The sequence below is a fragment of the Gossypium arboreum genome, chromosome 10 (genome assembly GCF_025698485.1).
Source record: "Gossypium arboreum isolate Shixiya-1 chromosome 10, ASM2569848v2, whole genome shotgun sequence".
In the NCBI taxonomy this organism is placed as follows: Eukaryota; Viridiplantae; Streptophyta; class Magnoliopsida; order Malvales; family Malvaceae; genus Gossypium; species Gossypium arboreum.
This window is the reverse complement of record NC_069079.1, coordinates 21,918,452-22,061,548: the sequence shown is the minus strand read 5'-3', so window position 1 is coordinate 22,061,548 and position 143,097 is coordinate 21,918,452. Positions and strand designations below refer to the sequence as shown.

Below are 143,097 nucleotides of genomic sequence, written 5' to 3'. Positions count from 1 at the left end.
AAAACATATCTTTCATATTTCATCATCAAACAACAAAAATCACAAGCTTTCAACAATGACATAACTCAAAATATTCACCAAAATCAAAAATCCAAGCATGGGTCTTGTAGATAACTTAGCAACGATCTCAAAAACGTAAAAATTATCAAAAACCGGGCTAGTTACATACCTTAATCAAGATCAACCATGGCCGAACAACCCAAGCTTTTTCTTTTTCTTTCTTGTTTTGATATTCGGTGATGAATAATGAAAGAAAAAATGCATGATAACTTATTATATGTTTTATTATATTAACATGTTTATTATTTTACATGTTTAACCTTTTAGTTAAAATTTTAAACCATTATAAGCAATGGTTATTACCGTCCATCACATTAAAAATGGTCATATTGCATAATAAATGCTCCAAATTATAAAGACAAGTTTAGTTAAGTACTTTCACATTTAACCACCAAATTTTCATTTTACGCGACTAAGTTCTTTTATTTAATCTGGCACCCAAACAACAAAATTAAAGCACGAAAATTTTACAGATATAAATTCACATAAAATAAACACAAAAAATAATAAATAAAAAAATAATTTTTAAATATTTTTCTGACTTGGATTCGTGGTCCCGAAACCACCGTTCTGACTAGGGCCTAATTTGGGCTGTTACATGCTTACCCTGTTTCCTTTTCCCCTGTTTTATAGTGTTAAGAGCTCGGAGGTCGGATTTGGTCGGAGACACATCACACTATCAACCTCAAGATTTCGGTATATAAAAAAACTTTATTTTGGAAATCAATGGCATGTATAAGCTAATAAAGTAAATGTTAATGTGAAATGATTGTAAGGCTAGCCATTGGTATGGCTAACAAATCTTGGTTTTGGTATGTGATGAGGTTATCTTATAAATATGCATGAATCTATCTTGAAAATATGCTGAATTGGATTGGTTGATATGGATTGGTCTCGGTTTAAAATTGCAGGGAAGGTTAGATATCTATAAAGGGATTATATTGAGTTAAAAAAACTAATTTGTAAACTCTGGTAATGCCTCGTACCCTATTTCGGCAACGAATATAGGTAGGAGGTGTTACATTCAGTATATAAACATAAATTAGGAATCATCACCCACATATCAATCTCATATAGTGCGCTCTATAACTATTGACATGCTAATCATACTCTATCGAACGTTCATCTGGCTCAAATCACATTATCGTCAAATAAGTTCCAAACAATTTATTATCTTAATTTATATTAAAGACTCATCAAGTATTCAACCAAGGTATTCAACAATCATTTTTATATTTAACGTTCATTTTAAAATATCTATTAAAATAAACCGAACGAACTTACCAGGGCTAAATTGCAGTAGTGGCAAAAGTCTAGGGACTATTTTGTAGCCTTCCATTTTCCTCGATTATCAACTTGTTATTGATCAATAATATAATTTTATTTCAATTATTAACCTCAATTTCATATATTATTCAATTCAATACATATATCTTCTTATTTATAATTTTGCACATTTGACCTCAAACATTTACATTTTATACAATTTAGTCCCTATACCTGAAAATTACAAAATTAACCTTATTTAAACACAACCCAAGCCAACCAAATATCTAAGGCTCCTCAACAACCCTCTATTTATCATTAATTCACAACAATACCATGGAATTTTACCATTTAAACAATTTATTTCTTTAACATTAAAATCAACAAAAGTTATTTTACAAAATAGTCCTATTTAACAACCAAGCTTAATAATCTATTATAAACTTTCATAAACCCTTCAAACTAATCCATGCCACATTCTAATATATTTAACAATTTCAAAAATAGAGGTACGAGTGAACTGGACCTAGTTGCAACAATTCCAAAAATATAAAAATTACAAGAAATGGACTTACATGCAAGGGTTATCCAAAGCTGAACCTTCAACCCTTCAATGGAGGTTTTCTTACTCAAAAATCGGTGGAAGATGACGTTTTTGGAAGATGACCAATTATATTTTTATGTTTTATTACTTTATTATTAATTAAATCTTAAAATTAACATATAATATGTATAAAATTTACTTAATAATCGTCCCACTATATATAAAATAGTATAATTACCATTTAAATCCTTCCACATATAATAATTAAACCATTTAATCATTATGAATCAATAGTAATTAAGTTTTACCTCTTTTATAAATTAGTCTTTTTCTTTTAACTAACTAAACATTAAAAGTCCTTAACTAAAATTTAATACAGCACTAATGATCTCGTAAATATTTAATAATTAATATTTATGGACTGACACATCGGAATTGTGGTCTCGAAACCACTATTTTTGATACTATTGAAAAATAGGTTGTTACAACTCCGCTCAAAACGAGTTGACTTCGACCCCGTAACGGACGAGGGATGTCCAGTTTCACTAGTCATTGTAGAACCTTCTAGAAAATAAAGACTATTGGTCCTTTTACCTTTTAACAAAACGAGAGCCTCATGAGACACCTTAATGCCGCTCAACTAGATGTTGATTCTGCAACCTTTCGAGTCTAAAATACTCATTGAGATGAAATTCTTTCGTAAATCAGGTACATACCTGACATTTGAGAGTGTCCTAATCGTCCCATCGTGTATCCTAATTTTAATAGTACCAATACTAATTACCTTACTAGATGAATCGTTTCCCATGCGCACAACTCTACCTTCAACCGAATATGTGGAAAACCATTATCTGTTGAGACACATGTGGAAAAAACATATCGAATCTAGGATCCACTCAGACGTAAGCTCGGAGCTATCGCTTTTTGACACTAATAAGAAATCATCATCGCTTTTGTCGGCCAAATTAGCACCTGCTACATTTTCCTTGTTACTGTTGAACTAATGTTGATAATGATAATAAAAAACAATCGCAAAGTAATAAGAAAAAGATTTATAGGTAGAGTCAATGGCTAGATAAGACAATTGGGTTTGTTGTTGTGTTTTAATGTCAGAATGGGTTGCTCGTCAGGTGGTGGGTTGTGTGTTAGTTTAGTCTGGGGTTTCGGGTTTGAGTCCTCAGGTGCGTTTTGAGGGACTATTTTTTTATTTTTGTTTTGTTTTGATTTAAAAATTTAAAAATTTAAAAATTTATTATTTTTAATTTTATTTTTATTTTTATTTTAAAAGAAGTCAAATTCTTTTTCACGTTCTCTTCTTCCTATTCCACACATTTTCTTCTTTCATTTTTCTCCCACATTCTCTTTAGCACATTCTTGTTTTTTTTTTTTTCTCTCTGTCAATTGGAACTTTGTTCCTTTGATTTTTCTCCATTTCTCTTGCTTTGTTTTACAATTTCGTCGACAGGGGTTCTGGAATCGGTGGATTTGAAGTGTCAATTATTTTAGGCGTTTTAATCGCGAATTAAGGTGTGGGTTTAAAAATTTTTCCTTTTTGTTATTAACGAAATTCTGATTTGGTTCTCTGAATTTCAACATGGTTTGTGGGTTTCTGAAATTTATCAACTAAAGTGTCATTATTGCAGAATCGTTTGGAATTCTGTGTTTTTTTTTACTTATTCTTGAGTTAACGAGGGTTGGGGATCGTTTCAACATCAAATGCCCTTTTTACAGCCTATTTCGGTGTGGTTTCGTGACCACACGAGTGGCCACACAGGCGTATGCCCCACATGGATGGCTCACATGGTCGTAAGAAATCGGGAATTAGGGTTTTTGGGTAAATTTTGGTGCCACACGACCTGGCCACACGAGCATGTGTCCCTACACCGGTGTGTGAGCTCTCCACACGGCTATGTCTCTTCTGCTCTTTATTTTTAGCACTTTTGGACAGTGAGTTACACGAGCAGCTCACATGAGCATATGTCCTTTCCACACGGGCATGTGTGGCCTCCACATTGGCGTCTAGACCCACAAGGCCTGGGCACTTCTACACAGCCGTGTGGCCCTATCTTGCCAAATTTTGTACTGTATTGATTTATGACCAGTTTGTGGTTCTGTATGTTTCAACCCCAGGCTAGGTTTTAATAAGGGTAGTTGGGACTTTGTTTTTCCTTGGACATATTTGTTATATGCAATCGTTGCATTAGTTAAGTGACTCGTTAATGTGATGTTGCCTAATATTTGAGTATTGTGATGTATGATCCTAGATTTGGTCGATTGAAAATGCATACTTTCGATTCTTTTTAACTAGTGTGTGACTGTCTAAAAACTATGTACATCGATTATATAATTGATTGACTGATTACGAGCTTCCGTGTTTGTCAGTTTGATAGTGTTTAGTGTGTATTTTTACATTTACATTATGGTTTTGGGTCTGGGATATGAAGAGAAAGAAGTCTGATATGATTTGGCAGTTTCAACAGTATGATATTTTTGGCAGCTCAACTGCATACTACAATTTACGTGTCTTTGTTTCACATGTGTGGTGTGTAGGGTTGGATGGGCTTTTCAAGGTCCTATGTGGTGTGTAGGGCTGGTTGAGCTTCTTATAGCTCATTTGTGGTGTGAATGGGGGACGAAGAGGTGTTTGGCTAGATGTGTAACACCCCAAACCCGGCCTAGACGATATGGCCGAATTTAGCGATGTCACATGAGAGTGTTTTTGGAAGACCCTTTTTGCTACGTGAAAACCGTTCCAGTTATTATCTGTAATTTAGGCTAGAGTCATATTTCAAATCGCGGAAGCTTTCAAAACCAATTTAATTTATGAAAAACCTTAGTTATTTCGAGAAAACCATTCTCTAGCGTTGCAGTTCTAAAATCTGATTTCACAGTTCAAATCCCAAATCAAAACTGAAAGTCCAAGTCCAAGATTACATTCAAAATTCCTAAAATAATTATGAAGGAACGAAATAAAATGTTTAAACTATAAAACCCATAAGTGGTAAGCTGGGGTCACCATCGAGTCCTCCGCTGTACCAATCCAACTACTGCTGGGGATTACTTGGACAAATAAAACAGAAAAGGGTAAGTTTTGCAACTCAGTGTGTACATCCCCCACAGTTCAACATAAATCTGCATGATATCGAAAATAGTCATACTTGAACTGAGCCTTTTTAAAAATCGGTGTCGACTTCAAATTTCACTCGTAAAGCAGTAACCAGATACATATATAAAGTTGGGCCTTAGCCTACGAAGTCAGATATAGCATGCAACAGATCAGATATACAGAAAAAATATGCCCACCAACCCTGCACACCAACTCCGTCTAACCTAACACACCATGTGGGGATAAAATCGACCCACCCATCCTTGTACACCAAATATGGAGATAATATCGACCCATTTAACCCTACACACCATAAGGTACCGTAATGCAACACACGTCATGAATATACAGCTTAGCTGCCAGACAACAGGCTTATGAAGCCTTTCATATACTTCTTTCACTTCATCAAACCCACCCCAATGCAATGCAGCATACAAACATGACATGTTAATAAATAGATTAACAGACATATACCCATATACAGAACAGAATAGAACAGATATACATGCTAACTAGCACATGCGTTAATCATACATCACATAATCAGATTAAACCTACAGAAATTAGAGGTCTAAGTAATGCTTACTGACCCTATAACTGGTCACAGTCGACTTGGGCGACCCATGCAACCTTACAGAATATTTCAGAAAAATGGGCTCACACGCCCATGTGACACACCCGTATGGCGCACACGGCCCAAATCATTCCACACATCTTAGCCCAAATTCCCACACGCTCGTGTGGTTCACCCGTGTGGCCCCACACGCCCGTGCGGCCCACACGGCCTAATTGGTCAGGCTTGTGTCTCGCACACGACCTTGTCAGTCATCACACGGCTGTGTTGTGTGCCCGTGTCTCATACGTACGGCCTGATTTGTCAACCATACGGCCGTGTATTGCCATACGGCCTATCACACGGGCAGTCCACATACCCGTGTGGCGTCAATAGTTTACTTTTTGACTTTCATCAAATCTCGTTTCTATGTAATCAGAGTACACACCTGGTACCGATTCGAAGTTAACGCAACCACGAACACTCTAGAACCTAATATCGAACAATAAGACCCTTAATTAGTCACTTCAACTAAGTTTTTAAGAATGGGCAAATCCCAAAAGTTAACGATGTCCATACCTCTAACGATCAACGACAGTTCCTTGCTGTCTAAAGTGTTGTTTTAGCAATCTACAGCACCTAGATTTTCTCCTAAACAGAAAAGAGTCTCTTAACCACTCAACAAACATAAAAACGAGACAAAAAACACCTCAACACTTACCGAATTTGTGCCAAACATAAAGATAAGTAACGATGACAAAAAAGGACCAAAAACTAAAATTAAAATAAAGCAAAAATCGACAGCAACAGGGGATTTTTGACTGGAAAGAAAAAGAAAATAGAAAAAATATAAAGAGGGGAAATTTGTAGGGAAAATTCGACAGGGAGAGAGATAAATGATTTGGGTTACTCCCAAATCCCTTGTTTTGCTCCCACTAAACCTCAGCTGTTGCAAACACTCAGTATCCCAAGCCAACTCAAACACTCCCACGGCATTAGTAGAATAAATAATGCTTTCATTCAGACTCGAACCCAAAACCTCCCTTACATCCACACTCCCCTTATCCACTAGACCAGCAGGCCCATTCTTGCAAGCTTTTCCAACCAATTACTTATAAGCCCTATAACCCAATACAAGGCTTTATACATATAAAAAAACCAAAATTTTTCCCAAGCTAAGGTTTAAACTCAAGACCTCACACACACATCCAGAACACTTAACCACTAAAGCAGATACACGATTATGTCAATTAACTACAAAAGTCGAAACAAAAAATTTAGGGCGTTACAACTTTACCCCCTAAAAAAAATTTCGTCCTCGAAATTTACCTGATAAAAAAAGGTGAGGATACTATTGACACATTGAATCCTCTGGCACCCAAGTAGCCTCCTCAGTGCTATGATTCCGCCACAACACTTTCACTAAGGGGACGGATTTCCTACGCAGAACTTTAACATCGCGATCCAAAATCTGAACTGCCTCCTCCTCAAAAGTCAGATCTGAACGAACCTCAATTTCCTCCACAGGCACAATGTGTGTGGGATTAGAGCGATAGCGTCTCAACATCGAGATGTGTAACACATCATATATACGATCCAACTCTAGAGGTAGCTTTAACTGATATGTGACTGGTCCTACTCGCTTCAAAATTCGGTACGGCCCAATAAATCGAGGACTCAGCTTACCCTTGCGACCGAACCTCAACACCTTCTTCTATGGAAAGACCTTAAGAAAAACCCTGTCCCCCACAGAAAACTCAATGTTTTTCCTCTTCAAATAAGCATAGGACTTGTGTCTATCAGACGCCGCTTTCAGTCAATCTCGAATCAAATGGACTTTATCCTCAACCTCTTATACCAACTCCAGACCCAGAACACGTCGTTCACCTAACTCAGTCCAGCATAAGAAAGTGCGACACATACGACCACACAGTGCCTCGTACGGTGCTATCTGTATACTAGACTGATAGCTGTTATTGTAAGTGAACTCTGCTAACAGCAAGTACTCCTCCCAACTATCTCGGAAATCTATAATGCAACCCCTCAACATGTCCTCTAGTATCTGGATCGCCTTCTCCGACTGACCATCTGTCTGAGGATGGAAAGCAGTATTGAAGTCTAATATCGAACCCAATACCTCATGAAGCTTCTACCAGAATCGAGACGTAAACCGATGATCCTTATCAGAAATGATCGAAATAGGAACCCCATGAAGTCTCACTATCTATGAGATGTAAAGCTTAGCCAACTTCTGTAGGGAAAAGTCTGTCCTGACCAGAATGAAATGTGCAGTCTTGGTCAATCGATCCACGATGACCTAAACAGAATCCTTCTTAGTGGGTGTTAGAGGTAACCCACTAACGAAGCCTATCGTTACTCACTCCTATTTCTACATCGGTATCTTAACTGGCTGTAGTAAACTCGAAGGTAACTGATGTTCAGCCTTAACCTGCTAACATGTCAAACAACGATCAACAAAGTCAATAAACTCACATTTCAACCCTGGCCACCAATACAAGTCTCGGTATATTTTGTTTCCACCGGAGTACATAGCATAAGAGCTACAATGCGCCTCTCTTAGAATCGACTGTCTTAAGTCCTCATCATTCGACACACAGATCTGTCCTCGGAAACATAATACCCCATCATCATTAATCCCAAAATTCGAAGTGATCTCACTCTTCACCTGATGGAACCTCAACTCAATAGACTTATCTCCCTTCTGTTTATCTCTGATCTTATCAATCCATGTCAATCTTACTTGTAGTTCAGCCAATAGACTCCCATCATCAAATAAACTGAGTCAAGCGAACATTGCTCTCAAGTTGGTCATATCCCTACGGCTTATCGCATCGGCCACCACATTGGCCTTACCAGGATGATACTCGTTACAGTAGTCATAATCCGTAAGCAGTTCAACCCATCGATGCTGTCTAAGGTTTAACTCCTTCTGAGTGAGGAGATACTTGAGGCTCTTGTGGTTAGTGTAAATGGTACACTTCTCACCGTACAGATAGTGCCTCTAGATCTTAAGAGCAAAAACTATTGCCGCCAACTCCAAATGTGTGTCGGATAATTAACCTCATGAGTCTTGAGCTGTCGAGATGCATAAACAACAACTTTACCATCTTGCATCAGAACACAACCCAAACCCGCATGTGACGCATCACTCAAAACCACAAAATCCTTACCAGATTCAGGCTGAATCAGAACAGGAGCCTGAGCTAACACCGTTTTAAGCTTATCAAAGCTCTCCTGTTGTACATCAGTCCAAACTAAAGGAACTCCCTTACGCAAAAGTTTAGTTAATGGAGCTGCGATCAATGAGAACCCCTCTAAAAACCGTCTATAATATCCTGCCAGCCCCAAAAAACTACAAACCTCAGACATATTCTTCGGTTGTTTCCAATCCAACACGGCCTCAACCTTACGATGGTCTACTCTAATCCCCTCTGCAGAAACTACATGTCCTAGAAATGTCACTTCTCGAAGCTAGAATTCATACTTACTGAACTTCGCATACAGCTGCTTCTCAAGAAAAATCTGCAGTACCACTCGCAGATACATATCGTGCTTATCCTCTGTCTTAGAATATACCAAGATGTCGTCGATGAACACTGCCATAAACTGATCTAAGTAGGGCTGGAACACTTGATTCATCAAGTTTATGAATGTCACTGGTCCATTGGTCAACCCAAAGGGCATAACTAGGAACTCGTAATGTCCATACCTAGTCCTAAATGCTGTCTTATACACATCAGCCTCCTTTACTCTTAACTGATGGTAACCTGACCGCAGATCGATCTTAGAGAACACTGAAGCCCCTCTGAACTGATCGAATAAATCTTCTTTCCTCGGAAGTAGATATTTATTATTGATCGTTAATTTATTCAACTGGTGGTAATTGATACACATCCTCATTTTACCGTCTTTTTTCTTTACAAACAGAACAGATGCTCCCCACGGAGACACACTGGGCCGAATAAATCGACGATCCAACAACTCTTGTATTTGAACCTTAAGTTCAGTCAGCTCCTTTGGTGCCATATGATAAGTGGTGATAGACACCGAAGCTGTACCAGGAATAAACTCGATACCAAATTCTACCTCTCAGTTCGGAGGCAATCCCGGTAGTTTCTCTGAAAATACATCTGGAAAATCCCTCACAGTTCTGATATCCTTAACCGAAAAGTCCACAGAATTAGAAACATTGATGTAGGCCAGATATGCCTCACATCCTTTCCTCACTAACTTTTTTGCTGCCAACGCAGAAATCACATTAGTTAGATAATCTCGTTGTTCTCTAATTACAACTACTTCGTTATCCTCCTCGGTCTCAGAACCACCCTTTTCGTAGCACAGTCTAGACTCACACAGTGTTTAGGGTTTAGGGTTTTGCACAGTCCAGACTCACTCGGTGTTTAACTAACCAATCTATGCCTAGAATTATGTCGAAGTCCTCAAACGGAAGCTCCATCAGGTCAGCCAGAAATACCGTCCCTTGGACTTCTAATGGAACGTCCTTAAGTAATTTACTAACTCTAATAGACTGCCCTAACGGATTTACCATAGTTATCTCACTCGAAGTGCTCTCATACGGTAACCCCAAGGTCTCAGACACGGTACTAGCTACATAAGAGTGTGTAGAACCTATGTCTATGAATGCAAAGCAAGGTACATTAAAAATTAAAAACGTACCCGTGATGACGTCTGGAGCATCTCTATCCTCACGGCAATGAGCAGCGTAAACCAAAATAGGCTGCCTCGTCTCAGTCAACCCAACACCTCTGCCCGGTGCTATCTGCCCTCGGCCTATGCCATTACCACCCCTGGCCTGTCCTTGGCCCCTAGGTGGCTGCTGAACCACTCTCAGCGGCTGTGCAGTCTTATTAACCGGAGCTTGCATCTGATTAACTCTCAATGGATAGTTCTTAACTCGATACTCAGTGGACCCACACCTAAGACAAGCCCCAGTAGTCCTCCAACACTCGCCCAAATGGCGTCTATTACAAAGCTGGCAGATTTCCACCTTCATCGGTGCAACAATAGGCCCAACTCTAATGAGCCCATCAGACCTGACCTTTTTCCTAAGCCTTATCCCAGTATTTGAAGACTCAGCATCTCTCTTAGCCTTTCTTCTATCTCGGTTTTAGTGCTCAACACACTTAACTTCCTCAGCAATCTTAGCTTTCTCCACTAGTGCGGAGAAATCTCGCTCCCTCTGAGGAGCTATCAGAACCCAAAGACTGTCTCGGAGACCATCCTCAAACCGGACACAGTGCTCATATTTGGTTGCCACCATGCCTCGCGCATAGCGACTCAACCTCAGAAAATCGGCCTCATACTCGGCCACTAAACGATCTCCCTGAGTGAGATTTAGGAACTCACGTCATCTCGCATCAGTATAACTGGCTCCCATATACTTACTCTGGAAAGCCGTCTTAAATAGATCCCATGTCAGTCTATTGAGCTGAGTGCCCTCCTTAACTGTCAACCACCACTGATATGCTTTATCGCGAAGAAGAGATACAGCCCCTTAAGCTTTTTGCTCAGCAGTGAAATTCAAATCATCCATAATGCGTTCTGTGGCCTCCATTCAGTACTCGGCTACGTTAAGAGCAACTTCAGCGATGCCCCTAAATACCTCAGTTTCATTGGAGCGGAGTCGTTTTGTAACTGACCTACGGCCCCCAGAACCAGTGTAGAGCCCAAAAACCATTTCTAAAATCTGTAACATGGCTTGGGACAGTGCATCATCCCCAACCGCACGATCATGAGACCCAGTCCCAAACCTAGTCTCAGTAACAGAGGATATTGGCATTTCGCTAGTATCTAGATTTGAAATCATATCAGATGTGAAGGACTCAGCTCGAGCCCCTTGCTACTGCCTCTAGTACCCCGTCCACGAGTATAACGTGTGCTCATCATATTTTCAGATTAATCTGTATTAACAGTTTAGCAAATCAATATACAGTTCTGATAATTCTTAACAAATATTTTATGCAGTAAAGTTATCAGAGTATTCATGGTTTGTTGTCACAAAATCGCGATTCGCTACAGTTTTCAGTTTACACTACCTAGAGTGTTTCAGTAAGGTTTACTACCTATAGTAGTTTTATAGTATGTTAACAGTAATTTTAGACAGTTCCAAACAGAATTTCAGTATATTCTAAGCATGCTTTCATATAATTCTAAATAGACTTTCAGAAACTACCTATAGTAGTTTTATAGCATGTTAACAATAATTTCAGACAGTTCCAAACAGAATTTTAGTATATTCTAAGCATGCTTTCATATAATTCTAAATAGACTTTCAAAAACTTACAAGATCGACACCGGAGACTCGATGTACCACTTATTTATCAAAACATTTCAAAACATTTTACAAATTATTTTTTTTCAAAAATCATTCTTTTTACCGCCCAAATCTACAGCCGAGTTTTTGCAAACCTGGCTCTGATACCACTAAATGTAACACCTCAAACCTGGCCTAGACGATATGGTCGAATCTGGCGATGTCACATGAGAATATTTTTGGAAGACCTTTTTCGCTACGTGAAAACTGTTCCAATTATTATCTTTAATTTAGTCAGAGTTATATTTCAAATCGCGGAAGCTTTCAAAACCAATTTAATTTACGAAAAACCTTATTTATTTCGAGAAAACCATTCTCTAGCGTTGCAGTTCTGAAATCTGATTTCACAGTTTAAATTCCAAATCAAAACCAAAAGTCCAAGTCCAAGATTACATCCAAAATTCCCAAAATAATTATGAATGAACGAAATAAAATGTTTAAACTATAAAACCCAAAAGTGGTAAGCTGGGGTCACCATCGAGTCCTCCGCTGTACTAATCCAACTACTGCTGAGGATTAGCTTAACGATAAAAAAAGGGTGAGTTTCACAACTCAATGTGTACATCCCCCACAGTTCAACATGCATACAGACAGATATCAGAAAATAGTCATACTTCGGGCCTGAGCCATTTACAAATTCGGTGTGAGCTTTAACCCACTCAAAAACAGAATCAGATGCATATATAAAGTTGGGCCTTAGCCTAAGAAGTCAGATATAGCATACAACAGATCAGATATACAGAAAAAATATGCCCACCAACCCTGTACACCAACTCCGTCCAACCCAACATACCATGTGGGGATAAAATCGACCCACCCATCCCTACACACTAAATATAGGGATAATATTGACCCATCCAACCCTACATACTATAAGGTATCGTAATACAACACATGCCATGAATATGCAGCTTAGCTGCCAGACAACAGGCTTATGAAGCCTTTCAGATACTTCCTTCACTTCATCAAACCCACCCTAATGCAATGCAGCATGTAAACATGGCATGCTAATAAACAGATTAACAGACATATACCCATATACAGAACAGAACAGAACAGATATACATGTTAACTAGCACATGCGTTAATCATACATCACATAATCAGATCAGATCTACAAAAATTAGAGGTCTAAGTAATGCTTACCGACCCTATAACTGGTCACAGTCGACTTGGGCGACCCGTACAACCTTACAGAACATTTCAGAAAAATGGGCTCATACGCCCATGTGACACGCTCGTGTGGTGCACACGGCCCAAATCATTCCACACGGCCTAGCCCAAATTTCTACACGCTCGTGTGGTTTACTCGTGTGGCCCCACACGGCCTAATTGGTTGAGCCCGCGTCTCGCACATTGCCTCACCAGTCATCACACGGCTGTGTTGTGTACCCGTTTATCATGCGCACGGCCTGATTCGTCGACCACACGGCCGTTTATCGCCACACGGCCTACCACACGGGTAGTTCACACGCCTGTGTGGCATCGACAGTTTACTTTTCGACTTTCGTTGAATCTCATTTCTGTGTAATTGGAGTACACACCTGGTATCGATTCTAAGTTAACGTAACCACGAACACTCTAGAACCTAATATCGAACAACACGACCCTTAGTTAGTCACTTCAACCAAGTTTCTAAGAACGGGCAAATCTCGAAAGTTAACGATGTTCATTCCTTTAAAGATCAACGGTAGTTCCTTGCTGTCTAAAGTGTCATTTTAGCAATCCACAGCGCCTAGATTGTCTCTTAAATAGAAAAGTGTCTCTTAACAACTCAACAAACACAAAAACGAGGCAAAAAACACCCCAACACTTACCGAATTCGCGCCAAACATAGAGATAAGTAATGATGACGAAAAATGACCAAAAACTAATATTAAAATAAAGCAAAAATTGACAGCAAAAAGGGGATTACGACTGAAAAGAAAAAAAAATAGAGAAAATATGGAGAGGGGAAATTTGCAGGGAAAATTCAACAGGGAGAGAGAGGAATGATTTGGGTTACTCCCAAATCCCTTGTTTTTCTCCCACTAAACCTCAACTGTTGCAAACACTCAGTATCCCAAGCCAACTCAAACACTCACACGGTATTAGTAGCAAAAATAATGCCTTCATTCAGACTCGGACCCAAAACCTCCCTTATATCCACACTCCCCTTATCCACCAGACCAGCAAGCCCATTCTTGCAAGCTTTTCCAACCAATAACTTATAAGCCCTATTACCCAAGACAAGGCTTCATACATATAAAAAACCAAAATTTTTCTCAAGCTAAGGTTTGAACTCAGGACCTCACACACACACCCAGAACACTTAACCATTAAAATAGATACACAATTATGTCAATTAACTGCAAAAGTCAAAACATAAAATTTAGGGTGTTATAGGATGGGTGGTTTTCATGTTGATGCATTTGTTCCGCATTTTATCTGTCTTTCTATCTGTCTAGTTGCGAGATTAATGGTATATAGATCGACATATTTTGTACTGATGTGTCTATTTTGGTTGTGATGATTATTTGGATATCGAATTGCCATCGTAATTTTCTTTTCTTATGGTACTTAATTTTCATTTTTCTATCGTTTCAATCTCACAATGAACTTGTGTAGCTCATCCCCTTTAGTTTATCCCTTTGTAGGTACCATCATTTTCCGTAGTTGAACTTGGCACATCAGAGGTCTCAGACAGCCACGTTTTAGAATCAACTTTAAAAATATTTTCATAAATTTCATATTTATAAATAAATGGTTTGAATTGTAAGTTTTATTTTGAATATTGTGGTATGAATTTTGGGTTTTACGCACGTAAGCATCTTTTGGACTAAAATTTTTGTATTGTCGGGATTTTACAATAGAGAGTTTTATGTAACTTAAATAACATTTTTTTCCTAGCCGGTTAAATTAAAATTTTACGTACGATCACCTCGGTGATTAATGTAACCTCCGAGATTTGGTCTAAACTTTTAGGTCAAATTTTTGGGGCGTTACAGGCTTTCGAACTAATTGCGTAACCCCTAATAGTAAAGACATACCCTGTAAGATATCTTCTTTTATCAAGGTCTCCAACAAAATTAGAATCAACATACCTAATGACTCCATCTCTAGTTCTTCCAAATTGTAAGCAAACATCAATAGTACCTCGTAAGTATCTAAAAATCCACTGAACTGCTTTCCAGTGTTCTTTACTGGGATTCACCATGTATATACTAACTGCATTAACTGTATATGATAAATCTGGACGTGAGCAAACCATAGCATACATGAGAGATCCCACTATACTAGAATATAGAACATGTGACATGTAGTCAATCTCATCATCTAATTATGGAGGCAAAGCTGATGAAAGTCTGAAATGGGCTGCTAATAGAGTACTAATAGGCTTGACACTCTACATATTAAACTTACAAAGACCTTTCCCAATGTACCCTTTCTGACTTAGGTAAAATTTACATGATTTTCTATCTCTGAAAATCTCCATCCCAAGTATCTTTATTGCTGCTCCCAAATCTTTCATCTCAAAATTCTTTACTAAGCTAAGCTTTAACCTTTCTTATCTCTTTTTTATCTTTGACTACTATCAACATGTCATTAACATAAAGGAGTAGATATACAAAAGAACCATCATTTTTTTTCTTAAAATAAACGTACTGTCAAAGCTGCTTCTTTTGAAATCATGAGTAATCATAAATTAATCAAACCTCTTGTACCATTGCCTTGGTGACTGTTTCAAACAATAAAGGGAATTTTTTAGCAAAAAAACATAGTCTTCTTTTTCTGATACTATAAAACCCTTTGATTGTTGCATGTAAATATCTTCTTCAAGTTCTCCACGCAAGAACGTTGTTTTTACGTCTAACTACTCAAGCTCTAAATCATACATGGCCACAATACCTATCAAGGCTCGAATCAAACTATACTTCACAACTGGAGAAAACACATCTGTGAAGTATACACTTGGAATCTAATTGTAACCTTTTACAACCAGCCTTACTTTATGATAAACCGTAATTTATACATATTTTTACCCCATGTTTAATGCATTTTATGGATGATTTCCCATTAGAATTGGTGAATTAGATGCTCCTAAATGCTTTAATTTCATGTTTTATACTTAGGAGAGCATAGGAGAGCGAAAGGAACGAGAAACGGGTCAAAAATGGAGAAAATAGGCCAAAGTACAAAATCAACATGACCTGGACCTCCTCACACGAGCAGACCACACGGCCATGTCAATTTGGCAGGCTCGAGCACGGCCTGAAGTAATCGCACACAGGCGTGTCCCTGCCGAGCCCAAGTTGAGTCCAATTCGGAAAAGGCTAATTTTGAGGGCTCTTAGGCATTCCAAAGCCTATAAATACACCTTAGAAGACGAAGAAAATGAGACACAAAATAGGGAGTAAGGAATTATTCCAATGACGCCGATTGATCCATCTCAGAAATCGAATTCACCATCAAGACTGAAGATCTCTCCTCAATTTCACTTTCAGGAGTTTTGGGTTTTCTTTACGTTTTGTATTCTTTATTATTCTGAGATGTTTTCTTATCTAGTTATAAACTAAAACCCCTAAATACCTAAGGGGAATGAAACCTAAGATGAATCTTGTTATTATTTTCTGAATTGTATGATAAATATTTAACTTGGTCTTAATTATGTGTTCTTAATTCTTGTTTTGATATCCCAGGATACTGATTCAAGATAAGCTCTTATTCAGAAGAGGAATAGACCCTGTCTAAGAGTACATTTGTCATAATTAAGCGGAGTTGTTTGCGCGTCTAGACATAGGGTGACAAGATTTTGACGAATTAGAGTGAAACCTAGTAAGGGGATCCATAGATCGAGTTAATGCAACCCTAGGGTGTTAATTAGAGAAAGGTCTCAATTATTCAATCTAGGGATTAGACGTTATTAGTCTTGAATAGGGATAATAACATAACTTAGAGATATCTACTGAACAAGTTAAATGAATAAATCGTCAGATTCAGAGCCAGAGTAACAAGTAAAGTCTAGGTGGATTTTTCCTTAGGTATTGTCTTAATTTAATCGATTTTCCCAAAAGCAAATCCCCAATTCTATTCTCTGTGAATTCTTAGTTTAGATAATTAGTTAGTTAAAACAAAAACCTCTTTATTCTTAGGCTAGATAATAAAAAGACAATCATTACTAGTACTTTTGGTTCCTTTGGGTTTGACAATCCGGTCTTACTAAAACTATACTACTATTCGATAGGTACACTTACCTACATCGCAATAATAGTTATTTTCAAGAACGATTAATTATAAATATTTAAAACCTATCATGAAATCACGCGATCACTTTGCATCTAGGTTTTTCAACTTCTAGAGTTTTTTTTTTCTTCTTGATCACCCATTTACAACGAACAACCTTTTTTCCATTAGGAAGCTTCAATAGGTTCCATGTTTTATTCTTGTGGAGCGATTCCATTTCTTCTTGCATGGAAAACATCAACTTTCCTGAATCTTCACAACTATCTGTCTCGTAATAAATATATGGCTATTGATTTGCATTTATATCTTCAGTCACGTTTAAAGCATAAGCAACTAGATCAACCTCGGCGTACCTTTTTAGATGTTTAATTTCTATTCTAGGTATATTCTTGGCAATTGAATATTGTGGTGCTGACTATGGTGAAGAAACAAGTCTACTCTGAGTTTCTATTTTAACCTGAGAAGTAGACTCTACTATAGATCATGGATCAATCTAAAACTCCACCTGTTTCACATGTGTGTTTGAACTTTGCTGGTCTTTATTGAAATAGCCTTTAAGAGATAAGTTAGGTAGCATAGCAGTTTCATAAAAAAATAACATCTTTGCTAATCTTAATTTTTCTAATTTCAGAACACCATAACTTATACCCTTTAACACCAGCCTTATAACCAAGAAAAACACATTTAAGGGATCTAGGTTCTAATTTCCCATTATCAACATGAGCATATGCAAGACACCCAAAAATCTTCAAATTAGAATAATCAACAGGATTACCAGACCATACCTCTTGTGGAGGCTTTTTCTTCATGGCAACTGACAGAGACTAGTTAATAAAAAAATGCAGTAGAGGCCGCTTCAGCCCAAAACGACTTCGATAAAGAAGAATTCGACAACATACATCAAACCTTTTCCATGATTATTCTATTCATCCATTTTGTAAAGCAATTTTACTGTAAAGTATGACGAACTGTTAAGTGTCTCATGATTCCTTCTGATTTGCACAGTTTATTAAACTCATCATAAAAAAATTCCAAGCCATTATCTATGCAAAAGTGTTTTTATCTGTTTTCCTATCTACTTTTTTTATCATAGTTTTCTAAGATTAAATGTGGAAAACACATCACTTTTCTGCTTTAGGAAGAATGCCCAAACTTTTTGGGCAAATTCATTAATGATTGTCTGCATATAATTAGCATTACCCCTTAAAGGCACTCTAGATGCTCCCCAAAGATCAGAATGAATATAATTCAATGTTCTCTTCGTGTTATGGATTCCTTTAGTAAATTGAACTCTCTTTTGCTTTCCAAAAACGCAGCGCTCACAGAACTTTAGTTTGCTAATGCATTGTCCATCAATAAGTCATCTTTTGCTTAATTTTGCCATATCATTCTCACTCATATGCCCTAGACGTATATGCCAATGTCTAATAACATCACCATCTAACAAGGAAGAGGAAGTGACGGTTGCATCACCAGTAATAGTAAAACCTTACAAAACATATAACTTGGCAGTCTTTCTCTGTATTTTTATCACAACGAGATAACCCTTGTTAATCTTTAGAACCCCACTTTCAACTGTGTACTTGTGCCCTTTTGAATCAAGAGTACTCAATGAAATCAAATTCCTCTTCAATTCTGGTACATGTCATACGCCACTAAGTTTTCTAATGACTCCATTGAATATCTTAATTTTGATCGTGCCAATAACTGTGATTTTACATGAAGCATTATTTCCCATCAAAACAACTTATTCAGACACTATTTCATATGTTGTAAACCAATCCCAATTGGAACTCATATGGAAGGTGCAACTAGAATTAGGGATCTACTCTTCGTTCACTTTAGAGTTGTCGACAGAAGCAACTAGAAGTTCACCATCATTGTAGTCTTCTACAACATCAACTTCACCAGATTGTTCTAGTTGTTTTCCCTTTTGATTAGCAGTCTCCCTTTTGATCTTGTTCTGCAACTTATAACACTCAGATTTAATGTGTCATTTCTTCTTGCAAAAGTTACAAGTTTTACCTCTGTTTGAAGATCTCGATCTACCCTTAGATTTACTGTGATGATTTCATTCATGTGTCCTTTCACAATTATCATCAGTATTTTGTTCTTGTCTCCTACGAATAATGAGACCCTCTCCTTGAAAGTCAGATCCAACCACAAGATGTTTCATCTTGTCATACAAGGTTAAAGAAGCATAGACTTTATCAATTGTGAGAGATTCGTGGCTATACAAAATCGTATCTCTAAAGGTTGAATAAGACGAGGGCAATGGACAAAGTAGAATTAACCTTAAATCTTCTTTATCATACTAAACCTCCATGGCCTCTAGATCTGAGAGAATTTCGTTAAACATAGTTAAGTGTTCGTGCACAAATGCACATTCCTCCAAACGATGAGTATAAAGACATTGCTTCATATGCAACTTGTTGTTAGGGTTTTCGACATGCATAGCTGTTGCAACTTTACCCATAATGTAGCAATAGTCTTCTTTTTCATCATGTCTTGTAAAATTTCATTTAAAAAATGCAGATGTAATTGCGTTAAAACCTTTCGATCTTTACGCTTCTTCTCTTCCTCCGTTAATGTCAAAGACATCTTATCTATCCCTAGTAGGGCATCCTCTAAATCCATTTGCACAAGAACTGCCTGCCACTTTATCTGCCACAATGCGAATCTAGTGTTGCAATCTAACAGTGGAATATCATACTTCAATGTTGCCATTACCGTGATCAAGACAAGCAACCTGAAAAGCTCTTGTAATACCCCGAAAATTTTTACAGTAAAATATTATCCGTGATATAGTAAAATAAGGAAATAAAGTGACAAATAGGGAATTTTTGAGTGATGTCAATATTGAGAAGTATATTGTGATATATTAATTCAAGAAATGACCAAATTGCAAAGATGAGAAAAGTCTTGTTGCATAAGAGTAAATACTCAAAATTTAAGGGGTTGAAGTGTAAATATAAAAAAGTTGAAGGACTAATGGTACAAATATTTTAAGGGTGGAATGATCTAGAAACCAAGAAAAATTGATGAATTAGGACCAAATTGAATAGGTAAAAAAATTATGAGGGACTAAATCGCAATTTTACCAAATTAAGTGATGACTCAAGGATGGAATTCTAAAAGATCATGAAGGATAAAATGGTCAATTAGTAAGAGAGAGAATTCTAGAATGTAATGATTATATTGATGATATTTTAAATTAATTAATTAGATAAATATTATTTTATTAACATTTTATGAGATGTTTATTATTATTATATTATTATTTATTTAGTATAAAAGGAAGGAAAGATGAAGAATTATCAACACATTTCCTTTCCCATGCAAACTAACGTAAGATAAGAAGAAGAAAAGAAGTTTGCTTTCTTTACAATTTAGTCCTTCCACCAAAATTCATTATTTTCACCTAAAATTGAAAGAATTTCCATAGCCATCAAGAGAGAAAGATAGCAAGGAGATGATGGGGAGCAAGAATATCAAGTTGGATTCAAGAAATCGAAGCTGGAGGAGAGAGAAAATCAAGTTAAAGATTGAAGTCAATAAGAAAAGGTAAGTACATCAAGATTTCAAGATGTTTTTAAGTTTGTTATTATTGATAAAGCATGGAAATAATGTTATAGTAGAGTTTTATTACATAAGGTCCTATGTTCTTGATATGTTAGTGAAGAAAAAATAAGAGAAAGTGATGAGAAATGGTGTAGAAAAAGAAAATAAGGATGTTATAACATGGTAATTAATATCTTGTACTAAAAGCAGTTTTAGACAATGACAATAGTCTAACTTTGAAAAATCATAAAAATTGTAGAAATCTAATTATAGGATGAATAAAATATGAAATTAAATCTTATTAAGTCTAGTTTCTTATAGAATAAATTATGTAAGCAATGGAATTCTAAATCATGAGATATGATGAATTTTGTGAGACAAGGTCAGAATGATTTCAGGTTTCAATGTTCTGAATTTGTAAAATCATAAAAAAAATTGGATAAAAATAATTAGGGGATTTTTAGAATCCTGAATGAGTCTATTTTCAATAGAAACAAATATGAACATCATTCGAATTCTGTACAAGGAGATAATTAATTTTTAGTGAAGAAGGGTCACAACTGTCAGACAGCAGAATAGGGGTAACTTTAAAGAGTAAAATGTACTTATTGACTAAACCAAAAATTCTGAAAATTTTATGGTAAGAATATATATGAGTCTAGTTTCATGGAAAATTAGCGGATCTTAATTTTGAGTCCTATAGCTCCAGATATAAATAATTTAGTGACTATAACACAGATGGACAGCTTGAATATTCATAAAAGTAAATAATAAAGATTATAGATAATGTTACTTACAAGTGTGCTACATACATAAAGGATGTGGAATGGAGAGGAGGAGGAGGAAAACATATATGAATATTCATTAAGCATGGCTAATTTGCATATTTTAGGCTTAGGGACTAAATTGAATAAAAGTAAAACTTTAAGGGTAATTTTGTAAAATGTCGAAATGACCAAATTGCATGAAATGGATTATTTTATTATTTAAATTACAAAATTGAATGAAATTATTAATTTAGTTCAAGATCGGGGAAAACATGTTTTAGGGATTAAATTGAAAAGTGTTGAAATTATAGAAAATTCGATATTTTATAGAATTCATGGACTGTTATCAATATATATGAGAATAATAGCTGGAAATAAGGATTAAATTGCAAGAATTTTATTTTCCTGACCCTAAGGACGAAATCGTCATTAATTAAAAGTTTAGGGGCAAAATGGTAATTTTGCCTAGAGCATTAATTAAATGTATTAGAAGATGAAATGAATGAAAATGATGATCAAATTTATTTATAATGATTCGGACGACTCGAATATGAGACTTGATCGTGGAAAAGAAAAGATATCGGATTAATGAAATTATAAACACAAACAAGCAATGAGGTAAGTTTGTGTAACTTGAATTGTATTTTAAATACTTGAAATATGTGGTTATGTGATGAAAATATGATTTGAATGTTCAATTCATGATATTTGATGAAATATTGATAATAATCGATATAAATTGAAAATAAATCCCAGTTGAATGAAAGGAAAATTCGATGGATCTCTGAAAAGAAATTGACGGTAAAAAGGATCTAGCCCGGACGGGTGATTCTATTCTGATATAGCCCTCCCGAAGAATACGTGTAAAATGGATTTAGCCCGAACGGGTAATCCGAATTAGGGTCTGAATTTAGCCTGGACTGGTAATTCAGATCCAAGCTCATTAGAGTAATTGTCGTTGCAGGGGATTTAGCCTAGACTAGTAATCCCGACAATACTCTATGAGTTTATATTACAGGGGATTTAGCCTGGACTGGTAATCCCACTGTAAGGATGAGGTTCGAGGGAGTGTGCTCTCTGATATGAAATGTGTAAGACCATGGTTGAAAGATACCATGGCAACCTGTGTGTAAGACCACGGCTGAAAGATACCATGGCAACCTAATATGAAATGTGTAAGACCATGGTTGAAAGATACCATGGCAACCTGTATGTAAGACCATGGTTGAAAGATACCATGGCAACCTGATATGAAATGTGTAAGACCATGGTTGAAAGATACCATGGCAACGTGACATGAAAAGAATAAGACCATGGTTGAAAGATACCATGGCAACATGACAGAAAATGAGTAAGACCATAGTTGAAAGACACTATGGCATCATGTCAAAGATAAATAAGACCGTGGATGGGAGACGCTCTAACATCTGTTGAACAATTGATATTAAGGTAATATGTATCAGGTGACGAATGGTTATATGAAATAATTATGAAGATAGATAAACGAAATAAGTATAAGTACATGGAATATAATTTATGTTAAGTTTGATATAAGCTATTCTTTGGAATAAATATACATAAAATATATGGAAATGATGGAGCATGAAATATTGATATAATGAAATGAATGATATATGCTTATGAAGAAACGGTAAGAGCATGATATGTTTCATGACATGTACATATATGATTATCTTTGATATGTTGATACAAGGAAATTATGTAAGTTGAGACTATTATTAAACTCAAGTGCGATATGTCGAGAAAATAGATATATCAATGTTGAATTTATATGAGATATGTGCAAGTATACTAACAATGTTGCTGTTTGATGCTTATACAAGTGTCAAATTGTTGATTGAATGGTAATATATTTATTTATATGATGCATTGAATCGGTAAGTATTTAAATTTTTTTTAGTGATCTGTAAATGGTAGTAATGCTCGAAACCCCATTACAGCGGTGGATAAGGGTTAGGGGTGTTACAACTCTGATACCAATTTGTTGAACTAATATTGATAATGATAATAAAGAACGATTGCAAAGTAATAAAAAAAGAAAAATAAAAATAAAGCACACAGATTTTACATGGAAAACCTTTTTGGCAAAAAACACAGGCAGAGGAAAAGAAAATTTACTAATGTCAATTCAAATGATACAAGAGGAGTTTAGACTACATCTATTTATAGGTTAAAAAACCTTATTCTAATCAATGTTAAATATATGAAGTGTAATAAGGTTGAAAAATATTATTCTAATCAATGTAAAATAAAATAAGTATAGTTCTATATGGATTTTACTTTTATTTTATTTTACCACTGTATTTTATTTTAACAAGGATTCAAGTAACTCAACTCTAACAATTACTCTCAACAGCCCTATTATTTCACAATTTATAATAATATGCTTTAACATGACCTAACTTCTTACAATAGCGACACTTTTTGTCTCACTTCTTTGATGTTACTAAAACGGAAGCTTGCTTATCTACCTTGCTATCTGAACCAAACTCATTGTTGAGTTTGTCTTTACTCAACAAATGACCTTTCACATCCTCGAATAAGAGTTTGTCTCTACCATAAACCAAGGTATCCTTAAAAGACTTGTATGAATAGGGTAAAGAGCACAATAATAGATAGCTTGATTTTCATCGTCAATCTTAATCTCAACATTATTTAAATCATTTAAAAGAGTAATAAATTGACTAATGTAATATCTAAGAAGCTCACTTTCATTTATGCGAAACGTAAATAGACATTGTTTCAACACTAAATGGTTAGCTAAAGACTTAGTCATATCAAGAGTTTCTAACCTTTTCCACAAGGCAGATGAGGTTTTCTCCATCAATAACTTCTGGAATACCCTATTCGCGAGGCACAACTGGATTGCAGACAGGGCCTTTTCATCAAGCTTTTCCCATTCTGTCTGATCTAGATTCTTAGAATTTTTCTAGGTAACGACCTTTTTCAGGCAGATCTGAACTAAAATTGCCATCATCCGAACTTGCCATAGATTGGAATTTTTGACTCCATCGAACTTCTCTATTTCAAACCTTATTGCCGCCATCTTTGAGCAGGTTGATCTACGAAAATTGAACTAGCTTTGATACCACTTGTTGGGGATCGACTGGATTAAGCAACAAATAAGTAAAAAATAGCGGAAGAAATTGAAAAATTGAATACACAAATTTAATGTGGAAAAACTGCTCCAAAGAAGATAAAAAAACCACGGGCAAAGATAAATTTACTATAATGAAAAAAAAAATGAAGAGTACAAAAGATGGAGATAAAAAATTAAATCGCTAAATCCATAAGTCAAATAATAATAAAATAATCTAGACTAATTAGAATTCGACTGAAACAAATAACAAAGTTTAACTGAGAGATTATCTCTCAAATTTGACTGAAATATGAGTCTTACTTAACAAAAAGATTGTCGATTTTATACTCTACTATGTTATTTGGTAGAAGCGAATACAAAGAGCAGGTAGAAGGGTTGCCTTAAAAATGAAAAATTATAATTTTAGCTCTTATAAATGATGAAACTATAAATAAATATATGATAAAATTACATTTTACCTCTTTTAAATGAAAAAATTCTATTCAATCTCTTAAAAATGATAGGACTATAAATTAATACATGATAAAATTTATATATTTAGATCTAAAGAAATTTAGAATTCAAATTTGATTCTTAAAGGAAATTGGCTTAGTTGTTTTTGTATGTTTGTTTTTTAGGATGAGTGATGGTGATTTGCTTATGCGGGGTGTGTTGTTGTATGACTTAAATAACATTGGTGTCGATATTTCTTGTTAAAGAAAGCAAACACATAGATAAAATCAGATGTCACAAGGAAAAGAAAAGAAATACATAACCCTTCAAAACACGAAATGAACAAGTTCCCACTTCATTACAATATTGAAACGGTGAAGACTAAAAAAATAAAAAGCAAAAAGCAAAAGAGACGAAAGTAAAGCTGAGTTCCCGCTTCCAAACCCACAGGACAAGTTCCGCAACCAAAAACATTATCATATTTTCAATGCAAACTGACGTTGCTTCCTTCCTTCCTTCTGTATCCCAGCATTAGATTCCAAAGCTGCAAAACAAAAGCGAAAAGAACGTCCAAGCCCTGTCATAAAAATCTTCTTTCTGCTTTGGTTTCTCGTACTATTATATAAACAACTATGATTCTCACTCTTTCTAGCTTTAAATTAAGTGTCAATCACAGCACCTCTGCCGCACTGTGGCACTTTTCTGGGTTTTGCCTTTTTTGTAAATTTGAAGCATGGCTAGTTCGAGCGGCACGAAGCCGTCCCCGCCGGTACGGAGGATGTCGAAGGCGCATGGGATGATGTTTGATCTTCCTAGCAATATCGGGAACTCGGTTGTTGACAGTGACATGGTTCCCTCATCTTTGCCCTCCATTGCTCTCATTCTTCGAGTCGCCAACGAGATTCAGGATGATAATCCCAGAGTTGCCCATCTCTGTAACTTCATTTCTGATTGAACTTCTCATATTCTTTTTGCTTTTATTTTTAAATAATAAACTATGGGTTTTCCAAAGGAGTCGACTACCTTACTTATTATGATTCCTAGTTACATCAAAATATTAACCTTTAGCAGTTGCATTCAGTGTGAAGATATTTTGACAAATAGTAATTTGATAGCCGCAGGGAATTCGTTAACTGAGCTTTTCATTTATGTTAATGAGAATAATCTTATGATAGTAGACTTGTGCTATGTTTGGGAATATGAATCTGAATTTTTAGAGTTGGATTTCATTTGATATATAAATTGTGAGAATGAAATGAACACGATTGTGCATTACGTATAAGTTAGTTAAGATTCATTTGATTATATATTTCAAAGTTACTCAATTTTCTCAAATATCTATAGGTATTTCAAATTCTTCACTAAAAATTGCATCTCGCTTTTAAGTGGTGTTATTCCATATCTATTAAGTCTTGAGTTTCATGTTGTCTTATATTCAAATCGGGCACTCTCTCTATAGCAAATTGGTTTTAAGTTGAATGCTTAATATCATGGTTCTTAAAGGCAACCGTAGTTTTTCTATAAACGTCTTCACTCTTGGAGTGATTTGAAACATGTCATAGGCAAGGAAAGAAATTTATTTAAACATTTTTCTGATCTTTCTTGTCAGGCAAGACAAACTGATAAAGCTCCCTTTGACTATATTTGGCTGTTTTGGGCGTCTGAGATACAATAGAGACATCTCAGGCTATAGCCAATTTGATTTTCAGGATGGATGCTGGATGCATACCTTAAAACTTTGGATAAATTATTAAGGTACAAATATTTTGAGCTCTAATACTATGCTACAAAAGAAGAGGGTTTGGGTTAAATCAGTGTCATGAAGTGTGCGAAGCACTAGGACCCTTATATTGCCTGAGATGTAAAGATCAAAAAAGGATGCTGGTTTCATTGAAGTAAGGCACAATATCTTAGTTTTGAGTTTTTGTATGTCAGTGTACATATAAAATAAGCTAAGTATATATAAATTTGACAATAAACTCCAAATAATTCTCTGATTTGTCCTGAAAAACATGCAAAACTTTCTTTTCTTTTGTTGGTCAATATGCATGATATCCTTATGATCCCATGCTTGTTGTTGAAGATTCTAACATTAAGTAGAGAGTTGGACGTATTAGAAATAAAGGAAATCAAAGAGAACTTTAAATAGGCAGGCCTCTTTTGCACCTACTTCCCTACAAAAGTTGCCTAAGTGCACTGAATGCACGCTTGATAGAAGGTGCACCTAGTTTGAAAGGGCTTGAATTAGTTTTATTGTTTGGAGCTAAAGCACACTTTAACAACACGGAATTAAATTGAAGATGCCAACCAATGTGGTAGGCTCCTACTTTATATATATACGCCAGAATGGAATCTTGTTATTGCTACCAATGTTAACTTATTTAGTTTTTGCGCAGGAAGTATAATGTGTCCCTTGTTGTCATTGTGGAAATTGGCTTTTGATTAGGCTGTGTAGAGAGGATATATACCAATAGGAGTTAATTATAATTTCTTTTTAGACTTTCAGTGGATCATTGCTTACTGTGCTTCATTTGGCATGAACCCCAATCAAATATTGAAATATCCAACGATTATTCAACTTCACAGTGAAGAAATCTTATAATGATTACATATATAAGAATGTCTTTTTATGTGCGTTTGTTTCCAAAGCAAAGCTGAAAAGCAAGTAACTAGTTATATCAGTCATGAGAGAGCTACATGAATTATTTTCTCCTTATAGCTTCATTCATAATTAACAAGCTTAACTAAGTTTCAATCTTTCGGACGACAGGAATAAGCAAAAACAGCTGTCAGTCATTTTGCCTACTAGAAGGCTTTTTTGATCCTCATGAATGGGATGTTGCCATAAAATCTGTGACGCTGTGTTGTTTCTATTTAATTGTAACCAACCTATCATGTTTTCTTGTTATCTTCTGATATAAGAATTAAAAAAATGTTATAAAATGTGTGGCATAAAGTAATTTCTGTATGCTTGCTAGAATTGAAATTTACTCTTTTAGGCTTTGCTACTTTTTGTATGATTAGGCCGTGTCTATGCATTGAAGGAGGCTGACAGGATGGACCCTGCATCCAGTGGACGTGGTGTTCGCCAGCTCAAGACATATTTGTCAACTAAAATAGAAGAGGTATATCTTGTAGTGCCATTAGTTGTCCACTGTTTTCCATTTTGAAATTGGAAAAATGTTCATGTTTTATCAATTCATGTTCGATGTCATTAACATTTCGAATATTAGTTTCTTCTTCTGATATCACATACAAAGAGGAATACATATTCTATTTATGTTTTATTAACTTCATGCTTTATCTTGTTGACATTCTCTGTGCAGTTTATTGGCCAAAGTTTCCTTTTAACTATCTCATATTAAGGCTGAATACCGATTATATATCATCATGATTAACAAAAGAACTATTGCTATATGGTGATTGCAAGAAATTTAACATGGGAAATTTGCATATTTAGCTAATGCATTTTCCTTATTTGCTACAAGGAAAACTGAAGAAAGAAGTTTCATTTCTTCTGTTTACTTATGAGCTTTCATTTTATTTGGACACCTAAAGGCAAAGTAGCTAGATATTGCTCTGAGCATATCGCTTTTTCTAGATGAAGAAATTTTGAGAAACTTGAAATCAATTTGTAACATGAAATATAATTTAAGTGTCAGCTAGCATCCTTGTTGAAGAGTGATTTTGATTTATCACTGTTATAGTGAATTTGATCACTTTTATATCGATTACAGACTAAAAGCCTATTGTTAAGTCATTACCTGGCAATGTAAACTTCTAATTTGAGTTGTTTTGTTTATGGTACTTTGGATGCTTATTTGTTTCTCATAATTGTCTTAATATTTATAATAATATTTATTTATTTACCACAAACAAGGGTAGTTAGGTTAATTAGTCATAAAGAGGAAAATGCTTCTGTTAATCCATAAGCAATAATAATCTGTCATGGGATCATCTGAGAACTAGAGACATAATCAGTTAGTGGGATCAGAAATGGATTTTTCTATAGTATCCTAAATTGATACTTGAATCTCTAAATGATTTAGAGACTGTTAATTAGTGGGCTAATTAGGGTTTATTAAGGAGAAGTTACCTCCTTAACATTTGATATGTGGAGCCACCATTACCTTGTGTTTGGATTGGACTTAAACAAGGGAAAGGACGGAAAGGGAAAGTAAAGGGAGTTGAATATCCTTTGCTTTCCCTTGAAATACTCAGTTTTTGTTTACTCCAATTTGGGGAAAAAGCTGGGGAAAGGGAAATAAAAATTTTTTATATGTGAAATACCATTTTTATCCCATTAATTTTATATATATTATTTTATAAAAATGATATAATCGGAAAAAATCATTATAATCAATTATTTCTTTTTGTTTCCACAGTTTAACCAAACAAAGGTTGTGAAAATTCCTTTACTTTCCTTTCTTTTACTAATTTTAACTATCCAAAAAAAGACATACATACAAACACACATATCATTTCCTTTCCTTAACCTTCCTTTCCTTTCTTTTTCTTTATAGTTGTTCTTTATAGTTGTTTAGTGTTAAGGTAATATTTGCAATTAAGAAATTTGAATATTAATGGTATTTCCCTTCATTTAAGAGTAGGAATGTATCCTCATTCGTAAGATTTGTTATTGTAGTTTTTACTTTTAGTTTATGTGTTGTGCTTCAAAATCCTTAGGTTGTTTTTTTGCATTGCAGGAAAAAGATGAAATAAAGTGTCAACTTGCAAGAACAGATGAAACGGAAATCCAATTGTATTATCAGATATTCTATGAGAAAAATATTAAAGAGGGGCAAGATACAAAGCAACCGTGAGGCCTTACTTTGAACCATGAACATGCTTAATCTGGCTTAGCATATTGGTTGTTTGCCCTTATCTTCTTCTATTTGTTACTCTTAAAGGGAGGAGATGGCTAAGTTTTATCAGATTGCAATGGTTTTGCGTGATGTGTTGAAAACAGTGTTACCTTCTTCACAAGTTGATTATAAGGTTTGATTCATCTAATTTTGGAATCATTAAACAAGATTCAGGTTCATTTACACTTGCGAGGACTGAAAAAGTACTTCATAATTGATTTTGGCTTGACAGACTGTCAAATATGTTAAAGAACTGGAGAGCAGAAAGGAACAATATGAACATTACAACATTCTTCCGCTCTATGCTGTTGGGATAAAACCGCCAATTATGAAACTCCCTGAGGTAGTTTATTATGCAATATTATGTTATCTTGCTTTTACTTGTTCTCATTAATTGTAGTTCTAACTGTGGTGGTCCCTTGTGCTTGTACAGATCACCGTTGCATTTCAAGTCATACGTAATGTGGAGAATCTGCCAATGCCCATAGCTCATTCAGGTTCAGATGTCAATTTATATGTTAATGACATATTTGATTGGCTATTGTCTCTTTATGGTTTTCAGGTAATGCTTCAAATTCCTACCTCATTTCACCTTTTATTTAATACTATCTCTTGCGCTCTAACCAATATGCATTTCTGGCCTTGTATGTATTTTAACCTATATAAGCTTAACTACCTCATTTCACCTTTTATTTAATACTATCTCTTGTGCTCTAACCAATATGCATTTCTGGCCTTGTATGTATTTTAACCTATATAAGCTTACTTTATTTTTAAGGTCCAATGTTACTTAGGCTGACTGTTTGTTAATAATAGAATCATCAAGGCAATAGATAACAGTACAAGCAAGGTTAGAAAACCAGACTGGAGATCAATTCTCTAGTTCAACTGGTTGCACCAGACTGCTTAATAAAAGTTTTAAGTATTTAAAAATAAATTAACTGTAAATATATATTAAACAGAGTAAATAATTAATCTTGGCTCTATGAAATGGTGTTTATTAAAAAAACTAAGAGGTTGAAGGTTCAAATCTCATCAACTACAAAAAGAAAAAGAAAAAAAAAAGAACAATATAAAACTGCTTTTACTGGTTAAACTGGTTTTCTGCCAGTTCATGATGTTCCGAGTTCTTTATACCATACTAGATTGGGCAGCCTGCTGTTTGCTAGTTAAACTAGTTCAGTTTTTCCATCATTGAGTTCAAGAATATATGGTTCTCTACTCTCTGATGGCAACAGCAGTCTGGTTTTTGGGACCAAAAAGTTCCAGGATGCTTCCAGTAAACCCTTTGGATCTAAACTATAATTATTCACTTTTATCGAATACACCCTCATATTTGCAACAATATAAATGGCTAGATAGGTAGTTAAACACCATGGATAGTTGTTGCTTGCTAAAACTCTTGATCATTTGTGATAGTTTTCTTGAACCCTGTATTTTGTGGGAATAGAGAACGAGTATGGAGTTCTTTTCTCCTGTTTTTTTCTTTTTTAAAGATGTCAAGTTTTCTTTTGGTTTTGTTTTACACGAAGATATGTCAAACATTGTTTGCACTATGAAGGCCACGTCAAAGTTTGTTTAAATGAGGGAGGCTTTCATAATGAAGCAAAGGATTCTTTAACTTGATAGCAGACCCGAGGTGGTTGGGCCGTGATGTGGCTCGAATTTTTTTACTTTCCTTACCCATACCCAGCTTGAAAGCTCATCTTACGATTTAGAAAAGATTAAAATGTTTTTATATTAATTTTTATTCAATGAATAGTAATTTGGGCTGAGCTGGCATAAATTGCAAATTCCAAGTACAGTTTGGCCCAACTTGGGCCAATTTTTTGGGCTGGGTGGGTAAACCTGATCTGTACAGGTTTACTCAATGGCTTTTGTTGATAATTGTATCATGAATGTTATTTTCTAAAAGAAAAATAAACGGAGGCTCCTTTTCATCTAATAACAAGATGTTTTCTTATCCTTTTTGGTATTGAAGAAAGGGAATATAGCAAATCAAAGGGAGCACCTAATATTGCTACTTGCCAACATTCATGCGAGGAGTAGGAATCTTGAAACTTATTATCAGGTAAATCATTTTTCCTCTCTGCAGCTTCATGCTTTCTTTTTGAGTCTCACTTCTCTATTTATGCTTTTGCAGCTTTGGTTAACACTATTATGACATCTTATGTTGATGATTAATACCAAGTTTATTGCAGCTTGATAGTTTTACCATACAACATTTAACTGATGAAATATTCAAGAATTATGAATCATGGTGTTACTATATGCATCGTGAACCAAATATTAAAAGGTATATATTTTCTATGCTTATGAGACAAAGCTTTTCAATTTGTTTACCAAGTTAAATTTATTATGAAACCTTATGCCAGGAATTTAGCACACTGATCTCTTTTTTCTTATGATGTTCACTGAAACCTTAACTTTGTAGATATCCCCAAGGTTATGCAGTACAACAGCTACAACTCATTTATATTGGACTTTATCTTCTCATATGGGGTGAAGCATCAAATATACGGTTCATGCCTGAATGCATTTGCTATATCTTCCACAATGTATGGTTCCTATCACTAATATTAGGATTGCTCCGAGTGCATAATTAATCTTTAGTCATTCTTTTATGATGTGTGTAGTTTATAGCATGGTAGCTAACAGGAATGGTGTAGATCAATAGAGGAAAGAGATGGAAATATGGAAATCTAGAGGGGAAATCAGAGTCTAAAGGCCAGAAGCAACTCAGGAGAAATATAGGTAGAAACATAGAACTAGGGAGAGAACCCGAAAGAGTTAACAGAGGGGGAAAAATCTATATACTTAATATCTCAAATTCTAGCGTTTGTCATCCAATATCTAATCTGAACTAAAATAACATAGGTGTTTATAGGTCTATAGTGTACGAATTTATGTTAAAATGCATAAATGCATAAGAAAGAGGGTATTTGTTTAGCCTTTTTGACTTTTGTCTTGAGCTCAAGTCTGAACCTGAAAATTCCCATACTAATAACATGGTCAAAACTCCATGTTATAACTATTCCCTTTCTCATTATTGTCAGTGTTTTATGGAATCTAGTCATTCTAAAAGTGGCATGCTTAATATTACATTGTTGGTTTTGAAGATGGCAAGCGATGTTTTTGAAACTTTATCTTGCAAAGTGCATCCTGTTAGTGACGCAAACCAAACAGCAGTGCCTGACCACGAATACTTTTTAAGAACTGTCATAACACCTATCTACAAGGTTCTGCTTAAGGTAATTATAATTTATTCTATTTGGAAAATTGTTTGATCCTTTTTTTTTTTTTAAAAAAAATTTAAACCTAAATTCTGATATGATTTGGTGGGAAAGGAAGCAAGAAAAAATAAAGAAGGCAAGGCAAGCCATTCTACATGGAGCAACTATGATGATCTAAATGAGTTCTTTTGGTGAGCTTCTTGAATGTTGAATATGGTTTTGTCTGCACCAATAGATAATTGGAATCCTGAAAATTGTTTTCTCTAGGTCTGAAAATTGCTTTATGCTAAGGTGGAGAAGAGAAGGTGAAAAATATTATTTTCAGCATCTTGATGAAATACCACTTCCAAATGAGGTAGCTTCTTTTCCCTGTTAGTTGCGGCCTTCATCTATGCTAGCCATAAATTTTATTTTCTTAGGTGATTAATTTGAAAATAATTGTTCAATAAAATTAGGTTAAAAGTTCATAGTAGTTTCTTTTTGTGGAGAGATGATATTGAAAAATCTTAATTGTGCAAGCATGAAAGTTTGGAAGGATTGTTAGTAAATTGGTCATGTTAGTAAAAAAATTATGTTCCTATATCAATGTTTATCATGAATCACCTATATCAAAGTTTCACAATTTTTTCTAATTCTTTTTTCTTGCATGCGCACTGTGAACTAAAAGTTGATTGTGATTTTGAGTCTTTCGAACTATGTTGATTTGGAGGTTCTGAAATATATTTCTCAGCATCTTCTAAACATATGAGCTTGCTCTCTTTGTTGTCAAATTAATCTCTATTAGTATCTTTCAATTTCTTCTTTTTATTAAGATTTTATTTAAATTACATATGTCCCTTTCAGATTGTTAATCCATGCATTATTGAGAAGAGGAAGCATAAAACCAACTTTGTTGAAGGCCGCACGTTTCTGCACTTATATAGAAGTTTTCACCGAATGTGGATATTCTTCGTAGTGGCTTTCCAGGTAGTCTTTTTTAACCTTCTGTCTTGAATTTTTCTTACTCTTTTACACAATCAGTTGATTGCATCTGTATATTTCTTTCCTTTTCTTATATATTTATTTTATATTTCAGGCTATGGTAATAGTTGCATGGAGGCGTTCTGGATCTGTTTATACTGTTTTTGATGAAGGTTTCTTAAGAAGACTGTTAAGCATTTTCATTACTTCTGCTGTTCTCAATCTTTTTGAAGGTAACAAAAATTTTCATATGACACTTAATGTAGGTAAAGAAGCAGTCTTATATAAATGTCCATGATTTGAAATACCATATATTCATGATAATGGTTCCTGCCTGCTATTCACAATTTTGTTTTTTAGAACAATGCTATTCATAAAGTTTATATATCAATACACTTACAAGTTCTGCAATCAGTTATACCCTAACTTAATGACAGGCGTTTAATGGAGTAAGTTCATGGTTTTCATCTTTGCATTTATTCCTTCTCTGCAGCTGTTCTGGATGTAGCTCTTACTTTCAACGCTTGGAGGAGCTTTGAATTTAACCAAATACTGCGGTACCTTTTGAAATTGATCATGGGAGCTATTTGGGTTGTGATTTTGCCAATAGGTTATTCCATTTCTGTGAAGAATCCAACTGGGGTCATCAAGTTCCTAAAGCATTGGACTGGGGATATGCAAAACCAGTCATTATATAATTATCTCATCGTACTTTATCTGATACCAGATTTACTTGCTACTGTATTATTTGTGCTTCCACTTTTGCGGAAAAAGTTGGAGCTTTCAAACTGGCGGATAGTTACTCTTGTTATGTGGTGGAATCGGGTAAGCATATCAAGCATTATTTATGTTTGACATTTTTTGTGCTTTCATTTTGTTACTTCAGTTGTATGCAAATTTGCTTCTATTCCCGTTTATCTTCCACCCTTATGTTATTGCTTAAATTTGCTCTACTTTTGTGCATATATATTTTTTGCTCCAGCCTAAACTTTATGTGGGAAGAGGCATGCATGAGGACTTCTTCTCACTCTTAAAGTAAGAGAAAAAAAATGTTTTTGGTTGTTGCTTTCTCAACAATGTTTCTGGCTCTTCTAAATACGCTTCATGTTAAACTTGTTCCACTGACAGAATTATTGAATGCACTTAGGTACACGATGTTTTGGATTATGTTGCTAGTCATCAAGCTAACATTCAGCTATTTTGTTGAGGTGATATCTGCTTTATATTTACGAATCAGTTGAAGATTAAAATTCTCAAATGTTAAAATTAGCTAAATATTGGTTTCAATTACATTAATCATTGTTCATAATTACATGTGATTATCTATTTTACACGTTTACCCTCATGGTATATGATGTTTATCGTGTTTTATTTTAAAATGAAACTTAGTAAGTCAAAAGTGGCATGCAACATTAAAGCAAACTACGAAATTCTTAATACTTGGAGTTGTTGAAAATGCATTTGTAATTTTAGGTTCAATTTAACTGATGCCAAATAAATTGTTTCCACAGCCGGATGCTCTGTGTTTTATTTTCCCCTCTAAAGCATCTAGTAATCTGATATGTGTGATAATCATGCATCCTAATTGAAAAAATCTAGATAGGGAAGCTTAATTCTTAACATTCTTTGATTTTTGTTGCTTCTTTTACAAGTTAAATTATCTGTTCTTATTCTTGAATTTAGGAATAATAGCAGAAGAAATCAATGGAACTAATTCTTTTAAGAATTCCTGTCCTTTCAAGAATCCAACCTAAAGCCAATTGGTAACAAGTGGAGGGCCCAACTTTAATATACAACCACAAAAAAGTTATTTAATAGATGCGGAATAGTACCAGTTAATACTCCTCGTGCGTAGCTCAAAAGAGACTACATGTAGATAACCTCTCCAAGAGTTATCAACCCCACTTGGGGTTAGATAGGAAGAACAACAAACCGGAACATAGTTTTGATCCCATGTTAAGCATCAAACTAAAACCAATTTGCAATAGGCAGAGGGACCCAACTTTGATATAAGACATAGGTAAGCCAATACATAAACATAATAGAGGTTGCATAACACCACTTAACCGTATGGATCATAATCTGGAATTTCGTCACTGGTCATATGAAATAAAGTTATGATTTGGGAAAACATAATGTTATATAGCCTTATTGGGGAAAAATATAATTAATATTTTTATGGAGTCTTGTCTTGGATGTCGATCTTTCTTTACTGCAGGTAATAAAGAAATTTGCCAGTCATTTATTGTCTTTGTTGACAGAAACTTACTCCAATAGATATAAACACAATGGTGAACTGCAGCTGATAAAGGAATAGAGGGAACAGGATAATCATTTAAGCTTGTTGGAGAAGAATGCAAGTAGTTTGGCCATCACTTGCATTGTTCTGCAACATGCTAAAAACCTCTTGCTGTTCTACGGAGGTTATTATCCTTTTTTTTTCCCAAGGTGTCAAGAAAGAATATACCAGATAAAATATGTGATAATTATAGGAGTTAAAAGAATTTTGGTTTCTTTAGTTCTTGACTTCCTGCGGGATCACAACTAGGCAGAAGTGAAGCTAAAAAGAGCTGGCAAAAGGCCTCCTCTTAACCCCACACACTTTTGAAAGACCTTGTTTGCAAATAAACAAATTTTACTTTGGCCATTATAGAAATCTCCCTTTAGGATAATGTTGCATCTGACTTGTTAAGTTTTATAATTGGTTACTAGCTTTCCATTTTGAGTTTTGCTGTTGATTTCTTTTTCTTCTTTTTGTACTTTTAATTGTTAAAACATTAAACATCCTAGAAAGTTCTGCAAATATATATTACCGAAGAAAAAATATTTGGGGATTTTTTTTTTTTTTTTAAGTTTCTTTGCCATTCGTGTATTTTTCATAGAAGTCTCTTCCACATATATTTTTTCTCCCTCCACCCACAAACAGAAATTAGTGATTTCATCCCCTGCAGCTAGATTGCTAGTTTATGCTGCTATTGATCTTTCTACACTTGTGTCAGTTTTTATGAATTAGTTTTCTTGACAATATGCTAAAACCAAATAAAGGTTGCTTTTAACCTCTATTACTTGCTTTCACTTTAAGATTTTTCCACTTGTGCGACCAACCAAGGAAATTTTGGATATGCATGTCGAAAACTATCTACTGTACAAGATTGTTCCAAATGGTAATATACCTCTTTTTTTACATTTTATTTTCCCTTGTGATTATTTTACTCTCTTTTTATATCTTTCTGTAGCATCTAGTAATTGAAATTCTAAACCTTCTGTAGTTGCTCATAATGTCGGAGCTCTTATAGCAATATGGGCTCCAATTATCTTGGTAAGCATTTAAGAACCTTGTAATGGAAAATTTGATGCCATGATCATAATTCTTGTTGCTTAATAGCTTGTTTCATTATCTGAGTGTTTTACTCATGCATAGGTTTATTTTATGGATGCTCAAATATGGTATGCCATTTTTTCTACCCTTTTTGGTGGGGTTCTTGGAGCCTTCCGACATGTGGGTGAGGTATGCAGTAATCTTGTGCTCAAGCTACTAGAAATATGATAATTAAAAACTGAGTATACGAATGTGTGCACATGTATAAATGCATACACTCTGCGACCTGCGCACATGTATGTATTGAAGTATGATTTTGTTGAAACTCTGAAGATTTGCGAAGTTACATTAGGGAGATTACCTTCTTAAATTTTTTCTTTTATTGAATTATTTAATAGATACGTACACTTGGGATGCTGCGATCCAGATTTCGAAGTGTACCTCGAGCTTTTATTGAACGTTTTTTGCCATCAGCACATCATGATTCAAATACAAAACTCTCGGTAATGCCAATTGCGCATATTCTAGCATCATTTACAGTTTCTCTTAAATGTTTAAGTTTTTTGTGCATCATTCCAGATATCAAAAAACTTCTTCTAAATATAATTTTTGTCAATTTTCTTTTTTCTCCACTTTTGTAATTTTTATAAAATCTCTTTGGCTTAGCAAAAAAAGCATTTGCTATCAATCGATATGGTATCTTATCATCACTATATATGAAGATGATTTTGATCCTTTTCCTCCTTCATTTGATATTACTTTTGTTCTTTTGGATAAATTAAAACACTTCTCATGGCAGGATAATTCAATTGAACAAAAGAACATGGCTATTTTTTCTCAAATGTGGAATGAATTCATTTGTTCCCTGCGTGAGGAGGATCTAATTAGCAATAAGTGAGGATTTCTTTCATACACTTTATTCCAGATGAAATATAAAGATTTATATGATGACTCGCCTTTTCTCTTGCCTGAAAATTCACCAGGGATCAAGAATTGTTGCTTGTCCCATGTTCTCCAAGTGATGACTCTGTGATTCGGTGGCCACTTTTCTTGCTAGCTAGTAAGGTAAACACTATTCAGTATATTTTCAGGTTTACTTTTCCATGTGACGCAGGTTGTTTATGTTATAGATTATCCCCGTGCAACGTCTTACAGATTCCTGCTGCATTGAACATAGCAAAAGATTCTAAGAGGAAGGAGGATGCCAAGTTGATTAAACTGATCAACAGTGACTTTTACATGCATTCAGCAGTGGTTGAATGTTATAAGACGATCAAATGTCTTATAGATGGCCTTCTGGAAGACGAGGCTGATAAGAAGTAAGGTCGAAGTGTTCATATTCTTGGCTTGAACTTACAGATGTAGTCCTAAATATCCTCTAGTAATTTAACTTTGTATCTAAGAGATTCCTTGTTTTTTGTCTCAATTAATCATCTTCTAATTTTTGCCTTCTTCTCATCCTGGAATAGGATTGTACTGAAGATTTATGATGAAGTATCTAATAGTCTACAACAGGGGAAGTTTCTGAAAGAATTCAAGATGAGTGGTATGCCTTTGCTCAGTGTAAAGTTGGAGAAGTGGCTAAAGATCTTGGTAGAAATTGAGCTTAATCTGTGTTCTCTTCTTTTTCTTTTTCTTAGTGGCATACATTTAAGCACTCTGTTACTTGAGTTCGTTTGTTGCAGATGGCTGATCATTGGGATGATGAAATATACAAGGCCCAGATAACCAAAGCTCTGCAGGGTATCATGGATACTGTTACACATGATGTTATGATTAACGGCCAGAAGTAAGAACTGAAAATTATAACCTTCGCATCAAAAAGAATTCTTCTCTCTTTCTGATCAGATACTTTAACTGCCTTACCTAAAATGAAAATGAAAATGAAAAAAAAAAAAAGAATCATTTTAGATGCTCAGCAGACTGTTTACAACAAAAAGCTTTATCATTATGTAAGGAGATAAGAAAATATGTTCTTATTCTAAATATAAAACCAGTAGTATCCACAGCTCAACAAATTCAAATTTACCCCCAGATTTCTTGGTATTTTATGATTGGGATTAGCAACCACAACTTGACTAGTGAAGCCTCAAATTTAGATCTGTACTTTTGATGAAATCCCGTAAAATAAGCCATCCTAGATGTAATCAAGCAACCATCAATCTTTGTGAAACAAAAATCTGCTAGTTTTTGAAATTTGAACCAGGTAATTTGCTGAACTCTTATACCATTGAACGAGTCTTTATCACTAACATGGGCAATGAATTTCCTCTCCTCTCTTTAGAGCTCTTCAAGGAGCTTCTGTTTATCAGAATAGCAAAGATGGGCAGAGTTTTGAAAAGATTAACACTCAGGATATACGGCACAAATCTTGGAAGGACAAGGCAATGAATCCTCTTTTACATATCCTTTTTTAGTTTGAAATATTGCTAATTGAGATTTGCTTATTATCCTATTCTTCAATTCTCTATAGATCTCTAGGCTCCATTTTCTTCTGACTTTCAAGGAATCTGCTGCTGATGTGCCTCGAAATTCAGAGGCTCGACGCCGTATTACTTTTTTTGCCAATTCATTATTTATGAATATGCCAACTGCGCCCAGAGTTAGTGATATGCGCTCCTTCAGGTCAGTGACCATTGACAATTTCTCAATGTTCTTACACTGAATGACAGCTTGGGAATCTTACGTGACTCGTTGATAATCAATGTAAAAGCGATGGACTGATGGCTCCTTTCAAACTAGTAATATTGCAATACTCCCTCTATCCCACTAAATTTGTCACATTTTGAATTTTATTGGTAAAAAATTTTCAACTTTGACCTCTTATTCTTTAAATTTTATTATGGATAAAGATTGAAAAAATATATTATAAAAACATTCGAAGTAGTTTTTAAATATACCTTTCTCACAAACTTTAATTAATTAAATATTTAAAAGAATTGAAGTCAAAGTTTAAAAAGTTTGACATCAAAAATGTCAACTGTGACATTTTTAGTGGGAGAGGAGTATCTTCTTCTCTTTTTCTTTTTCATGAATGAATAATGTTGGCAGGGTCATGCCACGGGAATTATTATCTTGAATCTAGAAATTGGTCAAGGACCTTTATGGTTGTTAGAGAAGATGTGTTTTGTAATTATTCTTTCTAATCTAACTTTTATTTATTTCTCAATTTATTATGTCAGTGTTTTGACTCCATATTACTCGGAACATATTCTTTTTACTGATGATGAGCTTAATAAAGAAAACGAGGATGGGATATCAACTTTGTTCTACCTACAGAAGATATATCCAGGCGAGTTACTATTATTTTTATCGTCATCTGCAATAACGTGAGCTTATTAAGCTAGTACTGTCTCCAAATTAGATGAATGGACCAACTTCCGGGAGCGAATGCATTACCAAGAGAGCAAAGAGGGTATCTGTAACTGGGCAACTTACAGAGGACAGACACTTTTTAGATCAGGTCTGCATAATGATGGTCAACTTAGCAATCCATCATAAACCAACTTTAGTTGTGGATGATTATTTCTATATATTTTACATGATAACATCATCATATATGTTTCTGTCAGTGCGAGGGATGATGTACTACAGGAAAGCCCTAGAACTCCAATGTGCCTTGGAATTACCTAATCATAATGGTTTGTGGCATTCTAGACACACATTCAGTTAGAAATATGAACTGTTATCTTCATTTTTACATTTCAAGGTCTTGTATCTTTTAGGATTTTTACCACCAAATATCATGCCATGCAACTATTAACTAGATATTACTTTGCAGCTTCAAGGGAAGAGGACTCTGCTCGAGCGCAAGCTCTGCCTGATTTAAAATTCACCTATGTTGTATCTTGTCAGATCTATGGAACTCTGAAAAATTCTGATGATTCTCATGATCAAAGTCGTCAAAGAAGTATTCTGAATCTCATGCTTATGTATGTTACCTGTTAATACCCCATTATAAGACCAAAAGTTTCCATGTAAATTAAAACTTTTTATGAATCATTTGTCATTTTAATATTGTACAGGCATCCATCTTTACGTATTGCCTATATTGATGAAAGAGAGGAGACTGTTAATGGAGAATCTGAAAAATCTTTTTACTCTGTTCTTGTCAAGGGAGGTGATAAATTTGATGGCTATGAAAGGGTAAGTGCTTGTTTTATCAGGATCTTCATTTTTCTTTGTTAAATTTCCATGTTATTTTGATTGATTGCTACGATGCAATTCTACCAACCTTATTTGCTATCCAAGTCATCCCCATCCCATTTATGGTTTATTTAAACCCAATAGGGCATGCATGAGGTTGAGTGAAGCTAGTTGTTAACCAGATGAGGCAATGCATTCTTTAACCTGTCACTGCTATACATACTAGATTTGGCATACTATCTAGGTTGAAAAAATGTGTTCTACAATGAAAGTAGAAGTTATTTGATAAAAATGTGGTGGGATAAAAAGGTTACACACTTAAAATTAGGTACTTTAGGAGGTGGATAACTCTTGTTTTAAATGTATATATAAAAAGAAATTAATATTCCTAGTTTTATTTTCTTGTTATAGTTTTACTTTAATTTTTATGCCAACTTTCGAAATAGGTGTCACTTGTGATACCAAACTTGATATGAAACTCTATAGTAGTAGAGATATGCAAGATTAATCTTTATTTCAATTTATAATTTATTTATATTTTTCCAGCTTCCACTAGCTTTTCTGCTTTCTTTGGTTGGTTCTTAATAGGGAAGAAACTCAATTACTGTCTAGTTCCTAAAGAAGTTTATAGATATTAGAGATTAGCAAATTTTTTATTGATTTGGACACAACATTCTCTTGCTTATGATGAAAACCCCTTACGAGCTCAAACAGTTAACTGCCATCATCCATTTTGTTGAAGTACTTCATCAAACTTCTGATATGAAAGTTGAAGAAGTGCACATACAAAAATCTCAACTGATGATAGGGCAAAATAAAGTAAAAATATTTCCTTGACATTAGAGAAGTTTATAGATATTAGAGGTTAGCAAAATTTTGATTGATTTGGACACAACATTCTCTTGGTTATGATGAAAATCCCTTACGAGCTTTAACTGCTATCATCCATTTTGTTGAAGTACTTCATCAAACTTCTGATATGAAAGTTGAAGAAGTGCACATACAAAAATCTCAACTGATGATAGCCAAAATAAAGTAAAAATATTTCCTTGACAATCAAACATAATGATTGACTGATAATTTGATACCAATCTAATAAATGGTGCTATGAATTTTTACAATGACAATGTGCCTGCTTCAGAACATCATAGACATGATAGTGAAAGCAAATTGCTTTTTTCTCTCTGTTGATAGTTATGTATCTGGCACATATATTTTATCAAAGACAATAGTCCAATGCAGATCTATTGGGCCATAAGATTATGTCAGTTTAATAACATATGTGATTGTTTACAACATCCTTTTACATGGATTATTCATTGTACGTCTAGGAAATATACCGCATCAAACTTCCGGGTCCTCCAACAAAAATTGGTGAAGGAAAACCTGAAAACCAAAACCATGCCCTTATTTTTACTCGAGGAGAAGCCTTGCAGACTATAGACATGAATCAGGTAGCTGTTTTTTCTCCTTCTCAAGATAGGTCTGTAAGGTTCTAGAACATCATTTAATACTTTGTTTTTTTAGGATAACTATTTTGAAGAGGCTTTTAAAATGAGAAATGTTTTGGAAGAGTTTGAACACTCCTGTCGCTGGCAACGGAAACCTACAATATTAGGTTTAAGGGAGCATATATTTACTGGAAGGTTAGTCTTACCTGTTGTGATTATAGATTTTGATCTTGGTTTGTTTAATGATGTGCACCAGCAAGTCAAAAACCAATCATTTCACAGAATAATGTCCAGATACTAACATGTTAGTATTTTTTTAATTTGACAGTGTTTCATCACTTGCTTGGTTTATGTCCAATCAAGAGACTAGCTTTGTGACTATTGGCCAACGCTTTTTAGCAAGTCCTCTGAGGTTCCCTGAAATTTTCATCTTGACTAAATTTTTACTTGGGAAATATTGTATATTGATTGTTGCTAATATTCACATGGTGTGCTAGTTAAAATTTGATAACAGGGGCCTCTCCACCTATTACCAATTGGTTTTAGGTTGGGGGCCCATCTAAAATTTAACACCAGTATAGTTTCCATGATTATCTCATCTTCGCAGGGTACGATTCCATTATGGTCACCCTGACATATTTGACAGAATCTTCCACATAACAAGGGGCGGCATTAGCAAAGCTTCAAAAACTATTAATTTAAGTGAAGATATATTTGCAGGTACACATCAGCAACTAATCCAACTAATTCCGTAAGTTTAATATTTTGGCTAATTCCACTAGAGGTTTCAGGGTTCAACTCAACTCTCCGAGGGGGATATATAACACATCATGATTACATCCAAGTTGGAAAGGGACGTGATGTGGGTATGAATCAAATATCATCTTTTGAGGCTAAAGTTGCAAATGGAAATGGAGAGCAAACACTTAGCCGTGATGTGTATCGCCTTGGATGTCGATTTGATTTCTTTAGAATGCTATCATTTTACTTTACAACAGTTGGTTTCTATTTTAATAGCATGGTGAGCAAACCGAACTAATTTCTTCCTTTATGTGGTTTTATGTACTTGAATATGTGGTAAATGGATAAAGTTCAGGTGATCAGATATCATTTATATAGCCTAATAGCATGTACTTTTGGGGGAAGGGTTAATTTGGTTTCCTCAGTTGTGAAGCAGAATTTCTTTGCATGTCTACAATTAGTCATTTCAGAAATTAACTCCATAAATACTATAACTTATTACTTGGTTCTATCTTTTTTAATGAGATAAAGCATAGCATCAAGCTACAAGGCTGGTTCATATCATTTGACGTTTGTTTTTCTTTTTATGCCTCCTGCACTCTTGCAATGTGAATAAACATTTATTCCTCTGTTTTTGGCATTACATTGTTTCAGGTTACTGTGCTTACAGTATATTTGTTCCTCTATGGACGTTTGTATTTGGTTATGAGTGGAATGGAAAAAGAGATCCTAGAGAATTCAATTATAAATCAGAACAAGTCCCTGGAAGCAGCTTTAATTCCTCAGTCACTCTTTCAAATGGGTTTGTTATTGGTTTTGCCTATGCTTATGGAAATTAGCCTGGAGAAAGGGTTCCGCACTGCTCTGGCTGACTTTATCATCATGCAGCTGCAGCTAGCCTCTGTATTCTTTACATTTCAGCTCGGAACAAAAGCACATTATTTTGGGAGAACAATCTTGCATGGAGGTTCTAAATATCGAGCTACTGGGCGTGGATTTGTTGTTTTTCATGCCAAGTTTGCTGATAACTATAGATTGTACTCACGAAGTCACTTTGTGAAAGGGTTTGAACTCAGTATACTACTGGTTGTATACGAAGTTTATGGTGTATCATATCGCCGCTCAAGTCTTTATTTATTTATCACCTGCTCAATCTGGTTCTTGGTTGGGTCCTGGCTATTTGCTCCCTTTGTCTTTAACCCTTCTGGTTTTGACTGGCAAAAGACGGTGGATGATTGGGCAGATTGGAAGCGTTGGATGGGATTTCGCGGAGGTATTGGTATTCAGCCTCAAAAAAGTTGGGAATCGTGGTGGGAAAGAGAACATGAGCACCTTAAATACACAAATATACGAGGAAGGGTGCTTGAAATTATTCTTGCACTTCGTTTCTTTGTCTATCAATATGGAATTGTCTACCACCTTGACATAGCTCATCACAGTAGGAGTTGGAGGGTACATTTTGCCATTTTCACTGATATAATTTTTTTTCTTGCCTTATTAAACATCATTTAGGTTAAAGATCATCCTCTCTTTGATCTTGTTTTAACCTATAATTTTGCAGGTTTACGGACTCTCTTGGGGTGTTATCGCAGCAGTTTTCTTATTGTCAAAGGTACAGAATGAAACTAGTTTGTAGCGGAGAGGGGCGGAAGCATATAATTAAATGTTTCTCAATTGGTGTCCACACCTATTAAGAATTGTGTTTCCTGTAGTCTTATTAAAACTGGGCTTCTCCAGCAGAGCCCAGGTGTGCTCTGTTGTTGCTGCCTAAGCGCTTGTAATTTGGTTGTCCATGTATAGGCCTTTGTTGAGCTACATGTGAGGAAGAGTATTAAGTGGTGTTATCCTACATCCATTAGTATTGTGTTTTCTGTTGTCTTATATTCGAGTCTAGCCTATGCATGAATTTTTGCTTGCATACACCTACAAGTATGCTCTCTCTTATATTATTTTTAATCCGTAATTAGATATATTTTTGGTTTAGAAATAACTCATAGATAAGGTTTTCTTTTCTTCTCTTTCTATATTGTATGTTGACAGATTGATTTGGTATTTTGCTGCAGATAGTATCGGTTGGTAGACAACTGCTGGGAAAAGAACTTGAGCTAGTATTCAGAATGCTCAAAGCATTTCTGTTTCTTGCCTGCTTGGGAATAACCATACTGTTATCCAAAACATATGGCCTCACTATATCAGATCTATTGGCTGCTGTACTTGCCTTCTTGCCCACGGGCTGGGGCATTCTTCTTGTAAGTTTCAATCTTTCCTAAAGGTTTAATACATAAATAGCCCCTGAACTTTACACCTTTTCACTATTTGGTATCTGAAGGGAAAAAATAAGGTACTTAACCTGTACTACGTTTTCCATGGCATGGTTCACTCATACTGTCACTACATGTAAGGTCAAAGTATTTTCTAAGTGCTGACATGGCATAGACCCCACACATGATGTCTTGGTATTGATCAACCTTGCTAAATTAGCATTTTACAAAACAGCTTAAATCCATTGGCTTAACTTGCTTGACAAAAATAAATTTCATATACTCAATTGTGATTTTTTTTAGACACTAAATTGTTGAAAGACATAGTTCAGAGACCAATTTACATATTAGCCTTTTTCCAAAATTGTGTAGTATTTAGGGGTGTAATCAAGAAGCTTGCCTTCGAGCTCAACTCAAAATTCAAGACTTGAAGCTCGGATTAAGCTCGATGGAATTTCACTTTTAAAAGTTTGGGCTCAATTTAAAATTGAACAGTTTGAGCTCGCTTGATTAGGCTCGTTTTTCAGTAAAATCCTCATGCTCAATTTCAAGCTTGATTTTTATGCTCGAGCTCAAGTTCTAGTTTGAATTGAAACTTTTAGTATTAATTAATATTAAAGTATATATTAAAAAGAAACTCAATTAGGCTTGCGAGCTACTCAAGTCAAGCAATAAGATACTAGAATTCAGCTCCCTCGATAGCTCCAGTTTTTCGAACTTGACCTTAACTAAGACAATGACTGAACCGAAACTGGTGTCTTGTTTACAGTCCTAATAGAATTGTCATGTCTTATAAATTGTTTTTAATCATGTCTTACAATTTTAATGTATAATTAATAAACATGACATTCCATTGATTTGTGCTTCCAAAATCGAAGATCGGGCAAGCATGCAGGCCATGGTTGAAGGGGCTAATGCGGAATTTTATGAAGGAGATGAGCAGGGCGTATGACTACATTATGGCATTGCTGCTTTTCATGCCCATAGCCATTTTAGCATGGCTTCCATTTGTATCTGAATTCCAGACTCGCATCCTCTTCAATCAAGCTTTTAGCAGAGGTCTTCAAATTTCTATCATTCTTGCTGGCAGGAAAGACAAGTCCTCACTAAAATGATTTTATTTATTTATTTGTTTTATGTAATATTGTGATTTTGGTAATGTGATGGAGCAATTTCTCTATTAAATTCATTTGTTAAATTTAAACTATGGTGTTCTTATCTTTATTAATGACATTTTTACTTTAGGGCAATTCAAAGATAATTTGTATGTATATTAAAAAAAAGTAGATATACATGCACTAAACTATAATTATATCCAACATTTACGTTTGAGTATGAGTAGCATATATTGCAATTATTTTGATATATATCTAACGTAAAGTTGGATTCGATTCCAGTCAACTTTTCTGCTCATAAAACTAGAATACTCTCTTTTAAATAAACATCTAATATCATTAAGCTCCCAGCCGCTGTCACTGTCAATGGAGATGGGAAGGGGATGACCGGAGAGAGCAAATCCGAAAGGGCTATCCAGAATATGACCAGCTAAATCACCTCCGAGGAGGAGCCAAGGTTTGGGGTAGAGCCACCAGGATTGCTGTCTCCATCGTGGAACACGTCGGGTACATCGACGGCTTTTCATCCAACGCCATTGAGAGGGCATCAGCAATCAGCCAACTCTGGTACGGTGCAACATCATCGGCATCAACGTGTCCGACCCATGAAGGCGAAACAATGACGGTACGCCACCTCGCGCTATGACCGCACCGGAACGTACGAAACAAAAGCCGAGAAAATTGGAGCTTGTCCAGCGGCGGAAAAAAGGGAAAATCCTCTGGGGAAGCAAGTTGCCGCCTGTCGCCGGCTAAGGTAACCCGACACAAAAGAAAGGGCGGCTGCTTGAATTATTTTGCCGAAAAGAACAGCAAAAGTAAAAGGACCGACATAGGCAGTCAGAGATATGAGCGGCGCTGGCGCTAGGGCCGAACGGCCGCTCACAAAAGACCAAGGCAGCAACGATTAAGGAGGGTGTGAGAGAAAAAAGGGAAACACTTGGCTATATGTTGGCAAAATTAAAATCGAAAAAGTTTTAAATTTTGAGGAAATAAGAATTTTGGATTTCGAGATGAATTGAATTTTTATCATTTGAATAACTTGAATAATATATTAGTATAATTAATTTTTTATTTATGTTAATTTTAAAATAAATAAATTCATCTTGTAATAATTAAAAACTTAAAAGTAATTTTAAAATTTAAAATATTTATAAAATTTTAAATTTGTATTTTAAAAAATTTATAAAATTTAAAAAAATCTAAAAATATATAACAAAGTTGAAAATTTAAATTTTTATAAAATAATAATTTTGAAATCTAAATAAGTAATTAATGATTCAAGTTTATCATACTAAAAATCTTATTATTTTTTCTTTAAAAAATTTAAATATATATGGTTTTAAATTTATGCACTCTAACATGGAAGTAGCTATATTGTAACAAAATTTTATTTAATATTATTATTTTTCTAATTTAAATCAAACAATTTCACTCGATTCGCCCGAACGCTTCCCCTTAATTTGAGTTATCCGAAAATTAAAAAATAAGAAAAGGAAAAATTGCGTCATTTTGATAAATGTTTACCTTTTCTAAAATTAAAAGTCAAAACTATCAAGTTAAAAAATAAAACTACGTTGTTTTGATAAATGTTTATCGAGTAATCTCTCTTTCCTTCTAGAATCACCCCACTTTCCCTTTTTCCTTTACTCAAAATTAATCTAAAAGCTTGTACTTTATCTGCTAATTAAATAATCGGTCCATGTAAATGCAACATTAAGTATAAATAATAAGATTTGTTAACTAGACTCAACTCGACTCGAAGTTTCTTGACTCGATTTGACTCGACTCGATCGAATACTCACCCCTAATGTAATCTAAAATTGAGATCGGTGTTTAATAAGAGTTCGTATTTTATATCAGTATATTTTAGTGATTATACCTTAGTAAACTATCAAAATAGTTATTTTTGTTTACATCAGGTTACATTTTAGTAACTTATGTTTGAAATGTTATGTTTTAGTCACTTACGTTATCATATTGTAACATTTTAGTCATTGAGCCGTTAGTTGCCGTTAACGGTGTAACGGCAAATTGACATAACATTCATAGAAAAAATTTAGGTTTTAATTTATAAAATCGGTCCCTATACTTTTTTGTTTTGAGCAAAAAAATTTTTTTATTTTTTTTTTTATTTTTCATTCTCTTTTGCTTATCCCTCTATTTTCCTCTCTTCTGCATTTCTTTTAATGTAGTTTTTCTATGTTTTCCATTTGTTAAAATTAGTCGCTATACTTTTATTTCTTTGAATAATTTAATTTTTTTCTAGTGAGGCGAGCTTGTAGACTAGTTTTAACTAGGGGCTAAGCCAAAAATTTTTTTTAGGGAGGTCGAATGAAATTTTAATTTTTAATAGTTGATAGTACTAGAAAGAACATATGTTTTCTCCCTCCTTATTGGTTAATTTGTCCTCATTTAGTTATCTTTAGCACATATTTTAGCATTTTCAGTTTAATAAATTGTATTTTATAACTCAATGGGTCTTACCCTATTTATCCTTAATTTTGTCATGTTTTGGTATCGATGTCGCTGCATGAGTATTTCCAGATTGCGCCCAGAATTGTCGCCGCACTTAACAGCTGTCCGGATAAGAACAAAAACTGTGTGAGTTTGTACGTACAGAGGCAACATGATTCTGATGAAAGGATACTTGTGCTATTTGAAGAATATAAATATTCACGTGAATAGGAAAAAAAAAAGGAGGCTTTTTGGGGGGTATTATCTTCTTCAACCTATCTTTTGAAGCTTTTCGGCTATGGCGGCTTAAGTCTCCTACGGGTGAACAGACGTGAAAGGGACGTAGATCAGCTCTTGATGAGGAGCCCTGAGTGCAACACAAGAGGAAATGGAGAGATTCAAGTCGAAATTGTCTAGGAATAGTATTCTCCACTTGTTTCTTTTATATTTCTTTTCTAAACGATGGTTATTACTTTCTATTTCATGTTTGTATAGAAGTACACATGATTTCTTGGTTAAAGTTATTTTATTCAATTTTGCTTCTATTGTTTAATCTTTGGGTTTGAATGTTTTTAACACGGAAGTGTTATTGTGGTCACTGACACTGGAAAGTGTAGCGACAGTTCAAGCTAACAAGCATGACAACGGAAGTTGCTTAAGGATTAGAGGAATTTAATCCACTTGTTCTTAATAGTGTTCCATTGCCATCATCAGAAGGTGTGGTTAATGTGCATGTTTAAGTCTTAGTTTAAATATATAAGTTAAGCTTGGTAAGATATTCATTGCAATTTAATGCATTGACAATCACCTATCCTTTTATACCTTGTGAGCACTTAGTATTCTGTTGAATATTCACGTTGGAGATCCCAATTTATCATTGTCATATTTTATCTTATTGTTTTCAAGTTATTGCTACGACAACTACTCTCACAATTTATCCCGTTTCTATATATTTATTACATTGACAGTGATAGACAAAAGACAACCATCCTCATGGGATCGATATCTGACAGACTCATTTCTGTCTACTATACTTGCATTGACAGTGTACGCTTGCACATTATTGCTGTGACGTTAAACAGTCGATCAATAGTCTATATATTTATAATTTTAAAGGATTAAACCAAAATTTTTTAATTTTAGGGGGGGCAAAGTGCAATTTTACCTTTACTAATTTAAAGTTTTTAAAATTTTTAAAGGGCTTAAATAGCAATTTTTCATTCTAGGGGGACTGGGGCCCCTACCAGCCCTCTAGATTCGCCTTTGGTTTTAACAAATGGAAAACATAAAAAAAATTACATTAAAAGAAATGAAGAAGGGAGAAAAGCAGAGAGAGAAGCAGAAGACAATGGAAAAAAGAAGGAAAGTTAAAAGAACATAAAATAAAAAAATTAAATTGCTCAAAATGAAAAAATATAGGGACCAATTGTAGAATTTAATCTAAAATTTTCATTTGAAATGATGATTAACGTGCCATGTCAACTTACTGTTACATAGTTAACAGCAATTAACGGCTCAGTGACTAAAATGTTACAACAGATAACGTAAGTGACTAAAACGTAATATTTCAAACATAAGCAATTAAAATATAACCTGAGACAAACAAAAGTGACTATTTTGATAGTTTACCCTAAAATTTATATCTAAATGTGTCATACAAATGTAGTTGATGTAAGAGTCGGAAGAACAAAATTTAGATAAAAGAAAAAAATTATCTCTAGTTAAATGTTAAAATTATATATGAACTTTGATTTAATGTGTAATTATATATGAAATTTTGATTATGGTTCAAATATATTAATGAAATTTTAATTTTGGTTCATCATACACATTTGAAGAAATAAATACATTAATTTATTTTATATTTGATAATTATAACTATTTGAGCATGTAATATATAAAAATAAAATGATGTTATATCAATAATTGTGTTAATAATTTGTGAGAATTAGATCAAATCAAAATTTTATGTATTAAATTGTATAAAATCAAAGTTCATGTATAGAATTGCGCATTAAACCAAAGTTCACATATAATTTTGAAATTTATCCCTTATTTTAGTAAGAGGCGCCACCAAGCGCTAGATATCCAACAGTTGATCACAATGGAGTGGATATAGACAATGAGACTGCTCGTCAAGCATCTTTTTGGGACATTCTTCTCAGGTTATCTCAAAATAAGTTTAAAGGCCTAGAAAAGGATGATTTCGATTTGCGAGATGGGGATGTGCCAACAGGTACCATTGATGGGGTTTTTTCGGTTAGTTTATTGGATCTAGTTCATGATCTTATAAGGAAGAGTATGGTGTGAACAGTCATCATCAAGTTGTTGGGTCAAAGGATTGTATTCAATGCACCCCTTAATAGATTATTTGCCCCTCTAAAAGTCGAGACAAAAGGATTCAGGTGATGGATTTGGAAAATGATTTTTACCTAGTCAAGTTTCTTAATGATGATGATGACTACTCAAAGGCATTGGCGAAAGACCCTTAGGTAATTTTTGGTCAATACCTCACAGTACAACCATGGTCCCTATCCTTCTCAACTACTCAAGATCATATTCAGAAGTCGGTTGCTTGGATTTGTCTACCTGACTTACCTGCAGAGCTGTACAAGAAATGTCTTCTCTGGGCTATTAGTGGTATTATGAAACTAGTAGTAAAATTTGACTACAATACTAATAGTGGCTCCTATGGACGGTTTGCTTAGGTGGTTGTGTGTCTTGACCTTAGCAAGCTTCTAGTGTTCAAAGTGTAGATTTATGGGAAACCTCAACGTGTCAAGTATGAGTCACTTCCAAACATTTTCTTTGGTTACGGGCATTACGGTTATAGACCGAAAGACCTTTCCCTCGGATAGTGCACTTGTTCGTAATGCACGAACCTTTGAGGAACCAGATGTCCATGCATGGGTAGAGAATGAACAATATGGGTCATGAATGTTGGTTGAGAGGAAGGCACAACACAGGGCCCGTATGGAGGGGGCCAAGAAGATATGTCGATTGGGAATCCCTTTGACGGCTTACAATTTGAAGTCTTACGGGATAATCATGAGCAACAGCTGCATGAGGATAATAGTGATAATGCAAAAGTTTAGGGGCATTCAGATAATAAAATTAAATTGATATATACTTATAATAGGAGATATAATATGTTTGGAATTGATAAATTGGATCGAATTATTGAATAGATCGAAAATTGGACCAAATTAAAAATAATTGGGGAAATGACAAAAGTTGCTAATTAGTCCTTAGGGAATCATTTGTTTGCTATCTTGACCAGGTATGTTCATGTGGTATATTTTTTATTAATTGTTATGCATTTAGAATTGTAATTGTAATTGTAATTATGTTTAATTGAAATTTTAATTGTTTACGATTCAGTACAAAAAGGTGAGATAGATGATTAAATTGAAATAGTTATGGAAATGACCTTAAATTGGATAGAAGTAGGATATGTTATGTGAAATGCTATCATATTTGAGAATTATTGATTGGTTATTTGTGCTAAGGATTGAATTGAATAAATTCAAAAATATTGAATGTTATTTGAAATGTGAAATTGGACTTATGTTGTGATGAACTGTGTTGTTTTTATATATATATATATATATATATATATATATATATGAGAATGATGGATTTTTTGATTGAGATTATGATAATGAAATGGGGAATTGATTGAAAATAAATGTAAGAAAATGTTACCCTATTAACTGTTAGGGTAGGGTCGGGTATAATTGGCATGCCATTGGATAGGAAGAGTTTAGGGTTATACGACTATGAATCAAGGATTGTTGGGCACCTTATTTTCCAATTATACTAACCATTGTTGGGCACATTTATTTGTCAGTTTTACCGGACAACGCCAGACGCAATTCATTATTATAGATTTATCCATCAAGCACTGGGTGCTAAATGGTGTGTTGGTTGGATTTGTGTATCTGTTCAAGTCCGAGTTCGATTCAAGTTAATAAGGACATGAATAATGTAAATGGAATAAATGAAATTTATATTGAGTTTTTATGATGATCGGATGATACATTTTTATATTGAGAATCAATTATATAAGCCTAGGGGGTGTAATATGGAAATGTGACAAATTGATGAATTTGATTTGGAATTCACATTATAAAACGAAGTAGTAATTGAAAATAAATTAACAATTGTTATATATTTGATATAAATATGAATTGATATGATATGGGAATGAAGTTCATATGATTTAATATGAATTTGATTGAAAATTCAAATTATGAAATGAAAATAATGTTTGACATTAATTTGAAATAGGATGCATTACGTGTAACAACCCATTTTCAGTGAAATTGGAATAGTGGTTTCGGGACCACAAATCCGAAGTCAAAAAACTTATTTTATTATTATTTTATTGCCTATAGTATGATAGCGGTACCGTATAAAAATTTCATTAATAAATGTTACTGTTTACATGCTCAATTTGATAAAAAGGACTAAATCGCATAAAGTGTAAAAGTTGAGTTCTAGTAGTTAAAGGTATTAAATAGCTATATAAACTTAAAGTAAGAGTCCTTAATATGGTAATTAGACCATAAATAGTGATAGTGGATGTACATGGCTTAGCATAAGTGTAATTATTAATGTTTTAAAATGTTATAAAGGTAATTAGGTAATTAAATGATAAAATAAATAAAACTAAACTAAACATTCATCTTTTATTTCTATCTTCAACCAAAACTAAAGGAGAAAAAGAACCATGGAAGCTTAACATTCGACCATGCTTGTCTTGCTTGATTAGGTATGCATTTTTGTCCCGTTTTTAAAGATTTTTATATTTTCAGGACCATTGTAGCTTAATCTAGTTAGCCCGGGGACTAATTTGTGAAACTGTTAAACTGTTAGGGTTTTACCATTGATGCATGTACATTATTTTTGAAGTGTGATGATAGAAAATGGATGGTTGTTTTTAGATAAACAACTTTTATTAAGTGATTTTTGTTGAAATTATCAATTAAGGATTTAATTGAAAAATATAAATTTTACATAGTTAAATTGTGAAATAAATGAAATATAGGGCTTTATAGGGACCTAATTGATATTCGAATATAGTGGGTTGTGGTGGAATTTCATGAATTTTCATTTTTATGAGTTAGGGACTACATTGCGAAAGAATTAAAAGTATAGGGGCAAAATGATAATTTTTTTAAAATATGATTTTGGGCTAAATTGAATGAGTTATATATTAAATTGAGCTAAATTTATTTTTGCACATCAAGATAGACCTCATATTACTTTAGATCGGGGCAAAGAGAAAGTCTCGGATTAATCGCCTCCGTATCTACGTATACTCGTCGAGGTAAGTTCGTGTGATTAAATTGTGTTTATGTAACACCCCTCACCTGTATTCAATGTCGGAATATGATTACGGAGCATTACCAGACTTACAAAACCTTTATACATACTTTTCACATACATTTAATCAATTCATACATTCATCAATCAATATCAATCAATTTCTCCCTAATACGAACCCACGAGGCCATAAACATGCTTTGGGAGTGGTTTGGAACTAACCAATAACTTAAGAAACTTTTTTGAAACTTTGAAAATTTTCTCAAAACAGGGGACACACGACCGTATGGCCAGCCGTGTGTCTCACACAGCCACCAGACACATTCGTGTGACAAGCCGTGTGAAATTCGAAATGGAAGCACATGGCCGTGTCACAGCCCATGTCCTACCTTGTGTCCAAACAAGTGAGCTTACTGACTTGGGTCACACGGCCAACACACACGCCCGTGTGCCCTAAAAATGGCCATACACGCCTGTGTGTGAAGCCGTGTGCTAGGCCGTGCCAAACCTGTAGGGTATACTGACTTATGCCACACGGCCAAGTCACACGCCCGTGTGTGAAGCTGTGTGGAGCATACTGACTTGATTTCAATTTCAACACCATGGGACACACGGCCGTGTACTTGACCATGTGTCACACACGGCTAAGACACACACCCGTGTCTTTGACCGTGTGGATAGAAATAGGCTATTTCCAAGCCAATTTTTCCACCCAAATTTCATGTACCTACATCACAATTCAAAAGCACCAACTCAGGGCATAATAAGCATTAAATCAATCTCATACCAAGCATATTCCATATCATTTCATTACCTATCAAAACAAATCACAAAATACCACAATATGCAATCTAATTTCATACTTAAATTCACATATACAATTTAACCAACTAACACTCCTAAATATACATCTTTTAGCTTAATTTCACAAACAAACCAGGGTTCATAAATCCTCCATTTAACACTCATGAAATCTATTACCATCAGTCATCACACAACCATCAACCAACTTTACACAAGACATAAATATATATATATATATATATACATGATTCAACATGCCAAAATAGACCAAAATATGCCATCACTCATGGCTATTTATACAAACCAAAACATATACATTTACAAGCCAATTCATTTGGCCAAAATCATTATCAAGTCATAACCAAAATGACCGAAGTCCCTATACATGCCATATACTTAAAATACCAAAGTTCATAGATACCAAGAGGTAGGTGGATAGTGTGACGATGTCTCTGACGATCCCCGAATCCGAGCTAGCTTTGAATTCACTATAAAACATAGAAAAATAAATGATGAAAGCTATAAAGCTTAGTAAGCTCGTATGACATAAATTCGATATAATCATAAACACATAGTTCAACAATTGATCATAAATATAAGAATTCACATCAACTAACAAACCTCTCAATTACTCATTCAGCAAACTATATACTTTCTTCACCATTTCTTTAATTCAAAGCTAATATGGTTTATGCACATACCTGTACCATCTTGTACTAATCTCATACACATTCTTGTCTTTCATTTACCCGTTGAACCATTTAGAACATTAGTGGATGCTCGGAAAAACTTGCACACTTAATGCCAAATAAATAGCCGAAATTGTATCAATCTCACACACTAAGTGCATATATATAGCAAAAGCTATCTCGTTCTCACACACTAAGTGCAAATATATATATCCGAAACTATCTCGATTTCCTACACTAAATTCCCATAATTAATCGAGTTGTCTCCATACATGAATGTAATCTCAAATACACAATTTATACAATATTACGGCATTTAAAGCATAATTATAACAATGCTTATTACATACGAACTTACCTCGGATGTAAAAACGACGAATTAGGCCGATAACTTTGTTTTTCCTCTGATCTAACTCCGAGTTACGTTTTTCTTAATCTAGATATATTCAAAATTAACTTATTTAATAATCTCTCTATTCAATTTAATCCAAAACACACATTTAAGCACATTCATACATTTGCCCCTATTATTTCACCACTTTTACAATTTAGTCCTTATTACACAAAATCACAAATTCATGAAATTTCTTCAATACCCATGATTTTTGAATTACCATAATACCCTTAGAAACCCATATTTCTCATTTATTTCACATTTTCACCACAAACTTTCAACATTTCTCAATTTAATCCCTATTTTGCATTTTCACAAAAAATCACTCAACAAAACTTGTATATCTATCAAAAATCATTCATGATCTATCAAGAAACTTCAAAAGACACATGTATTCATCAATGAAATCATTCAAAATCTTTAAAAATTTTGCAAAATAGTCCCTAGGCTAGCTAGTACTAGTTGCAACTATCACAAAAACATACAAATCATAAAAAACGAATAAAAAATACATACCTAATTTTTAGAAATGAGAATGCCGAATCCCTAGCCATCTTTTTCTCAAGAAATCGATTTGGTTTCCTTTTGTGGAGAATATGAATACAAAATATTTATTTTGTTTTATTTAATTATAATTTACCATATTAACCTTAATTATAAACCATGAATTTCATCCATTTAATGTCCAATATTGTCTACTTACCATCAAATGGTCTAATTACTAATTGAGGACCCTTAATTTAAGGTTCTATAGCTATTTGACACCTTTAGCTAATAGAACTTAAGTTTTACGCTTTACGCGATTTAGTCCTTTTTATCAAATTAACCATTTAAACAATAAAATTTCTTAAAGAAATTTTCACACTATCATCATACCATTTTATAAAAATTAAAATAATAATAAAATAAATATTTTGACTTTGAATTTATGGTCTCGAAACTACTGTTTCGATTTGACTAAAAACAGGCTATTACATCTCCCCCTTAGGGATTTTCCTCCCCGAAAATCTTACCAGTGAATAGGTTAGGGTACTATTTTCTCATAGCTTCCTAAGACTCCCACGTAGCCTCTTCAACACCATGTCATTTCCACAAAACTTTCACTAAAGCTATGCATTTATTTCTCAACTCTTTAATCTCTCGAGCTAAAATTCTGATCGGTTATTCGTTGCATGTCATATCAGGTTGAATTTCAATCTCTGACGATGAAATTGCATGGGATGGATCAAATCTATATCAGCAGAACATCGATACATGAAACATGTTATGGATCTCTTCTAACTCTGATGGTAAAGCTAGTCGATATGCAACTGGCCCTATTCTTTCAATGATCTCGTATGGCCCGATGAAACGCGGACTCAACTTGCCTTTGCAACCAAATCTAAGGATTTTCTTCCACGGAGATACTTTTAGAAACACTTTATGACCGATCTGAAATTCAATGTCTTTTCGTTTCAAATTCACATATGATTTCTAACGATCTAAAGCTACTTTCAAACAATCGCAAATCACTTTCACTTTCTCTTCGGTTTCTCTAACCAAATCAACCCCATGAATCTGTTTCTTACTAAGTTCTGTCCAGTACAATGGAGTTCGGCATTTGCAACCATACAATGCTTCATATGGTGCCAGCTTTATGCTCGATTGACAACTATTATTATATGCAAATTCAACAAGCGGCAAGTATTTCTCCTAGTTGCCTTCAAACTCTAAAACACAATATCGGAGCATATCTTCGAGGATCTGAATTACTCGTTCAGATTGTCCGTCTATTTGTGGATGAAAAGCTGTACTAAAATTCAACTTCGTACCCAAAGTTTCTTTCAATTTCTTCCAAAACCGCGACGTAAACCTCGGATCTCTATCCAAAATAATCGAAACTGATACCCCGTACAATCTAACGATCTCAGTTTACAATTCAGCTAATCTATTAAGTGAATAGTCAGTACGTATCAGAATAAAATGTGCTAATTTCATTAATCTGTTAATGAAAATCCAAATAACATCTTTCTTTTTCGGAGTCAGGGGTAATCCCGATACGAAATCCATCATAACTTTGTCCTATTTCCACTCTAGTATCATCACAAGCTAAAGCAAACCCGAAGGCACTTGATGCTCTGCTTTCACTTGCTGACAAATCAAACACTTCGATACAAACTCAGAAATATCTCGTTTCATACCTGACCACCAATACAACTTCTTCAAATCATTGTACATTTAGGTACTCCCCAGTGAACAGATAAATTACTATTATATGCCTTGTGCAAAATTTTCTGAATCAACTCTGGATTTTTCGGTACGCCGATTCTATCTCGAAACATCAAATAATCATCAGATCTGATTTGGTACTCTGAATCACTATTTGATTCACATTGCACTCTTTTAGCTTGTAACTTAGTATTACATTTTTTAGCTTCGCAAATTTGTTGAAGAAAAACCGATTTAGCCTTTAACTCAGCTAAAATCAAACCATAATCAAATAATGACAACCGTGTATTCATTGCTCTCAATGAAGACAATGATTTTCTACTTAAAGCATCCGCGACTACATTCCTTTCCTCGGGTGACAATCAATCACTAACTCATAATCGTTCAATAACTCGAGCCATCTCCGTTGTCGCAAATTCAAATACTTTTGAGTCATTATATACTCTAAGCTTTTATGATCAATAAAGATGTGGCATTTTTCACTGTACAAATAATGTCGCCAAATTTTCAATGCAAAAACTATAGCGGCCAATTCTAAATCGTGCGTCAGATAGTTCTTTTCATGTATTTTCAACTGTCTGGAGGCATAAGCTACAACTTTTCCCTCTTGCATCAATACACAACCCAAATCATTCAATGACGCATTGCTATAAATCACAAATTCTTTACCCGCCTCAGGTTGAACCAACACTGGTGTCTTAGTTAACAATGCTTTCAATTGATCGGAACTCTGTTGACATTTCTTGGACCATTCAAACTTTACATCTTTCTGTAACAGTCTGGTCATCAGTGTCGCAATCATCGAGAACCTTTTAATGAAACATCGTAGTAACCAGCTAATCCTAAAAAGCATCTGACCTCGGATACATTTCTAGGTGGTTTCCAGTCAATAATTGCGGAAATCTTACTCGGGTCAACTCGAATGCCATCCACTGAGACAATATGTCTCAAAAATTTGACTTTCTGGGGCCAAAACTCACACTTACTGAATTTTGCATACAGTTGCTTATCTCTCAAAGTTTGCAACACAATCCTTAAGTGCTCGACATGCTCAGATTCATATTGTGAATAGATTAAAATATCGTCAATGAACACAACAACAAATCTATCTAAATGCGATCTAAAGATCTAATTCATCAAATCTATAAAGACTGCATGAGCATTAGTCAATCCAAAAGGCATAACAAGAAATTCATAATGTCCGTACCGCATTCTGAATGCAGTTTTCAGCACATCTGAATCTTTGACTCGCAATTGATAATAGCTAAATCTCAAATTAATCTTTGGAAAGACTGTTGTACCTTTCAATTGATCAAACAAATCATCTGTTATCGGCAATGGATACTTATTCTTTATCGTAACCTTGTTGAGTTGGCAATAGTCAATAAACATTCTTTTTGACTCGTCTTTCTTCTTAACAAACAATACTGGCGTACCCCAGGGCGAAAAACTTGATCGTGCAAAACCTCTATCTGTCAACTCTTGTAACTAAGATTTTAACTCTTTTAATTCTGTCAAAGCCATTTTGTAAGGAGCTATCGATATCGATGAACTAACTCAATAGCAAACTCAACCTCTCTGACCGGTGGCAACCCAAACAATTCTTCTGGAAATACATCTGAATATTCACAAACTACAGGCACCGATTCAATCTTTTTTTCAGTCACTTTGGTATCTAAAACATATACTAAATATGCGTCACAATCTTTTCTCACATATCTCTGAGCCGACATTGACGAAATCACTATAAGCAATCCACCTGATTTATCAAATTCAATGCGAAGAATTTCATTATTCTAACATTTCAATTATATAATCTTTCTTCTACAGTTCACAACAACATCATGTAGAGTCAACCAATCCATACCTAGAATCACATTGAACTTATCAAATGGTAAAAGCATCAAGTCAGTCAGAAAATAGTGACCCTGAGTCATTAAAGGACAGTTCTTGCATACTTTGTCAACTAGAACATACTTGCCTAAGAGGTTCAATACTTTAATAACAAATTCTGTAGACTCAACAGACAATTTCTTACTATACAATAAATTCTCACAAACATACGAATGTGTCAATTTAGGATCAATTAAAGCAATCAAATTAGTATCGTAAAGACAATGCCTCTTCGCGAGCGTGAATGGTGTAGGCTCTAGCAGTTGCTCTTACTTCAGATCTCATAGCCGAATCCTTTGTCGCGCCTCTACTACTGGTCTCATTTCCAGTATTTCTCAATGACCTCCCTCTTGTGGCTGTATTACTGGGTCTTGCATTTTGAAATTGATATTTCTTATATAACTTAGGACAATCCTGAATAAAATGATCTCGTGCACCACATTTGTAACAAACTTTATTATTATATTTCGCCCAACATTCCCCAAAATGTCGTCTTCTACATTGTTGACACTCGGGTTTGTTGTTTCTCACACCGCCAACACTTGAGACTAAAGTAGCTTAAGTTTTAGGACTCACATATTGATTTCCACGATCCCTATTCTGATATCCCACTGAAGCATGTGATCAACTAAATGAATCTCAAGATTTCTTTGATGAAGACTGATATAGCTTATTCATCAGTCTTTTTCTCGAATCTCTAGCTTCTGAATCAACTTTCCTCTTTTCTTGGCTAAAGTCTTTGATCGCATGATTTCGTGATAGGTTTTAAATATTTATAATTAATCATTCTTGAAACTAACTATTATCGTGATGTAGGCAAGTGTACCTATTGAAAAGTAGTATAGTTTTAGCAAGACCGGATTGTCGAACCCAAAGGAACTAAAAGTACTAGTAATGACTATCTTTTTATTATCTAGCCTAAGAATAAAGAGGTTTTTGTTTTAACTAACTAATTATCTAAACTAAGAATTCACAGAGAATAGAATTGGGGAATTGCTTTTGGGAAAATCGATTGAATTAAGACAATACTTAAGGAAAAATCCACCTAGACTATCCTTGTTATTCTGGCTCCGAATCGGACGATTTATTCATTTAACTTGTTCCGTAGAGATCCCTAAGTTATGTTATTATCCCTATTCAAGACTAATAACGTCTAATCCCTAGATTGAATAATTGAGACCTTTCTCAAATTAGCACCCTAAGGTTGCATTAACTCGATCTATGGATCCCCTTATTAAGTTTCACCCTAATCCGACAGAATCTTGTCACCCTATGTCTAGGCGCGCAAACAACTCCGCTTAATTATGACAAATGTACTCTTAGACAGGGTCTATTCCTCCTCTGAATAAGAGCTTATCTTGAATCAAGATCCGGGATATCAAAACAAGAATTAAGAACACATAATTAAGAACAAGTTAAATATTTATCATACAATTCAGAAAATAATAACAAGATTCGTCTTAGGTTTCATTCCCCTTAGGTATTTAGGGGTTTTAGTTCATAACTAAATAAGAAAGCATCTCAGAATAATAAAGAATACGAAACATAAAGAAAACCCAAAACTCCTGAAGGAGAAATTGAAGAGAGATCTTCAGTCTTGATGGTAAATCCAGCTTCTGAGATGGATCAATCGGCATCTTTGGAGTAATTCCTTACTCGCTATTCCGTGTCTCCCTTTTCTTCCTCCTTTAGGGTGTATTTATAGGCTCTGGAATTCCTAAGGGCCCTCAAAATTAGCCTTTTCCGAATTGGACTCAACTTGGGCTCGGCAGGGACACACCCGTGTGACACGCCCGTCTGCGATTACTTCGGGCCGTGCTCGAGCCTGCCAAATTGACACGACCGTGTGGTATGCCCGTGTGAGAAGGTCCAAGCCTTGTTGATTTCGTACTTTGGCCCATTTTCTCTGTTTCTAGCCCGTTTCTCATTCCTTTCGCTCTCTTATGCTCTTCTAAGTATAAAACATGAAATTAAGCATTAGGAGCATCGAATTCACCAATTCTAATGGGAAATCATCCATAAAATGCGTTAAACATGGGGTAAAAATATGTATAAATTACGGTTTATCAAATACCCCCACACTTAAGCATTTGCTAGTCATTAAGCAAAATTCTCAACTCATAATCAAAATAAATTCTTCTCAACTTATAATTTATATCGATAATATCTCAAATTAATCCATAGGTAATCATACATTGAGAATTCAACTAAAAGAACATAAAAGTTTCAAACATTCCAAGTTGAGTATTTAATCATGCAAACAGAGGTGTCTACCATCATCTAAGTAATTACCTTTGATTCAAACTATTACAGAGTTTCACATCCTCACTAAAGATTCACTCAAATCACTCGAGGTGTTTAAGGACAATAAATGAAGCACTCAATAGTCAATAATGAAAAATCATTACCATAGGCTTGCATAAAAAGCAAATCTCCACCACTATAATTTAAGATGATACATCAATCAAAAGGTCTTTAGAGGGTTGTAATAAGGTTTGGTTAGGGGGTATGGCCACAAGCTGAAAGAAAGGGTTAGAATCGAGATTGAGTTGAGAAATTACTTAACTAGAAAAATATTTAATCATCATTTACGTACAACATAACTCCTTTTCTGACTATGGAATTTAAATACTGAAGCTTACAAACAGAAGATCACTACTAATATTTATACATGTTTTTTTTTAAGAACAAGTTAAATACAAAGTAGAATAAAACTTAGCTAAGCAACTATTTCAATTCCAATCTCGACAAAAAATGAGGATCAAATTAATTTAGGGGATTTCAACAATAATAGGTTAAGGGTTAATATTAAGGGTAATACAAGAAATAGGTTGTTAGGCATAAGAGGGTTTACTAGGGGTTAATCGTGGAGGTAGGCTTTTCATGGCATGAGTGGGTTAATCCTAAGTGTCTTAATCATTTTGACATATCAAATCAAATGGTGTGGTCTCGACATGCATAATCAAGCAAGTTCTAGAATAACAGTTCCATACTGACACACTCAAAGCAATAATAAAAGTGAGCATGAAAGAATTAATAGATGCTCAAAAGGCTCAAAAATCTCACAAAAATTATGGATTTTTGATGTTTAAAACTTGTGAATTCCAACTCAATGTAATACCTAAACTTTGGGGAAACAACCTAAGATTTTAAATTCTTAAAAATCAACATATCATGCTTGACTCTCTAATGTCTTGAGGTTTAAACAATCAATGCATAAATACCTATGTTTTAATTCAAGATATATCAATCAACATCATAAATCAATCAAAATTTATCCTAAATACGATATGAGAGCTTTTCAAGAGAACAAGACAGTCATTCAGGGATTTTTCTGATAATGAAATAAGTACCCCCCACACTTAAGATGTACATTGCCCTCAATGTACAAAGATAGATATTAGAATATAAAAATAAGATAGGCAGAGAAGTGAAACTTCCTGTATGATGAATTCCTCGAACTGGAGTTTTGGAGAGTAATCGGTGTGGGAGTGGAGGAGGATACTCCAGTAGTGGTAGAGGTTCATTAGTCCATAAGTCCTGCACTAAAAGAATATTATTCTAGTGGTAGCTATAGTCGTGGACGATCAGGACATGGCAGTCGTAGAGAACCTTTCCTGGTGGAGTTTTTAGTTCCTATGCGATGATGAGCTTAAGAGCTCTATATAACTGTGATAAAATCAAAAACTTTTTAGGGGATATTAGGAAGAATAATTTCTCATAAAGAAATAACCGAAATTGATAATTAAAAATAAAATTCTAAAATCTAATAAAAATAAAAATTAGTTTTAATAAAAATTAAAAACATAAGATAATAAATAAATGTTTTTAAACATCTTCATCGCTGGATGGTTCACGAGGTGGGACTGGCGATGGGATGTGGAGGTGCTGACAAATCTACTGTAGAATAGCATCAATATTGTCAAATTGTTGCAAACACTGCTGCTCGAATCGAGTGAGGCGCTTAGAGATGTCAGCATATGAAGCTGTCGCATGAACTGGACGAGAGGGTGGTGGTGGCTGAGTCTGTAGGTCCTCGTGCTGTGGAGGGACATCATCAGGAATGTCCTCGTAGGCCTCCTCTTCGGTAGATTGGGCGAGACGATATTGAAGAGGGTAGGTTCCTCGGCGCTTTTCGATCATCCTCATACTAAGCATGCTCGAGATACCTTGTGGAGACATTTGGCCAATGAGGGTTAAGGATGATTCTTGGGCAGCAGTGCTGAGGAGCCCGAAGTGTCGAGCTAACTGAGTAACATAGGGGCTAATGGAGATGACCCCCTTCCTATGCCGCTCCGTCTGGTGCTGAATTGCGAGGGCGATGAAATAGGCAAGGTTAATGACGTGCCCGTGTCATATACACCACAAAAAGTAGGCGTCGTGAGTGTTGACGACTCCAGTGCTCTTTCGTCGTCCTGTAATCGTGTGAGCCAAAATGGCGTGTAGGTACCTCAGAGAGGGAGGCAGAGCCAATGCCTTAGAGCGGCTAGGATTGTAGGTGGTCCCACCTAGTACTAGTGCGTCCCAGCACCTTGAAGGAAAACGATGGATGTGGCAGTTGAGAGCATGTAAGTCATTCTCCTCCTTGAATTCCTCCGTGTATAAACCCAGCGCCGTACCGAATTCTGGGACGCTGAGCTGGTGGACTAACCCGCCTAGGCGAAACTGGACCGTGTTGGGATCATCGTAGTTCGTCATTACGGTCTGAAGATGGAATGTTGAGCATAGTTCTATCGTGATGTCGAGGTATGTTGGCTCGATGATCCCAAAGAACAGTTCCCAAGGGTCAGTGGTTAAGAGGGCCTGAATCGCATCAGCCAACTAAACTTGTTCTACTGCATCCCAGTCGATACAGCGGCCCGTAATTAAAGGTCGGGCCCGAAGTATTTGGTAAAGTTTTTCTTGGGGCCCACGGGGGAACTGTAAGAGAGGGTGACGAATTTCTGCGGTTGGACCCGCGGAAGATGACGCTCCCTTCCTTTTCTTCGAAGTAGGTACGATAGTTTTCTTTCATCGTGAAGACGACATGGTACCTACAATCAAAACCATTAATTCATCTTGAGAAATGATCAAAGTAAAATGAAGACAAATTTTAAATAACAATCATAATTTCAGCAACGACTAAGACTAACATGTTAACCAAAGCAATCAATTGTACGGTATAAAAATGGCAGTGGATTTCATGGAATGCAACATGTTTGACGGATGAAAAATGTAAACACTAAAGGCATGAGTATGTCTATTATTCTAACCATGAATATTTACTTCTAGCTAATCAAATAGAGTAGATAAATCATATAATGAGTAAGGATTTGAACATGAAAAAGATGATAACTTGTTCTATAAATGAAATTTGAGTGATAGAAAGATGAAAATAACATGAAAAATGCATAGTAAAATGATAACTAACATGAAAAATGAGTGCAATTAAAGGGAAAAAAGTAAACAAACGCTAGAAAAGGGAGAATGAGCTGCAAAAATAGAGTTAGAGGCGGCGCAAGGGTGTGGCGGGGAGGCATGCGGAATTGCAGCGGCTAGGGTTAGGGTTTTTGAGTGGGGAAGACAATGAATAGTTTAGGGTATTTATAGATTTTTGGGCACACGGCCAGGTAACACTCCCGTGTTTCCCAATTTCAGCCCGTGTGATTCGCTAATTTTAAATTTGGGAGCGTCTGACATTTAGTCCACGCCCGTGTTCCTTGGGTGTGTGGGTGCACACGGACGTGTCTGGCATTGTTCGCTTCTCCCACGTCCGTGTATGAAGACCCACGCCTGTGTCAATCTAATAGGTTCGACCACGGTTCTTCCACACGAGAGTGTCGCACGCCCATGTTGTTTTGGCAGGCTCGACCACGGCCTTGTCGCATGACCATGGCATTTTATCGCAGCCCGTGTTTGGGGAAATCTTTGCCCTATTTTCACACGGCCCTAAGCACGCCTGTGTTCTTGGCCGTGTCTCTGTATTCAAGAGCTCCATTAGTAAGTTAGGTGTTGAAGACTAAATTTTAAAGAAGTTAATACAGTTAGTGCTCGGGTTACCTCCCGAGAAGCGCTTATTTATAGTCTAAGCTCGACTTACCTCTCCGTTGAATGATCATGGTGGTTTGAGGAGTTTATACTCCTCATTCCTGTAATCAATCTCATCAAAATAAGGTTTTAAACGGGTGTTGTTTACCTTAAAAGTGCCGAACTTGGAATGACTCAGCTCGATCGTATCGAATGGGAAAATGCTAAGTACCGTAAGAGGGATTTCTTCATTCGGTGTGGTAGTGACAATGTGGGGATCTGCGGCATCTAATAAGACTCTATCTCCAACCTTAAGTTGATTTGGAAAGGTATTGAGCTCATTCTGTCGTAGATTCTATTTGTCGGGTGTTCTCGGTTTATGTGTCCGCCATCCATCTAGCTCCTCGATTTGTAGCCTTCGATCTTCATGAGTAGGTACTCTACTATTGCTTGAGAATGGCTCATGTACTTCCTTCAAACTCATTTCCTGCAAAGAAGGTTGCACTATATTGTCAGTTTTAGTAGAATGGTTTAGACGATCACCTTCAATTTCTAATGTGTTGCCGGAATTGCGAGCTTGAAGGGTGATTGTTTTGTCTCCCACATGGAGTGTGAGCTCACCTGTGCCAACATCAATAATTGTTTTAGCAGTTGCTAAAAAGGGCCTTCCTAGAATTAAAGGAGTGTTGCTATCCTCCTCTATGTCTAGAACAATGAAGTCAACGGGAAATATAAATTTATCGATTTTAACTAGCACATCTTCAAAAATACCCCTAGGGAATCTTATAGTTTTATCTGCTAATTGAATGCTCATTTTAGTCTGTTTGGGTTTCCCGAGACCTAGTTGCTTAATCATTTTGTAAGACATGACGTTGATACTAGCCCCTAAATCAGCTAATGTATTATTAACATCTAAACTACCAATTAAGCAAGGAATCGTAAGCCTCCCTAGATCTTTTAATTTTTTCGGTAGCTTATTTTGCAAAATAGCTAAGCACACTGTGTTTAGCTCTACATGCGACGCCTCGTCCAACTTCTGCTTATTTGCTAAAAGCTCCTTTAAAAATTTCATTGCGTTTGACATCTGTGATAGAGCTTCAATAAACGATAAGTTAATGTGTAATTTTTTTAATAGTTTATGGAATTTACCAAATTGTTCATCTGATCGATCTTTCCTTATCGTGTTGGGGTATGGCACACGAGGTTTATATTCGACATTCACTGATTTGTTTTTATTATGACCTACATCACCTTGACCTTTGCTTACCACAGTTTCTTGCCTCGGTTCTGGTTCAGGCTCAACGACTCCTTCGTCCTCTTGAATATTAATTGCGTTGAGCTGTTCCCTTGGGTTGGGTTCAATATTACTTGGCAAGCTACCTTGTGGTCATTCGGAGATTAGTTTGGAAAGCTGGCCTATCTGAGTTTCGAGCCCTTGGATCGACGCTTGTTGATTTTTAAGTTCTATCTCGGTTTCTGAAAACGGGTTTCTGACACCGATATAAACTTTGAGAGTATCTCTTTAAGGTCCGGTTTCTTTTCTTATTGATAGGGTGGTTGTTGAAAACCCGAAGGATGTTGTGGTCTTTGATTTCCTTGATCGCCCCAAGAGAAATTGGGGTGGTTCCTCCAACCTGCATTGTAAGTGTTACTATATGGGTTATTTTGGAGTTGAGAGTTATTGTTACCCATATAGTGGACTTGTTCCTCCTCGATGCTAGTGTTGAAGGGTTGATACTCTATGCACGCTCCTCCTCCATTCGTCTCGCACCTCATTACTGGATGTACCTGAGTAGAACCAAGTAAACCATCAATCTTTTTATTTAGAAGTTCGACAGCATAATAACTGAACTGACGTTATAAACACCTGCTGTTTTAGTTGGCTTAATCCATATGACTTGCCACTGATAGTTATTCAGTGACATCTCATCTATAAACTCATAAGCATCTTTATGTGTTTTATTATTGATGGTTCCGCTAGCAACTACGTCAACTATTTGTCGAGTCGAAGGATTCAGGCCATTATGGAATCTTTGAACCTGTAGCCAAAGCGGTAACCCATGGTGAGGGCACCTTCTCAGTAAGTCTTTGTATCTCTCCCATGCATCGTAAAGAGTTTCTAAGTCCATCTGCACAAACGAAGAGATATCATTATGTAATTTAGCCGTTTTAGCCAGTGGAAAATATTTTAATAAAAAATTTTCAGTCAATTGTTCCCAAGTAGTGATTGACCCTCATGGTAATGAGTTCAACCACTGTTAGCTTTGTTTCTCAATGAAAAAGGGAATAACCGAAGACGAATGACATCATCAGAAACACCATTAATTTTAAATGTATCGCATAGTTCCAAGAAGTTTGCTAAGTGAGCGTTGGGATCCTCATCCTGCAAACCATCAAACTGAACAAATTGCTATGTCATTTGAATAGTGTTAGGTTTTAGTTCAAAAGTATTTGCAGCTACAGCAGGTCTAGCTATGCTCGATTCAGTTCCTATTAAAGAAGGTTTAGCATAATCATACATAGTGTGTGGAGCAGGATTTTGATTAGCTGCAATTGCAGGAGGTAGCTGATTGTCTTGGTTTTCAGCCATCTCTTCGGTTACGGGTTGAGTATCGTCCTCTTGCTCGTTATCTGTGTATCTTAAGCTTCGCCTTATTTCTCTTTGGTTTCTGCGAATTGTGCGATAGATTTCTTCGTCAAAAAGTAGTGGTCCTGATGGGTTTCTTCTAGTCATAAACTATAAAAACCTGCCAAGAGAAAGAAAAAAGTAAATTAATAAATAATAATAAATTAAATTAAATTAAATTGCAAGAAAAATAAATGGCTAAAGTAATAAAAATTTAACGTTCCTAATATTTTAGTTCCCTGGCAACGGCGCCAAAAACTTGATCACGTGATTTTGTGATAGGTTTTAAATATTTATAATTAATCGTTCTTGAAACTAACTATTATCGCGATGTAGGCAAGTGTACCTATCGAATAGTAATATAGTTTTAGCAAGACCGGATTGTCGAACCCAAAGGAACTAAAAGTACTAGTAATGACTGTCTTTTTATTATTTAGCCTAAGAATAAAGAGGTTTTTTTTTTTTTAACTAACTAATTATCTAAACTAAGAATTCACAGAGAATAGAATTGGGGAATTGCTTTTGGGAAAATCTATTGAATTAAGACAATACTTAAGGAAAAATTCACCTAGACTGTACTTGTTATTCTGGCTATGAATCGGACGATTTATTCATTTAACTTGTTCCGTAGAGATCCCTAAGTTATGTTATTATCCCTATTCAAGACTAATAACGTCTAATCCCTAGATTGAATAATTGAGACCTTTCTCTAATTAACACCCTAGGGTTGCATTACCTCGATATATGGATCCCCTTATTAGGTTTCACCCTAATCCGGTAAAATCTTGTCACCCTTATGTCTAGGCGCGCAAACAACTCCGCTTAATTATGACAAATGTACTCTTAGACAGGGTCTATTCCTCCTCTGAATAAGAGCTTATCTTGAATCAGTATCCTGGGATATCAAAACAAGAATTAAGAACACATAATTAAGAACAAGTTAAATATTTATCATACAATTTAGAAAATAATAACAAGATTCGTCTTAGGTTTCATTCACCTTAGGTATTTAGGGGTTTTAGTTCATAACTAAATAAGAAAGCATCTCAGAATAATAAAGAATACGAAACATAAAGAAAACCCAAAACTTCTGAAGGAGAAATTGAGGAGAGATCTTCAATCTTGATGGTAAATCTGGCTTTTGAGATGGATCAATCGGCTTCCTTGGAGTAATTCCTTACTTCCTATTCCGCGTCTTCCTTTTCTTCCTCCTCTAGGGTGTATTTATAGGCTCTGAAATGCCTAAGAGCCCTCAAAATTAGCCTTTTTCGAATTGGACTCAACTTGGGCTCGGCAGGGACACGCCCATGTATGATTACTTTAGGCCGTGCTCGAGCCTACCAAATTGACACGGCCGTGTGGTATGCCCGTGTGAGGAGGTCCAGGCCGTGTTGATTTCGTACTTTGGCCCATTTTCTCTGTTTTTGGCCCATTTCTCGTTCCTTTTGCTCTCCTATGCTCTCCTAAGTATAAAACATGAAATTAAAGCATTAGGAGCATCGAATTCACCAATTCTAATAGGAAATAATCCATAAAATGTGTTAAACATGGGGTAAAAATATGTATAAATTACGGTTTATCAGTCTTCAACTTTGCAGGCCCAGTCAACTAACACAACAAATTCTTTCAAATCTAAAATCCCGACCAGAAGTTTAATATCTTCATTCAACCCGTCAACAAACTGCTTGCACATAATCTCTTTGGTAGAAACATACTCTCGAGCATATTTACTTAACCGCACAAATTCTCTCTCATACTCGGTTACAGTTATACGACCCTATTTCAATTTTAAAAACTCTTTGTGCTTTTTATCCAGAAACTGTTGGCTTATGTATTTCTTCTAAAACTCAGTCTGAAAGAGCTCTCAGGTGACTCTCTCTCTTGGCACTACTGATACCAACGTATTCCACCACTAATATGCGGTGCCCCTCAGAAGTGATATAGCACATTTTAAACATTCATTCTGTGTGCAAGAAAGCTCATCAAACACTCGAATCGTATTTTCAAGCCAAAACTCGGCTCTCTCAAGATCATCATCAACATTAGCTCTAAACTTTTTAGCCCCGTGTTTACGGATCTTATCAACTGGAGGCTTGTTCAATCTTAAAAGCTCTATTCCTTAAGAAGCTAAGCGAACCGGTTGGGGATTAAGAGGGGGTGGAGGCTGTTGAGTAGCTGGGTTTGTTCGGATATGTTGTGTGAACATTTCATTCATCATTTGGAAGAAGGCTTCTTTAGCATCTCCCTCTTCGCTACCCGATACGGGTCTAGATTCAGAAGGCGCTATCCCTTGAGCGGGAGCTGGCACATTACTTTCAACCTCATCAGCTATAGCTCGATTGGGATCCATTTGCTATATAAAAACACATTTTAAAATGTCAGGAGTCAACACACTATCACAGTTTATATATGGCATGTATAGTTAGACTCTCACATATGCTACGTTAGTCCTAGATTCGACTAAATCATAGCTCTAATACCAATAAATGTAACACCCCTCACCCGAATTCAATGCCAAAATAGGGTTACGGAGCATTACTGGACTTACAACACTTTTATACATACTTTTCACATACATTTAATCAATTCATACATTCATCAATCAATATCAATCAATTTTTCCCTAATACAAGCCTACGAGGCCATAAACATGCATTGGGAATGGTGTTGGACTAACCGATAACTTAAGAAACTTTCCCGAAACTTTGAAAAATTTTCTCAAAATAGGGGACACACGCCCGTGTTACCACCAGACACGCCTGGTCACAGGCCGTGTGAACATTCAAAATGGAAGCACATGGTTGTGTCCCAGCCTGTGTCATACCCCGTGTCCAAACAAGTGAGCTTATTGACTTGGGTCACACGGCCAACACACACGCTTGTGTGACTAGCCCGTGTGCCCTAAAAATGGCCATACATGCCCGTGTGAGGCCGTGTGGAGCATACTGACTTGATTTCAATTTCAACACCAGGGGACACATGGCCGTGTACTTGACCATGTGTCATACACGGCTGAGACACACGCCTATGTCTGTGCCCGTGTAGACAAAAATAGGCTATTTCCAAGCCAATTTTTCCACCTAAATTTCATGTACCTACATAACAATTCAAAAACACCAACTCAAGGCATAATAAGCATTAAATTAATCTCATACCAAGCATATTCCATATCATTTCATTACCTATCAAAACAAATCAAAAAAATACCACAATATGCAATCTAATTTCATACTTAAATTCACATATACAATTCAACTAACTAACACTCCTAAATATACATCTTTTAGCTTAATTTCACAAACAAACCAGTGTTCATAAATCATCCATTTAACACTCATGAAATCTATTACCATCAGTCATCACACAACCATCAACCAACTCATTACACAATATATAAACATATATATATACATGATTCAACATGCCAAAATAGACCAAAATATGCCATCACTCATGGCTATTCATACAAACCAAAACATATACATTTACAAGCCAATTCATTTGGCCAAAATCATTATCAAGTCATAACCAAAATGAACAAAGTCCCTATACATGCCATATACTTAAAATACCAAAGTTCATAAATACCAAGAGATAGGTGGATAGTGTAACGATGTCTCTGACGATCCCTGAATTTGAGTTAGCTTTGAATTCACTATAAAACATAGAAAAATAAACGATGTAAGCTACAAAGCTTAGTAAGCTTGTATGACATAAATTCGATATAATCATAAACACATAGTTCAACAATTGATCATAAATATAAGAATTCACATAAACTAACAAACCTATCAATTACTCATTCACAAACTATATACATCCTTCACCATTTCTTTGATTCAAATCTAATATGGTTTATGCACATACTTGTACTATCTCGTACTAATCTCATACACATTCTCGTCTTTCATTTACCCATTGAACCATTCAGAAAATTAGTGGATGTTTAGAAAAACTCGCACACTTAGTGCCAAATAAATAGCCGAAACCGCATCAATCTCACACACTAAATGCATATAAATATATATATAGCAGAAGCTATCTTGTTCTTGCACAAATATATATATCCGAAACTATCTCGATTTCGCACACTACGTGCCCATAATTAACCGAGTTGTCTCCAAACATGACTATAATCTCAAATACACAATTTATACAATATCAAGGCATTTAAATCATAGTTATAACAATGCTTATTACATATGAACTTACCTCGGATGTAAAAATGGCGAATTAGGTCGATTAGTCGATAACTCTGTTTTTCCCTCATCTAACTTTGAGTTTCATTTTTCTTGATCTAGATATATTCAAAATTAATTTATTTAATAATCTCTCTATTCAATTTAATCCAAAACACACATTTAAGCACATTTACACATTTTCCCTAATGTTTCACCACTTTTAGTCCTTATTACACAAAATCACAAATTCATGAAATTTCTTCAATACCCATGATAACCAAATTACCATAATGCCCTTAGTAGCCCATATTTCTCGTTTATTTCGCATTTTCACCACAAAATTTCAACATTTCTCAATTTAATCCCTATTTTGCATTTTCACAAAAAATTACTTAACAAAACTTGTATATCTATCAACAATCATTCATAATCTATCAAAAAAACTTCAAAATACACATGTATTCATAAATGGAATCATTCAAAATATTTAAAAATTTTGCAAAATAGTCCCTAGGCTAGCTAGTACTAGTTGCAACGATCACAAAAACATAGAAATCATAAAAAAACGAATAAAAAATACATACCTAATTGTTAGAAATGAGAATGTTGAATCCCTAGCCCTCTTTTTCTCAAGAAATCGGTTTGGTTTTCTTTTGTGGAGAAGATGAATACAAAATATTTATTTTGTTTTATTTAACTATGATTTTAATTATCATTTACCATATTAACATTAATTATAAACCACGAATTTCATCCATTTAATGTCCAATATTGTCCACTTACTATCAAAATAGTCTAATTACTAATTAAGGACCCTTACTTTAAGGTTCTATAGCTATTTGACACCTTTAGCTAATGGAACTCAAGTTTTACGCTTTACACAATTTAGTCCTTTTTATCAAATTAATCATTTAAACGATAAAATTTCTTAAAGAAATTTTCACAGTATCATCATACCATATTATAAACATTAAAATAATAATAAAATAAATATTTTTACTTCAAATTTGTGGTATCAAAACCACTGTTCCTATTTGAGTAAAAACGGGTTGTTACAGTTTATATGTTTTATATTGAATTATTTATGAATAGTGAATTGTTATAAGTATACATGGTTGCATATCCAACGAAGTTCAACAAATATTGAGTCCTTTTTGAACCTTAGGGATCCGTAGGATACAAATGACATGTCATTAGGGTTACATGATTTAGGTAATGGTCTTGAACGTCCTACCGATGGCTGAGGTCCTGCATGTGTTGCGGATACTCCACAGCTCGTGTGAGCAGCATCATGTAGCTATGTTTTGACCCATAGCTCGTGAAAGCATATCGATCTACAGCTCATGTGAGCATATCGATTTATAGCTCGTGAGAGCATATCGATTTATAGCTCGAGTGAGCATACCGATTCACAGCTCGTATAAGCATATATGTACATGAATTGACGAATTACAGTTATATGAGCTTGCACACTATGTGTGAGCTATCCCAAGTGTCCAACAGTATTCTAAACAGTTCAACGAGGAATATTCTAATATGAAATGGTAAGAGTTTGATACAAACTATTACAAGAACATATATGATTTTACATGAAAAATGTGGTTACATGATATATGGAAAAATGAAATGGATGATACATGTATATGGAACTTGATCAATGGTTATGTTCATCTATGTTTATTGGCTTATATATGTAATTACATGGCTAACATGGTTGGTGTATATATGCTTAGGCATTTGGCCAAATTATATTGGGATATGCTTGTTTACTTACCTATTATATGACTAAATGGTAAGTTAAAATCTATGTTATACGAACTTACTAATCTTAAATGCTTACTTTGTGTTATTTTCTGTGTTTTATAGTGAATTGAAAGCTCATTTGAGTTAGAAGCTTGTCGGAGCTATACACACTATCCATTGGCTCTTTTGGTACATTCGGTTGTTAAATTTTGGTTAAAATGGCATGTATAGGTATATTGCCTAATGTGTCCATGTGTTTTGGTTGTGGTTTTGGCCATTTAACTTGGTGTAACACCCCAAACCCAGCCTAAACATTATGGTCGAATCTCGGAGTGTTACAAAGAAGAGTTTTGAAATCAATCTTATTATGTTAAATTTCTCACGTTTAATTGTTACTAAAAAGAATCCACATTTTATCAAACATATTATTATTTTCGTTAAGGAAAACATTGTTAATTTGCTCTTTGTAAAAGCTGATTTTTGCAACAAAAGTTTGATATTGTTAAAGTTGAAAACCAAGTTTGTATTTTCAGAAAAATATTTGTTTGCGTAAAATCGTGGTTTTGTCAATCATCGCAGCATAAAAGTCAAAACCACATCCAAAACCAAAATTAAAACAAACAGTCCATAGAGTCCTAAAATTACAAAACTCTAAAAAATAACCCAGATTTTAAAAAAAAACCGTTAATCAAAATAGTTCGCGAAGTTGTGGTCACTGCTGAGACTCTGTCGCACTAACCCGCCTATGTCTGAGGATTACCACGTGGGGTATAAAACACCCACCCTACCCTACACACCACATAGTGTCTATACAGCATTTATCAGAATAATTTGCAGCTTGCTACCAGAATAACAATGAATTATTGCCTCACAGGACATTTCCTCCAACAAACAGAACCCACCCCATATACAGATACAAAATACAGAATTAATAGATTTAACATGACCCGCATGCTCTTATAAAATGTCTCAAGTTGGATACAATGTGGGATTCCGTGATGAGGGCACTTCTGTAATAATTCTTTGTACCTTTCCCATGCCTCATACAAGGACTCATCATCCATTTTTTGGACGGTAGTGATCTCATTTCTCAACTTAGCATTCTTGTTCGCCGGGTAATACTTCATGAGAAATCTTTCTGCTAACTCTTGCCATGTGAAAATTGAATTTGGTGGCAATGAGTTCAACCAGGCTTGAGCTCTATCCCTTAGTGAATATGGGAACAACTTCAATCATAATGCATCTCTGGGAACTTCGGCTAACTTGAAATAATCGCTCAACTCCATAAACAGTCTTAAGTGTAGGTAAGGATCTTAGGTAGGCATTCCATTGAATTAGCGCACTGTCTGAAGCATATGGAATATGACAAGTTTCAACTGTTGTGCCTCAATTTCAAGTCTCCTAATACCCGGATTAAGATCATGAAATACTGGCACGACATACTATCTTAAAGCTTTATCCCTATCATCAGCAATAAGGATAGGATTTTGAGTAGGGTTTGCTCCGTTTCCTTGACTCGAATTTTTGAAGCTCATCACTTCGGTCGTTCTCTGACTTGCTTGTCTTTTTCACTGTCGAAAAGTTCATTCAATCTCAGGGTCTACAGGGAGTAAATCAATAATTCAATCAATACTCATAAACACCTGAAATAATCACAGAAAAATTAATTAAGTTAAAATTTGAACAGAAAAATAAACCAAAATGCAAAACTAACAAATTCACAAATAATGAGTTTTTAAAACAGTCCCCGGCAATGGCACCAAAAACTTGGAATAACAGAAATGTGCAAGTGTACACAATTGCAACAAGTAAATGTCGAGTTATCGTACCCACAGAGACTGTGAAAAGAACTATTTATGAATGCTATTTAAAACACTTTGGTGAAGAAAAATATTCTGTTTGAAGAGGGTGATTAAAAAGTAAGATTTTAAACTAAGTAAACTAAATAAATAAATCTCAAATGCACGATTTCAAAATACGATTTTAATCAAGATGACATAATTGTATTAGATTAATTATATTTCTTAACTTAGAATTATTAAACTCATGTTTATATTGTTACAAATAAATTCATAGCAACTTGGTAATTTGCTAACTTATGAACATACTCACCTGCCAAAGTCCATTCATCTATTAACTATATCTCTATGTCAATTCAAACGATTAATTAAATCTAATAAGTATATAAAAGACTACGTGAGGTAACAAGTTATCCCTACCTTGAAACAATTTAATCTCAATAATCTTGCAAGTTATGCAAGGCAAATGTATCGTCAGATACCGTTGCTAATTTAACCCTCAGCTACCTTAGATGATTAAACATACACTGATTAAGTACTATGTCCATTAATTACAATTTCAATCCATTTAAATAATTAATTCATTAGCTACCTCTCAATTGTAATGCAAGAATAACTTAATCATGATTTTACTTAATCAAGCATCTTACTGAGGCCTATAACAACATAAACACAATTTTAACAATTTTAGCAAACGAAATGCAATCAACCTAACACGAATTAAATTCAAGCTAAATTGATTAAATTAACCATTCCAACAACATAAATATCCATAGATATGTTCATCATAACAACAACAAAAATTAAAGAGATAGGGATATGTACAAGAGATTATTTTGATTTAATAAGTATGTATGTGCAATAACATATTTGCCTATTAAGATTTGTTTAGTCGGTTGAATTGACATAGGTATGTAGTCAAGAGATGAATGGATTTTTGTAGGTGAGTATGTTCATAAGTTAGCAAATTACCTAGTTGCCGCGAATTTATTCGTAACAATATAAACATAAGTTTAATAATTCTAAGTTGAGAAATGTAATTAAACTAACACAATTATGTCATCTTGATTAAATCAGCTTTTGCAATCGTGCATTAGAACTTTATTTTATTTTATTTAATTTACTTTGTTTTTTTAGTTTTTAATCACTTTTCAAATCAAAATATTTTTCTTCACCAAATTTTCCTAAATTGCATTCATAAATAATTCTTTTCACAGTCCATGTGGGTACGATAACTTGACATTTACTTGTCACTTTATTACTTGTTACTATTGTGTACACTTGCACATTTTCGTCATTCCAAGTTTTTGGCACCGTTGCCGGAGACTGTTTTAAAAAGTCTTTATTTGTGAATTTGTTAGTTTTACATTTTGGTTTATTTTTCTCTTCAATTTTAACTTAATTAATTTTTCTGTGATTATTTTAGGTGTTTATAAGTATTGACCGAATTATCATTTTACCCCTTGTAGACCCTGAAATAGAAAGAAGTTTTCGACAGCGAAGAAAACAAGCGAATCAAAGAAGGACCGAAGAGATGAACCTTGAAAATTTGAATCAAGGAAACAGAGCAAACCCTGCTCAAAATCCTATCCTTATTGCTGATGATAAGGATAGAGCTTTAAGATAATATGCCATGCCAGTGTTTCATGATCTTAATTCGGGTATTAGGAGACCCGAAACTGAGGCAAAACAATTCGAGCTTAAGCTAGTGATGTTCCAAATGCATCAGACTATGGCCCAATTTAGTGGAATACCTACCGAAGATCCTTATCTCCACTTAAGACTGTTTATCAAGGTGAGTGACTGTAACGTCCCCTAACCCTATACCGTCACCGGAACAGGGTTACGAGACATTACCAGTCAGTACAGTCCAATTTCGGTCATTAATTAAAATAAATATTCACACACATCCTAGTTTTAAGATGTCGTCCCTTTAATGGGCCCTCGCGGTCCAATATGAACAGTAAATTCAATTCGGGACTAATTTAGAATCACTACGAATTTTTAGTAAATTTCAAAATTCATACTACATACCGTTGCCAACCATAATTTACTCATTTCATCAATACTTTTACAACCTAAATGACTCTCATTAAACATCCTGGGTACATGCCATTATCAATACTCAACATACTTTACCTTAATGAATTCGGGATCGTCTTGGGATCTTGATTCAACGTACTATCTTTACTTAACTCGCTTGCGAAACAAACCGTATCTTTGAGTATGGTATACTCAGTGGTATTTCTATAATCCGAACATTTAATAATATAACAAACACTTAAGATCATAATAACAATTACAATTATGCAATTATTTATTCATAGATAAATTTCAACTACTTACCATATAAATTTTATACAGTTCATATAATAAACACAATAACATAATTGTTCAATTCTTAAATAAATCCATTACTATTTACTCCGTTCTTTCACTTACTATTCGGTATAGCTTTCCTCAATTTATTCACAATTCAATATCATTAAACTATATTGAACTATACACTTATCAATCATATTCCATTTTAATTCATTTCAATAACATCAATTTCATTTATATCATATCAACTTACTATCCTCGATAGCTTTCAAGTATATACATACGATTCATATATCTCAAATCACATTTCAATTCATCAAGTGGCATCATATATCATCAATTCGAACTCCAATCATTTCATGAACCTTTGGTTCATATTTTCAATTCATATCTAAATTTTCAATTCTCAATTCAATTTCTTGTTTCATTTCAATAGCTTGATCAATCAAATTTATTCGATTTATCTTTCACTTATTTACCCTATTAACAAACCCGGACTTTGATGGATACAGATTCCAACCTAAACACACCAAGACGGCACATTGTGCCTAAAATGGTACATAGTACCTGATCAAGATACGACACATAAAGTGCCTAAAACGACACACGAGGTGCCTGATACGACACACGAGGTGCCCGATACGACACACGAGGTGCTCGAAATACGACACATAAAGTGCCCGATCGATAAAGCCAAGCAAATCCGTACACTTCCGGATCCTATGGCATGCCAATTATATCCGACTCGGCCCGACTAGTTAATAGGGTATTTCATTCACTTTCTCAATTTAATAATTCTTTCATCAATATCTCATTCCGATAATTACACATATTTACCCATTTTCACAATTCATACAATTTCATTCAATTCAACAATATATTTCAATTATTCACATTAATTCATAATTCAATACAATTCAATTCACTTTTCAATATCAAATATTCAAATATCACAATCTCATATATTCATATCGGTTTCCTCATATTTCTAATCAATATATTTTTCAATATAATATTCATTCAATATTCAAATTTCTACATAAATCATATATATTATATAATTCAATCAAAATAATTTCAATCAATATAAATTCAATAAATTCATCGCATACTAAAATCAATCCATTTCAATTGTAAAACATCATAATTCAATCACTAACAATTGCCATATGTATATAAATATAAAAAATAATAACTAAGTTCGGATTATAGAAATACAAACCGTAATTTTCGAGCTAACTCCCGTTGACTTTGTCTTGTCCTTTCTTAGCCGAGATTTCCGGTACCACATTGACTATTAAAGCTTAAAGCTTCAAATCTTAAATTTTCTCTTTTCTCCCTTTCTTTCTTTCTTTCTTTCTTTTTCTCCCCTGCTCTCTGTTTTGTTTCATTCTGTTTCTATTTCCTTTCTTTTGTTTTTTAGTTTATATAATATAATATAATATAATATAATTAAAACATAAAATATCTTTATTATATAATAATATAATAATATAATAATATATTAAACATAAAAAAATCTTAGATTTTCTTCACGGTAAACCGCCTAAATTTTTACTTTTGTATAATTTCTTTTTAGTCCTTTTTATTTTCTTTTAATCTATAATTCAACTTTTACTCCTTATTCAATTTAGTCATTTTCTTAATTACTCTTAATTAAATTAAATTCACTTAATTAAACTCTAATTAACCACTCATTTTACTTAGTAAATATTTTTAATAAATATTTACGAATCCGCTTTTCGAAAGCAGAGACCGAAAATACACTTTTTCGGTAACGGTAAAATTCGGGTCATTACAGTGACTCTTTCAAGATAGCCAGAGTACCCGAAGACGTATTACAATTGAAGTTGTTCCCGTATTCGCTAAGGGACAGAGCTTGAGCCTGGTTGAACTCATTACTACCAAATTCAATTTCCACATGTCAAGAGTTAGTAGAAAGATTTCTCATAAAGTATTTCCCGCCTAGCAAGAATGCTAAGTTGAGGAATAAGATCACTACCTTCCAAAAAATGAATGATGAGTCCTTGCATGAGGCATAGGAAAGGTACAAAAAATTATTATGAAAGTGCTCTCATTATGGAATCTCACATTGCATCCAACTTGAGACGTTTTAGAATAGTCTTAATGCTCACACGAGGATGGTAGTGGATACTTCTGCTAATGGTTCTCCCCTTTCTAAGTCTTATAAAGAGGCTTATGAAATCATTAAGAGGTCTAATAGTTTTGCAGCACAGCCACCAAATCAATTTGAAAATATAGCCTGTGTCTATTGTGGGGAAGGACATTTGTTTAAAAAATGTCTATCGAACCCAAAATCCGTATATTACATGGGTAACCAGAACCAAAATCGAGGAAGGCAAGGACTGCAATCCAATTTCTATAACCTATCATGGTGAAACCACCCGAATTTTTTCTGGAGTAACTAATGGGCTGAAACCAGTAACACTTATGCCCAACCTAGATCGACCCAGCCACCTATTTTTCCCCCAACAAGTTTAAAAACCAACCTAAGCTGAACCATCCAATGAATTAGAAAATTTGTTAAAGGCATACATGGCAAAGAATGATGCCTTAATTCAAAGCCAAGCAGCTACATTGAAAAATCTGGAAAACCAAATGAGCCAGCTTATTACTGAACTTAGGAACCAACCATATGGAGAATCTGAGAAATCTAGGGAAGGAGCATTGTAAAGCGTTGACATTGAGGAGCAGAAAGACTTTAGAGCCCAATTCCGTCGAAGTTGAGAATGATCTAGCTGACACTCAAGACTCAGAGGAAGTTCAACCAAGTGTTGAAATTCCAATTTCACAAGAACCAGAATTTGCAAAATTAGACAAGGTAACTTCAGAACCAGCTAATTCAGATCAGCTAACAACTCTGTTAGATGCAGAATTACCACAGAAAACAAATCAACCAGTTCTAGTAAAGAAACCTCCACCACCCTACCCTCAAAGACTTCAAAAACAAAAGTAAAAAATTCAATTCAATAAGTTCCTAGACGTACTCAAGCAACTTCATATCAACATTCCGTTGGTTAAATCACTTGAAAAAATGCCGAACTACGTCAAATTCATGAAGGATATCCTGTCTAAAAAATGAATACTTGGAGAATTTGAGACAGTAGCCTTGACAAAAGAATGCTGTGCATATCTTCAAGACAAACTACCCCCAAAATTGAAGGATCCTGGATGTTTTACCATACCTTGCAATATTGGAGCAACATATTATGGTAAGGCATTATGTGACTTGGGTGTGAGTATCAACTTGATGTCTATGTCAATATTTAGGAATTTAGGGATAGGTGAAGTTAGACCAACTACGGTTACACTTTAATTAGCAGATCGATCCTTAGCACATCCAGAAGGAAAAATCGAGGACGTATTGGTACATGTAGACAAATATATCTTTCCTGCTGACTTTTTGATTCTAGACATTGAAGTAGACAAAGAGGTGCCAATCATCCTAGGAAGACCGTTCTTAGCAATTGAAAGACTATTATTGATGTACAGAAGGGCGAGCTTACTATACTTGTTTAGGATGATCAATTAACATTTAACATTTTTAAGCTTATGCGATTTCCTAACACAATTGATGATTGTTCTGCAGTGTCTGATTTAGAGGATTTAATCATAGAAAAGAAACTCAACTATGTTGAGGATCTATTAGAATAAATTTTGACATCAGACCCTCAAAATGATGAAGAGGAGGATGAATACTTAGCTTTGCTAGAAGCTAATCAAAAGGGATTTAATCCACAATCCTATTTTGAATATTTAGAGTTAGAGAATAGAGATTATGCCCAACCAAAAGCGTCAATCGAGGAGCCACCTAAATTAAAACTCAAGGTACTTCCTTCACAATTAATATATGTTTATTTAGGTAACGCTTCTACTTTACATGTGATTGTTTCAGCAGAATTAACCAATAAACAATAAGAGAAACTCATCCTTGTATTGAAACAATTCAAAAAGGTTATTGGATGGACCATAGTCAAGATCATACTAGAAGATGGTGAGAAAGGGACAATTGATGGACAACAAGACTGAACCCCATCATGAAGGACATAATAAAAAAATAAATTAACAAGTGGTTAGATGTGGGTATAATTTACCCCATCTTAGATAGTTCATGGGTAAGTCCAGTCCAGCGTATACCGAAGAAAGGAGGTATCACGGTCATTAAAAATGAGAAGAGCGAGTTGATACTGACTAGAACGGTTATGAGATGGAGAATTTGCATCGATTATCGGAAGCTGAACAAGGTGACTAGGAAAGATTACTTTCCTTTGCCGTTTTTGGATCAAATGCTGGATAGACTCGTGGGGCGAGACTATTACTGTTTTCTTGATGGATGCTCGGGGTATAATCAGATTACAGTAGCACCAGAAGATCAACATAAGACATCATTCACCTGCCCGTACGGTACATTTGCATTTAGGCGCATGCCATTAGGTTTATGTAATGCACCTGTTACATTTCAAACATGTATGATGTCTATTTTTACTAACATGGTTGAGAAATATTTAGAAGTTTTTGTGTGTAACACCCCGAACCCGAGACCATCGCCGGTGTCGGACACGAGGGGTTAACAAACCAAGTTCACTTGTTTTGCCCACCAATTTGACATTTCCAGTCAGGCTGGAAAACTGCGTCACCGTCGCCTTAAAAATCATATCTCAAGTTTCAAAACTCAGAAACTGGTTTTGTAAATTTTCCCTGAATTTAGACTCATGTATCCATCCATGGATTTATTTCTAGAATTTTTGGTCGGGCCAATTGGTACAGTTTATTAGTTAAAGTCACCCATGTTACAGGGATCGACTGCTCTGACCTTCGCGCGTTACAACTTGAATATCTCACTGTACAGAACTTTAATACTGGTGCCGTTTATTTCTAATGAAACTAGACTCAAAATGGAATCTGTACATATAAGGCATGACTCCTAATTCTTTCTGGATAATTTATAGCAAATTTTTAAAGTTGCGACAGGGGACCCAGAAACCGTTCTGGCCCTGTCTCACAATAGCTTTAATATCTCTTAACATGTAACTCCTATGACCATTTCGTTTCTTCCATATGAAAATAGACTCATCAAGGTTCATTTACATAGCTTATTCACTATTTAATACCATTCCTACAAATTTTGGTGATTTTTCACATTCACGTCACTGCAGTTGGCAGCATCTGTTTTTAAGGTAGGTCTTACCTATTTGGTCGTCTCCATGAACCAACTAGTCTTGCCATACATAGGTTCATATATGATCATTTTAACCACGCCAATGGCTGATCATGTGACCAACATTCCCATTTCCAATCCATGGTCACATCATGACACCAAATATATACATATACAAACCGCAAATAGTCTAAGTCGATACTTCACTTTTACGAGCCATTTTCGCATGGCCGTACACAAATACATCACAACATATTTAACCAACAAGGGTAGTCCTATACATGCCATTTCAAAGTTCAACCAAAATTTATACCAAAATAGAGACGTTGATAGTGTGGATGACTTGACTTTATTGATCCCGAATCCGATTGCTATCGAGCGAAATCTATAAAACAGAGAGCCAAAGTAGCGGGTAAGCATTTTTATGCTTAGTAAGTCTCAAGGAATATAATCAACTCTAATTACAGCAATACATTCACATAGCCAAATCGTCATTTCATTAATACACATTCTTACTTCACACTTCATCATTATATACTTTCACAAAGTATCAATCAATTCAATAACTGAAATTTGTTAGTCGATTGAGCGAATGTTGCTCAAACATGTCGACTTTCAATGCACATATAAACGTACCTTATTCTTTGGGCTTTTCGAGTGTACTAATTGAATTTATTACAGCAACCAACACTCACCTCCAGCCCAAGATTCTTGAATATAACCGGATATAACCATGTGCACAAATGCCTTGGTCTTAGCCGGATAGAATGACTTCGCACGAATGCCTTGAGTCTTAGCCGGATATAGCCACTAGCACAATTGCCTTGGTCTTAACCGGATATAATTTCCAGCATAATTGTCTTGGGCTTAGCCGGATATCATTCAATTTCTCATGCGCACATACATCAATAATCATTGGACATACATATTTCATTTTCGTTACTAAGGCTCAAACACAATTATGATCACTAGCATAATCGCCGGGACTTAGCCGGGTATCATTCAAATACGCATACACACATAATCAATAATCAATACACATCCATACATCATTTCACATAATTCAAGTAGGGTCACTTCTTGAGGACTTACCTCGGATGTTGTCGAACGGCTTTTACGGCTATTCGATCACTTTTTCCTTCCCTTGTCCAATTGTGGCCCTCTTAGCTCTTGAGCTAATTCAAACAAATTCAATCTATTAAAACCTCATTGTGCTAGCTTATGGCGAATATGACAAGGAGTTTAAATGGTCATATGGCCACTCTTTAGCTTGAATACACAATGGTCATGCACATTTTATACTACATCAAGCAATTCAATACAATTTATTCGAGCATCAAGGAAAAGCTAAGGCCTTCAATAGGCTACCCAAGGCGAATATTCATGTACATGTTGAGGCCAATTATGCACTTAATACCTCACAAAAACAGCATGCATTTTACTAGTTAATGCTTTACATATTGTTGCTCAAAACTTATAATATAGCATCGAGCACTCATATGTGTGCTAGGCGAATGTGCTTGCAATTTCACATTCATTCTTCAACATCTTCTTCTTTAAACAAACATATTCATCACTTAGTTCATAACCAAACATCATGTGCAAACATATATATACATATATGAGCATGGCGAATTTCAAGGTGTCCATAGCCATCCAAAACACAAATTTTAACTAACATGCAAGAAGCATGAACCATGCTTATGAATGCATCATGGCGAATATGACAATCATGCTCCTTTTCAACTTCAATCATGATTAAACAAAAGAAAACTCAAAATCTTACTCAAGAGTAGACAATCCATCATTGCATGCATCATCATCAAGCTTTACACTTAGCATGCAATGGCTTTATCACCATAACAACTTTGGCCAAATACCATTTCCATGGCATAACAAGGATTTGAGCCATGGCTAACATTCACATCAAGTTAGCAACCAAAACATGCATGAAACTCCTAACACAACCTCATACATACCTTAATCTTGATGCAAACTTAGCCAAATCTCCTTCTAGATCTCTTCCAACCCAAGCATGAAGCAAAAGTCCTCCCCCTTTTTCCTTAGTATTTTCGGCCAAGAAGTGAAAATGGATGAACACAACAAAATTTTTTTCTTCCTTCTTTCTCAACTCACGGCAAGGGGGCATCCAAGCTCATCTTTCTCTTTTTTTTTTCATTTTTTATGCTTATTTTATTATAATACTTCCTACATGACTCACTAGCCAAACATGTTGGAAACATGTTTTCCCTTGCCCATCATGCCCACCTTGGCCGGCCATTATAGTCAAATTTGGGGAATTTGACATGCAAGGACAACATTTTCCTAGTGTGCATCAATAGGCCTCTTCAACATTTGCCTATCTCATTTCTAAGTTTTCTCACACAAGTCCTTTCTAGTGAAATTCACCTTTATAACACTAAATCAATCATCATAAAATGTCATACATGAGCACGCACATATTATAGGTATCAAAATAAATTTTTAATTATTTTTATGCTTCGGTTTTGTGGTCCCGAAACCACATTCCGACTAGGGTCAATTTTGGGCTGTCACATTGTGGATGATTTTTTAGTATTTGGAGATACATTTGATGACTACCTAGCCAATCTAGCTAAGGTACTAAGGCGATGCGAAGAAACAAACCTTATACTTAACTGGGAAAAGTGCCATTTCACGGTATGAGAAGGTATTGTTCTAGGGCATCGGATAACAAGATATGGAATCGAGGTAGATAAAGTAAAGGTAGATGTTATTAAAAAACTCCCACCTCTAACATCTCTAAAGGGTGTTAGGAGTTTTTTTGGGCCACGCCGGTTTCTTTCGAAGATTTATCAAAGACTTCTCCAAAATTGCTAAACCCTTATGTAAATTATTGGAAAAGGAGACGGTGTTTAAATTTGATGAGGAGTGCTTAAGAGCTTTCAACAATTTGAAGAGTCGGTTAGTCCTGGCACTTATAATAGTCACACCAGACTGGGATTTTCTATTTGAATTGATGTGTGACGCAAGTGACTTAGTGATGGGAGCTGTCATGGGTCAGTGAAGGAACAAAGTTTTTCATCCCATCTACTATGCGAGTCGTACTCTGACAGGAGCTTAACAAAATTACATGGTAACAGAAAAAGAGTTACTTGCTATTGTGTTTGCTTTTGACAAGTTTTGATATTATCTTGTAGGTACCAAAGTGAATATCTATACGGACCACTCAGCAATTAAGTATTTATTTTCCATGAAAGACGCTAACCGAGACTGATCCGGTGGGCACTTCTACTTCAAGAGTTCGATCTAGAAATTCAAGATCGAAAGGGATTAGAAAATCAAGTAGCAAATCACTTGTCCAGATTAAAGCAGCAAGAAGGGAATTCTCCACTTATACCAATTCAGGAGACATTTCCAGATGAACACATACCGAAGGTAAATCATGTCCATAATACCTCTTGGTTTGTTGATATTACTAGCTATTTAGCTTATGGTTTGATGGTGATTGATAATATCATCAAAAGAAAAAGTTTCTTCATGATGTGAAGTACTATTTCTGGGAAGAACCATATTTGTTTAAAAAGTGTGCAGATCAAATGATCAGGAGATGCATAGCAGAAGATGAAGTACATAAGATTTTATACCAGTGTCACTCAGCTCCGAGTGGGGGACACTTCGAAGGAACACATACTGCGGCCAAAGTATTGCAAGCCGGATTCTATTGGCCAACACTATTTAAAGATGCATATGCTTATGTAAAGAGTTGCAATCGATGTCAAAGGGTCAAAAATGTCACTAACAGAAATGAGATGCCTCGAACAAACATCATTGAGGTAGAATTATTCGATGTTTGGGGTATTGACTTTCTCGATTGTTTCCCTCCATCTTTTGGTCACAAGTACATTTGGTAGCTGTAGACTACATGTCTAAGTGGATTGAGGCTGAAGCATATTCGACAAACGATGCTAAGGTTGTGATGAAGTTTTTGCAAAAACATGTGTTCACAAGGTTTGAAACCCCACGAGCTATCATTAGTGATGAAGGGTCCCATTTGTGAACAAGTGGTTGAAATGGTTACTTGATAAACATGAATTAAAGCACAAGGTTGCCACAGCATACCATCCGCAGGTGAATGGGCAAGCTGAATTAGCAAACAAAGATATCAAAGGCATACTTGAGAAAATAGTTTACCGAAATCGATGAGATTGGTCCAAAAGACTGGATGATGCTTTACGGGCTTACAGGACAACATACAAGACACCTTTAGGGATGCCATCCTATAGGTTTTGGGAAAACCTGTCTTCTGCCTTTGGAGTTAGAGCACAAAGCTTACTGGGCTCTCCAACGACTCAACTTGGATCTTAAAATTGCTAAAGAGAAACAGATGCTTCAACTTAACAAGTTAGAAGAATTCCGAATGTCTTCATACGAGAATGCCAAATTACATAATGAGAGACTCAAGAAATGGCATGAGAAGCACATTCGAGTTCGAGAATTTGAAGCAGGTTAGCAAGTATTGTTATTCAATTCCAGATTAAGGTTCCTTCCAAGTAAGTTAAAATCACGTTGGTCTGGTCCATTTATGATTCATCGAGTCTATCCATACGGTGTTGTTGAACTTCAAGGTAAGGGAGGTAATTTTCGAGTTAATGCTCAACGTTTGAAACATTATTAGGGAGATAAAATTGCACGGGATCAAATCTCGTTCATTTTATCAAATGATTAAATTTTCTTGTTTTCTTTTTAAATAAATGATTTAGAATGTATTTTCGGGATTAGTATGTCTAGGATATTGGAACTTAAGCGGGACCGCTTGTAACCCCTCCAATCTTTCCTGGGAATTGATTTTGACATAATTTTTCGAGAAATTATTCCCTAAATGACATAATAAATTTTTAAATTTTCAAATAAAAGGGTCAATTTTGATCCAAGTTTTAAAATTGCAACTCAATTTCAAATTTTCATTAAGTCTAGGAACTTAATTGAACTATTTTTAAAATTTAGTTACTCTTTTTGTAAATAATAAAAATTAGGTGTCTCTTTTATAAATATTTTCAAAAAGGCATCTAGAATAAATGTTTTAATTTTATAAAATATATATATGATAATCTTTAATATATAATTATATCTATTATAATATATATTAATTATTATCAACTTTGCATAAAATTAGGATTAGTATCATATTTTTTAATAAGCTTTTATTTTAATAAATTGATAGCAATTAATAATTTAATATGTACTTTAGTTAATTATTAATTGTTGTTAACTTTGAGTAGAATTAGAATTAGAATTTTTTTTAATTGTTAAATTGTTCTAAGAATTCTACTCTAATTTCTACTCCTCTCACTATAAAATCGACCCATCTATGCTTCTTCTTTTTTTTCAGTCATACATCATTCCTTCCAAACACCAAAATCCCTAAGTGTCACAGCCTCCTAGCCAACTCTGCCTAGCTACCTAGCAGTCATTCGGCCAGCAGCCCAACTCCATAGCAAGCCGCACACCCACCACGCTCACGCCTGCCCCATCGCGCACTGCATTGCGTGCCTTGTCTTTGCTCACTCTAGCGCCTGAGCCTTCATCCCAGACTGCACCCGGCTTACGACGATTCATGCCGGGCACCTTTCGACGAGGATCTGCACGTTGCTCGCACATCCAGCCTAGCCTGCGCGTGTTACTACTTGCATCCAACCCTTCTTTACAGCTTCTTTGCCAGTACACCGGGCAGGCACACAGACCTTGCACCAAACCAACCCCTTTAGTCGAAAACCCTCCAACTTCTTTTAATTTGCCATCTTTTGATTCATAATTATTTTCTTAGGAGTTCCTAATTTTTTACAAAAAAAGGTGGTAAGACCAATTTTTCTCCTAAATTTTAATTTTATTCAATTATTTAATTTTTAAATTTATTGAATTATTAATAATTTGTATTAATTAAAATTTTGCGAAAATAATTTTTCCCATCTTATGTTCAGGTTAATCATGTCTCGCAAGAGAACTCATGCCTTTACCCAAATTGACGACTAGTTCCACTATAAAAAAGCCAAAGCGAGACATAAAAGTATCTTCAAGAATCAACAGATGCATCCAGAGAAAGGCTTCACATTGAAAGAAAGCAACTATATTGATTTTATGGCACGTATTACTGAAACACTCAATTGGGAGTTGTTTTGTGAGAAGAGACCTAATGTGGATGAAGAGTTACTGCGTGAATTCTATGCGAATTTAACCTCAAGTGAGTTGAAGGAAGTTTCAGTTCGCAGAATCAAGGTACCAATAACTTCAAATGCTATTAATGAGTTTTTTGAATTACCTAATTTCGAAAACGGTGAATATTCTTCCTTAATGAGCAATATCAAGCCTGAAAATTTGCAAGAAATAATAGAGGAACTTACAGTTCCAAGTTCTAAGTGGACTGTGTCAAAGCAAGGAATCCACACTTGTAGAAGAGAATATTTGACACCACTTGCAAAGGTATGGTTCTATTTTATCCGTTTCAGCCTTATGCCTAGTTCGCATGGGACTACAATCTCATTAGATCAAATAGTCTTATTATACTCGATTTTAACTAGAAAGACCATTGATGTGGGAAAAATCATCCTGAGAGAATGCAGAATTGTGCCGTTAGATGTTCGGAAGGATCTGCAAATAAATAAAGGGGGATCTCGACTTATTTTATTTATGTTCTTAGGTTATTTTAGGATTAAGTTAATTAGGAATTTTTATTCTCGCATAATAAAACAAGAGATGGAAATCATTAATAAAATTGCACAAGTCGCGAAGTATAAAGTTTGGCAATAGATATATACATCTCTAGGAATGGATTTAGAAAGAGCTTGGTACTTAAGCAGTCAAATTGACTCACCTCCTCCTTTCTAGAACCCTACCTAGTGTATAGTATCTATTCACTTTAAACAATAAGGACATTATTCATTTTAAGTGGGACGATTGAAAAATTGAAATTATTTCCACTCAGAATACTTTTAATTATGATTAGGATATATTTTGTTCAATAAATTGAAATTTTGTTAAGTATGCTAAACTTCAGTATAATTAAAGTTCTATTATTTCGATAAATCGTTATGTTAGCTTAATAATGATATAAATGTATTTTTAATAAAGCATGCTGTAACGCCCCGAATTTTGGGCTTAGAAGAATTGGGCCTTGGGTTTGGGAGCGCCTAAAATTCTTGAGAACAAGAAAATGGCATAATTACATGTTAGTCCTATTAGGTTAGTGATTTTGGATGTTAGGGGGGTCTCTATGAAGTCCCGGGTTCAAGCCTTGGCATAAGAAAAATTTTGGTTTTTAGCATTAAGGGAACCTGACTCTAGGTTGAATGCTTCTTAAATTTTGAATGGTAAAATTTGACGAAAGAAGCATGGAGGTTTAGGTGGTAAGAGACGCCTCATAAGGGAGTGACGACTGGGGTTCAAGGCTTGGAAAGAGCACTGGATATTTTATTTTTCTTCAAGGACGTGTAGGTGGTAGAGTTTGATCAAAACTCTACAGGATAAAGGTTGAATGAGTCTTAGAGGGATATGAGGAGGAAGTTAAGGGATAGAGTTGATTGTTGGAGGGAATCAAGGAGAATTTGAATTAAGAGGAATTCTAGTCGAATAAGGACTTTGGGTAGCAAAAGAATTCGACAAGTGGGATTTGGTTCATTTTCGGTATTTGGGGTATTGTCTTGGTATAGCTGAATCTTGCTAGAAGAATTCTGGGTGTTTTCTTTTGTTTTGTTCACTCATTTTGGTACCTCTGCCTTTCGTTTTCAAGACTCTCTGACTTCGAGTTGTCCGTTGTTTTGTTTTAGCCGAAAGTGCATTACCATTTAGGTCATCTATTAGCTGATTTCTCCCCCATTTCTCATCTTCTAATCCTCTCCCTTTTTTTCTAATCCTTTTACCTCTCTTCTTTCCTTCTGGCTTGAGCCAAATGCTAACCCTCTTCCTTTTCTAAACCGTGGCCTTTCTCTTCTATTTTCTACTAATCTCTCATAACTGAAATCCCTCTTCTCTCAACTATCTTCTTGTAAGCCAGATTCCCTTGCCGCAATGCTACTTTCTTTGATTTTAAGGTGTGTAAAGTCAAATACTCCCTACTCTCTCTCTCTCTCTCTCTCTCTCTCTCTCTCTCTCTCTCTCTCTCTCTCTCTCTCTCTCTCTCTCTCTCTCTCTCTCTCTCTCTCTCTCTCTCTCTCTATCAGCTATTGCTGAATCCGTCTCCTTTCTATTCTCCTATCATATGGCTGTGTTCTTCTCCTCTTTTTCCAGGATCTAGTGTAAGTCGTGGTGACTCATTTTCTTTATTTTGGTTTTCATTGTTGGTGTTCTTCTTTGCCCTGTTGCCGAATCTTCCCTATCTCTCTTAGTCTGATGTTGGTTGGTACCTAAGTTCACTCGAGGATTGATAGTGGGGCAAGTGATGTGAAGCAATTGACATCCCACTTCTAGTTTTGGTCAAGTAAGTGCTTTTGCCTTGTTATGAGTGAAGGCCGAATGTTCTTAATGACCCTATGAATTGCCAAGTGTGGATTGAACCACATGTTTTAACAATCCCTTTTGGCAAGGCTTTATCATTTAAGGTATGTATTAGTGTGGTTTCGATTCATGTTGTAGGAAAATGAGAACAACAATATGAATCGAGTGGCTAATTATTAGTCCTGAATATTGTAGGTTCGTCACTAGGGGATTCGTAGCACGTTTCGTAAACCAGGTGTGTACATACACCACCTTAACTCTAGATCTACAAATCCCGAAATGTCGAAAAGTCAAAAAGCCAAAAGAAAGGTAACGGTTACTACACAAGCGCGCGAACACACGAGTGGAAAATCTGATGCGATAGTAGAGGCCACCATGAGCGAACTCATGGGCTGTGGTCGTAATGGGCCATGTTGGGCCGAGTTTGGCCGTAAGGGCCCAACGGGACCATAGGCCCTAGATGTGTAAAATTCACCAATATGTGGGAAAACGTTGGACCAGCCATGTCACTCACATGGCTTGGATCGAAATCGGGCCTAGTGGGCCAATGGGTTGTGTGGGCCTATGGGCCTGCTTAAATGGGCTTTAGGCGCAATCGCTCTGTTTGTTTGCTAAAGGTTGCACAGGTCACGCGAAAGGACTGTGAACCTACTGATGGGTCAGTTAGTGTACTTAGATTTCAATTTACGAAATGACCGTTATGCCCCCGAAGGGTAAAATGACTAAAATGCCCCTACATGTTATATGCCATTTATGATATGTTTGCATTCATGTGATATTATGTTGCATGGGGGATGGGATCATTGATTTGGAGGAAGTATCTGATTTGTTAGGGGTGCTTGGTCGCTTGACGACTGTGGTCCACCGACAGCTTAAAGCTATTATGTGGTTGGCAGCTCTGCTGCGAAATTGGTTAGTGCCATAACCGGTGCTACATCAGGAGTGTAAGGATGGGTGGGTCGATTAGATCCCAACAGGAGTGTAAGGTTGGATGGGATACGGAGTGCAGGGTTGGTTAGGTATTTGTGCATTGCATAATCTGATTCTGATTGTGACATGGGCTCAGGCCCAACTAAGGCTACTATGGATTAAGGCCCAAGTGCCACCGTCATTGTAATGGGCTTAGGCCCAAATTGATGTGACACGTGCTTTATGATCGATGAGGGTTTTACACACTGAGTTTTCGTAAACTCACCCCCTCTTTTAAATTTTTTAGGTAATCCTCAGTAGGCGATTCGATGTATGGGAGGACTCAGAGGTGGAAACACTACAAACGGCTTTAAATTTTCGTATTTTATTTTACATTACTTAAATTACTTTCTCTTTGGGTTTTTGATGTAATAAGGCCTTTTTCTCTAATTTTCTAGCTTTTAATTTGGGGGTTGTTAACTATTATGATTTATTTCTGTTAAAAGTAGAGCGCAGTTTTCCAAAATGATATATGTTTTCATAACATCACGTTTTCGCAACATTATTGAAATGCTTCCGCAACAAACATGTTTTTAAAAGTAAGGCTAGTTTAAAATGGTTAACAAATAATTAAGTTGACTTTAGAATTAAACAAAAGGGCTTTTCTCTTTCAAGCGAGTTTTATTAATAAGACAAAGTTTTTCGAAAAAGCATTTTAATGTGACACGCCAGATTCGGTCATAACGTCTAGGTCGGGTTTGGGGTGTTACACATGCAAATCGTACCATAAAATTTTTAGTTCCTTAGGAAAGTTAGACGTGCAAGAAAGTTTAAGTCTTTAGAATTGACTTAGTAGTTTCTTAAGGCAAAATCCTAGGAAGCATGGAATGTTGAAAATGATTTATGCAACTTTTGTTGGGACCGCTTGAGCCTTTCAAGCCAACCATAATGAAATTTTATCCCTTGAAACCCAACTTTAAGACTATATGGCCTAATTTTATTTGAACATTTGCAATATTTAGCCATCACTTTTCTCTTAATTATCTTTAAATTGTCCCAAACACTAGACTCAGTATGTAACACCCCTAACCCGTATCCGTCACCGGATTAAGGTTACAAGGCATTACCAGACGAAACACAACTCAGCACGTTCATATAATACATTTACAAGTACAAAAATATATATATTAGTTTATTTCCAAGAATTTTAAAACTTGAATAGCAATCATTAGTTCAATCATATAAATCAAAATTTGCACATATTAATTACATAACCAACCAAAACTAGCCATGTTTCACTAGCCACTTCACACCTAGGCGAATCATACTTCATAACACAACCATTTCGAAATTAATAATCTAATCCCAAAATTCGAACCAATTAACATGCATTAAGTTAATATTATACTTGCTTTATAATAACAACATTCAAACCATACATCACAAATTTATAACATTCATACATATATACTACTTAACCAACTAACCAAACATATTTTACTATTATAAAACATCATATTGTAATACATATACAATATATTTCCATTAGCCAAATCTTATGGCTATATAGTAAAGCATTTGGACACCTACTTAATCATCAATCATATGTCACTTTCATATACTCAATTTACAACAATGCATCCATTATAAAACTTACCCACTTGCGCATATTTAAACCACAACCAGCCCTATCAAATCATAAAATTAAATAATATCAATATATGTTATTTATGAGCTTTGTACATGCACATATTAGCTTAAGTTGAATTATACCACACGGAAAAATGGGCAAAAGTTATACAAGTACATACAAATATTTCCAAAAGACGAAATTTAATTGCAAATGTAACCAATTCAACCTACCTATTTCATATGCTAAATAACAAAATAAATTTTCACAAGTATACAACCAAATCATTAGTCATCCATACGGCTATCAAAATAACCTATGATTTTACCCATTCCTCCTTAATAAACTTTATCATTAAATTACAAAAGACAAATCAAACTTACCTAATTTGCATGCAACCATCATATTTTAACATTACATAATTCAATTTCGAATAGTCATATTCAAGTACATTAACCGAATTAAGATATACCAATTTCTTATGCTATGTATCATGTCAAAATTCATATACTCATCCATATCATTCAACTCTATAATCGGTCATCTATTTAGCCTCCAAAAATTCATACCACATCCGTCTTGAACCATACATAAGACTTACTCATTCAAACATACAATATGTGCATACTTAACCAATACAACTGAATCAAAATAACCATTATACAATCAACTATATATTCATCATTTACTCCATTACAAAGCTGAATCACAAGACTAACCACATATACAAATCAAACCATATACCAAGCTTATTAAATGAGCTAGTTATAAGTTATTCATATCATTACCCAAATCAAGACGTATAACCAAACACCATTCATACATGTCATATAACATACTTACCAAAATGAGTTTAAACCATGATCAAATATAACCGAACATAATCATAATGATCAAGCCATTTTCACATGGCTTTTTATATACACTTTTAAACTCAAACACATTAAGACTAGCTTATACATATATATACTTCCAAAATCAACCAAAACAAATGCTAGCCTATACATGCCATATGTTCATAATTCAAGCTTTTAAAAACCAAAATAGCGATCGATAGTGTGATAAAGTTCCTTGACGATCCCTGAGCTCGTAACTAGCTTTCAAAATCTATAAAACAATGAACGAACACACACAGTAAGCTTAAATAGCTTAGTAAGTCATAAGCAATTAAATTATCAAATGAACATTAGCATTATAATTTCAACTTGGCTGAATATGAACAATCTCATGTACATATAAATCACTCTTTTAACATGCATAATTTATATCATCATCTCAAGTACTATACTTACCTTATTTTCATGAACATTTAACTTCGCACATACCTGAACCATTTAGCTCGATTTCAAATTCGATCTTAACTCAACATTGCCCGTTGAACCATTCGAAATCAATAAGGATACTCGAATAGCTCGAAAAGCTCGTACAATGCCAACGTTCTAGACGAGGTCTTACATGTAATCAAATATCGATGCCACTGTCCCAGACAGGGTCTTACACGGAATCATATACGATGCCAATGTCCCAAAAATGATCTTGCACGCAAATCTCAAATTGATGCCAATGTCCCAGACGTGGTCTTACACGAAATCACGTGTCGGAATCCTATGTCATGACATATGTATCCTAACTATTCCTATGGTTCGTACGGGGCTTTTAGACGCCGTAATTCATTCGATTCATGCTCGTAACAAATCATTCTATGCTAAATTCAATTCGGTAATGTAGTTATACATACATACAATTCAATTTGGCTATGTACAAAATAAATACATTCAATTTAACATCATTTATTCACTTACAAATTTACCTCGTACAGAGACGAACAGACCGGGATGACTATTGGACAACTTTTGATTTCCCCCGATCCAAATCTGATTTCCTCTTTTCTTGATCTAAATTATTAAAATTTAACTTGTTTATTCATATATTCATTCAAATTCATCCTAAAACACATAAATGGGCAAATTACACTTTAGCCCCTAACATTTCACATTTTTCACAATTTAGTCCCTATTTCACAAAACACAAAATTTTCAAAATTTCACCACACCCAAGCATAGTCGAATTTCACTAAGGTCCCTAGCAACCCATTTTGTTCATTTATTTCATATTTTCACCCTTCAATTTACAAATTTCTCAATTTAATCCTTAATACACATTTTTACCAAAAATCACTTAATTAAACTTAATAACCTAACAACAAAAATTTATTTTTCATCATCAAACAACAAAAAAAAAGCTCTCATCAATGGAAAATCACAAAATCCACAACCAATTCAAAAATTCAAACATGGGCTAGCTAGTATTCGAAGCAACGATCTAAAAAACGCAAAAATTATCAAAAACCGAGCAAAGAACATACCTAATTTAAAGCTTCAAAGTTCCAAAATGTTTATACAACCATGGATTCTTTTTCTATCAATATTCGGTCATGAATAAGATGAACATGCATGGTTTTAATTTTATGTTTTATTATATTATCATTTATTTTCATAATTACTAAATTAGCCTTTTTAATTTCATTTAAAATCCACTAACTTTAGGTTTTTATGTCCATACATAATTTCAATGGTATATTATCAACATAAGTACCCCACATTAAAAGAACACATCAATTCAGCACATAATCAATTAAACCATAACTTTTACATTTTACGCGATTAAGTCCTTTTATTTAATCGAGCACACAAACGATAAAATTTTCACATGAAACTTTCAAAAATATCAATTCACATACTATAAACACCAAAAATAATTTTAAAATATTTTTCTGACTCATATTTGTGGTCCCAAAACTACTATTCCGATTAGGGTATAAACCAGGCTGTTACACAATACTATTCAAAGTATCCTTTGAAAATAAGTTTGGGGGAATTGAAAGAAGTATCAAATGCTCTAAAAATTGTAGCATATACAGTAAAAAGCTCGTGTTAAAAAAAAGAGAGCACATGTACTTGAAAGAAAATAGATGTACAAAAGAGCATGTGAAAGCAAAGTAAGTTGGTGTATTGAGGGAAATTATTCCAAAGGTCCGATTGAAGTTGAGTTTAAGGTTTTAAGCCTAAAGTTATCTATCTTTTACCTACCCCTAGCCTAGCCACGTTACAACCTTTTAAAGGCCTATTGATTCAAGATTTTTATGCTACCTACATTAGTGGAGAGAAATTGCTATGTTCAACATATGAAGCCATAAGTTAAACTTAATGATTGCAGCTTAATCCTGAATAAGGAAATAAAATCAAATTGGTAAGGGTTAGCATGTCTTTGTTAAGGAAGCATTTAGTCTAATTGTGCTATCATAATAGTTGTTGAGATTAATTTGAACGATATGTATACTTAAGTAGCATAACTATCAAATTTCTTGTTTCTGAGAATAAGTATATTAAATTCATAATTCTAGGAAGAATGTTGTTTTGAAGGACTTTTTCAAAGGTGTTTCTAAGAAATTCTTTTCAAATTTGTGCATTACTCGGGACGAGCAATGAATTAAGTTTGGGGGTGTGGAAACACAAAAATATACACACTTTTTCATGCCCTTTATAACTTAAATTCATGTAATTTTGATAAAATTCTTATAAAAAATTAATTTTTATAAAATAATTAAAATTACACTTAAATTATGAACATGTTGAAATTTAATTAATTTTATAACCAATTTTGATTACTTTTGACCATTTTTTGACAGGATGGTACAAGGGCAAAAAAACGACTTGGCAGACACTGCTAGAAGTTCAAAACTGAGAAGCAATTTGAAGTATCAAGGTGAATTAATTTTCAGCCTAAGTCGGTCCAATTATGTGTACTAATTCATGATATAATTAATTTTAATTTATATCCAATTTAATTTGAATTAAATAAATTATTATTAATTATGAAAAAGTGGTCCAGTTGAGCTGAACCGAGTGAACCAACCGACTAAGAAGTGGACAGCCCAAAACCGTCCATATGCTGACCCAAATCAGCTTATTGGCTGATTATTTAGCTTGCAAAGAGGCCGTTGAAGACTTGTTCAAGTTGCAAATAAACCCCTTCACAATTGATGGCTTTATAGTTTTGTCCCAAGCCTAAATTAGCAAAGTTGAAACTATCAACCTTGCCACTAGAAGTGATCATGGTTTGGCGGCCACGACCCAAAGGCCCTTAGAAAAATGGGAGGTTTGGGTAAAAATATAGGCCGAAAAATGGGCTTGGGCAAAAAACGAGGTCGTTTAAAAAAACGGGCAGGCCTCGTAAGAGTTTTTTTGGCCGGGCCTTACTTTACCAATTATATATTAATATATTTTTTATTTTATTTTTAATTATTTTAAATTTTAATATAACTATTTTTATTATATTGTTAATTTGTGTATTGTTTTAAGAATTGTTTTAGTATTATTTTTATTTGTTTTAATATTTATTTTTATGTTTTTAAATATATTTGATTTATTATATTTTTAAATTTTTTATTTAATGAAATAAGAAAAAAAATTAATATAAATTTGGGCAGGCAGGGCTCGGGCTTAATAATTTTGTTTGATTTGGGCTTGGGCAAAATTTTAGGCCCATATTTGGTAGGGCGGGCCGGGCCTAGTAGACGGGCCTAAAATTTTATTTGGGCCCGGCCCATGATCACCTCTACTTGCCACATGTGTGGCCAGCCAAGGGAGGACTCTTTGGCTAATAATTTTAGCTATTTTTAGCAGCCCTCTTTAGCTATAAAAACCCCTTAGGCTGGTCATTTGAAACACATCTCAAGCATTCACATCTTTTCTCTCTTCTCTCCATTTTCTCTCTTCTTTTCCATTCCAAATTTCCTTGCTCTCTTGCCGATTTCTCCTCTTGGAAAAGGGGCATTCATTAGCCATTTGAAGCAGCAATTAAGTGTTCATAGCAGCCTTGGTCGACGAGGACAAGGGAGAAGGAAGAACAAAGCAAAATAGTTAAGCCACGGAAAAACACCGGATTTGATTCTTGTTCCCTATCTTTTTAATTTTTGTTGTTGTTATGATGAACATATCTATGGATATTTATGTTGTTGGAATGGTTAGTTTAATCAATTTAGCTTGAATTTAATTCGTGTTGGTTGATTGCATTTCGTTTGCTAAAATTGTTAAAATTGTGTTTATGTTGTTATAGGCCTCGATAAGATGCTTGATTAAGTAAAATCATGACTAAGTTATTCTTGCATTACAATTGTGAGGTAGCTAATGAATTAATTATTTAAACGGACTGAAATTGTAATTAATGGACATAGTACTTAATCAGTGCATGTTTAATCATCTAAGGTAGCTAAGGGTTAAATTAGCAACGGTATTTGACGATACATTTGCCTTGCATAACTTTCAAGATTATTGTGATTAAACTGTTTCAAGGTAAGGATACCTTGTTACCTCACGTAGTCTTTTATGTGCTTATTAGATTTAATTAATCGTTTGAATTGACATAAGGATATGTACAAGAGATTATTTCGATTTAATAAGTATGTATGTGCAATAACATATTTGCCTATTAAGATTTGTTTAATCGGTTGAATTGACATAGGGATATAGTCAAGAGGTGAATGGATTTTGGTAGGTGAGTATGTTCATAAGTTAGAAAATTACCGAGTTGCCATGAATTTATTCGTAACAATTTAAACATGAGTTTAATAATTCTAAGTTAAGAAATGTAATTAATCTAACACAATTATGTCATATTGACTAAATCAGCTTTTGAAATCCTGCATTAGAACTTTATTTTATTTTATTTACTTTACTTTGTTTTTTTAGTTCTTAATCACCTTTCAAATCAAAATATTTTTCTTCACCAAAGTGTTTTAAATTGTATTCATAAATAATTCTTTTCACAGTCCCTGTGTGTGATAACTCGACATTTACTTGTCACTTTATTACTTGTTGCGATTGTGTACACTTGAACATTTTCGTCGTTCCAGTAGCTAATTGGGAATTTTTCCAAGCTAAATTCTAGAATGAATACGTTGGTGAGATTTATCTTGAAAATAGGAAACAACAATTTCTCATGTTAAAACAAGAAGATATGTTGATGGTAGACTACGAAAGGGAATACTCGAGGCTTAGCAAGTATGCCAAGGAATTGATTCCTACGGAAGAAGAAAATTGCAAACGCTATTTGTGGGGATACAAAATGAAATTCGGACTCAACTAGTAACATTGAGAATTAAGGAGTTTGCGGACTTATCAAAACGAGTAAAGATGGTCAAGCAATCTCCGGGTTTATGCAAGAAAGTTGAGCCTCCTCATGCTACAGGTAGACGATTCAGGAACTTTAATCCTTCTTTTGCATCAAAAAGAAGTAGAGAATCATGAGAAATTGGGAAATCAGCTACAAGATCAAACATGCTAAAGTGCAAGACCCTCAACCTACAGCATCAGTGGGTAGTGTAAAGGGACCTAATAGAGTTTCAGAGATGCAGAATTGCAAATATTGTGGAAAGAAGCACTGGGGAAAGTACTGGAAATTAACAAAAGGTTGTTTCTGTTGTGGGTCATTAGAACATTTTGCTTGAGAATGTCTGAAACATGAAGATAATTCACAGAGACCCACCTCCGGGGTGAAGGGCCGAGGGATGAGTAGAGGTGGATCAGTTTCGAAGGGTGGATGAGAAAAAAGAATGAAATAGTTGCTCGTCAGCCTAAGACCAGAGTGCTGGCATGTGCTTATGTAATTCAGACTTGTAATGAGAGACATGCTACTGATGTTGTAGCAGGTATCTTTCCTCTATTCTCCACACCTGTTTATTTTTTAATAGATCCTAGTTCTTCTCATTCGTATGTCAATTCTGATATGGTTAAATCTAGGAATATGATCTATGAAATGTCGAAAGTAGCTATATCTATATCAAGTATTTTAAGCCAAATCGTATTAGTAGATCAAGTTTGTAAACGTTGTTCTTTAGAGATTCAAAATTTAGTGTTTCATGTAAATTTATTGATTATGCCTTTCGGTGATTTTGATGTAATCCTGGGTATGGATTGGTTGACCTAACACCGAGTGGTTTTGGATTGTCATAAGAAAAAAATTTCGATTCAAGATAAAGAGGGGAAGGTTATAGAGGTTCGTGGTGTTAAAACAAATGGGTCAAATCTAATTATTTCTTCAATACAAGTAGATAAATTGTTGAGGTTAGGCTGGTAACAACTTGGGTGAGAAATATGGCTTGGAAAATGGCCTATTTTTGTCCACACGGGTAGAGACACGGACGTTTGTCTCAGCCGTGTGTGACACATGGCCAGGTGGCACGGTCGTGTGTCCCCTGTAACTTCTATAGAAAGCAAGTCAGTAGCTTCACACGGCTTAGCACACGAGCATGTGGCTTGACCGTGTGGCACCAGTCAATATACCCTCCAGTTTTCACACGGCCCAGCACACGGCCTGGCACACGAATGTGTGAGGCTATTTCAAAGGGTATACGGCCTAGCACACTGGTGTGTGGTCTAGCCATGTGACCCAAGTTAGTATGCTCACTAGTTTTGACATGGGTGTATAGTCCCATTTTGAATGCCCACATGGCCTGAGACACGGGCGTGTCTCTTGTCTGTGTGGCAGTGTGAGACACACGACCTAGCCACACTGGCGTATGTCCTCTGCACATTTGAAAATTTTCTATGTTTTTTGAAAAATTCCTTGTGCACCTGGTTTAGCCCCGATCTATTTTTAATGTTTATTTTGGGCCTCGAGGGCTCGTATTAGGGACTACATAATTGATTGTGATTGGTTTTGACTTGAATATTATATAACTTGAAATGTCTGAAATTATGTACGTTTGATCAGTAATATTCTGTAACCCTATTCCCCACTAACGGAGGAATATTTTTGGGAAAAATAAAAAAATTGTTTAATTTCAAAAATTAAATCCTACTAACAACCCAACTCCCCACTAACGAACCACAATCCAACAGAATCTGACCCACTAACCTCACCCAACTACCACAGACTTTCATTCCCACCAAACCTCTTATTAACCCACCGAATCAAAAATTATCATCCACGCTCACATGGGAATTTAAACACAAAACCTCAAGACAAGCTAACACCTTACCACTCAACCCAACAGGCTCATTCTAATATGAGTTTATGAAGAATATAACATAAGCCCACCTAAAAGGAATAAGACTAAGACCAAAATAACATATTTTCCAAAAGTGAGACTTGAACCTAAAACCTCAAACACAAACCTAGAACATTTAACCACTGAAGTAGATACTCATTTATGATGAAATCCATAAAAACAAAGTTAATAAATCAGGGCGTTACAACTCTACCCCCTTAAAAGAAATTTTGGTCTCGAAATTTACCTAATTCGAACAGATAAAGTATTATTGACACATTGAGTACTCAAGTTCCCACATGGCTTCCTCAGTGCCATGATTCTGCCATAAAACCTTAACAAGCGAAATAGATTTCCTCCTCAGAACTTTTACATCTCGACCCAAAATATGAATCGGCTCCTCTTCAAAAGTCAAATTCGGTCTAACCTCGATCTCCTCAACAGAAACAACGTAAGATGGATCATACCGATACCGCCTCAACATAGAGACGTGGAATATGTCATGGATACAGTTTAACTCTAGACGTAGTGCTAACTGATAAACGACCGGTCCCACATGTTTCAGAATCTGATACGGCCCAATAAACCTAGGGCTCAACTTGCCCTTACGTCCAAACCTCGGAACTTTCTTCCACAGAGATACCTTAAGGAAAACAAAGTCACCCACAGAGTAATCAATATCACTCCTTTCTAGGTCCGTATAGGACTTTCGTCTATCAGAAGCTGCCTTCAGACAATCTGTATAGGACTTTCGTCTATCAGAAGCTGCCTTCAGACAATCTCAAATTAATCTGACTTTGTCCTCAGTCTCGGAAACCAATTCAAGACCCAAAACTCGTTGTTCACCCAACTCAGTCCAACACAGTGGAGTGCGACACTTATGACCATACAAAGCCTCATAAAATGCTATCTGGATGCTAGACTGAAAACTATTGTTGTAGACGAACTCAACTAAAGGTAGAAAGTCCTCCTAGCTCCTTCGAAAGTCAATCACACAACTCCAAAACATATTCTCCACTATCTGAATCACTCTCTTAGATTGACCATCGGTCTGAGAATAGACCACAATACTAAAGTCCAATCTTGAACCCAAAACTTCATAAAGTTTCTTCTAAAATCGAGAAGTGAAGCGAGGATCCCTATTAGAAATTATAGAAACTAGAACCCCGTGAAGTCTCACAATCTCATAAATGTAAAGTTTGGCCAACTTTTGTAGTGAGTAATCTATCCGAACCAAAATGAAATGAGCGGAATTGGTCAACCGATCCAGGATGACCCAAATAGAATCATTCTTAGTAGTTGTTAAAGGCAACCCACTAACGAAGTCCATAGTCACATGTTCCCATTTCTATAAGGGAATCATAACGGGTTTGAGCAAACTCGAAGGAGATTGATGCTTAGTTTTAACTTGTTGGCATGTCAAACTACAAGAAACAAAATCTATTACCTCTCGTTTCAAACCCAGCCACTAGTACAGTTCATGAAGATCTCAATACATCTTATTTCCACCGGGATGCATAGCATAAGGGCTCCTATGTGCTTCCCTCAGAATTGACTGTCTCAAATCGAGGTCGTTTGGTACATAAACCCATAATCGGAAACACAGAACCCCATCATTATTCGGCCTAAAATAAGACGTACTACCACTTTCTACATGACAGAAACGTGGAACCAGAGAATCATCCCTCAACTGTTTTTCCCGAATCTGATCAATCCAAGTTGGCTTAACTTGTACTCAGCTAACAAACTCCTATCCTCAAACAGACTTATGCGAGCAAACATCACCCTTAAATCAGACATTGCTCTACGACTAAAAGCATCAGCCACCATATTAGCCTTACCAGGATAATACTCTATCGTTCAGTCATAATTCTTGAGTAGCTAAATCCATCTACGCTGCCTAAGGTTCAACTCCTTTCGAGTAAGTGGGTACGTAAGGCTCTTGTGATCGGTGTAGATGATGCACCTCTTACCATATAGATAGTGCCTCCAAATCATTAAAGTAAAAACCATGGCAACCAACTCGAGATCATGTGTCAAATTATTTCCCTCGTGTGACTGAAGCTATCGGGACGTATAAGCCACAACCTAACCACATTGCATCAAAAAAAAATCCCAAACTGACATACAACGTATCATTATAAACACGAATTCTTTACCAGATTTAGGCTGTATTAGAACATGAGCCTGAGTCAGAATAGACTTGAGCTTCTCAAAAGTTGATTGTTGCTCATCAGTCCAAACAAAATGAGCATTCTTGCATAACAGTTTAGTCAGAGGAGTTGCAATCAACGAGAACCCCTCAATAAACCTTTTGATAATTGATGGCTGTCGATTCCACCATATAAACCTACACCTAATTTGCAAATTAAAGCAGTATAGGGAGTAGGGTCGATCCCACAGAGACTGGGTTTACTAAAAATTATTTATCTCTCGACCAGATTTATGTCTGGGCAGTTGTCGTGCCCGTGATGTTTGGGAGGATAAAATATGAAACCTGAAATAAACACAAAAAAACGTAAAAAGTAAAAGATGAAATAAAAAAAACAATGACGTAATCTAAAGAAAAATCAATTCAACTTAGCTCAGCCTTAAGCACGGGTTTTTCTGTCTTTAACCCGATCCTCGAAATTAGGTGAACTTCTCTTTTCCAATAAGCTAGTTATAGCTACCAAGGACGCCTCGGACACCAACTCTTCCTTGTGTATATTAGTTATGGAACGTCCTATAACTAACCCTTACCGATCGAACAACCTATGAAACGTTCGTGATTTTAGAACTCCGGCAGCTTTGTGTTCTAAAAGAGTCTAGCTCAAACCAATGCCCTCAAACGTTTGGGACATTTAAATCCGGTTACTACTTCCCTTGACGGAACCAAACAGCAATCCTCACTTGGCACGCTAATGTGTTCACGGAAGACCAATTAGACAATCGATCCTTTCAGAATTCCAACTGTACGTCTAGCCACACTAACTCAAACGACGTCTTTTTTGACTTAGTGTTGTCCTAAATTTGTGAGTTGACGAAGTCATACTCTTAATTCGGAGAAATAATAAATATCGAAAGTTGGGAGTTAAACAACTCGGGTTCGTAACTCACGGGTTTTTTTTTTACGGGGTTAACACCGGCTTAAAACTGAAAGGGTTTTAGTGTGGCATGAATTTAATCATGCTAGAAGGTTATGGATTGTGTTTTGGCTTTGTGTGAAGGATGATGGAATTTTGGAAAGGAAATGGGACTTGGAGAGCAATTGACCCAATTGTGAAAAAGAAACAAAAAGTAGAGACAAAGCTACAAAATATAACGTCAAACCGAAGAGAAAAGAAATGATATTCCAACTCTAAATTGAAAAATAAAATACAAGAGAGAGAGAGTAATTATATTCCAAGTAGAAGAAGGAATACAAATTAAAGGATGATTTTTCTAGGAAACTAAAGGCCCCTATTTATATACATAGGGTTACTAAAAATAGCCTATTCTAAATTAATAAAATAAAATAATAAAATAATAAAACTAAATAAAAATAATAATATCTTCTATTTTTAGTTTTTTACAAAGTCAAAATTGATGTTAAATCCTTGGCCTTCCCATCTTTATGATTTGGCCCCAACTCAATGATTTGTCTTTCAATTTGGTCTATTTTTACTCATTTTTAACCAATTGCATCCTTCACAAGATTAAATCATAAAAAACACCAATTAAGCAGGGATTAATTCAGAAATAAACCAAATTAAACACAAGAATTATGTAAATTAGTGTGTTTATCAATAATAACCCACAAGACCTAGAAAACTGCAGATCTCAAAAATGTTATTTGGCTGTTTCTAATCAAATATAGCCTTAATATTTCTAGGATCAACTCAGATCCCTGCAACAGAAACCATGTGCCCTAGAAATGTTACTTCTCTTAACTAGAATTCACATTTGCTCAACTTAACGTAGGGCTGTTTCTCTCAGAGTATCTGAAGAACTACTCTATGATGCTCATCATGCTCACATTCGGTCTTAGAGTACCCTAGAATATCGTTGATAAAGACTATGACAAACTGATCCAAAAACGGCTGAAAAACCCAGTTTATCAGATCCATAAATGTAGCCAGAGCATTCGTCAAACCAAAGGGCATGACTAGGAACTCGTAGTGCCTATAACGAGCCCTAAAAGCCGTCTCATGAATATCAGCTTTCTTAACCCTAAGTTGATGATACCTAGAATAGAGATTTATCTTAGAGAATACTGAAGCCCCACGAAACTGATCAAACAGATTGTCGATCCTCAGAAGTGGGTACTTATTCTTTACAGTTAGCTGATTTAATTGTCAGTAGTCGATGCACTTCCTCATAGTATTATCCCTTTTATTCACGAACAACACCGGTGCCCCCTACGGAGACATACTAGGACAGAAGAATCCACGATCCAAAAGCTCTTGAAACTGAGCCTATAGCTCCATAAGCTCCTTCGATGCTATTCTATAATGAGCAATGGACACCGGAGTTGTACCCGATAGAAACTCAATCCTAAAGTTAACTTCTTGATTCGTAGGTAAACCCGGTAACTCATCGGGAAGAATATCCAAAAATTTTCTCACTGTTCTTATGTTCTCGACAGAAGAGTCTCTAGGCACTATAACATTTACGTAGGCCAGATATGTTTCACACCTTCTTCGAACCAGTTTTTTGGCCACTAGAGTGGAGATTACGTTAGACAAGTAATCCTTACGCTCACCGATTACCACAACCTTCACATCATCCTTAGTCCTCAGAATTGCCCTTTTAGTTGTGTAATCCAAACTAACTCGGTGTTCCACTAGCTAGTCCATTCCCAGAATCAAATTGAAATCTTCAAATGTTAACTTCATCAGATTTGCTAGAAACACAACCCATTGTACTTCCAATGGTACATTCTTATGCAGTCTGTTTACCCGAACTCATTGACCCAGAGGACTCTATATAGAAATCTCACCCAAAGTACTCTCGATAGGAATCCCTAAATTACCAGAGACAGAACTAGCTATGTAGGATTGTGTTGGCCCTAATCAAAGTAGTATAAGGGACATAAGAAATAAGGAATGCACATGTAATCATATCAGGGGCATCTCTTTCCTCTTGATGTCGAGCAACATATACCAGCACAGGTTGTCTCGCCTCAGGCTGATTAGAACATCTACCTTGTGTTCTCTGTCCTCTGCCCAAACATTACTACCCAATGTCAGGCCACAACCCCTAGGTAGCTGTTGTACTGTCCTCTAAGCTAAATAACACCCGAACTCAGAGCTTGCATTTGATTAGAATGTTATGGACACTCTCTAATCCGATAATCCATCGACCTGCACCAAAGGCATGCCTCTAATCTCCTCAAACACTTACCCGGATGGTGCCTACTATAGTCACTGTATGGCTGAACCCGGAGTAACTAGAACTCTTACTCTAGAAGGCCCATTAGGTCTGGCTCATTTCTTAGGCATCTGAGTAGAATTAGATTGCTCTGAATCCCTCTTATTCTTGCCCCTCTTTCAGTCCCTATTCTGGTGCTCCACATGTTTAACCTCTTCAGTAATCTTCGCCTTGTCCACCAGAACGGTAAACTCCCGTTCCCTCTGTGGAGCAATCAGTACTCTCAGACTATCCCTCAGGCCATCCTCAAAACGTACAGATTTTTCGTACTCAGAAGTCACTATTCCTCGAGCATAATGTCCTTAGAAATTCAGCCTCATACTCGGCCACTCTCTTATCTCCCTGAGTGAGATTCATGAACTCACACCTGCCAGCATCGACATAACTCGCTCCGACATACCTCTTCTGGAAGGCAGTCTTAAAATAATCTCAACTAAGACAATCCGATTGAGTACCCTCCTCAACCAATAACAACCATTGATATGCTTTATCGTGAAACAAAGAAACTACCCTTCAGTTTCTACTCAGATATGCAGTCAATATAATTCATTATTCTCTTGGTGGCCTTTAACAGTATTCGGCCATAGTGGGGGCAACACTAGTGACACCCCTAAATAGTTCAGCTTTATTAGGCTGAAGTCGTTTAATTACAGACCCATGACCCTTAGATCTAGAATGGGGTCTAGTGACCCTCTCCAATATTCTAAGCATGGTTTAGGACAGTGCGTCATCCTTAACTGAGCACCTTTGAGACCCAGTCTCAGCAGTAGGTGTAGCCGGAGTCTCGGTTGTATCCAGATTTGGTATACTGCCCAATGAGAAAAACTTAGCTCGAATCTCCCTACGGCACTCGTCATGCCCATGATACCACGACTACGTATTCCACGAGCGCTCATTGTTTTCAAAGTTTTTATCTACATTTCAAAATTTTATGTATCAGTTTCAGTATTTATTAGCAAATGTTTTATACTTCAGAAATTTATCAGAAGTTTTAGAAATCTTTCAAAAGTCTTAGTTTCTAACAAACTCAATATAGTTTCAGGCAACTCAGAGTTTTCTAACTACAATATTTTTGAGTTTAGAAGTACTTACTAGATCGGCACTAGAAACTCGATGTACCACATACGTAATTAAAAAAGAAACAAACTTTATTTGAAAACCAGTTCTTTTAAAATTATAATTTTGAACCCAAAATCCATATTCCGAGTTTTGTAACATGACTCTGATACCATTAAATGTAATACTCCAAACCCAGCCTAGACGTTATGATCGAATCTGAGAGTGTTACGAAAAAGGGTTTTGAAACACATTTTACCATGTTGAAATTTCCCGAATAATTTGTTACTAAAAGAGAGTCCACGTTTTATAAAACACATTAATTCTATTATATTCATTAAGGAAAATGTTGATAGTCTACTCTTACAATAAAACTTATCTTGTAGCGGAAGTTAGAAATCGTTATATTTAAAATTCGAGCTTGTGTTTTAGGTAAAATATTTGTTTGCGTGAAAACAATTGTTTTTGTAAATCATTTTGTTAAAAGTCGTAGAATAATAATCTAGACCATTTCAAAATCATGAAATTAAAAACCAATAGTCTATAGAGTCCATAAATTACAAAACTTTCAAAATAACCCAGAATTTAAATAAAACCGTTAATTAAACCAGTTCGCAAACTAGTGGTCACTACTGAGACTCCGTCGCATCGACCCGCCTATGTCTGAAGATTACTTAATCAGAACAGATAAACAGATGTAAGTTTTCATAAACTCAGTTTGTAACTAAACAGAGTCATACATACACAAAAACTCAGCTTTCTAAGTATATCAGATTAGAAGCAGATATAAGTCCTTAACAAAATTAGATCATATCAAAATCAGATTATCAAAAACATACAAATATACAAAGTCCTACCCCCATCCTCTACACACCAGCTCCGACCATCCCAACACACTATGTGGGGTAGAAAACACCCACCCATCCCTACATGCCACATAGTGTCTTTACGACACTTATCAGAATAGTGTACAGCCAATCTGCTAGTATATCGGCAAAATGTCGCCTCACAGAACACTTCCTCTACATATACAAATCCCACCCCATATAAAGATATAAAATACAGATATAACAGAGTTAACATGACCCGCATGCTCGTATACAGATATTATACATGTTTATACAAAATAGTCAAACATATATATCAATTTTCCTAAACTCAAATCTGTCTATCAAAATAGCAAAATTCATGCATTAGGGTTTGTTTTGCCCTTACCGACCCTACAGAAGGCCTACAGTTGATCGGAATAATGTGTGTGACCTTAGGGAAAATTTTAGTTTGGGCTCACATGCTCGTATGAGCACACATGCCCAAATTGCCCTTGCCCGTGTGGCCCACACGGTTTGGCCCATGGCCTACATGCCCAAATTGGCCTAGCCCGTGTGACCCACACTACAACACACTCGTCCATCACACGATCGTGTATCGCACACGGCCGGACACACGCTCATGTAGCATCTACAGGCCATTTTTTCAGCTTTTGTCAAACCTCATTTTCTCGTGTTTTCATTACACACCTGGTTCATTTTTTATTCTACAGCAATCCCAAGACCTTCGAAACCTAAAAACAGTAGCAATTAATTTATGAATTCACAACAAAAATTCAAACAATGCCCACAAACTTACCGCCGACGAAAACCACCACTATCATGGATTAGGCTGTTGGAGTGTAATTCCCTACTTCACAATATTCTCTTAAATGCAAGACCCACTAATTAAAGGCTATAAAACAACATTTCTAGCATCCCAAGATACTAATAGTTAAAGATAAGCAAAGCTCTACTTACCAAACAGATTGAAGAACCCGAAAATCCAAGTTGCAATAATTGAACAGATAATTCGCGAATAGAATCAAAAGAAGAAAAGTGGTTTTATAGAGAAAGGGAAAAATGTCAGAAGAGGGAAAGAAGAAAAGAGAATAAAAAAAGTTCAAAACAAGGGGAGAAATATTTTTGGGAAATATAAAAATTATTTAATTCCAAATATAAAATCCTACTAACAACCCAACACCCACTAACCAACCACAATCCCACAAAATCTTACCCACTGACCTCATCCAACTACCATAAACTACCATAGACTTTCAGTCCCACCAAACCTCTTATCAGGCAACCGAAGCAAAAATTATCATCTACACTCATACAGGGATTCGAATACGAAACTTCAAGGCAAGCTAACATATTACCACTCGAACCAGTATGCTCATTCTGATATGAGTTTACCAAGAATATAACATAAGCCCACCTAAAAGGGATAAGGCTAAGACCAAAAATAACATATTTTCCAAAAGTGAGACTTGAACCTAAGACCTCAAACACACACCCAGAATACTTAACCACTGAAGGAGATACGCATTTATGACAGAATCTAGAGAAACAAAGTTAAATAAATCAGGGCCTTACATAGATTGTCAACTTACGGAACAAGTCAAGCGAATCGTTTGAAGCTCACGCTATCCTGATATTGGTTCGATAGTCTTTTAACCATATTAAGGCTTGGTTATATGTGGCATGTACTTAAGAAATCTTAAGCTTGTGCAAATGTTATATCTTAAGTGAGTTTGACATTTTGAAATTATGTTAATGTAAATATGTGTATGATGGCATTAGCCATTAAGATGGTATCTTGATGAGAGGTTTGACTTAGATATTTGCTTGCTTTGATGGTGTCTAAATGATATACTAGAAAATAGGTGTACAAAGATGAGTTATAAGTTTAGGTATGTTTGAAATGATTTGGTAAGCTTGATACTTAAACATGATATTATTTGAATGGCTATTTGGTGCTTGATTAGATGATAGTGAAAGTGTCATTCAAGGCTTAATGGATTGGTATGTATGTGGTCTTTTAGTTGATTTCAAATTATTGATTGATGTGCTAATTGTGGCATATTGATGAGGCACATAGGATGGTCGATATAAATGATGATTTTGGTTGATTTGGATGCTTTTGAATTGGCTGGGATGTGGTTTAAATGGTAACTTGTGGCATAGGTGATTTAAGGTTAAATAACTTATTTTGAAAGGTTTTTTCTAGGTACACACGGCCTAGCACATGGCTGTATGCCTTACACAACTTATAACATGGCTATACGGCTTGTAGGTTTTGGTTGATTTTTGTTGCACACAGGCACAAAGAGTTACATGGCCTGGCGACACGGACGTGTGACTTATTTATGATTATTTGCACTTTTGACCCACACAACATCAAGCTCTTACATGACTTGCCCACATAGTCGTATGTCTCATCCCACATGGTCAGGGGACATGGTCGTGTGACCTCTGTTTGCAAATTTTTACCATTTTTTCATTTTAATTTCAATTTAATCTATGTCTTTTGTCGAGTTGGTTTAAAGTTTTCGTAAGCTCAATATTAACCCGAAATTGATTTAACTGATGGAATGATATTTAATTGAGTTTTTGAGCTATAATTATATGTAATTGTTTGGTATTTGTTTAGAACATCCATGTCTCGGGTTCAGCGATCGGGCTGAGTAAGGGATGTTACAAGAAACACATATAATTGGACTCAATACATGAGAGACTCAAACTAAACCTCATGTAACATATGAGGGGTGACAACCTTAGTAATATATGAGGGCATGTCGCTACCTCATTTATTTTACTTAGAGTTGGATTGTATTTTTTATTAAAACAATATTATTTAATTAGGAATTATTCAAGCATAACTCATGTGCTTTTCTCTATAAGTAGAAATCATCGATTGACCTAATTACACACTTCGTAAACGTCATTATTTTGTCAAAAAGTAGTAGTAATTTTTTTATAAAGAATAAATTTTATTTTCTGGGAATATTGAATAGTTACCAATTTATAGATAGAATTTACTCTCCCATTGAAAGTAAATAAATTGTTGAATTTACTTTCCCATTGAAAGCAAATAAATTATTTTTATTCTGTGACTTGGTTCGTGTTGTCCTAGTCCACACTTAAAGCAATTCATACTTCGAGGATAACGGATAAGGATGCTTAGTTGAAAGTCAATATCAACTTTAGTCCATATCGTACAAAGCTTACGTATATCTCGATTTAGGTTTATTGCTATAAATAACACAATAAGCTCGATTTAAAAAAAATTAAATTTCCGTTGTAACCAAAATAATTATTTTCTCAATTGGATTTTTACAATATTTTCCAAACAAAAGAGCATTACCTTCAATCTATTGACTTCGAACATCCATCCCCCAAATTGTACCTCGTAATCCAGAGTGAATGGAAGACCAATTTGAGAAAGAAGAAACCATTTTGCATATTTAAATTTCAAAGCCCAATATCTCCACTCGAAGAGGTTGACAACAATCCAACCATTTAATAAGAGTAACCTTCCTTAAACCATTCATAGAGCCCTAGATAAAATTTATAACTATTTTCTCTATTTTCACATAGAACCCACTAGGAACGAGTGTTGATTGCATGAAATAGTTTAACACTAGCATAAAGACCGACTTGGCAAGTGTAACTATACCTGCCATTGACAAAGTCTTGGAGTCCCATACATTAATGCGATTATGGACTTATCAATCACAAATTACTATGTTTTCTTTCTCACTCAATCATGAAAGAGGGAAAAGCCAAGGTAAAAGCCCAAATTCGAAATTTGTTGGTACCTTAAGTGAGTACTAGTTAAGGTAGATAGTTCATTGAGGGACAAAAAACCTTCGCCTTTTGGTTGTTGACTTGATGTCTCGAATAATAATAAAATTGATTAATGGCATATTTCAAAAGATTTGCCTTCTCCAAGTTAGCTTATAGAAGAACATTAAATCATCTGCATTAATGAGGACAAAATGCAGTGTGAGATGTCACGAATTAACCCTATTGGAAAAACAACCTCAACTAGTGTATATTTTATAAATTCCCAAATGATACAATCATAAGATTTCTCCAGATCAATTTTGATAACAATCCATCTTGCTCCCGTTTTATTAGTGCGTATCGAGTGAATAACCTCTTAGGTAAAGAATATTGTCTGTAATGTTGTAGGCAGTTACAAAGCTCGTCTAATTTAGGGCAATAAGAGTAACATAATAGACTTCAACCTATTAATAATGACCCTTGTAATAATCTAGTAAACCATTAAATATAGATTAATGGAGTGAAAAAGAGATAGAACCTTTGAACTATTAATTTTTGGGATCAAAACCAACAAGGTTTTGTTCAATAAAGGAATAATTGTTTAACTACTAAACACGTCTTTAACGGCCTGACAGATTGACCTAACAGTAACTGGCCATTATGACTGGAAAACTTAAGAGTGGAATCCATCTAATTAAGAGCCTTTAGGGGTGCCATATTAAAAAGAGCCAATTGAATTTCGTCAGAAGAAATATTGGACTCCAACATCCCAATTATAGGCTCATTAAGCTTCGAAAAATGTCCATAAAGAGGAAACTGACAAATATGGGGTCCATCAACTATGTATAAGGTCTAGAAATAAGAAATAGCCTCAACTTTAATTACATCTAATCATAACACCACCTTTTCGTTAGAGAGTTTGAGAGTGACTATGCATTTTTGCTTTCTTCTTGCCATTGTATGACTATAAACAAATTTATTCCACTTTTTCACAATTCATACAAAATTATGTAAAGTATACGACAATTGAACCTAAAAGCTCTAGTTAAATTTAAAAAAGTTATTAAAGGATTCATACTTGAGTTAACTGTCCACAAACTTTAATAATTTATCACGTTGGGAGTTTAAACTTGAGGGTTATTTAATACAACACTCTTCTTTTTACATCCATCACATGTTAAACAAAGCTAAAAGTGTTACTTAAAACCTAGAACAATTTTTCAAAAATTAAGTAATTTAACATGTAATGTAACCTATTAAACAAGTTATACTCCACTATAAGTCATGATAGAATTCCCGTACTTTCTATAGAATTCATTCTTAGCAAAAATATATTAATAATATTTAATAATATTTTTACCATGCGCTGTAAAATAATTAAAAAGGAATAGAAGTTTCCTGATTTCTCTCCGCAGGGAAAACAAAATTTATTTGACAATCAAATCAATCCATAAATAGAAATACAATAAAATATAATAAATAAAAAATAGGTTGGAAAAGAAAATACAAGTTGTTCTGGTTTTAACTAGGGTTTCCCTTTCAGCCAAACTAATAAAAACTCCATTTTCTCTCGCTCGACAGTCAAAGCTCAACTACAGCTGATTTTTTTTTTTATCTTCTATTTTCCAGGTAACCTTCCTTCTTCCTCCTTAATCTACACTTAGGTCTCCCTCAATTCTTCGCTAACCCTACAACTATTAACTTTTATTTCTATCTTGCTTTTGATTGTTCGCTTATGCTTGAAATTTCTGTCTTTGAATATGAAGTTTTGAATATCCTAGCATAGAATATATGAATAATTTCTTTAAGTTGTATTAGCTTTTTTTTTTTTACAGATGTATGTGCATGCTTTTTTATTTATTTATTAAAATTTTGATGATAATTTTAGATTTGTTATTTCTTAAGTGTGCTTTAGGTATTGTTATTTTCGAAGGTGTTCTGATACTTTTGTTATGGATGTTAGTTACTACATAGGATGCTCTTGTTTCAGAAGATGCAAGCATTGTCGTCTTGCTAATGTGTTGTTTGTTTAATGTTGTTGTGGATGATGCAGAGGTTTGTGAGAAGAAAATAAGCTTTTCACTAACATTTTAACTTGATTTAAACAAGTTGATAAAAAGGTTATGCCCGGTATGGAAAATGAAGGTTCTAACCTCTCACGAGCTGAAGAAATCAAAAACCAAGCTAATGAAGCATTTAAAGGTACCAATGTAATGAGCATGTAAATCTTAGTATCACGGAATTTTATTTTGTTTTATTGAATATTGATTGGGTTAAAGTGTTTGATTCTGCATAGAGAAAGTGCAGAATGTAGATAGTCAAATGCATGTATGAGGATTATGATAGTGATGTTTGCAATTTCGTTGTGTTCAATTGTGCTCAAGCTCTCGATTTTCTTTTATTCAGCACACAAATATGGTCAGGCTATTGACTTGTACACGCAGGCGATAGAGCTAAATAGTCAGAATGCAGTGTACTGGGCCAATCGCTCACTTGCTCACACCAAATTGGAAGAGTATGGTAGTGCCATACAGGATGCTACTAAGGCAATTGAAGTGGATCCTAAATATTCAAAGGCATGCTTTATCTACTGAAGTGATTCAGCCTCTTATGCAGTATATATTTTTGTTCTTGTTCTGATGGTTCTCTAACTTACAGGGTTATTACAGACGAGGTGCAGCTTATCTTGCCATGGGGAAGTTTAAGGAAGCACTAAAGGATTTTCAACAGGTGCTGGGGTTGTAATATTTCAAAAAGATGTTTGTTTCATTGTCTTTGTTTAACTTCTTTCATTCAGAGGTTGCTATTGTCTGTAATTATTTCTCATGAATCTTTTTTACATGTTTTTTAATTCATTAATAATTGTAGCAGGTTTTTGCCCTTCTAATAAATAATTTTAATTTTTTCAGAAACTCTCTTTTCTTTTTCTTTTCCTTTTTATGCCTAGGGCTTGTGCAGAATATTTTTTTCTGTTTAAGACGAGATTAACAAGTTATTTCTCCTTCTAGTATTCGAGATTGTATGGGGTGGTGAGATGTGCTTGGTAACTCTAGATTTGAGATAACTTTACCAGTCTTATCATGTTTTCTATTTTATGAGCTGCATGTATGCATACATTTGCTTTTGAGTGAGAAAACCTTATGATGTTATTTCTTGTTTTACCTGAGATATACTGCCATGTTCCTTTGTAATTAATACACTCATTGCAGATGGATCCACCTTTCTTACATCATCCTGTCTAAGATTGGTCTAGTGAAATTTATGCATAGAGAAGTTACATATGGTTTTTTGGCTGATTTCATTTAAGGACCTGGAGGAGGGTTCTTGATAGTGATGCCTATTTCCATAGATTCAATTTAGAGTTAACTGTCTTTATTCCCCTTGCTTATTTTGCATCTATTGTTGATACCTTATTTTTCCTATCCCATGAAATTCATATAATTGCTCTACATTAACATGTGACATATGGTTTGTGATGTCTGAAATATAATTTCCTCCCTCTGTAATCAGGTCAAAAGGATTTGTCCCAATGATCCTGATGCTACCAAGAAATTAAAGGAGTGTGAGAAAGCGGTAATGAAATTAAAATTTGAAGAAGCGATTTCTGTACCTGAGTCGGAGAGGCGTTCTGTAGCTGACTCCATAGATTACCGCGCCATAAGTATTTTCTTCTTCCCATTATTTCTACCATTTATTTCCAAACTTTATGGTTTTTTTTTTGTCTTCTAGAAATGGTCTTCCACATTAATATGATATTCATTAGGGTTGCTATTTCTTGTTTGCATCTATGGGTGATTGAAAATTTTAATAGGATGTCAAAATATCTACTGGCAGGATGCATATAGTATGTTTCTCTTTTCTTCTAAGAAAAAGGGAACCTGGTTTGTTTGAAATGAAAAATATCATTTAGGAATAATTGTGAATCTTTCTGTGTCATTTGTTGGTATTATTTGTGAGATAATGTGCAGTTAAGCTCTTTTTTTGCTAAGTTTCAGTGCCTTCTGATGTTATCACTTTACCTTTTTATCCTCTTATTGCAACATCATATTTCCTAGGGAGAAACTAAGAAGTGTCCTTTACAAATAAAGCAATGAATTGCCTAACAGTTAGTGCAGTTAAATTTTTTTCAATGCAGCTTGTGACCTAATACTATTTATGTTGTTCAGTCTGGAACGTGTCATCATCTTGGTGATTGATTCACTATGTTATATATATCTGGTATGTGTTATATATTGTGGGAAAATTGAGATAGTAAAAGGTAACTTTACTGAAAAGCTGTTAATTCATATAACCTTCATTGCTAGCCTTATTATCTGTTTATGGATAAGCGATATTTGATAATGTTTTGTTGTATCAGGCTGATTTTTTTTTATATGAAATTGTGGTCTTTTGGTCATATTGATAAAATATGTCATTAACCTGAATCCTCTTGAAATTTATGATCATCGCTCTCCAAGTATCATAGTTTTCCTGATTTACTATAGGTTGTACTTGTGTGATTTATGTTTTGGTAATGTACAGGGAAGGAAATTAGTCATGGGAGAGTTATCTTGTGATGATATCAAGTTATACATGATTAGTTATTTTTTCTTTAATGATAAGTCTTTTTTGTGTGTGGAGGAACTTGCCATATTGTTAATCAACATTTATATTAACATATTGCATCATGATAGGGACGGGTCCCATTTCACTTTCCATGCACGCCCAGCTTCAGTGGCATTTGTGGCAGCACTAGTCACAAATGGTGGGGGCAGCAGTTGCCATAAGTGTGGAAGCAGTAGTGCTAGTGGTTGTAGGGACATGGTGGTGGGGTGAATCCACTGGTAGTGGTGTCTTTACTTAAGAGTTAAATGCTTGACTTAATCTGATAGTTTGAGCTATCAAACTATCAGATTAAGGGTGAATTCACTAAAAAGATGATACATTTCCACTAGGAACTTAGAAAGAATATTAATTGAAAGGGTACCGGCTATCCTGTATTTTCATAAGGCAGGAGGGAGAGATTAAAAATGATCCTAAATGTTAGTAACATACTGGCTGGTTGGCAGTGGATGTTTTCCTTTATAACATCTGTAATATTTTACAGAATAAAATTTGTGCTGATTTTTTTTCTACTTCAGTGTTTAGTTTAGGCAAGAAGTTCTTACACCAATTTGATTAAAGACTAAGCTCAATACCAGTATTAAATGTTCTGTTTAGTTTTGCTCCTTATCTCTCCCTCGTTTTTACTCTGAACCAGTGGTTGGATGATGTGATAGTAGATTATTTGAAAACCTTAGCCCATAATGAACATGGGATTTGATTCCAAGTTGTTCATTTATCTAGCAAGGGGCTTGTCTGCTAGTTATTCCTATATTGTTCCTGACTATTGTTGCATAAGTTCTATAATGTAATAGGGAATAGTTACTGATCTTGAAAAAAATTATAAATTGAATACGGAATTTGAACAATTGAAAAGCTTTCAAAACTATGACATGCTCAATTATCAAAAGATCAATTTTAGGACTTTTAGGATGTATAGGTGCAGTACATATGTCTGAGAGAGTAAGTATTCTATGTACTTTTTACAGTGTGTATAGAATGGGTTTATGTTGAACGAATTTGGAGTTTAATGTAGCAATTCATTCTTGCATCAGAAAGAGGCTAATGCATTATCATTTACTTTCTAATATGTAAGCTGCATATAAGTTTTTAACTTACACTGATTAGCATTCATATAAATACAGATAAAACATTCTGTAAAACTTTGAAAGTAAATTGCTCATCAGTTTTGAAAGCACTGAATATTTTAGCTTGCTCTCTTGAATTGTTGAAAGTATCTTAAAAATGAATGTCTTTTGTGCATTAATGACATTGCTATTTTTTTTTTGTTAAAGAGGTGGAGCCACAATATTTAGGCGCAAAAATAGAGGGAGATGTTGTTACTTTGGACTTTGTTAAGAAAATGATGGATGACTTCAAGAACCAAAAGTGTTTACATAAAAGGTTTGTTTAGTAAATGCAGTTATGGCTTCTGTTCTTGCTAAATTACTAGCTTTTTTGCTAAATAATATTATTGGTACAGATATGCATTCCAGATTGTCTTGCAAATGAGAGAAATGTTGCAGGCTTTGCCCTCTCTTGTAGATATTAATGTTCCTGATGGCTGTCTTTTAACCGTCTGTGGTGACGTGCATGGTCAGGTAATTTCACGCCTTGGTAATCATTATCAAAGCTCTAACTCTAGCAAATGCACATGATTCATATGCTTTTGCCAAATAAGGTAATTAACAGAGTCTAAAGTGGACTTAGTGCACTTTAAGACTTGGTGATGTATATACTGTCGCCATCCGTTAATGTTAGATGCAAGTAGCTATCATGCTTTCTTGATTAACTAAATTTTAGAGCTATGATAATATAGCTAACATTGTGGAATAATTACTATGCTTCATTTTATTGCTTATGCTTTTGCTTTCTTTTAGTTGCTTTTGTCTATTAAAGCGTTATTGTTCCATTTTCTTGTAGTTCTACGATCTGATAAATATTTTTGAGCTTAATGGTCTCCCTTCTGAAGAGAATCCATATCTCTTTAATGGTGACTTTGTTGATAGAGGATCTTTCTCTGTGGAGGTCATCCTCACACTATTTGCATTCAAGTGCATGTGTCCATCAGGTGAACTCTACTTCTGACATTCTCTGCCTCACATTTCCTCCTTGGCCTTTCCATGAATTGCATGGTCCTTTTTTCCTGTTTCTCTCCCCTTGTCCCTTTGCAGATAATTTCAAATATTTTAGATGCATCTTTTTTCTTATTTGTGCTTAAACCAAATTGTCACTGGAGTATTAAGGTGCTTTATTGAGCACTTCTTTTAGGTTATCTCTATCTAAATTGATCTTCATGATCTTGATCGGAGACTCCTATATCAATCTTCTTGATAGGGTACTCCCTAAATTGATGATCTTGATTGGAAGCTCTCTAAACTGATCTTCAGGACTTGTTACCTATTAGTATGATATATATAATCTTGGTTTAACTTTTTTTTTACATCTAACTTGGCAATTTCAGCTATTTACCTTGCTAGAGGGAATCATGAGAGTAAGAGCATGAACAAAATCTACGGTTTTGAGGGCGAGGTCAGGTCCAAGCTGAGTGAGACATTTGTGGAACTCTTTGCGGAAGTATTCTGTTATTTGCCTTTGGCTCATGTAATAAATCAAAAGGTCTTTGTCGTTCATGGAGGCCTTTTCAGTGTTGATGGGGTGAAACTCTCTGACATTAGAGCAATAGATCGATTTTGTGAGCCTCCTGAGGAAGGTAATCTGGAAAACTGTGTTTCTCCTTTACTTCTCCTGAAGATTCTCTTATGCTTGGAACTAGTTCATATATTATGCGTTGACTATTGATTTTTCTTCTGTTTAAAGTTTTGAAACTATGTTGTCAACATTTATTTGTTCATCCACTTTTTTAGTTTGGATATAGATGTTTCTCCACTACAATCCAAATTTTTATCTATATAATATAAAAATTGTGACATAGGTGGTCTGAAATTTTTTTGAAGACACTGATGCCCTTTTTAAGCTTAGATATCCTTTCCACCTTTAGAAAAAATATTCTAGTAAAATTTAGTGATAGAAAATTTTTCTTCTTCTAGATTGAATTGAATGGGAATGAAACTTTTGTTAAGTTTAAAACTCTGTATTACTTTTGCTCTCTATTTCTAATAGTTTTTTAGGATTAAATTATGATTTTACTTTAATTACCGTGTAGTCTACCTAAATAATGATTTTTAATATGAAACTTTGTCATTTGTAATCAGTATAATACTTGATAAATAATCCAATTCACATGTAAAATGCATGTGAAAAAGTAGTCATCTAAAATGGCTCTGCGTGAAGAAGTTGAAACAAATTTAGGAGCAAAGGTAGTGTTAAATAATAATACTACGCTTTTGACTCTCTGTCTCATGGTTCTTTGCTGATTTTGTCAGGGTTGATGTGTGAATTGCTTTGGAGTGATCCACAACCTTACCCAGGACGAGGGCCTAGCAAGAGGGGAGTAGGTCTTTCTTTTGGTGCAGATGTGACAAGGAGATTTTTGCAGGATAACAATCTAGGTATTTATCGGATAGTTTGTGTGTTCGTATATGTGTTTTATATTATTTTATTTTATAGTGAAAAGGTGAGGGGGGAGAAAGAAAGAAATTGATATTGGTGATATTATGCTTAATTGGCAGATTTAATAGTGCGATCTCATGAAGTAAAAGATGAAGGTTATGAGATTGAGCATGATGGTAAACTTATTACTGTTTTCTCTGCACCAAATTACTGTGATCAGGTAATTGAATCTCAAATTTCTACTTCATAATTTTATCCTCGGGTCTTGTGTAATAATCTCATATGGATATTAATGTACGTAAAAAGTTGATTGTGTCTGTCATCTTGCAAGCTTCTTTTTTAGATTAATTTAACTGTTTTTCATTAACAAGTTAGTATCAATTGTTTGCTATAATAAGTTGCATCATCTTTTTGTACCTCTCTTAATCTTGGATCAAGTTGTTTTAGAGAACCAGAAAGATAATGGCAGATTATGGTCAAATATTGAAAAGCAATTGAGGTGGAAGTATGAAGCTTATCAGTCTGGGTTTATTGGTTGGGGATAGCTGCATGCGTATGCTTCTGTTCTTTGAAACCTGCATCATATAGTCATTGTCAAATGCAATGTGTCTTTGTTGTCCGGTGCACATGTTTCTTCATTTTATGGTCATTTTGAAGTACACTGCAATATTGAATGGTTTCAGGCATGTGGTCTTTCACAAGTGCAATATGTGTGTGTCCTCCAGTTCATGAGTTCCTCCATTTTATTCTGTAGTTTACTGTCATTTTCAAACACACTGCAATATTAAATAGTTTCAGGCAGAGTGTGTGGAGCATCAAGTTTCCACTAGTATTTTGGTTATGTTTCTGAAGTTACTCAGATTGTGTGCGAGTGTATGACATGTGTATGCCCATTTTCTTAAGCTTTTTCTTGTATTTGGGGGGACTTGGTGGGGTTATAATCTCGTACCAATGTTTGGATGTGTCGGATATGGGTATTTGAATTAAAATAGAGTCGAAGCAATAGGATATTACTTTTAAGAGTAGTATAATTTGTTATAGAAAATTTAATGTTAGAATTTGGCATGAGATTTGGCCTTTTCCAACTCCACTGCCTCCTCACCTGTGCTCTCCTCCAACACTTACCATCCTTTAGGTCTTTCTTTTGATCATTCTGTTTGAAGTTGAAACAGAATTATTAGGTTGGAAGTTGTATTTATATAATATTTTATAGTCTAATACAATTCATTTAACCGTTTGTTTCAGATGGGTAACAAGGGTGCATTTATTCGGTTCGAAGCCCCTGATTTAAAGCCAAATATTGTTACCTTCTCAGCAGTGGTTAGTAATTTGTGTTGCTTTTATTATTGTTTACGTATTGTTTTCCTACTAGAAAAAGACCGTGAATGAAAGCTTTGACTGACTTGCTTCGATGTCTGATTTGCTGCACAGCCTCACCCTGATGTCAAACCGATGGCTTATGCCAATAACTTTCTCCGAATGTTCCAATAGTGATGCCCTACATCTTTCTCAGTGAGTAGTAATGCTCCAATCTCGTATGAATTAGGTTTTTGCTATAAAATCTCTATACTGCTCTGTAGCTCAATTTATCGCTATACGATGTTTCTCTATTGCTCAGTGGTATGATCGTTTTTTTGGGATACAATGTCTGTTCACGGGTTGATGCTAAGTTTGTTCCTGTCCAGGGGGCAGCTGGCAAAGTGGTAAATGTTGATAACTGCCCGTTATGGTTTTTTATGTTATTGTTTCTTTTTATTTTTAAGAATTTCAGGCTTGGGGTTTTAATCTAATCCAATCCAAAGGCCAGTTCAAGTTGGGCAAAAAAGCCAGTAAAAGATTAAAAAAAAGAAAAAGATAAAGAAAGAAGACACCTCCTGGTATTGGCAAAGATTCCGCTGGTAGCGTTGTAACATAGACAACTCGCTGTTTTTGTATACATGTGTCCTAAAATACTTCGAAAATTTTCAATAAATTTGTGTAGTTTTTCTTGTTGAATCCCTTGGCTGCTGTTTTCTTCTTAATTAGAAAGTTTCCTAAATGATACTTAACCAAGTTTAACAGATATTTAAATAGCCTTCTAATATTTGTCCAATCAAGTTGGTTTATGTTAGTTCATTTATTTCAATGTTATCTGTGTAATATTCCATAATTGTGCATCTATTTTCTTAAATTTTAATTATCTTTTAATGTTATTATTATATTATATAATTTTTGTTTGGCATAAGTTACATAGCAGAGTTTTTCTTTTTAATCTTTATGAAACAAATATTTGGTATATTGTTAGTAGAGTTTTTCTGTTATTTAAGTATAGTATAGTCATGGCGTTAAGAGTGTTTTATCAAAAGTGAAATTAATATAGTGATATCTTTCAAAATTTCTACTTGAATTATTTATTATTTATTAATTGAAGTTGAATAAACTAAAAAATGTTCTTTTATAATTAAATGTTTTAATTAAATAAATATATCTTAATTTGGGTTGACTTAAGAAGAGAATTAAGAATCAAAGTTAGATGGCAAGTATGCTTTGTGAGTTATATTGTGCAGGATCCAATAAATGGCAATCACAGAGCGTACTTTCAAGATTTAAGAATCATTCAAGAAATTTATAATTTTTTTTATTCTTGCTTAAACCCAGAAAAGAAAGGAAAGAGTTTAGAACGTCATAGTATAAGAAAACACATTGAAGTAGATAAGAACAGACAAATATAATTATAGTACAAATGAAATACATTGCCTTTTATAGGCAAAGGAGATAGACAAATATAATTATAGTACAAACTAGATAAGAACAGACAAACACAGTTACAGTGCAAACTAATAATGCACTAATATAGTACATACTCATTACTTATAAAGGAAAAGCAATAAAGCAAATTATTCTTTTGTTCTTCAAGTGGCAAGATGCTTTAACTGTTAGCATTCAAATGAGGAAATTGTGCAGAGCTTTCACTGTTGCTATCATTATCTTTACACATATCCTCATAATTAGCATATTGAACTGAATTATTATAGAGTTTTATCCTTTCAATCTCAACTTCTGCCACATAGGATATTTTTGGAACCATTTAGTGGAATCTGGAATATCATCTTTATATTCTTGAAGTGCTTGAAGAAGTTGTTGATAATAAGGGCCATTTGACACAATATTCCATGGAGCATCAATATGTGGAGGAGGTCAAATTTCAAATGGGATAACTCGATTAAGCTGGAAAAGATATTCTGCAGGTTTCTGTATTCATTATCAGAGTGCCTAACTTCATCTGAATAGATTCTATGAATCCAAACTGTTAGAAAGGAACCTAGCTGTGTAGCTCGTCCACACTGCACGAAATATTGTGGTTTGTAGAAAATGATTACAGCTTCATGTCCAGTAGTTCTCATTTGTTCATTTGTAATCATGTTCAACCATTTGTCAAGAGGATGGAACCAGCTTAAGAATGTGAAAAAATTTTGGTATTCAAGCTGGATATTTTCATGAACTGTATTGCGCAGGAAATATTTGATGTCTGAAGCAGATAATCGAATGGCTACATGGTAAAGATGTATTTCATCTTGTAAGGGTATCGAGTTTCCATCTAATAAAATTTCCAGTGTGTTTTCTTATACTATGGCTTTCTAAACTCTTTCCTTTATTTTCTGGGTTTAAGCAAGGATAAGAAGAATCATGAATTTCATTAATGATTCTTAAGCTTTGAAAGTATGCTCTGTGCTTGCCATTTATTGGATCCTGCACAACAAAACTCAGACTTAGATCTAAGATACTAGTTTGTTTTGATTCAAAAAGATATTTTGAATTAAGGTTTTATAGCTAAAAGGCAGTGCCTGTTAAATGACCATGAAAATGTCCGTATTTTGGCATAGCATACCTGCTATCTAACTTTGATTTTTAATTCTCTTCTTGGGTTAACCCCAATTAGTATCAGAGCCATGTTTTTTCTTAATAATTTATGATTTTCCTCTTGTTCAAGCATATGCTCAAAAAAGAAGTTTTACTAAAAATGTCAGAAAACTCTTTATTCAGTCTATCTGTTTCCAAAGCTCCTATCTTCATGCCTAACTTTCCGCTAAAATCCCATTCTGCTAAGAAAATTTCTTACCTGTATGAAGCGACTTAAGAGAAGAAGAAAAAGTTCAAGAATATGCTTAAGCCTTTGAATTTGACAATTATCTAATCACGGGTGATTCAACTGAAAAGTTTGTCAATTTAAAGATCCCTCCAAAATTCCCAAAAGAATGGTTTGATGCAGGATACACTCACATCCACTTTGGAGCTATACGTTTAGCCTTGAATTATCATGGAACAGAAGGTAGACCGGCAGTTGCCCGAATTGCCTTGCTGGATTCCGAATACCTTAAGTACCAAGATGCCTGTATTACGACAATAGAAGCTACTCTAAATTCTGGGCTGGTTATGGTCACACTTTTCCCCAATTTCACCATGTATTTACATGATCCAAATCTAACGATAGCCTTAAAAGTTCAGATCCAGATTGGCGGTGCCCCTCAAGTTGCTTCAGTAATTATAACAACTTTACATTACCAGATTGTATATAGGGTTCAAGATCATGGTTTTAATCTCTCAAAGTATGGTACCAGTAACTTTCTTCTTATTTCGGTCAATACACAGGACCAACTCCACTGTATTCATGTTCCAAGACAAATCCCAAAGGCAAAACTGATAAAATTACTGCCTAAAAGATGGATTACAAATTATGAGAAGCTCCATGAGCATAATCAGCCAATACAATCCACAAAGAGCCAGATCACTTTCAGAAGGAATGGAACTATAGAAATTAAATTTGATCAAAGTCACTTGTAGAACCCTGAAACGCCTTCTGTGTTTCCCACAATGTTAATGATGCAACCAGTACCAGACCCAGAGGAAGGAGATAATCCAAGACTGTTGCTGTGGACCCTGTGAACCAGGTCCAGAAAGAAAGCTTACTGAAAGCTTTACTGCTGATGGGAAACCACACTATATGTTCAGAGATCCCAAAACAGGACATTGTCCATGGGCTCTTAACTGTACGTGTGAGTTATGTGCATATGATCGCTTTGATGGCTGGATAGATAGCATGGATCATAACGAATCTAAATCTGGTAAAAAGAAGACAAAATGAAAATCCTCTCAGTCTGAGTTTTACAAAAGATACATGAATGGAGACCCTTCCATTGGCCATTTAGGAGAAGACAATGGTAAATTCCTTTACCTTGTTGATTACTCTGCAAAAATTCCTCAACCAATCCCGATATTACTAGCTGACCCAAACCCACCAGCTCCTTCAAAACCTTCGTTTCCTCCTGCACTTAAAAAAGTTATAACTCTAAACAAAAACCTTTTCCCTTCGCTGTTCTATATCCAAATTCGTAAATGGGTTCAAAAGAATCCAGTTCCTGAAACTACACAAATCCCTATGCCCACCTCAGTATGTATGTATCATTCTATAGATACATCATATGAACAAGAATTTCCACCTTTACAAGAATGTACCCAATAGGGGTTACACATACCCCTAAAATTCCTTCCAAACTTCAGGCTGATGACTCAGGCAAACCCACAAAAATTAGTGCTATAGAAGTTGCCCTAAACTAGCAACTGAAAATGCCATAGCACAGAACAGGGCTATCAAGAAACTAGATTCTAAAGTCTCCAATTTGGATTCAAAAGTCTCAATGGTGGAAGCTAAGCTTAATGATAACTCCAAGATGGTAAAAGACTTAATTTCCCTTCTATAGAAATGCTTAAAAGAAGTTGTTAGAGAAACGACTACTCTAGGACAAGATTTCTTTTTCTATATCACACAAAAGGATAAGAAATTCAAAGGCTGAAACATCAGATTAAAATTTTGAAGGAAATAGGAAAAATTCCTCTGCCAGAAATAAGTCCTAGAGAGAACAGTCCTCCATCAGACGGAGCTTTCATTAAGTTTCCTGCAGTCCCTGAAAAGAAAAAACCAAGTTTCCATGAACTTCATATGTAGATAAAAAAGAAAATGGAGAAAGAAAAGAAAGAAGCTGAAACAAAGAAGATTCAGGAGGAAGAATCTTCCCAGCATGACTCCAAACAATTAGGAAAGAGACCCATAATTGAAGATTCGCCCCCACCTTCTCTTCCCCCGAAGCAAACTTCCAAATCTTTGATGACACAACACCAGAAGAATCCTTTATCATCATTTTTAAAACATTGTTAAGACAATCTGGTACCAGGAATTTTAGCTATTCAGCTTGTAAGAGGCCCAATTTGCCCGGCCCATAAAAAACCAAAAACCCAAAAATAAAATAATAAAATTAAACAGAAATAAATAATAAACCAAATTATTTATGAGTCCAATGTCCATTTACAAAATTTCGGGCCTAAATTAAACTAAACCCAAACCTATTGATTTACACCTAACCTAATTACATAGAACAACCAAAAAAAAAAAAAATTACACCCAAAACCCCTTAACCCAATTCATAAATGGCCCAAAGAAGACCAATAACCTGAGAACATAAGGGCCGTTTCTGGAATACGCTAGAGCAGCGCCAGAGGGTCGGGCTCCCACGAGAGGCTTCCCACGCACGGTCTCCACGTCACCAGGGCCTCTTCCTCCGTATAGTTACTCCTGCAACAGGATACACGAGAAGCAGCAATAACAGAATACAATAGCAAAAAAGAAAAGAAAAAAAAGAAAAGGAAAATAGATTTCCTGTATTTTTAATTCTTATTTTCCTGGCTATAAAAAGCCATTGTTTGTACTCTAAAAATTTACGCACATTGAATATCAAAAAAGGAGAATCAAAAAGTTATCAAAAGGTGATTTCATATTCTGTTTATTCTTTTCTTTTTTTTTTCTTTCGATTTGCTTGCAATCTTTTGCATGAAAAAATAAAAAAAATACCTGAAACGACATCGATGAGAGCCCAAATATCTCAGAAACATGGAGATACGGGCGAGGGTCCAATGGTGTTGAGTGTTTTCCTTCGAATTTTGCTACGTTCTTTTTGAAAGAATAATATGGGATCTAAAGTTTTTTTTTCAAAAGAAGAAAAGGAAAAAGAATAGCTTACCAGATCTCCATGGGCATGACCTTCGTTGGCAGGATCTGGTCATTGCTGGCGCACCATCGACCACCAAATTAGATGGTGGTTCGGCGGCTGCTAAATGAAACCCTAGCAGAATTCAAAGCTTTGGTTCTTTTTAATTAAAAGATTTGCTATGTTTAAAGAAGAAAATAAGTGAAAAGAGGTTTTAATAGCTGATTTAAAAACGACGCCATTTAAAGAAGGGAGGGATCCGCGCGTTGACTCGATCCAAAGGTCGTATCGGCGCCCTTTTGCTTTAGATGGGTAATTTGCGCGGTTAATCCCTCCCCTTCGCGCCGCATTTCAATTGGCTCTTATTTGCGTTTTATCTGTTTTTTAAATTTTTCCTAAAATCCGTGTGCTATTGCATTTTAGCCTGCGCCTCAGCGCAGCATTTTGAGATCTGGCATATTTCCAAATTTGGTCCCTGTGTATTTGCACGCGTGGCGCGCTGGTCCCTATTTTAATCTCAATGGTCTATTTTATTTATAAATTATCCTTTTATTTTAATTCAATATTAATTGAGTTTTCTATTTGTATAACTTACTATTTTAAAATTCATTTAATATTTTTATATATGTGTTGATATATTTTAATAATTTTACTTTGTTTTTATTTGTACAATTATTTTGAAGTTTTTTTATCATATTATTTTAACATTTTTATAATATCTCATTTAAATATTTTTATGTATATTTGTACATATATTATTTTAATTGATTTTTCTATTTGTAATACTTATTATTTTAAAATTCACTTAATATTTTTTAAAAACATGTGTTGAGCTATTTTTAATAATTTTACTTTGTTTTTACAAAATTATTATTTTAAAGTTCTTTTTATATCATATTATTTTAACACTTTATGTAACATTTCGTTCAAATGTTTTTATATATATTTGTACATATATAATCCATGGTAAAATTAATTTGATCCTATATACATATTTAATCCCACGTTATTTCTTGCATATAGTTGCTTCTAAATTATTTATATATATGTTTTTAAAAAAACCTATTATGTATTACCTAAGATAATAATTTTTCTTTCCTTCATATTTTATGAATTATTAAAGTTATCTTTTATTGTATATTGTCAATTTTAAATAAATGTATCTTTTTTAAAAATATTTTGCATATTATTTGATTCAAAATGTCTTCTTTTGTAATATCTATTTTAAAATTATTTATATATTCTTAGTTTTTTTATAAATTATTTTAAGTTCTAGCATGTGTTATTTGCTCATCAATGCATCATTTTTAAATTGTTTTGTATCATATTAGTTTTATGTTGTTTGGTACCTCATGTATTAATTGTTTTATATTATTTCATGTATATTTGTTGCACATCATTTATTCATTCTTTTATGTATTATTAAATCAATTGTTGTTCACCCATGCTTGTGAATTTGGTTATATTTTGGATTTGTTATATATTATTGCCAGCTTGTTAATTGGTTTCTTCAGGTTATATTATCTTTATTCACCAAGTGTTGTATTTTATGTGTGCATGTTATCCCATGTTTATTATTCCTCTTTTCGGTACAAATGTTGTTTTGTAATTTCCAATTTTTTAAATTAACTATTCCATTTTATTTCAAGTCAAATAAATGTGGTTTGAGCTAGTTTACAATTGTTTATTTAAAAATTCTAAAATAAGACAATGTCCAATGTTTGGAAATTCGGGGAATCGTGCCCTATTGTGCTGGGTTTCGATTTTTCGTCGGGCTAAATAATTGAGCATCCTTTTGTAATTTTCAACGTATGAGCTTTTGGGAAGTCAAAAATTAATCGTGTTTTCAATGGTATAAAGGATCGTGTCCTATCGTGCTGGATGTGATGCTGCATTCCTTTGAAACGAGAGAATTTTGACGACCAACTTGAACCACTCAAATTTTTTAAAAGGAACCATATTTCAAAATCTTTTTAAATCTTAGACATAAGGACAGTACTTAATCAAATTGGTACCAATTTTGGGCGTAGTGAGGGTGCTAATTCTTCCTCATACGTAACCGGCTCCCAAACCCGTTTTTTTTTTAAATTTACATAGGCCAAAATTGATTTAAATGGAATAAAATGTTTTATTAGGTGATCCAATCACACTAAACAAAAAGATTGGTGGCGACTCCACATTTTGTTTTAAACGTCGATTCCCGTTTTTTTCCCGAAATAAAAAAATGGTTTCAACAGCTTGGCGACTCCACTGGGGATTGAACAAGAGAGTCAAGCCATAAAATTGATTATTTTCTGTCCTTTTGTCTAAAATTGAAAATTTAATTTGAAAATCATGATTCTTTGTTGCATTTGTTTTGGTCCCAGTCTTGTGGAATAATATGGCATTGTATTGCATAACAGTTGCGGTTATACCTTTAAGTGGGAGTGAGAAGCTATGCGTTCGTGAGGTTTTCACCTCCGCATGGGCTAGTGGATTACTTTCGGGATACATCTGTGCCTATGATTTTGTGAGATTTTCATTTCCGCATGGTCATAGGGAAATGTATTCCCTTGAACCGAACTCGATCCATATGAGCCTATAATGGACGAGATTGAGGAATCTGCTGGTTCGGGTATATTTTCTTTAGAACTGAGCCACATATAGTGAACCCTAAGAGCCATCCTTAGGTAGAGTTATGTTAAGCCTTAGTAGTTGCCCATATATGTGTTTTGATTATCTTTGTTTTCCTTGTATTTTTATCACTTATATTTGGTACTGACTTGTGTTTTGTTTTGATTGTGTTTTGCATTACATTGCATATTTAAGGAGGTGTTGATTCGTGTTTGATTACTAAGTTAGAAGATTTAACATGGAGAATGAATTTCTTGATAAAGTTGAGGATAATGCGGCCGTCCGTACATGGTCAGAGAAGATATAATCAGAGAAAGGGGATGGCTTGGCAGAAGGATATACATCGGGGTTGCAGAACTTCACCCGCATCAATGTGACACAAAATGAGTTGCAAGAATTGAGAGATATATGGGCTCGTTGGGATGAGGGAACCAAGAAGTTGTTCTATCAAAACTATGGTGATATACCCTACTTGTTCGATATCTAGGTAGACAAGTATTTGTTCTGAGTTATGACTCAGTTCTGGAACTCTGCTTATTGTTGTTTTACTTTTGGGGAAGTAGACCTGGTGCCCACTGTGGAGGATTATACTACCTTACTGCGATGTCTAAAAATTCAAGTCAGCAAAGCTTATTCTAAGGTTTTTAATAGCCCAACTTTTGCGAAGAAGTTAATGAATATTACCAGGATGAGCGAGCTTTGGGTCACTGCTCGAATTCAACAAAAGGGGGATGGTAAATGTATTCCTTGGGGGAATTTGAGAGATTTGATTTTAGTACATCCTGATGAAAGGAAGAGGGTTGACATCTTCGCCTTGAGCATTTATGGTTTAGTGATATTTCCAAGGGCTTTAAGGCATGTGGATGAAGTCGTCACTGATTTGTTCGATCGTCTTGATAAAGGAATCACACCTGTACCTGCAATACTAGCTGAGACGTTCAGATCCTTGAGCATGTGTAGAAGGTCAGGCGAATGTAGATTTATTTGATGTGCGCAGCTGTTGATGGTGTGGTTTCATGGGCATTTTTGGAAAGTGAACAAGGTATCTTATCGGGTCTTCTCTGAAAGTTACTCCCCATTAAAGGAAGAGGAAGCTATGTAAAGGAAAGATGATATTTCAGAGGAAACATGGATTGAAATTCTTCAAAATCTCAAAGAGGAAGATATGGAGTGGAGAGCCTTTTGGATGGTCCCTGATGAGATCCTTTATCGATGTGAAAAATTTGATTAGGTACCATTGCCAAGGATTTGGGGAGCCATTGGATATACTCCTTTACTTACATTAAAGCAGTATAAATTGAGGTAGTTTATACCCACGACTTACGGGCTTGCTCAGTATGAATTCTTATATAAAGGTGACCACTATAAGAAGAGGGTTCGGGAAATGTCTGATGCTTGGAAGCAAGCTCGCTGGATGAAGAGGTTGGCTGTTAGTTCCATGACGACACCTGAGTACAATGGATGGTTTAGGAAAAAGGGTCAATGATAATATTCCTCGGCCAAGTTTAGAAGGCACCCGACCAATGGAGGAACAGTTACAAGTTGCCCCGTCAGAGTTGGAAATTATAAAACAGGACTTTGAGAAGAAGAGTTCTGATCTCGGGAAGAGGATTGAGTAGTTGGAGGAAGAAAAGATGCATCTGAGATTAGATGTGGAGGTTCAAAAGTCAGAGGCAGAAAAGTTACGGAAAAGAAAGAATGAAGTTGAGGAGGATTTGAAAGGTTTGAAGACGGATTATAAGAAGCTACGCCTATTGATGAGGACTGCTGGGTTAGGGAAAACTTCAGAGCAGTGGCGTCAGGAAATTCGAGAAGAAAAGACTAAGGCTGATCATTGGGAAAAGAAATTCCAGGCGGTTCAAGCTCGAAATGAGGCCTTTGAGAAAACTTTATCAGAGAGTAAAAGTGAACAAGTTGAATTAAGGGCTAGAGTAGCGGAACTTGAGAGATCTCTTTGTCTGTATTGGAATTGCAATTCTGTAGTGGAGTTGAGAGTAAGCTTAAGCAAGATAGAAGAAATGAAAGGGAAAATAGAAGAATTAGAGGCGGCGTTGCAGAATTGTAAAATGAGGATCGAGTTCTTAGAGGCAAGTGAAGAACAATGGAGGGGATAGCTTCATCATTCTCAGAATCAAGTTAGAAGTAGGGATTACATTATGAGAGAAATCGTAACACAAATTCGGGAGGTAGCTGATTACTTGCAGACTTTGGTGGTATAGGCAGACATATTAAATGTGAAGTATGAGCTGGAGTCAGATCGGGGACAGGAGCTAGCTTTGTTGCTCAGGAAAATTAAAGCTCTGAGCATTAGGGCAAAGTCTTATTTGTAACTCGGTTTTATGTAAAGAATTTTGTTTTCTAGTAAAGTTTTCTAAATGGAATTAAATCAGAATTGATGCCTCCTTTGCATTCATTTCATGCATTTGCATTACATTACATCATATGCATTAAAGACCATTAAAAGATCCTAATTAATTAAAAATTATTTCAGTAATCTAGAAACCAACAAAAACACACCAACTACATATCCCTACGGTACAAGGAAAAAGACCAAGTCAATGGACCAAAGACTTGAAAAATTAAAGCAAATGCAAAGGGATATGTAAGAACAAATGCAGTTACAGATGCAAGAGCAGCTAGTTAAGATTCAGCAAGAGATGAAGGATCAAATGATGGACTCCCAAAGAAATATGATGTCTCAATTGTCCCAGTTGCTGGTAGGAAGGATGGATAAGGGGAAAGATCCTATGGACAATGTTGGGGAAACTAATGAAGACCCTTAGTATCCTTCTGGTTTCACTCTAACACATGTACAGGCGCAACCTGAGATTAATCTGTAGAAACCATCTGTTACGATCAATTCTCAACAGTTTCAGGCTGGGGTTTCAATACTAATAAATTTCCAAGCTGGTTCAGACTTTAATCCTGGTAATAACTCGAATAATCCAATGGTGCCTGATTTGGATGAAGTTGCGAAAGAGGAAAAGGCAAGGGCAGAATCATAAAAACAACTAGAGGAACGGTGTAAATGGCTGAAGGAAAAGGTCAAGGCAATAGAAGGTGTTGATAGACATCCTGGAATTAATGCAAAAGATCTGAGTTTGGTCCCAGATTTGGTACTTCCGTACAAGTTCAAGATGCCAGGATTCGAGAAGTAAAATGGAACAAGCTGTCCTGAAGCTCATATTACCATGTTTTGCTGAAGAATGAATGGGTATGTTAATAACGATCAATTGTTGATTCATTGCTTCCAAGACAATTTGGTGGGGGTAGCGTCTAAATGGTACAATTATTGAGTCGAAATAGAATTAGTTCATGAAGAGATCTAGCACAAGCATTCATGAAGCAGTACAGTCACATAACAGATATGACTCCTGAAAGAATTATTTTGTAGAATATGGAGAAGAAACCAAACGAAAATTTCAAGCAATATGCACAGAGATGGAGGGAAGTGGCTATCTAGGTTCAGCCGCTGCTCTTAGAGAAGGAAACTACAATGCTCTTTATTAATACTTTAAAAGCTCCGTTCATAACTCACATGTTAGGAAGTGCCACAAGGAGTTTCGCAGATATGGTAATGACTGGAGAAATGATTGAGAATGCAATAAGAAATGGAAGGATAGATGCAGGAGAAAATGCCAAAAGGTCTGCTCCGCAGAAAAAGAAAAATGAGGTGAACAATGCAAACATGGGGTATTCAAAATCTGTTAATGTAAGCCAACCAAAAAAAATAACCGCTGGTCAGGGTTCATCAAGGCAGGAATCTAGAGCAAAGCAAAACAATGAGAAACTTCAATTTACGCCAATCCCAATGACGTATAAAGAATTGTATCAAAGTTTGTTCGATGCACATGTGGTGGCACTTTTTTATCTAAAGCCATTACAACCTCCGTTCCCTAAATGGTACGATGCCAATGCTCAATGTGAGTATCATACGGGGATCGTAGGACATTCAATAGAAAACTGCACTACTTTTAAGAAGCTAGTTGAAAGATTTATTAAAATGGGCATTGTGAAGTTTGATAATGCGCTCAATGCAGAAAATTCATAACCTAATCACACTGATAGTGGGGTAAAAGTGATAGATGGAAGAATGGGGAAAAGAACCAAGGCGGATATTACAGAAGTAAAAACTCCTTTGAAGTGGATCTGGAAGGAGATGGCAAAAAGCGGGCTAGTTACTTCGAATTTAGAAGGAAGTTGTGATGAGATAGAGAATTACTGCGAGTTTCATCATAAAGGGGGGCACGAAATTCAAGAATGTGAAGATTTCAGAGCATTAATCTTGATGGACAACAAGGAGATGAAATTTTATGAAAAGGTTAAAGAGGAAGGGTATATATGCGCATCAGAACCCACGATGAATGACCCAAAAGTCAATTGTCCTATGGTCATTATTTCACGTCCTAAAAATGAAGCAGGGATTCAGATGACACCGAAGATCATAATGCAGAAACCAGTAATTTTCTCTTACAAGGATAAGAAAAAGGTCCCTTGGAACTATGATTGTAATGTGACAGTTCCGGGAAAAGAGGGTTCAGTCAGCCCATTAAAGAAGGATCAAAATATAGGTTCTCACACGCGTAGTGGAAGACAATATGATTTGAAAAATGCCCAAACAGAGCTTGTAAAAGAAAAAGATTTGACGGTTGAACAAAAGAGGGGAAAAGCAGTCGAACCTGTGGTGCCTGTTAATGAACCAGTGAAAGAAGAAGAAGCTAAAAAATTTCTAAAATTTCTGAAACATAGTGAGTATAGTGTGGTGGAACAGTTGCATAAACAACCAGGTCGCATATCCATATTAAATTTGCTCCTAAGTTCAGAGGTACACCGAAGTGTATTGATGAAAGTACTAAATGAGACGTACGTGACCAATGATATTTCTATCAACAAGTTGGATCGGTTGGTTAATAATATAAGTGTTGATAACTTCATCTTCTTCAATGATACCACTAGGAGGAATGGGATCTACCAAAGCTTTGCATATAACCACCAGATGTAAAGGATATACGTTGTCAGGGGTTCTGGTAAACAATGGGTCGGCATTGAATGTATTGCCCTTGTCCATATTAAACAAGTTACCTGTGGATAGCTTACACATAAAAGGATGTCAGAATATAGTATGAGCGTTTGATGGCATGGAAAGAAGAGTCATGGGGAGAATAAAAGTACCTTTGTTGATTGGGCCAACTACGTATGAGGTAGATTTCTTAGTGATGGATATTAAGCCCTCCTACAACTGCTTGTTAGGGAGACCTTGATACATTCGGCAGGGGCAGTTGCTTCATCATTACATTAGAAGCTAAAGCTGGTATCAGAAGGATGGCTGGTAACGATAAATGCTGAAGAGGATATTATTGCGACTGTAAGCAGTGATGCGCCATATTTAGAGACAGATGAGGAAGGCATTGAGTGTTCTTTTCGGTCTTTGGAGTTTGTAAATGCAACATTCATCACTGAGGGAAGCAGAATTCTGGAGCCAAAAATATCCAAAACTACGATGATGGGTCTACAGTTGATGTTAGGACGCGGGGCTTTACCAGGAAAGGGACTTGGGAGATGTCTCCAAGGAAGAGTTGAGGTTCCGATGTTGAAGGACAAAAATGATCGCTTTGGTTTGGGGTTCAAGCCAGATGCCAGAAAAAGAAAAAAGGGAATTGGAAAGAAGGCAGGAAAGAAGAAAAGCACGTGTTAGTAGTGGAGAAATTAAGTGGGAGCCCATGATAATCCCCCACATCTCCGGGATTTTCGTATCGGGAGGGATTATTTATCGTAAACGAGGGATGCCAGAGAAAGAAAACATGGAAGAATATTGGGAAATGTTCACATCAATGCCATATTTGAAGAAGCAATTGAAGAGGGGACTTGGTCAGATATTCGTCCTTATGAGTCTGGGAGTGTTCTAGACAATTGATGCAGAAGACCTTCATGTAGTTTTTAGAGCTTATTCAGAGTAATGTTCAAAACAAACTTGTTGCTTTAAGCTTAGAGGCAATAAGGATTTCTTTGTGAAATAGGCTCATGTTCAAACATCATTATTTCAATGAAGTACATTTTTTGCTATCATTTTGAGCAAACATTCTTTTGTTCTTTCCACAAACGATTGTGTTATTCTTTCTGTTTAAATAATTACCCTGGTCTTTTTTGGAATTTTCTTCAATCATTCTTTCATTTCATTCATAATCATACCATACAGACAATAATTACCAAATTTATTCATTCTTTGTATATTTTTTTTTGTACTTATAATAAGTCCCTAGATATCAATATCATGAGTGACGCTGTTACTAACTTAGAATCACTATTTGAGCAAGACATGTGTTTAGAGGGTTCTTAGGACTTTGAAGATGACAGAGACTATGATTTATCTCCAGACTTGTTAAGGATGGTAGAACAAGAGGAAAAACAAATTTCACCTCATAAAGAAGCAGTGGATATGGTGACTTTGGAAGAAGAGAAAGCTGTAAAAATTAGAACATGCATAACTGAAGTAACAAAGCGAGACCTTGTTGGGTTGCTTCAGGAATTCAAAGATGTTTTTGCATGGTCATACCAAGATATGCCCTGGTTGAGTACTGATATTGTAGTACATCACCTTCCCATAAAAGAAGATTGCAAGCCAGTTTAGTAGAAGCTTCGAAGAATGAGGCCAGATATTATCTTAAAAATAAATGAGAAAATCAAAAAGCAATTTGATGCTGGATTCCTTCAGGTGATCAAATACTCAGAATGGATAGCGAAAATTGTGCCTGTTCTTAAGAAAGACGGAAATGTGTGAATATATGTGGACTATAGAGATCTAAATAAGGCTAGCCCAAAGGACAATTTCCCCTTGCCTCACATTGATACGCTAGTGGACAATACGACTGGTTATTCATTGTTTTTCTTCATGGATAGTTTCTCGGGGTATAATTAGATCAAGATGTATCCTGAAGACATGTGAAAGACGGCTTTCATAACTTTATGGGGCATATTTTGTTATAAAGTGATGCCGTTTGGACTAAAGAATGCTGGAGCGACATATCAAAGGGCCATGATGACCTTATTTCATGATATGATGCACAAAGAGATCGAAGTTTATGTTGATGATATGATAGCTAAATCACTAATTGAAAAGGAACACATCTAAGTATTGAGAAAGTTGTTCATGAGATTGAGAAAATTTCAGCTAAAGCTCAATCCAACAAAGTGTACCTTCGGGGCTAGATTAGGAAAACTATTGGGCTTTGTAGTCAGCAAAAGGGGAATTGAGATTGATTCAGATAAAGTATGGGCTATACAAGAGTTGTCTCCACCACGCACTCAAAAAGAAGTTCGAGGCTTTCTGGGAAGACTAAATTACATTGCTTGATTTATTTGTCAATTAACAGAGAAATGCGACCCCATATTTCGTCTTCTTAAAAAGCATAACCCAGGAGAATGGAATGATGAATGCCAGAGAGCTTTTGATAAAGTTAAAAGATATTTGTCGAGTCCTCCAGTGTTATCACCTCCAATCTCAGACAGGCCGTTGATATTGTATTTAGCAGTGTTTGATAATTCTATGGGATGTGTGCTTGGTCAACATGATGAATCAGGAAGAAAAGAAAGGGCGATCTATTACCTTGGTAAGAAATTCACTGAGTGTGAATTGAGATATTCGCCAATTGAAAAATTGTGTTGTGCTCTAATTTAGGCAGCTTGGAGGTTGAGGCAATACATGTTGTACCATACGACTTGGTTAATCTCAACGTTGGATCCTCTAAAGTATATGATGGAGTCAAATGCCTTGAATGGAAGGATGGCTAGGTGGCAAATTCTCCTTTCTAAATTTGACATAATCTACGTGAGTCAAAAAACCGTGAAAGTAGCGGATTTTTTAGCCAGTCGAGCTTTTGAAAATTATGAGCCCTTGGATATTGATTTCCCCAATGAAGAGATAATGTATGTGGAAACACTACAAAAGATCACTCTTGGAATTTGAATTTTGACGGAGCCTCAAATGTTGTGGGTAATGGAATTGGAGCAGTCTTGGTATCTCCTGGTGGAGATCATTATCCATTCACATGTAAATTGGATTTTGATTGCACAAATAATATGACAGAGTATGAGGCATGTATCATGGGACTTCGAGTAGCTACAGAACAAATGATCAAGTCATTGGAAGTATATGAAGATTCTGTACTGGTAATTTACCAACTTTAAGGTGAATGGGAGACAAGAGATTCCAAACTAATCAATTACAGAAGGTTGGTGTTGAGGTTAGTTGAAGAGTTTGATGATATTTCCTTAAATTATCTCCTGCGTGATGAAAACCAGATGGCATATGCTTTGGCTACTTTAGCTTCCATGATTAAAGTGAACAGACAAGAAAATGTGAAACCTATTCAGATGAGTATTTGTGAGGCCCCATCTTATTGTTATAATAGAGGAAGAGGAGAGAGATGATCATCCTTGGTATCAGGATATATTGTGATACGTGAGAAATCGTGAATATCCGGACCAAGCAATGGAGAATGACAAAAGGACGCTGAGAAGGTTAGCCTGTGATTATGTCTTAGATAGGGAGATCCTGTACAAAAGAAGAAAGGATCAAGTACTTTTGAAATGTGTGGATGCTATGGAGGCCAAGAAAGTCTTGGAAGAAGTTCACGAAGGCGTTTGTGGAACACACACTAACGGGTTCACAATGGCCAGATAAATTATGAGGTTTGGGTATTATTGGTCAACCATGGAAGGAGACTGCATCAATTATGCTAAGAGGTGTCAAAAATGTCAAATTTATGGCGATAAGATTTATATACCTCCTTCGCCTTTGCATGTTATGACTTCTCTATGGCCGTTTTTCATGTGGGGCATGTATGTCATAGGGCCAATCTCGTCGAAGGCTTCAAATGGGCATCGTTTCATTTTTGTAGTCATCAACTATTTTACCAAGTGGGTAGAGGCTGCTTTATATGCCAATGTAACTAAATCGACAGTCAGTAGATTTTTAAAAAGGGAAATCATATGTCGATATGGGATGCCTAAAAGGATCATATCTGATAATGCATTAAATTTGAACAATAGCACAATAGCAGAGGTTTGCAGTCAGTTCAAGATCAGACACCATAGTTCATCACCATATCACCCAAAAATGAATGGGGCAGTAGAAGCAGCCAATAAAAATATCAAGAAGATTGTGGGAAAAATGACCGAAACTTACAGAGATTGGCATGAGAAGTTGCCATTTACTCTCTATGCTTATCGAACATCTGTCAGAACTTATACTGGGGCAACGCCTTTCTCATTGGTCTATGGAATGGAAGCAGCTCTACCTATTGAGGTGGAGATACTTTCTTTTCGAGTTTTGTCAGAATTGAAGTTAGATGAAACAGAATGGATACAGTTTTGATATGATCAGTTGAATTTGATTGAGGAAAAGAGGCTAAGGGCTATTCAGCATGGTCAGATGTATCAAAAAAGAATGATACGGGCTTATGACAAAAAGGTTCGCCCAAGAGAGTTTCATGAGGGAGATTTAGTTCTGAAAAAGATCCTTCTTATACAAAAAGATTTCAGAGGAAAATGGATGCCAAATTGGAAGGGGCCTTATGTGGTGAGGAAAGCTTTCTTCGGAGGAGCATTATTCCTGGCTGAAATGGATGGAAGAAACTTGTCTAATCCAGTGAACTCGGATTCGGTCAAAAAGTACTACACCTAATGAGGGGAAGAAGCCAAAGTGAAAACCCGCAAAGGGCGCTTTGAGACTTCCTTAAAAAAAAGGGGGAGGGCCAAAGTGAAAACCCGCAAAGGGCACTTTGAGACTCAATAAAAAATGAAATTAAAAAAAAAAAAGGAGAGGCCAAGGTGAAAACCAGCAAAAGGCGCCTTGCGACCAAAGAGGATTTGAGTTGAAAACCCAAAAAAAGCGGCTCAATTGTTGATCCAAAATGGGGAAGGCGATGATCTTGCTATACCTGAATTAATGAGGAAAGGGTATGTTGCATCTTGGGGCATTGACAAAGTACTTCTGATCTCCTAAACACATGTCAAGTTTAGATTGGTCTTCAAGAAGTTCGTACAAAGAAACTCAGTTTGTAATATCTAGGGTACCTAGTTTTCATTTTATTCCTAATAAATTAAGCTATCTTTGAAATAGTCTTTCCTTTTGAAGATATATATTTATAAATCAATTGTCATTCTTTTGATGATTTATTCACTTTGAGCTCAAATTCAATCCCATTCTTATCCATTATTATGATTTGATTGCAAGCATGTTGCATTGAAATAATGATGAGTGAACTAGTAAAGTTTTCACAATAGAAGTTTCGCATATTACTCTAGAAGTTTCTAGATAATGCAAGAATCTGAAACATGACTATTGTTTAGAATTCACCAAAGCTCAAGGACATATTTGAATAAATCGCCTCTTTAGATTTTTGTCCAAAATGATGATTGAACAAAAGGACAAGATATGGCGTTGGTGATACAATTTCGGAAAAATGATCAATATAAGAAGGAGTTATTCTCAAGAAAAGGGAAATGATATTTTGTATCCATGCAAATATCAAAAATGCACATCTAGCTATAACACTCGAGGAGCGA

At 35.1% G+C, this 143,097-nt stretch overlaps 3 protein-coding genes, 1 long non-coding RNA gene and 3 other non-coding genes across 12 annotated transcripts; 4 read left to right on the top strand and 3 right to left on the bottom strand.

Annotated features, from left to right (window-relative positions):
* The first annotated feature begins 25,231 nt into the window (after nt 1-25,231).
* LOC108489210 (callose synthase 7-like) lies at nt 25,232-48,094 on the top strand. The gene is made up of 42 exons (XM_017793566.2): nt 25,232-25,923; nt 28,013-28,113; nt 29,695-29,807; nt 29,899-29,986; nt 30,086-30,196; nt 30,287-30,415; nt 31,835-31,924; nt 32,055-32,149; nt 32,288-32,411; nt 32,973-33,104; nt 33,201-33,277; nt 33,354-33,441; nt 33,930-34,052; nt 34,162-34,279; nt 34,540-34,871; nt 35,029-35,081; nt 35,194-35,254; nt 37,129-37,210; nt 37,316-37,365; nt 37,468-37,554; nt 37,764-37,868; nt 38,165-38,259; nt 38,349-38,430; nt 38,521-38,684; nt 38,835-38,958; nt 39,051-39,154; nt 39,650-39,749; nt 39,839-39,990; nt 40,548-40,657; nt 40,730-40,828; nt 40,938-41,006; nt 41,147-41,297; nt 41,391-41,511; nt 42,843-42,965; nt 43,039-43,157; nt 43,291-43,374; nt 43,570-43,682; nt 43,754-43,983; nt 44,358-45,155; nt 45,265-45,315; nt 45,767-45,952; nt 46,843-48,094. Exons 1-42 carry the CDS (start codon nt 25,722-25,724, stop codon nt 47,077-47,079), a joined length of 5,673 nt encoding a protein of 1,890 aa, XP_017649055.1. The 5' UTR covers nt 25,232-25,721; the 3' UTR covers nt 47,080-48,094.
* Nucleotides 48,095-68,910: 20,816 nt separating this feature from the next.
* LOC128283271 (small nucleolar RNA R71) lies at nt 68,911-69,016 on the top strand. The gene has a single exon (XR_008273612.1). It is a non-coding gene; the product is annotated as a small nucleolar RNA R71 (small nucleolar RNA).
* Nucleotides 69,017-76,395: 7,379 nt separating this feature from the next.
* On the top strand, nt 76,396-76,502 carry LOC128283125 (small nucleolar RNA R71). The gene has a single exon (XR_008273466.1). It is a non-coding gene; the product is annotated as a small nucleolar RNA R71 (small nucleolar RNA).
* Nucleotides 76,503-81,505: 5,003 nt separating this feature from the next.
* LOC128282869 (small nucleolar RNA R71) lies at nt 81,506-81,612 on the bottom strand. Its single transcript, XR_008273221.1, has one exon. It is a non-coding gene; the product is annotated as a small nucleolar RNA R71 (small nucleolar RNA).
* Nucleotides 81,613-104,031: 22,419 nt separating this feature from the next.
* Nucleotides 104,032-105,093, bottom strand: LOC108487790 (uncharacterized). The gene is made up of 2 exons (XM_017792147.1): nt 104,944-105,093; nt 104,032-104,532 (listed from the first exon to the last, which is right to left on the bottom strand). Exons 1-2 carry the CDS (start codon nt 105,091-105,093, stop codon nt 104,032-104,034), a joined length of 651 nt encoding a protein of 216 aa, XP_017647636.1.
* Nucleotides 105,094-116,249: 11,156 nt separating this feature from the next.
* LOC108489308 (serine/threonine-protein phosphatase 5-like) lies at nt 116,250-124,894 on the top strand. 6 transcript variants are annotated; one of them, XM_017793756.2, is made up of 14 exons: nt 116,250-116,434; nt 116,859-117,007; nt 117,212-117,381; nt 117,464-117,535; nt 118,316-118,466; nt 120,682-120,790; nt 120,870-120,987; nt 121,310-121,457; nt 121,851-122,099; nt 122,773-122,898; nt 123,019-123,119; nt 124,145-124,219; nt 124,331-124,411; nt 124,671-124,894. In XM_017793756.2, exons 2-13 carry the CDS (start codon nt 116,929-116,931, stop codon nt 124,388-124,390), a joined length of 1,458 nt encoding a protein of 485 aa, XP_017649245.1. In that variant the 5' UTR covers nt 116,250-116,434; nt 116,859-116,928; the 3' UTR covers nt 124,391-124,411; nt 124,671-124,894. The 6 variants fall into 6 exon arrangements, with proteins under 6 accessions (XP_017649245.1, XP_017649243.1, XP_052875826.1 ...); XM_017793754.2 differs by having other exon boundaries at nt 116,252-116,434; nt 124,663-124,894; XM_017793755.2 differs by having other exon boundaries at nt 116,255-116,434; nt 124,585-124,894.
* A 1,482-nt stretch (nt 124,895-126,376) lies between these two features.
* LOC108487605 (uncharacterized) lies at nt 126,377-129,501 on the bottom strand. The gene is made up of 4 exons (XR_001871691.2): nt 129,007-129,501; nt 128,112-128,841; nt 127,160-127,998; nt 126,377-126,628 (listed from the first exon to the last, which is right to left on the bottom strand). It is a non-coding gene; the product is annotated as an uncharacterized LOC108487605 (long non-coding RNA).
* Between the last annotated feature and the right edge of the window lie 13,596 nt (nt 129,502-143,097).

Bases quoted from the DNA above. Each gene is read 5' to 3' on its own strand.
- LOC108489308 (XM_017793756.2), top strand. From the start codon at position 116,929: ATGCCCGGTATGGAAAATGAAGGTTCTAACCTCTCACGAGCTGAAGAA. The intron at 122,100-122,772 runs GTAATCTGGAAA...TGATTTTGTCAG, and splicing joins TTGTGAGCCTCCTGAGGAAG to GGTTGATGTGTGAATTGCTT. The intron at 123,120-124,144 runs GTAATTGAATCT...CGTTTGTTTCAG, and splicing joins CACCAAATTACTGTGATCAG to ATGGGTAACAAGGGTGCATT.
- LOC108489210 (XM_017793566.2), top strand. From the start codon at position 25,722: ATGGCTAGTTCGAGCGGCACGAAGCCGTCCCCGCCGGTACGGAGGATG. The intron at 31,925-32,054 runs GTAAATCATTTT...AGTTTATTGCAG, and splicing joins ATCTTGAAACTTATTATCAG to CTTGATAGTTTTACCATACA. The intron at 40,829-40,937 runs GTCTGCATAATG...TGTTTCTGTCAG, and splicing joins ACAGACACTTTTTAGATCAG to TGCGAGGGATGATGTACTAC.
- LOC108487790 (XM_017792147.1), bottom strand. From the start codon at position 105,093: ATGGACTTCGTTAGTGGGTTGCCTTTAACAACTACTAAGAATGATTCT. The intron at 104,533-104,943 runs GTGAGACTTCAC...GATTGTCTGAAG, and splicing joins AACTTTACATTTATGAGATT to GCAGCTTCTGATAGACGAAA.